This window comes from Paramormyrops kingsleyae, chromosome 10 (assembly GCF_048594095.1).
Source record: "Paramormyrops kingsleyae isolate MSU_618 chromosome 10, PKINGS_0.4, whole genome shotgun sequence".
NCBI classification, from domain to species: domain Eukaryota; kingdom Metazoa; phylum Chordata; class Actinopteri; order Osteoglossiformes; family Mormyridae; genus Paramormyrops; species Paramormyrops kingsleyae.
In genome coordinates this window covers 31071876-31216054 of record NC_132806.1, presented here as the reverse complement: position 1 = coordinate 31216054, position 144179 = coordinate 31071876, and the positions used below count along the sequence as shown (strand labels likewise).

The 144179-nt window shown below is 38.2% G+C and overlaps 6 protein-coding genes and 1 long non-coding RNA gene across 11 annotated transcripts; 4 read left to right on the top strand and 3 right to left on the bottom strand.

Moving 5' to 3' along the window:
- Positions 1 to 42715: 42715 nt before the first annotated feature.
- On the top strand, positions 42716 to 51368 carry LOC111855515 (pantothenate kinase 3). Of its 2 annotated transcripts, none has more exons than XM_023834609.2 (7): positions 42716 to 43227; positions 44808 to 45160; positions 45405 to 45658; positions 46097 to 46273; positions 47263 to 47386; positions 47966 to 48091; positions 48599 to 51368. In XM_023834609.2, exons 1-7 carry the CDS (start codon positions 43200 to 43202, stop codon positions 48647 to 48649), a joined length of 1113 nt encoding a protein of 370 aa, XP_023690377.1. In that variant the 5' UTR covers positions 42716 to 43199; the 3' UTR covers positions 48650 to 51368. The 2 variants fall into 2 exon arrangements, with proteins under 2 accessions (XP_023690377.1, XP_023690378.1); XM_023834610.2 differs by lacking the exon at positions 42716 to 43227 and adding an exon at positions 43356 to 43555.
- An 8468-nt stretch (positions 51369 to 59836) lies between these two features.
- Positions 59837 to 79562, top strand: sncb (synuclein, beta). 3 transcript variants are annotated; one of them, XM_023834587.2, is made up of 6 exons: positions 59837 to 60142; positions 61129 to 61262; positions 67894 to 67923; positions 68294 to 68412; positions 74281 to 74364; positions 78732 to 79562. In XM_023834587.2, exons 2-6 carry the CDS (start codon positions 61142 to 61144, stop codon positions 78762 to 78764), a joined length of 387 nt encoding a protein of 128 aa, XP_023690355.1. In that variant the 5' UTR covers positions 59837 to 60142; positions 61129 to 61141; the 3' UTR covers positions 78765 to 79562. The 3 variants fall into 3 exon arrangements, with proteins under 3 accessions (XP_023690355.1, XP_023690350.1, XP_023690353.1); XM_023834582.2 differs by having other exon boundaries at positions 59869 to 60142; positions 78729 to 79562; XM_023834585.2 differs by lacking the exon at positions 59837 to 60142 and adding an exon at positions 60828 to 61019 and having other exon boundaries at positions 78729 to 79562.
- A 287-nt stretch (positions 79563 to 79849) lies between these two features.
- adirf (adipogenesis regulatory factor) lies at positions 79850 to 81819 on the top strand. 2 transcript variants are annotated; one of them, XM_072717674.1, is made up of 3 exons: positions 79850 to 79973; positions 80416 to 80478; positions 81316 to 81819. In XM_072717674.1, exons 1-3 carry the CDS (start codon positions 79895 to 79897, stop codon positions 81417 to 81419), a joined length of 246 nt encoding a protein of 81 aa, XP_072573775.1. In that variant the 5' UTR covers positions 79850 to 79894; the 3' UTR covers positions 81420 to 81819. The 2 variants fall into 2 exon arrangements, with proteins under 2 accessions (XP_072573775.1, XP_072573774.1); XM_072717673.1 differs by having other exon boundaries at positions 79873 to 79973; positions 80421 to 80534.
- A 361-nt stretch (positions 81820 to 82180) lies between these two features.
- On the bottom strand, positions 82181 to 85593 carry LOC111855520 (uncharacterized). Its single transcript, XR_002840911.2, has 3 exons — positions 85475 to 85593; positions 82865 to 83630; positions 82181 to 82503 (listed from the first exon to the last, which is right to left on the bottom strand). It is a non-coding gene; the product is annotated as an uncharacterized lncRNA (long non-coding RNA).
- Positions 84724 to 89733, top strand: gprin1 (G protein regulated inducer of neurite outgrowth 1). Its single transcript, XM_023834614.2, has 2 exons — positions 84724 to 85604; positions 86377 to 89733. The coding sequence occupies exon 2, from the start codon at positions 86486 to 86488 to the stop codon at positions 88151 to 88153; it is 1668 nt and encodes a 555-aa protein (XP_023690382.2). The 5' UTR covers positions 84724 to 85604; positions 86377 to 86485; the 3' UTR covers positions 88154 to 89733.
- A 693-nt stretch (positions 89734 to 90426) lies between these two features.
- LOC140593127 (cadherin-related family member 2-like) lies at positions 90427 to 122866 on the bottom strand. The gene is made up of 32 exons (XM_072717050.1): positions 122708 to 122866; positions 122211 to 122333; positions 119407 to 119470; positions 115918 to 116093; positions 115473 to 115526; positions 115304 to 115393; positions 114957 to 115046; positions 114709 to 114831; positions 114214 to 114357; positions 114036 to 114111; positions 111206 to 111324; positions 110845 to 111072; positions 110327 to 110368; positions 109053 to 109208; positions 108238 to 108399; positions 107849 to 107910; positions 106622 to 106871; positions 106234 to 106473; positions 105879 to 105948; positions 104866 to 105456; positions 104574 to 104645; positions 104223 to 104272; positions 103754 to 103905; positions 103062 to 103158; positions 102816 to 102904; positions 102100 to 102168; positions 101354 to 101492; positions 99177 to 99298; positions 97384 to 97497; positions 97196 to 97279; positions 90918 to 90981; positions 90427 to 90729 (listed from the first exon to the last, which is right to left on the bottom strand). Exons 1-32 carry the CDS (start codon positions 122864 to 122866, stop codon positions 90571 to 90573), a joined length of 4230 nt encoding a protein of 1409 aa, XP_072573151.1. The 3' UTR covers positions 90427 to 90570.
- A 2883-nt stretch (positions 122867 to 125749) lies between these two features.
- On the bottom strand, positions 125750 to 141284 carry cdhr2 (cadherin related family member 2). Its single transcript, XM_023834613.2, has 31 exons — positions 141190 to 141284; positions 140332 to 140399; positions 140036 to 140098; positions 139472 to 139611; positions 139341 to 139391; positions 139167 to 139256; positions 138906 to 138992; positions 138701 to 138823; positions 138419 to 138562; positions 138232 to 138307; positions 137989 to 138107; positions 137601 to 137828; positions 137227 to 137382; positions 136778 to 136939; positions 136558 to 136619; positions 135706 to 135955; positions 134992 to 135231; positions 134322 to 134391; positions 133475 to 134065; positions 133104 to 133175; positions 132894 to 132943; positions 132141 to 132289; positions 131871 to 131967; positions 131396 to 131484; positions 130914 to 130982; positions 130491 to 130629; positions 129619 to 129740; positions 127869 to 127982; positions 127642 to 127725; positions 127209 to 127254; positions 125750 to 126659 (listed from the first exon to the last, which is right to left on the bottom strand). The coding sequence occupies exons 2-31, from the start codon at positions 140375 to 140377 to the stop codon at positions 126495 to 126497; spliced, it is 3894 nt and encodes a 1297-aa protein (XP_023690381.2). The 5' UTR covers positions 140378 to 140399; positions 141190 to 141284; the 3' UTR covers positions 125750 to 126494.
- Between the last annotated feature and the right edge of the window lie 2895 nt (positions 141285 to 144179).

The following is a 144179-nucleotide window of genomic DNA, read 5'->3' as shown; positions in this document are numbered from 1 at the left end:
TCCTGGCCTGGAGTATGATTTCCCCAACCGCAGTTACATATGAGCCTGTTAGCAGTTAGCTAGTGGAATCGCTACACAGGTTTGCCAACTCTCACGCATCTGGCGTGACACTCACGCTTTACGACTGTGACGCACAAAATCTAACGGCGAATGTCTAAATGGTTTAAGGCGATGCAAAGAGCTTTGTAAATGACTGCAGTGCTTCTAAGTGATAACTACTGTACCTCTGCAAGCTGCAGTCCCCTCTGACACACATGACGTTACCAGACCCCATTCACCTGTGTTAGGAGATTCATCATTTGTTCATAATTAACCAATATGTGTAGATACTATAGTCTGATATAGAGCAATTGACCACCCATAAAGCTTTCATCTATAATGCATTATAATGGTTGATATAAGAAATAAGGATGCTTTGTACTGCAATGCTTTATTAATTTTTATACTGAACATACATTAACAATAATACATTATGAAGGTATTTATAGTGCATTACAGATGACCGCTTCAAGTAAAGTGTTACCATAATTTGTTTATGATCATTTTCCCCTTTTAATCATTGATAAATGTTCAAGGTTTTGCAAATGATTAGATAGCCCTTAACTACTTGCTTATAAATGTCTTATTAAGAATTAGTAAATGGTTTGTTCATCATTAACTACTGGCTACTAAATGTATTATTGAGGTTTTGTTAATGATTAATGTTTAACCAAAGGCTTATATATGTGGTGTAACTGAACATTATTATAAAGTGTCACTGTAATTTTTTTTATTGTGTGCGTGATATTATACTGGTAGGTAATAATCTTTCCATTGTTCTAGTATTGCAGAATTTTAAAGCTTTGCACACTGATGGTGGTATTCATCATCAAGGGGCACAATGTCAATACAGAAACCTCAGAATACAATCGTTTAGTAGCTGGGTCCTGGCCATTTTGCTGTATGCATATTAATGAAGACATACACACTGTTTTAGAAACATAAAGCAAAATTAATATTTCATAAGTGTCTGATTTGTTTTTAGTAAAAAAATGAGGAGAAAATAACGTAGATTTTGGGTGAGTCCATGATTGCGGGGTCATTTGTGCCCTAATGACATTATATTTGCCAATAAACAATAAACAAAGTTTAGAAAACACCATTGTACCTTGATATTTAAGCATTAAAAAATTTTTTTAAATCATAATATTTTTAGACAAATGTGTAAATCCATTTAACTTCTTATACTTAAAACATATTGGGCCATGAGTAATTTATTGTAAGTTTTAATTGTGTCCCATACTATTGATTCATCCCGGTTATTTGAATATATTATTGTTATCTGAACCCCTATTAAATATTTGGAACATTCCACAGGACTGTTCAACAGGAAGTTACGTCTTTGAATCTCCCGAATGCCATGAGAAGAAGAAAAGTAAAGTTCTCTCATTAATTCTTTTTTGTTCTGTAGTTTCATATGCTAAGGAGGTACTGCTCAGATTCAAAACTGTTAACGAAATTATGAACTGAATTTATTAAGAAGACAAATAATTTTAGGTTATCGGGGTTGTGGTGAATATTTTACTTAACCGGCCTGGCCCTTTAAGGAGTCACAAAGATGTGGCATAATGCTGTGTGTCTAGCTGGGGTGGCAGGTTTATTGAAAAGCTGCTCGTGTGGTTGTTAATAAAGTTCTCATTTGGGATTTACTTTGTTATTGGCATTCCCGGCTCAGTTTGTCCCTGCACCCAAAGTCCGACAAGGGAAATCAACAGAATGTCCTCATTGTCCACAGGGGGCTCTATTGTGATGATCTAACGCAAAGTGCAACTAACATTTATTGGTGTGTCCAAATCCATTTTTCTATTTTGATGGTGGGAAAAAGACTTTGCGCCAGCGCAAGGCACAAAGAGGTTGTCGTAACTCTTAATTATTCAGAGGCATATGTTGGGCATAACATGCAGTGAACCAATCGGAACGGCGCGTAGTCTCGCCCTTAAAAGGCGGCGGCACATGATCTATGGCGGATTGCTATTACAATGTTATGTTTGCCGACAAGCCGGATGGCTTTTCGCCTGCGGAGACGGACCTGCTTGTGCCTGCGGTGAACATGCGTGAGCACATCATCTACCGGAGCACCACTGCTCCGCCGAAGCCTTTCGAGGTGAAGCAGGCGTGGGATGGAGTAGCAGCGAGCGTGTCCTCGTTTTCTGGCACCATTAGATCATCCGATCAGTGCCAAAGGTAGTAAAATTATGTCATAAGACGGGGAAAACAAAAGCTCGCTGCTGAAGGAGAGTAGGGGCTGGTAACCGGGACATCATTTTATGTTTGTGTGTTTTTTTATAATTATTTTAATTTTGGGTCTGCATTTCTCAAAATATACATAAAAACTGAAGTCTTTGATCTAACGAAACACAACCAAACAGTTTTAAGGCATTTTAAAATGTAGAAAAGACAATAGGACCGTTATTTTTCTACATCTCACAATTGAGATTCCTCACCAGGCTACAGACCATTCAGCTCTTCTGCCAGCTGATCCCTCCTTGCCCATGGTGCTGCTGTTGCCATACACTCCTTTGTTGGCATCGGCACAGGTAGTTCAGCATCACACCTTCTAAAGTCCTCTAATGTGTCCACATTTATGTCCAACAGTCATCCATCACGCATGGTAATATTATGCAACATACAACATGCCACAAAGACCGCCGCAACCTTCTGAGGGCTGTATTGTAATGTTACACCTGATTTATCTAAACATCTGAAATGCATTTTCAGCAATCTAAATATCCTTTTAATTGGAGTATGTGCTTAATTCTCATAATGAACTCAAGCAAATTTTTTTAATGGTACGGTTTGTTCTTTACTTAATATAATTTTTTTCTTTTGTTGTTTCATTAAACAGTATAATTACGTGAAAGGACTAGATGTAATCTGTAATAAAGTGTATATAACTAAAATAACAAAACCATTTGTGCCCCTCGTGGGCATACCTGTGTCATGCGCCCGCAAGTACCTGTGTCATGCGCCCGCAAGTACCTGTGTCATGCGCCCGCACGTATCTGTGTCATGCGCCCGCAAGTACCTGTGTCATGCGCCCGCAAGTACCTGTGTCATGCACCCGTACGTTTCTACAATGCGCCACTGACATTAGTTGTGGTTTTTGTTGGTCAAAAGCACAATGCCATTTTGCTGCCTTAAAATAGCATCAACAATGCAGCCGACCAGGCCTCATTTAAAAAATACCATTTCTGTGGGCGCAAAATTATTTGCTATTTTGACGGCATGCACACATGGTATGACAATGAGCAATGTTCTGGTACAAAACTAGCAAAACCATTTTACATTGTGCTTTGTGCCGGGGGACAATAGGGCCCATGGTGTTACCTGGAGGTTGGGTAGCCATGTTTAGTTTTTTTGCTAATTATATCCTGAAAACTCAACTCCTATTACTTTCAACATGGTAATAATTTAAGGGTAGAGTAAACATAGTAACATAGTTGCCCATTCTATCTTTTGCATATCATCATGGATTTGAGTGTATTGCTATAGAAAATACTATAATGAAATACTCTTAATCATGCATTATTTGAACCCCATTTCCGCTGTGGTTTCCACCATTTTGCATTTGTTTTCTCTTGGTTTATAAAGGTGCATGTGATGTACGTCTCAAATGTCACAGTTTAAATGCAATTACCAAACCAAAACCAACTAAGAGAAATATACAGGAAAGACATCTAATCTGCTTCAACACAAACAAAGATAAACTGCTAAGACAGTTTCCCCGACCAGACGACTGTTTTGTTTCATGAGACCCTAGTTGAGGATATGTAAAGCAAAAGATAAGGAAGCAAAGAATGAGAACGAAAGCAGACACTGCAAAGAATCACAGGAGAAATGTCAAGAAGTACAGAATTCTTCAGATTCAGAGAATCAAAGAAAACATGGAAGACAGAATTGAATAATTACACTGTTTAACAATGAAAAACACGCCACAGAGCTGCAGGTGGTCTCAAAAGCAGGGTAAGACCTTTCATCTCAGAGATGATGTTAGTCAAATGACAACTGGCAAGAAACAGACCCTTACGAGGAAGAAAAAAAGATGCAGAAGTGATTACTTTTGGAAACAGAGATTCACACTAAAAAAAGAAATCACAGAAGACACCTCCATCTGACCTGTTTCGCGCACTGCAACCTGCATCCCTTATGATCCGATACATTAAGGATGCATATAAAGCAACTGCTAATGTAATACTATATGATTCACCTCTATTGCAATGCAGTGCGATGCGACACGATACGGTGCATTACTGGACAGGTCTGCTTGTGTGGGACTGGGCCGAGAGGTTTGATGAAAATTGGCCCCAGATGAGAAACAGTTTAGAGAGGGGAAATCAACATAAATATTAAATCATTGGTCAAAAATCATTGGTCACATTTCAAAATTTCTAAATAATGAAGTCATACGGTCTCTACTATTAATTATATATTACTAAATCTAGTTTTTACAGATGCAAAGAGATGCATCCTAAGTTCATCCAAATTGAATCCAGTGCACATTTTTTTAATTGGGGAAATCGCATCGTGATCTTTTATGCCGGTGCTCTGATGCAGACAGATGAATCTTACCATCCCTAAGTCCAACCAATCATATGGTGGTTTTTTTAAAAATGGGCAACCTACGCACAGCATGATTGGTTGAGGGGAATGTATGCTACTGCTCTAATAATATCATGGAAGAAATAAGATCCCTCAGAGGAAGCTTCAGATGTCGGTGAAGAAGGCAACGGCTCAGCAACCACAACAGCTATTATTTCAGAGAAATGGTGGATAAACAAGGTAAATAGACACCAGTGTTTTTGCAGTTTAAAGTCTAACACACAGGCTGGTGCTTGTACTGTTAACTATGCAGAAAACTTGTGCAAACTAAAATTGGAAAGACTGCAAACTTACAGTATTTCACCACTTGAAGCACTGCCACCCAGCAGAACATATAGAATGTGAGTGATTACAGTCATGAATATTAGCAATTAAGGATTCCACTTTCAATCTGAAGGAACAAAGGATAAATTGTGTCCCATACTGGTTAAAAATTGGACACAGTATTTTATTCTTCACTACGCTATGGGTGATAACCCTACCAGTAATGTCAGTCCCTGTTACAAACAGCGAGGCTGTCAGAAAAACGCCCCAGCAGCAAACGCTGCTGTTGCCATTTTCAAATGTAATGCCGTATGACAAAAAAGTCTATTTTTGTATAACTTATTCATTAAAGCTATATTTCAGTTTGCAGTCCATTCAATTTGTCATCATTTTTAATGTTCTGAATCTGTTTAAGGGCAATTCTAAGGAAATATTAAGCAAAAATGGAGCCTCAATGTAAACAAATAATTATATTTATACAGTGATAACTATTGATATTGACTGATATGGTAGAAAGATTTTATATATTTTCTATATATAAATTTACTTACAATATTTATATATTGTATAATTCATCCTCTAGGTCAGCTAAATCTGACGAGGGGGATCATTCCCCTCCATCAATAATGAATAGGTGGGCTTTGCCTTTGGAAAGGTTGAGAAATCATGATCTAGAAGTCCTTAACATATGACACTGTAAATGCAAATTGCATGTATGGGGGATATTCTGGCTGCATTGACCTCTCCTGCCCAATCTGTAGCCAGTATAATGCAGTTTTGTTAACTGGGTTTTGTTCTATTGAGTATACTGTAGCTGGTTGTGTGGAACTTCACAGCAGGTCCCTTGCTGAAGTTGTGGAAAGTTTCAGAAAGTGTTGCCTGAACGTTGCTAGTGCTTTGTTTCATGCACAGTTATTGAAAGAATTAATTTTAAGATATCCATCCAGAAACTGCATCCATTATCTTGTTCAACATATACAACTGGTATTTAAAAGTTATTAAGTGATTAATGTCTCACTTTTGCTGTTGTGCACAGCCTTGTCACATATAATTAAACTGAATTCAATTTACATGTATAATTTTTCTGGTGTGACATGAAGATCCAAACAACTTGTAGGAAAAAAACAATTACTTTTGGATTTTATTCTAGCTGCTAGCAGAAGCTTTCATCTTGTGATTTTATGAGGTGATTCTGTCCAACATAATGCACAAATTAATGCCTAAATGGTAATCAACCTTGAATTAAAGTCTCTGCACAACTCCGTTCCTTGAAGATTATGCTTGTTAAGGCCAAACTGCTAGAGGGTACACCCAGTAATAAGGTCAGGTGTGGCAGGTCCAAACAACACAGTCTTCTATGTAATGTATGAGAGGAAATGGTCTTTTCAAAAATATTCCTGAATTATCATTCACCATCTACAAAAAAATGAATGTACTAATTCTGTAGGAAAATTCATTAATTAATGATGAGCTACCTGGGAGAATTTCCAGTTTGATTCATTTACTTTATGGTGCACTTAGTCATGTGACGACGACCCTATTGGAATTACACTCATGAAGCATATATGGCTGACACAAAATTGTTAGCCGAGTGTGTTACAAAAAGAACAATCAATGGCAAATCTTAAAAAGTACCTATGATCCATTTTTAATATGAATGTTAACACTCATTAGCTGATGCTGAGTGACTCAACTGGCAGTTGAAGTTTCCCCTTTCAATTGCACTTCTCTTCAACTTTAGCAAGGAATCAGTTCACATTATAATTTATTGACACATCCCAGGAGCCCATACTGAATAAGCAGTGGGAAGATGAATGGATTTAGTTACACAGAAATATTAGAGAATCTATGTGATATTAAGTGTCCCCGATGTTAACACAGTATCTTATGTCCTCAAAAATGGAGCAATTTAATCGATAACACTTTAAATTGACTGCACCTTCATAATGCATTCATTATGAATTCATAAAACAGTCATAAGCAGCATGTATGTAAACCTTAACACCGTAAGAGCTTTAATATACATTAATAACAAATATTATACAATTATACTTTTGCAATGTTTGTTATGTCATGTTATTAATGTATATTAAAGCTGTTAATGTATGTTAGGATGCAAGGGCGTAGATTTGCTCTGGACATTGGTGGGGACCTATGACTCCACCCCCCCCCCCCCCCCCCATCCCCTGCCCCACCCACCAACCCCACCACCCCAACTCCGTCCACGGAATGCATGTTTTTTTTATATGCTGCAAAATGCAAAATCACTTTACATTAATACTAGCGATGCTTCGACTGGTACCTGACAGGATTGCCACCTGATGAAATAGCGTGACAAAAAAGTGAGACATGTCAGTTCAAAACTTTTGCCAAAAACACTAATGAATCACTTACATCCTCAGCCTATCACTCCTCATAATGTTAAATATTAGTATAATCAACATGTATAACACACACACATATTATATGTTATATATAATCAACATTCAGATTCACCTCCTGTGACCTTGCCTCTTCACCTGAACTACAACATGGCTGATCTGCTTCTGTCCCCTAATAAAAAAACATTGAGGGATTCCTTATGAGCATTGACAGAGAATGCCTCAGCCTATTATTGGTAACAATGTTAAATCTCAGGACAACTAGGTATAATAATATCAAGTCATCGTTCAACATCACCTGTGACCCCTTCTCTCCATCACTGTCTGATACACAGCACAGTTGTTTAGGTTCTGTCACCTGACAAAACAGCATAAACACATGCCATTTAAACAGCAATCATTTTATTTCACTTTTTCTGAGTCTTAGTGTGCAAATCTCGAATCAAATCATTAATGTTTGCCAAGTCAGTGAATGCATTTTAAAAACTATTTGTGCGAAGTGGATTGTCTATTGGTGAACTGTCAATAAAATTCTAGCCATGGCAATATTAGTATGTAGCATATCAATTTCTTTCACAAGACTGATTTCTGACAAATAGTCGTCATTAGATTAGGAGAACTGACATGGATCATATTTATACTTTTACATTTAGCTGTTTAATCTGCTGTTAGTTTTAAGTCCGTATTCACAGACTATAGCCTGCCCTGCTACAGTATAATGAATGTGCGTCAAAGCGGTAAAAAAAAACCCACTAGCATTAGCGTTAACTGTTGTCGTTACTTTGATGGACTTTGATGGATTCACTAGCGAACTTGAAGTGACTTACACTTTTCTTTGAAAAAAAGCTCCTTATGTCCAGCTTCTTTTTTTTTGCTGCCGCCATCCTCACATGTGTCACCCAACACACCTTCTTGCACGAGGAAAAAAATCCACTGCATTTGGCGCTGCTTGTATCTGAACGCAGCCACAGCCTCTCACATGATAGCAGGGAAATGCACAGCCAATAAAAATGTTCATATGTGTTTTGGGGGCGGGAGGACTCAAGGAGAGAACGTGATTTATCCCTTTCTGCGTGTCTAGGTTAATGTTCACAGCACGATTGTTTTTTTTTTTTTGTTTTTTTTAAGTTGATTAAATTATTGGTGGGGACATTTCAATGGTCGGAGAATATTGGTGGGGACACATCCCCTCCGTCCACCCTAAATCTACGCCCCTGTTAGGATGTTATGGTATAGTTACATACTGCTTACTGTATGCATGTTCTCAGAATGCATTATGAAGGTGCACTGGATGTTCTGCAAAAGCATAATTAATGTATTATGAAGCTACAGTTAATGTAGAGTGTTACCATTTAATCATTTTTGAGGTTATTGCCAACCTGATTATTTACTAACTACTCAGAGAACTAAACCCTTATTATCCATTTATTCGGGATGAGTTGAATAATGTTACCTGAAGACTGCAAGTCTCTACCAAACAGCAGGGGTGCCAGTAGAGATTGTGGGCCACGTGAAAGCATATTGTATCGGGCCCTCAACCCAGATCAATACAATCATGTAACAAATTTATGGCCCCTGTCACTCAGGGGCCCTTGGAATTATCCTTACCCCCCCCCCCCCCCCCACACACACACACACACACACACACCACACGCCCACAGTACTGCTGCCAAACAAGGTGTTATGATATCTGTCTAATAATCCTACTACAGTGCACAGAAAAGTCTCTAGTATCTGTCATTGTGCCAAAAAGTCAAGTATATGTTCATACAACGTTGTTGTAATAACTGGGCAGGCAGAGGATTCACATATAGGAGCCACAAGTTTATTTCTAGAATCTTGGTCCACAAACAAGCAAAGGTCAAAATCTAGGTGGAAACAAGTAAATGAAATCCAAATCCTGATCCAAATCTGAGGTTCAAACGCAAGCAGAAAATCGTAACGCTAATACAGGCAGTAAAGGGGAAATTCAAATCCATATCTCAAGCTGGAGAGGTAATAAAGCAGGAAAGCACAGCACAAGACATTGTATAGGGCAGGATATTTCAGAGGAATTTACTGGAGACTTGGGAGCTGATTTTAAAAGGGTTCATATGAACAAAACATGTGACAAAGCTTCGTACGCACATTTATACGATTTGGGGATTTATATAAAAAAAACTTATCCTGAAAAAGTTCACATATTTACGAATGGTCCAGAGCAGAGGACATGGAATACAGTGACATTATTTCATTGTCATTTTATTATATCTGACATACAACTATCATTCAGTATCTGTGTTGAGTGACTCACCATATTGTTTTAAATGATATGCCAATATATTTACTGCGTATAAGATAGAGGCCCAAGTGTGTGTCACATGCACCATCATCATGGAAAATTCAGCTTTCTTAGAGGACATTACACACGGGCAAATACAAAGAGAGTATTTAGAGTTCACATTGAATATTTTTCCAGCGTTGATTTGTGGCTTATCGTCATTTAAGACTGACAAGAGCGATTCTGAAGGAATTGTGTGATGAATTGGCACAGGCCCTTGAATGACCTACATTGCAAAATCATGCTGTTCCTGTCCATCTCCATGTATTGACAACACTTGGATTTTTGGCAACACGAACACACCAATAGGAACTGCGAGAATGGGCTGACAGATCAGATGGTAGATGTGCCTTGTGGGACCAGAAGAGACTCTGCTGCAGGGGTGAATGTAGGCCTCTCGGTCACTGCATATGATAGTAAATGGACAGCATGATACATTTATAATAGAAATCTTTGTGGCACACATTTTTTCCATTTGTGTTTTTACCTGGGGGATTCCCCTGACTCGATTCTGTCTGTGTCACATGCTGCATTCTGTATCTCCGTGGGGGATAATTCCCGTCAAGGACATCTCTCCAATTATATCGCATAATCGATTGTTCAAATCAGAGAGAATCCCTGTCAATGATGCCCCACCAGGAGCCAACGCTCTGCATCGGTGTGTAGCGTTACATTGCCTGGCATCTGATTTTAAATCCCAACTTTTGCTGACTACAATAACAGCAGCAGTCACATGTTGGCACACAACAATTTTTCTTTTTTTGTCATACCAGCAGATGAACTACTAAAGAAAATGGTTTTCCGGTCCTCAATCTCAGACACTAAAGTCTGCACTTCACATTCTGAGAAATTCCTTCCCCCTTGTTTGTGGCTTTGTTGTCTCAGGTATGCACATGATGTCCCAGTACATGTCCGTCATGACTGGCTGTGGTCACATCCACTGAGTGGCAAAAACACTATGGATGCTGTGGAAAACATCTTAAATGGGAAAGACCTGCTGTGCGATTGATTGTACAAACAATTTAACAAGAAATCTGAGCTCTCTTTTTCCAAACTGCAGAAAACTAAAGAAAAGAGAAGCAAATTGAACACTGAAATCTATAGAAACAACTGGAATACTGGTTCCAGGAATCCAGGATTTGTGGTTGTCATTTTGTGTCAGTTATGCTGGATTTTTGGGTAAAATACATGAACTTATTTGAATACTTATGTCATTCTTTTGTAATAATGACAAGTTAACCTTGTTTATTTGGTTCTGCTGCAATCAAGGCAAAGTACACCTGAATTTTAATGAGGATCTTTCTGCTGCAGTTCTACGTTACTTTCTTTTCTATAACATCACCAAAGGCAAAGATTTTGAAAGATTTCTTTCATTAAGTGTCTGTCTTGACCTCTATGCTCTCCATTCAGAGTCTAATTTAAAATTCTCCAATTATGCATATAATGATCTACAATGGACCATTCTTCAAAGTGAATGACACATAAGTCTTGGATTTAGGACATTTTCTTTTTGGTGGGTGAAGGAGGGGCTTGGGGGGGGCGTTCTCTAAATTCTGTTTTGGTTTCTTCCCCTGGAGGTAAATATAGATCAATGATCACTGTCTTTGATTTTGGAATAAAGACTAAATATTTTGCAACTTGGTTCTAATACTATATTGAACAAAGGCATGAAGAAATATATTCAAGTTATATATTCAAGTTCTGAAGTCTGGAACTGTAAAATTTTCTTAATGATGTTGATAATGAAGTGATCCTCAAGTATATATAACTTAATGACATGTACATATGTTCATTGATGGTTTGGTAATTTATAATAACATCGTGACTTGATGGAACACATCATCATTAAGTAATTGATGAAGTACATACATAAAATATGGAGTGTGAGTTTGTAGCAAATCCAGATTGTGTGTGTACAAGAATCCAGGGATGCCCTTTTCAGTGTGCCAGTTGCAAACCACAGAGTGGACTGCAGTTTGATCGACTTAAAGCAGAAGGAAACTGCTCAAAATTGTCCAAGTTCCAAACTTCAGGGCCAACTGCTCTGCATGGTTCCATGTAGCTGACATGAGGATCTGCTCAGGGCTGAGTGGCATGTAGCCTGCTGTGCTAAACTGAGACTAGCGCGCTAGCATCTGAGCTGCTCTGTACCCTTACAGAAAGGAGGCTTGAAATTGTCAAAGTTCATGCAAAATAAACAAATAGAGCTCTTCACAATGACTTTAGGTAAAACACCAATTGTCTATTGCATGCCAATAGAAGGTGGTGTTTCCCACCACTCAAACCAGGCATTTGCTTGGGGCCCACATGGTTCAGACACTCCCTGTTGCCCACAAACTGTCACTACTCTAAATAGTCAACAAACATGTTCCTTATCTAGGAGATGCCGAGGCAGCATGTTCTGTTAACCAGCTATCTTCTGACTCCATTGCTTAGTTATTTATTTCATTTTTGAAACCTCTGACGGACCCCGAAGTGACTTTATGAGTGAGGCCCAAAAAAACAGAAACCTGCCCCTGTAGATATTAGGCTATCAATAAACACTTAATTAGTAAAGTGAATCATGAATGCTTTAGTAGTCAGCATTAGTTATATTAATATATTCTCATTTGTGTACCGGTATTATAAAGTGTTACCGTCATTTAGGCGTGTACTGACAGGAAGTTATATTCCTTGCATTCTTTATAAAAAAATTTAAAAAATGATTTTATGCCATTTTCTCCATTTCAAAATGTAGCCATTTTTTTCCGTCCATTCATCCATCCATATTCGAACCACGTATCTTTATCAAGGTTTTTGGGGATCTGGAACCTATCCCAGGCACCAAAGGGCACAAGGCTGTGGTTCACCCCGGACAGGATCCTAGTTCATTTTATTTATTTATTTTGTTTAATTAAGTGATCTGTTTCCAATTATTGATGGAATACCAGCTGCCAGAAAAAAATCTTTAGAACCTCTGCAATCACATGCCTTCAGCCTATTTGTTTCATACTGTCCTTTCCTATCTGTAAAGTTTGTTTGACTCATATTATTCTGACAAAAAATATATTATTATATATTATTATTAATGACTGCATTGGGCTGGCCCCCCATCCAGGGTTGTTCCCTGCCTCGTGCCCATTGCTTCCGGAATAGGCTCCGGACCCCCCGCGACCCAGTAGGATAAGTGGGTTGGAAAATGGATGGATGGATGGATTATTATTATTAATGATTTAAAAATTATACTTAAATTGCACATTGGTCTTGTATCGACATTTGTGTCATGAATGACTATGACAGAGAGGAATATAAATGGTGTAGAGAGACACAAGCAGCACCAGTAGCCAAGTCACCGTCCTGCTACCTGGTTGTATTCAAGCAGCTGAGACAATCAAGCTGTGGAGGGATAATATTTACCGTTTCGCACAGACACATTTGCCCTTGAAAACATGCTACTGTTCTGACCATTTGTTAAAAAAAAATCAATGTGAGGATTAACACAAAGATAATCATAAGGGTTTACCAAAAAGCAAGGTCATTTTCACACTGGTAACTTACCGAATTCTTTCCATAAAAAAAATTAAAATAAAAAAAAAAACTGTTGCACTATGAATTCATTACCATCAATCATCAATCTTTGATCATAATCCTTTATGTGTTGTTCTTATGTGCTTAATCTACCGCTTGGATGACAACAAAGACCCCAGCTGTCAGTTCACCATGCTGCCAGCTTTCATTTGCAATAATTGCCCTGGGAAATTCTACCATAATCCTACTTGTAACCTTACACTAGTCTCATAAGAGAGCAAGAGAAGGATAATCTTTACAAGGATTATGAAATGACCATTTAGTGCCAAAATTTTATCACCATATACTTTTTGTTAGTATGTAATATGTAATGTAAGATATATACATATAGCATGTTAATATATACGCAGTGTGTTTATACTCAGTTTTATGCTCATTTGAGAATCGCACATTAACACAGGACTGCCTGTGCAGTGTTGCAGTGAGGACGACATCCGCGACTTAAAATATTATGATAACATCAACTATGTAGTTCACGCCACATCTCAATACAGACGTGAGCAGTTTACAGCTTACAAAAGTTTAGATGCATACAAGTATTTTCTGGGTGGTCAAGCACACAGGACTGATGTGTGGGAAATTCCCAGAAAACATCACTTCCTAATCGTATTGCAGGTGAGAGTTCTATCCTAATCTTATCAATCCTGCAAAGACGAGCAGAGAGTGCATAAGACAATTGTGTGTAAATCAGTTTCGGTATCAGCCTAGTCCTGACAGATATGGTGACATTTTACCATAATTTTTTTTCATATCAAGCGATCATTATCATGATAAAATTCAATACTTTACTTCAATTCTCCATTTTTACTTAAAATTCTCTTAGAATTGATTGCCCTTAAACAGGTTTGGTAAATGAAAAAGGTCAATTTAATGGACTACAAACTGAAATCTAACTTTAATGAATAAATCATACATCTAAATAATTGGCTACACAAACGTGTATTCAGTGGGCTGCCGATTCTCCTGTCTGGCCGCCACAATCCACTTACTGCATCTTTCTGGGTCTGCTGGAAACCTATGAAATGTTAAACCAGGCTTATCACCTCTTCAACGTCTTAGGTCTTGGTTTTCTGTTAAATATACCTAACAATTTTTTTTGCAATTTAGAGAGAGAAAGTAAATTGTTTTTGACTACATCAATGAAAATTACGAAGATAAAAAAAGAAGCTTCTATGTGATTCATACATACTGAATTGAGTTTCCACAAACACACATTTTTGACAAAATATTCCAGCAGATTCCACCAGCGGATGGATGTAGTAAAATGATTGGAAATATATTTTTTCCTGGGTTTTTCTATGGTTTTCGTAATCTCCTGCTTTGATTGTTTTTTGACACACTGGTTGTCCCTGTATCCTCTTTGCACCCAGTCTGACAATGACTGGAACTGGACCCCACACCTGCCTTCTAACTGGCAAGTATTTTTTCTCTATGACATTTACATTACAACAAAAGTATTCCAATAATCATAAGTTGCATATAGGTTCCAGCTTTTAATAATAAAAAAACTAAGTAAAAGTAGAAAGCAAAAAACATTTAAAATAAAAATACACAGTTGTTTGTGAACTGTTATGAGAAAATTACATTTTGTGAGCAAAGCTCCTTTCCTTATAGAAATGAGTTAGAGAAAGAAGATTATGAGGCAGTCTTTGAAACAGAAAAAAGGGAAATCACTAATAAAAAATGCATATTTGTATTTTATTCTTACATGGGGGGGGGGGGGGGGGGCTCAGCAGGGATTCAAATAAGGCAAAACGTGTTTTGATTACTTTTAGGTTTTTAGTCCACTTGCCTGCCTGTTCGGGACAAACAGGCAAGCAAGCAATGGGAGCCGCAGATGCGCGCAAACAGGGTTTATTGACGGGACACAGGCAACGTTAATGACAGACCTCGGGGAGACAGGCTAGCACACGGACTAAATACACAGAACTAAGGGACGGAAACGCAGAACAGCTGAGAACAATCAGGAATTCACACGAGGTTGATGGGGGGGCGTGGCACACAGGAGGATCGTACAAGCAGGTCATGACAAAGGCTCCCTTTTGCCACTTGTAAATGGTAGTGACTCATTAATAACAAGGACACTGTGTTATAACGTGTCTATTAATTATTTACAAAGTGTTACAACCTAATTAATAACCAGATTACAAACCAATCATAAACGCTTTATATGAGTAGCCTTATTGTAAAGTGGCACCTATACCTGATTCATTTTTATAAAATTATACCATAATTTCTGAGATATGTTGCCAACTTTTATTCAACAGAATGTACACAATGAAACACATTTTTGTTCATTTGTAGAGCAGGTATGATTTAAAAGCAAGGTATAGTGAATGTTTTGGTTAGGTAGGATGTCGAATAACTAAGAATGTAGCATTCAATTTAAGTTACAAATTGACTGTATAAAAGAGCTTGCAATAATGTTCTTATTATTGTGCTTTTGGGAAAGCACACCTTTTTTGATTTGTTGTTAGCTAGATATATTAGATATAATTAGCTAGATAAATATAACGAGCAATTGCACTCTACAGCATAAAGCAATAATTCTGTCATGTTTTTGAATTATAACAACAGTGATGCATTAAATTTGTCTTTTTTTTTTCTTCCATATTTTAGTGCATGTTTTATTTTTTCATCTCACATTTATCCCAAAATATTTATTTGCGTGTTTGTTTGTTTGTTTCCATAGTATAGTAAGTAGCATAATATATTCTCAAAACAAGCCATTGTAATGGTAGGTGCATGCAGGATCAAACTTATTCAAAAAGACAAACACTGCATCATGTTACCTAGCAACTGTGGATGGATGGAATGAAAACGTGTTGCCTTCAGGTCTATAATGCACCTTTCCTGCACCAGCAAGGTTTACACTCGCCTTGCTTGCTTTAGATAAATAAAGCTATTCTTCTTGGAAAATGGTTGCATTGAGAACACCTCTTCCAGCCAAATGTAGACACCAATGACAAGTCTGATGCCTTCACTCATAGCCCGTAGCCTCAAGTAGGTGATTTCTGCTGAGTGATTCTCCTGGGATGAAGTCAGATAATTATATTGGATATTCTGAAAAAGAACACCAGATCAGAGCATGGTGATGCCAGTAGCCTGGCATGAATCATTGTGATTCCTCTTGTCATGATTAGAGCCCAAGCATCAAATTAATGACAATTAAAATCCCCCTTTGCCTAAATACAAATAAGCAAAGAATACAGCTGCATGTGTTTGGCCTCTGAATGAAGGTCCATGGATTTTACCTGATGTGAAAGGTGTCATCAATAAAATGACTGTCATCCAGTTGGAATCAATCAGTTTGATATGTTAATGAAATTTAAATTGCTATCAAAACATTGCTTCAAAAATATGTCACCAGTAGCCTTAGTTTATTTTGTCTTTGGCAAGGAGAAACACAAAGTGGTAATGACACATCTTCAAAAAGCAATGATTCCAGTCTCCAAAGGCACTCTTTAGTCAGTAAGCGTTGAGATTGATGTGGTGCAGCACCATGTCTCCCGGGTTTATCTGCCACAAAGGAAACAGGTACAAAACAAATGCTTTGCTGATTCCTCTTTTTAATCTGAGCTACTGGGATTCAAATCTGTCCCATAGCTTGACTCTTTCCTACAACCAATACGAAGGGCCTTGGCGTGATGATTAAATCAACTGGCTCTTCTCTATCTGATAACATTTCGCTCGATTACTCCATTCACCAATATATAGTAGACTTTTGTCTAGTTATTTCCTACTTTTAGTTTACCAAGTTGATATGCAATGTTACTACAGTGGCACAATTGTCATTGGTTACAATTTACAGGTAAGAGTGACCACTCTAATAAATTATATGTATATATGTATATGGATTCGATTTCTAGGTAAGCACAAGTGTAAAATGTAAATTTTTTTGCAAACTCCAACCTCGTCCTTCTCTGCTTCTCTAGGATTGAATCTGACTGTCTGCTGTGTGTGTGTATGTGTGTGTAGACAAGTATAAGTATACTAATCATTACTGTATCATGCTTATTATCACTTTGCTCTTATCTAACACAGTGCAGACCTTCTTTTCAATTTAAACAGAAAAATCTGGTGTGATGAAAGTGTCGCCGCTCTCAAGGACAGTCATTCTGAGGACCAAGTTATTAGTGTGTCGGGTATCAAAATAAATTGCAAAGAGCTTTTGCACACCCTACCTTAGCATGGCATGTTACCTAGCAACTATAGATCTGGTATTTAGGGAGAAAGAAATATGGCGTTGCAATCCACACACTCCCTTTCCAAAGCAAACTGGAGCTGAAAGAAAAATCTATTGAGAAAAGGATTACAGTTTTCATTGTTTTTTATTATAATTCATTGTTTCATTTTATTTGAAACAGTCTTTAGCTGGAATACTGCATACATATATTCAATGCTTCTTTCACTAGAACTGCCCCAAAAGAGGCAAGTCTTATTATGCCCAACTACTGTATATGGACACAAGTGCAGGGAAGATGTTCCTTGGAAAGAAGCTGAATTTAGTAGGAGAAGGACTCTGAGGATGTGGTGCGAGAATCCGGGGCTGACTGGAGACTCACTCAGTGCCATGTTTGTCTAGAGCATAGGAGACTGAAAAATGGGGGGGGGGGGGAGAGAAAAAATAACAGGATTTCATCCACAGCGACAAGAGGGCTAGTCAATAGCTGCATCCAGTGAATAGAACTCAGTTCAACGCATGGCACACTTGGTGAGGGAGCAGTGTTTAAAAGAAGCACGCATCCCAGGATGGCTGCTGCAGCTGGCCCCATTAGACATCCTCAGCTGTACAGGGGCGGGGTTTCCAGTGCCGTGCGCTGACCAGCTGACCATTACCCTCAGCCTTGCTGGGGCGGGGCTTCCAGTGCCGTGCACTGACCAGCTGACCATTACCCTCAGCCTTGCTGGGGCGGGGCTTCCAGTGCCGTGCGCTGACCAGCTGACCATTACCCTCAGCCTTGCTGGGGCGGGGCTTCCAGTGCCGTGCGCTGACCAGCTGGCCAAAACCCTCAGCCTCGCTGGGGCGGGGCTTCCAGTGCCGTGCGCTGACCAGCTGACCATTACCCTCAGCCTCGCTGGGGCGGGGCTTCCAGTGCCGTGCGCTGACCAGCTGACCATTACCCTCAGCCTCGCTGGGGCGGGGCTTCCAGTGCCGTGCGCTGACCAGCTGACCATTACCCTCAGCCTCGCTGGGGCGGGGCTTCCAGTGCCGTGCGCTGACCAGCTGACCATTACCCTCAGCCTCGCTGGGGCGGGGCTTCCAGTGCCGTGCGCTGACCAGCTGACCAAAACCCTCAGCCTCGCTGGGGCGGGGCTTCCAGTGCCGTGCGCTGACCAGCTGACCATTACCCTCAGCCTCGCTGGGGCGGGGCTTCCAGTGCCGTGCGCTGACCAGCTGACCATTACCCTCAGCCTCGCTGGGGCGGGGCTTCCAGTGCCGTGCGCTGACCAGCTGACCATTACCCTCAGCCTCGCTGGGGCGGGGCTTCCAGTGCCGTGCGCTGACCAGCTGACCAAAACCCTCAGTCTTGCCGGTTTAACAGGTGACCACTGTGTGGCACCTGAAACGTGTCCTCTTATGCAGCTCAGATGATGGTGAAACATATTTTTATTTTCACTGCTGCCTTGGATATATTTGTCATCTTTATATACAAAACCTTTTAAAATATAAAAAAAATACATTTTTCTTGTGTTGATTTTTAGCCTAAACTTGTATTATTCACTTGAATACAATGTAATCGATCAATTAAAATGTCTATATAAATCGAATAAGGGAATTCAGTTTTGCTTTTGTCAAAGTATTTTCCTTGTTGTAGTAATGAGGCATCTTTAAATTACATAGTCATCACAGAAAAAAAACAGACAATTAAAAAAAATACAAACCTGAAAGAAAGATAAAAAGCACAGTTTCTTCTGTTGTACATAAAGCCAAAGGAACTAAAAGATGAGCAAAACAGCTTTTAGTTAAATGTTACTCAGCTTGAACTGAAAAAAGACAAATCACAATGCCAGCTGTAATTGCAAGGCTGAAAGTATGTAGAGGAAATATTAAACTTTAGTTCATATCATTTGTTGTGCTTAAGCTTCCCCTGTTTTTCCATACACTGGAATTATTCTCCTATTTCAAGCTGGCTGCAGAAATCTGGCATTGTCACCCTTTAGCCATTTACTATACTAAAGCTGGTAAGCTGAGAAGTTGGTATACCCATATAATTATTACTCAGCGTGTCCATAAATGGAATAGTATCTGTCCACATTACAGACCCTTACCCTGGTCAGTGTTGCTTGGAGGCTGGAGTACACACTGGACAGGATGCAAGTCCATTGCAGGCTACACAATCAGACACTCAGTTTAAAGGTGCCAGTTAGCCGAAATGCATGTCATTGAGGTGTGGGACGAAACACCCGCAACACAGAGAGAACACATACAGCACACAAAGCATTCAAAGCAGAGGCGCCATTCAGACCACCAGTCATGGAGGTTAGTGGTAACAGTGTTACTCACTGAGCTAGTGTTACATGCATATTGAACGCTGTTATTCCTGTAAATGTATCGTAATTATTAGTATTTGCAAAGACGAATAAAGAACTTGCTCATTTACAAAATTACCTTTAAAGGGAACTTTTTGTTAGCACAAGTAATACAATGTTAGTTTTCCAAATAAATTCAAATATTTCAAACTTTTATGAATTCTTATTCTCCTGTAACAGTATAAGCTGACTTGTATAATAATTAGTTATTCTAAGTCAAATGTTTTGTTTACCACACTACATCACTATTAGTAAAAAAAAAAAATAGTTACTCGAAAAGCTACAGCGTTTTAAAAGTAGCTCGGCTACTGATAAGCTACTGAAAGAAGTAATTAAGTTGGTAGCGTTGCAAATTTAATTAGCTACTCCCCGACGCTGCTTACGACCCTGAATAGAATGTGCAGATACAGAAAATGGATGGATGGATGAAGAGGGCTGTGTGGCCAGTTGTGTGCCCCGTAATGGGTTGGTGCCCCTGTTATGGGTCATTCCCTGACTTGCATTCATTGTTTCTGGGATGGACTTTGGACCCCGGTATAGAAAATGATTCAATGAATCAATCAATCAATAAATCATTTAGTTAATTTAGCAAATTAATAAATGCAGAAGAATAATTAGTTATTCTAAGTCAAATGTTTTGTTTACCACACTACATCACTATTAGTAAAAAAAAAAAATAGTTACTCGAAAAGCTACAGCGTTTTAAAAGTAGCTCGGCTACTGATAAGCTACTGAAAGAAGTAATTAAGTTGGTAGCGTTGCAAATTTAATTAGCTACTCCCCGACGCTGCTTACGACCCTGAATAGAATGTGCAGATACAGAAAATGGATGGATGGATGAAGAGGGCTGTGTGGCCAGTTGTGTGCCCCGTAATGGGTTGGTGCCCCTGTTATGGGTCATTCCCTGACTTGCATTCATTGTTTCTGGGATGGACTTTGGACCCCGGTATAGAAAATGATTCAATGAATCAATCAATCAATAAATCATTTAGTTAATTTAGCAAATTAATAAATGCAGAAGAATAATTAGTTATTCTAAGTCAAATGTTTTGTTTACCACACTACATCACTATTAGTAAAAAAAAAAAATAGTTACTCGAAAAGCTACAGCGTTTTAAAAGTAGCTCGGCTACTGATAAGCTACTGAAAGAAGTAATTAAGTTGGTAGCGTTGCAAATTTAATTAGCTACTCCCCGACGCTGCTTACGACCCTGAATAGAATGTGCAGATACAGAAAATGGATGGATGGATGAAGAGGGCTGTGTGGCCAGTTGTGTGCCCCGTAATGGGTTGGTGCCCCTGTTATGGGTCATTCCCTGACTTGCATTCATTGTTTCTGGGATGGACTTTGGACCCCGGTATAGAAAATGATTCAATGAATCAATCAATCAATAAATCATTTAGTTAATTTAGCAAATTAATAAATGCAGAAGAGTAGTATTAAACTGTAGCATTAAACATGAAGGAATGAAAGAGATCAAAGCTTGATATTATCTGCATTTCTTTTAAATACTGCCCTAGATTTGGCATCACTGCCACGGCAGATAAAATACAAATAAGGCACTTGTTGATGTACAGCTGTATTGTGCAATGTCAATACTCAGGCATGCATTATTCAGAAGCCAGTTAACAGACAAAGCTACTTGTTTTGGCTTATTTCCAGCCCTCTAATTAGCTTTGTTGTGCTCTTGAAAAACAAAGCACTCAGTGGGCCCACTGAAGTAGGGCCAGGTTTCATCAACAGACCCATTGTTTTTAAAAGCAGACGGCTCTCAGAATACTGGGGAGAGAAGGGGTCGAGACCCTGGGCACAGATCATATCTCATCATTACATTACTGTCCGATTCTCCATGCTCTTTTGAAGTACCGGCAAGCACTAATATTTTGTACAAAATATACGTGTTTATGAAGTTTGCTCAGATCATTTTCTGTGGAATATATAAACATATCATAGCCACACTTTAACTTCAGCTGTCTACTCCTGTGCTAAATTGGAGGAAAATACTCATTCCAAAGAAACACCTTTCTTATGTCAAAAGGTATTAAATTTGGCACACGATGCAATGAGTGCTTGTGTAGATGTTTTTTTAACAAAAAATTTAATAATTAAACAGTCACCAGATTATGTACATCTGACTAAAATAATAACTCTCCTCTTTGCCCAACATTCCTCAAAACATTATTATTCCTAAATTTAATTACTGCGTCCAATTCATTCAAGTTTTTTTTTAATTTCCTACATATTTTTATTCTTTAGTCCATAGATTGTCACTTCTTCAAAATAAAATGAGAACAACAAAAATCATTAGGTGAGCCAAACAAAAAAAATTAATTTCTTTTTAGCACATTCAACTTGTGAAATGATTGTATCAAGGTGTTAATACCGACCAACTCATTGTATCAAAACAATGAAATTTGCACTTTGTTTCTCCATTTTGCCCTATGTCCTAGAATACAAAAACTAATTATAGGGTGACAATTAATAAGAGGCTCTTTGGAATGTGTTGAATTTGTTTCATTTTGTTTGAATTTGTGGCCTAAAAATATGTCTAAGTTGCATAAAACCTTTATGATACATTGGCTGACTTAATAAAGATAGCATATTGTACTGTATTATAAATAAATTCACAAAAAATACTGCAGGACTACTTTGGGAAGGCTTAGAAAATACATCCAAATTGTTTAAAGATTGATTTTTCAACTGCAGGTGCATTGTTCACAAACTATAATTATTTGGCTATGAACTGTGTTTTTTTTGCTGCATAATAAACATACAGACAACACCAAATAATTACAGGTGGATTGGAACATTTTCCATCATTCATTTAATCTATAGAGCATTTTAAAATGTTTTGTTTGGCAAAAAAAACTTTTCTGGTGACACTGTGATCTCCAGTATTGAATCTGACTGTCTGCTCTACAGTATGTGTATGTGTGGATTAGGTTTATGTTGCATTGTGGGGGCCAAATGTCCCCCACAATGTAATAAAACCTGATATTTTGACATTGTGGGTATCATTTTTCCGGTCCCCACAAAAATCTGTGAACGTACTCAAAAAAGTAAAAATTCCAAAAGTCTCATATTTTGTTTGGTTACTTGTGGTTAAGGTTAGGGTTGGGTAAGGGTTAAGGTCGTCATTGTTGGGATTACAGTATTGGCCATAGAAATGAGTGGACTGTCCCATCAAAGATATGAGTACAGATTGTTGTGTGTGTGTGTGTGCGTGTGTGTGCACGTGTGTGTGTGTGTGTGTGTGTGTGCGTGCGTGCGTGTGTGTGTGTGTGTGTGTGTGTGTGTGTGTGTGTGTGTGGGCTCAGAGATGGACTCTGATCTTGTTCAGGTTGTACCCTTCCTTCTTCCTCATGTTTCCTGGTATAGTTTGCTTACACAAGAGGCTGGAAAATGGACAGAAGGAAATACTTTTTTATTTTAGAATGCCTAATATGCATACTTATTTTGTGGAAAAAAAAGACTTGCAGTGGTTCTGGAATTTGCAGTTTATGTTTGTCTAATCATACTTATGAAAAGTTTTATTCAGCACATGATATTCTTATCAAAAGGTTATATATCCCAGCCAAGCAATATTTAAGCAATCCAGTCTGAATGTACATGCAGTAAGTATGTACATCTAGATTACTAGCAGATTTTCCTCAACATTATGCATTTATCTTTGGTTTATTGACCACTGAGCAGGGAATGTATAATGTATTTCACCCAAATTTTGTAGAGTGGCTCAGCCGCTGTATCGTTTTAGCCCTCTAACGCTGCAATGATTTTGATATATTGATTGTCTGTTTGGACCTGTTATCTCAGCATAACAGGGTGCGGAATCCCCCGACTACTCTTGTGGGACCTCCGTTAGCTGTATAGCATCCCACATGCCGACAGTCTTCTGCCAGTGATAATGGAAAACACAACAGTATCACAGATGTGATTAAGCAAGGGGCAAATTTAAACCATCAGTGATTTTCTTTTGAAGGCATCTTCATGCAACCCTGACTCTGGTCCCAAAGCACGCGGGGATAAGGATGTTCTTTTCTGAAATACATGCGCATGCCGTGCCACAAGAGGGCAGGATATAAAACCACAGCCCTTGGAGGTTAAAATACATCTGTTGAATAAATGCCTGCTTAAGCAGCAGCAGGGCTGGTGTGACATTTTGTCTACAGGCTTCTCCTAAGGGAATGCGGACGACTTTGAAAGGTCTCACCTGTGGAGTTCGGCCAAGACCCAGTGGCATCACGAATCAGCACCCTGGTTCTGAGCTGACCGGCGTAACACACGTTCTCTGAAAGGAAACAAAAAAAAGTAAGAAAGAAAAAAGAGAAATAATGTCACCTTGGCCTTGACAGCTAGTTGCAAATGTGATGGAGCATAAAATGAAAGGATGAAAGACCCATGGACATAAGTGCAGCCTTGTCTATTCTGAGAGAAGACAGGCAAAGTGATGAGCCTTCTCCAAGGCGTAACAGCTCAGGGTTATTCGCTAACACTGCTGTTGGTTTCCACCAATTTAGCCCTACATCCTGCCCCCTGCAGCGTTCTTCTCAGTGCCCTGATAGCCCTCACAATTTCCCTAGTTCTCCTTCTTCCATCTTCACTAATTTTAATTTGATTTTGATGGATTGTGCTATTTTACTATTGTTGTTATTGTTGTTCTTATACCTGAAAGTCAGTTTAGAGAAGCACTGGAAGGGATTTTTTTTCAGAGAAGCAACATTGCCATCTGTTGGAAATCCACGTGAATATACATCCCCATGCCAATCAAAGCTGCAAAGTTACCCACAATTCTTTTCCAAGCAAGGTCTTAACATGACGCTCAAACACTATAATATAATGTATCACATGTCCATGTTGCATAACATCCCAAGTTGCTTGCAAATAAATTGCAAATATGAATTTGCAATGAAGTATTTAACTGAATTGCAGCAATAAAATTGCCCTATGCTAAACATGCATAACCTTATAAAATAATGTGTATTTGGTGCCATGCAGAACACTGTCTGTCTTGTATGTATAACATTCAGTTTACAGGTTTATAATCTCTTCATGTTTTGCAATCTTTTGCATCAGTACTTCCTTACCCTTACGACGCAGATTTAAATTATTCAGTGTGGACACACTGCATTTGACATTTTCAGCGGTTGCCCATTTTCCAAGTCATGCTTATATGAGTTCATATACAAACATCCACACATTTAATTTAGAAGGACTCTTGAATTGAGGGGATAAAATGGTGCTTGTCTCATTGTGTTCAAAAGATGGAGTATTTCAGATGGAGTATTTCATTCTAAAATATTATAATTTAAAAATAAGGTTTCTATTAAGGTTACTCTCTTTTCCTTGCAATTTTGATAATGTGACCTAGACTTCACAGCATGGTTTTATTGTACTTATTGCATGTATTTATTCGCTGTAAGGCAAATAACCCGATGGATGGGACCTTAGTCAGACATTTTAACCCCAAAGGCTGAATTTAAATAAATCAACATTTGGAAAACAAATATGTAATCTTGACTGAAATAATTCAGAGAATTCCCAAGTTTGTGCTTCAGAACTGAATGCAAGCTGAAGGCAATAACTACTGGTTTTACATTTGTGTCCCTCCTGACACTACAAAGATGTAGCTGAATCATGTGAAAGACATTTCATGTTTTTCCTCTTTGCGTAACAGGTGTGGGAGATGATGCCATGTGATGCATATATTTTGCAATTTTCCAAGGTATGTTTTGCATTAAAATTGATTAAGCATTGTGTGTAGAATAGCAGAATATAATAATGATTGTGCAAATACAAATTGAGGCAGATGATTTTATCCATGCAACTTCAGTTTGTATATAGTACACTGTCAAATGCTATTATTAGCAGCCCATAACAAGCCCTCTTCTTTATAATTTGACAAGTATGAGCACTCAAGTGGAATACATCACTTGAACTCCTATAATTTTTTACTCAATTTAATATGACCCTTGAAAAGAGGTTATGAAGATGTTTGCCATTATCTTCTATCATTATTAAATGATTTATAGCTGAATATTCAGCATAGCTGTACCAGCACATATTCTGTTGTGGCATATTATGAAATAATTATGAAATAAACAAGATTATATGATTCAAATAAATGCAAAATATTGGTTTGTTTTGTGGTCCCTTCACTCCCCTGCACAAGGTTAAATTCGTAAAATATTAATGCGTTCCAATAAAAAAGAACCTTATTGTGGTTTTTTATGGTTATGTTGTATTTATAATACTTGGGTTAAATCGCACCTGCAAGACCAACAGTCTATTTGGATTTGCCAGGAAAGTCGATACTGGACATGTGTGTTATATGCAGTTTTGCAAAAATGTCACAGGTTCTGCTCGATTTATCCAAGGCAGTGTACAGAAGGATGTCTCTGTGCTGTAATCATAGTTATATCTTGCAGACTCATTCCACAGATGTTCAGTAGAACTCAGATCTGTTGCGTAGGATATTTATTGCATAACTGCCATTTTCCATAAAGACACTGCCATGAATGTGACATGAGGATATGCATTGCTGTGGGAATGTGACATGAGGATATGCATTGCTGTGGGAATGTGACATGAGGATATGCATTGCTGTGGGAAGGTGACATGAGGATATGCATTGCTGTGGGAATGTGACATGAGGATATGCATTGCTGTGGGAATGTGACATGAGGATATGCATTGCTGTGGGAATGTGACATGAGGATATGCATTGCTGTGGGAATGTGACATGAGGATATGCATTGCTGTGGGAATGTGACATGAGGATATGCATTGCTGTGGGAATGTGACATGAGGATATGCATTGCTGTGGGAATGTGACATGAGGATATGCATTGCTGTGGGAAGGTGACATGAGGATATGCATTGCTGTGGGAATGTGACATGAGGATATGCATTGCTGTGGGAATGTGACATGAGGATATGCATTGCTGTGGGAATGTGACATGAGGATATGCATTGCTGTGGGAATGTGACATGAGGATATGCATTGCTGTGGGAATGTGACATGAGGATATGCATTGCTGTGGGAATGTGACATGAGGATATGCATTGCTGTGGGAATGTGACATGAGGATATGCATTGCTGTGAGAATGTGACATGAGGATATGCATTGCTGTGGGAATGTGACATGAGGATATGCATTGCTGTGGGAATGTGACATGAGGATATGCATTGCTGTGGGAATGTGACATGAGGATATGCATTGCTGTGGGAATGTGACATGAGGATATGCATTGCTGTGGGAATGTGACATGAGGATATGCATTGCTGTGGGAATGTGACATGAGGATATGCATTGCTGTGGGAATGTGACATGAGGATATGCATTGCTGTGGGAATGTGACATGAGGATATGCATTGCTGTGGGAATGTGACATGAGGATATGCATTGCTGTGGGAATGTGACATGAGGATATGCATTGCTGTGGGAATGTGACATGAGGATATGCATTGCTGTGGGAATGTGACATGAGGATATGCATTGCTGTGGGAATGTGACATGAGGATATGCATTGCTGTGGGAATGTGACATGAGGATATGCATTGCTGTGGGAAGGTTAGCTGATGACATCCCTTGTTTTCATAAAAGCAAAACATTTTTGTTGCAGAACCATCAATTACTATAACCAAAGATCTAAAGATACTTAAAACATCTGCCAAGACTATGATATTCTGACCCAGGTGTTGTGTGAAATACTTAATTGGTAGAAGTGGATGGTTTCTACACAAAGCAACACTGGTGCATCACTGAAAGTAGATGAATGAAATGGCCACAAAGGTGATAATGGTTTAGATTTGTAAAGATCAAAATATATCAGTAATCATGCTTTTAAAATGTTTCAGGAATAACCGGACATAAACAATGTTGACAGGATGAGCCCCCGCTGTGCACTAGTTGTGCTGTTTGTATTGCACCCTGCAATCCTTTATTCTATCACTATTCCTTCACAGTGGGCAACAAAGCTCTTTGTTCCTCGTGGCTTCGCCAAACATCCATTAACTGGCCAGTCTGTTGGATTTGTTTATGACAATCGTTCTATAAACCATAGACCTAACATTATTAAATCAAGTCAAGTCAAGTTTATTTATAAAGCACTTTAAAAACAACAATAACAGCTGACCAAAGTGCTGGACAAGCATGGAAATACGACCTAGGAGACAAATGGAAAGGGCAACACAAAATAAAACATGAAACAAAATACAAAAATAAATAAATAAATAAATAAATGAAACTACTGGTAATTAAATAACACGTTCAAATAAAACACTTAGGGCAACTGGGAGGCACAGTGTGAATAGTGCTGTTGCTACACGCCTGCAAAAGGTCACCCTAACTTTGTGAGTGTGGAGTTTGCATGTTTCTTGCTTTGTTAGGTGAGTTTCTTCTTGCAGTCCAAAGACATGCAGGTAGGCTAATTAATGTCGGAAAATGTACGACTGCACTCAAAAAACTAAAAATGCCAAAAGTCTTGTATGCCATTATCTTTGGTTACCTATGGTTAAGGGTAGGGCTGGGTGGGGGTTAAGGTCGTCATTGTTGGGATTAGGGTTTTGCCCATAGAAATAAATAGAGAGTCCCATAAAGATACAAATACAAATATGTGTGTGTGTGTTTTATGTATATATTACATTGTGGGATCAAATGTACTTTCAAATGACCTGTTATTTTGATGTTGTGGGGACCACTTTTTCAGTCTCTGCATTTGTGACTGCAACTCAGTGTGTGTGCGTGTGTGTGTGTGCATGTGTGTGTGTGTGTGCGTGTGCGTGTACGATGTATGCAAATTCACAGAACTCAGTAACATACATGCACTCAGTATAGTACCAGATAACAATTCCTTTTGTTTCCAGATCTTTTTAAAAATCGCTGACTAAGATGCCTTTCTGCATGATTCTCTTGTACTGTGCACTTGTGGCCTTCATGTTAGCTTGTTAGCTTTAACAAATGTTTCTCTTAACTCTCTCATTAATAGGATGTTTTTGGCAAGAGAACTGTCATTGATGGAATGATTTTATTTGTGATGTTTATTTTTGTGTTTTTTTTGGTTTGTTTACCATTCTTTATATGCACTAGGCACTGCGGCGTACAAAAATCCCATGAGAGTCGCTGTTTTTGAGATGCTGAACTCCCATTTCAGACACCAGGAAACAAACCTCTTTTAAAATTGGGTAGATCATACACATTCTAATGCTTAGCCACACTGTAACTGAACCTCTTTCCTTGTCTGCAGACTATGTAAACAATACTTACTGTATGGATTTCTGTTAAATATGAAGTCTCGATCCCTTAAAGCAGGGGTGGGCAATCTTGCCTGCAAAAGGCTAGTGTGTATGCTGGTTTTTTGGGGTAACTTTTAGGTCAGCTGTTCAAACCTAGGTGTGAGGACTCTTCAGCCAAACAGTCCTCTAATTAGTAATCTAGTTAGGCAGTTGCAGCAAAAACCCACACTGGACACTGGCTCTTACTGAATAAGATTGCCAACCCCTGTCTTAAGGGCATTAATGTTGATGGGACTTTTAATATGATAATGTGGTATTCCCTTGATTGAATAAAATGGTAGTTTTCCTAACTGAGCATGTGCAAGAGTATGTAACATCATCAATGAAAGAGATGATATCTAATGGGAAATGCACACCTTTAGATTCTGGCTGATGGTGAACAAGTTCATATTGTATTTTATCAATCAATCAGCATTGAGTAACTATGATTTTGCTTTTATGGTGTGTTTATGATACACAAAGAAGACAAAGGTTTCATAAATCAGCAGACCTCACTGGTCATGTGTGTTGCATTATATATTAATTTGTCTCTCTGTTTGCTGGAAAAGGCCAATTAAATATGTTTCAGAACTTTGCATCCAGTTTCCCCAAAACCAAAAAATGAAATACTAAAAAAGTAGTTTCACAAGGAATTAAGTCATCATTCATCTGAGTACATTGTATATTTGTCAGAATCTCATAAAATTCAGTAACAAGTGATGACTGTTAACAGTGATTAACCACCCATGTTACGTGGCTAATAATAATAGCATATGAATAATGCCTCTCTTAACATCGAGTTAGTGTAAATTAATTAGTCTAAGGGAGGTACAAGGGATACGACTGAATAAAAGCCTTTGTGAACTATTATGTGTGCTCCTTGTTAAATTATATCTAGTGTTTGCATTTCTGATTGATGACTGCTGCTTTTCAATATCTTCCCTTTGGATAGCTTATGTTTGATTTTTGGTCTACATATTAGCCAGGATAGATTTTGCCATGTCCCTCTCCCTTGACCGTGAATCTTGTACCTGCTATTCTGCAACCAGATTCCTTTAAATTACAACCTTTCCTTAATGTCCAATCTTGCTCATTACCATCTTCTATGTTTCATAATTTTTTTTGGAAATATGAATTAATCTAATTTAAGATTACTTCATGCCTTTTGATTCATCCACTCATAACCATATGCAAGGATTATTCATGCAGTACCAGACCATAATATATTTGTCATCATTATCTGAAACATGTTTATTGGGGGGAAAAATTACTTCTGCAAAAATCTACCATAACTCAAAATTGATTTCTTTAATTAAATGTAGTACTTCACAGTATGTAGTGCTCACAGACAGTCTTGAGATGCTTGCTTAACTCTGTAATGACGTAGGAAATTTATTGGTTTCATAACTCATTACAAAAGTCCATTGACAAGCAATGTTTAAAATATCTGCATATATCTTTTCACACATTTTCATAATTTTTGACTGACAATTTAGTATGACAATTGTAGTCATTGGCTCCTAAAGGGATACAAAACAAAACAAATGTTAGGCGTTTCATATTATTGCAAAGGTGTTACTAATTAAAAAAACACCCAATGAGACCACTTGTCAATGAATGTAAGTCAAAACAGCTCTTTCAAAACTATAACTTGGGTTTCAATGTATTAATACTTGAAATGAAAGTTTTAACTACCGATTGTATTCAATTATTCTATATATATAATTATTCTATAACATTTGTAATATTTTCACTGGATTAAGCAAGTAACTCACGACCTTCTGTGAGCACTGCATTTTTCAAAATGAAGCATTATATGTGTTACATTATGTATTATAAGGACATTACCTGCAGGCCTCCCAAACAGCTGCAGCCTGACAGGTGACCCTGCAGCATCTGCTGCTGAGCAGTCAGCTCCAGGCACTGCCCCTAATCAACCATGGCTCCGAGCCACTGATTTGGAAGGATGCTCCAGGACAGAAAAAAGGCCAGCGTCCTCGGAAGGGGGGGGGAGAGCTGCTTGGCTGAGAAATACCTCCAGACAGGACAAAAATGCCAGACACCAAATGCTGGGCACAAGAAAGCTGTCACACCCACTACTCTCAATCGCCATCCTAACCACTGTTTTGTTTGTCCATCTCCCCTGGAGTTGGGTTCTGTATCACAAAACAGGATTTCTTGCATAGCTGGATAACTTGTCCATATATATAATATAAGTCCAGTCATTCTCAAAAGTCAGTTATTTAATTTAGGCCAGTCTGACTGTGAGCAATCAGGCCCTGCCCACACACTGGAATGAACTCACTAACTCACCTTAAGAGAATAGCTTTAGTAGGAGGACGCTGGAGTAGCCAGTAAAACCCGGCTAACCACAAGAGTAGGGGCATGTACACTACACACATCCACAATCTATATATGGGATATTATTCTCAAATCTCACCCCCCAAGTATTGCACACTTCATTACTTTTTCTAGAGTATTCAAAAAAAGAGTCAAATTGCAGTCAAATTGATTTCTTACAATAATATGCAATGGTTTGTCTTCAATATCTGAATGCAAAAAGAAACACTGTGAAGGTAGACAAGGTTTCATTTTAGTCACTGGGTCTTTGGTACTGACAGGGGTCAAAACTCACACGTGCAAATATGCCACTCGCGAAAAAGTGAAACATGCAAAAAAGCGCAAAAGTGAAACTCGCGAGCGCAAAACTGAAACTTGTGACCATTTTTCTCCTCCCAACGTCATGGTTGCGCTCATGCGCAAAGCGCATTTCCTTCGGCCGCTCTCTGCGCTTGAGGGAAATTTCTGCACGCATTCTGCAGAAAGGTTTTCACAGTCATGCCGTTTCTGACAGCAAATGCTATTGGCAGATGAAGTATGGTTTATCTATGTTATAAGTATAATTTCACCGATTCCCATTGCCCCCTTGCTTGTTTCCCCATCAATATAAAACAGATACAGTTACAGAATGCAGCAACACACGTTATTGGGCTGTTGAGGCAGGCATTAGGTTCGGCATCTCCATACGGTAAAGTAACGTTATCATGTGTTACGAGTTTCCATAGACCATTCATAATTTCTACACCTTGTCATGACAAGCAACCATAACGTTGGGAGGAGAAAAATACATTAGAGAAGGTGATATTATGATGAATGCAAACGCAGCTCTTCATCCCGTGCTCGCAAGTTTCACTTTTGCGCCCGCGAGTGGCATATTTACGCGTGTGAGTTTTGACTTCAATGTGGCGCCATAGTAAACAATCAATCAGAATGGTGAACTAAAAGCCAATTGAAATATGTAAATATCCCAGTCCTGAGTAGAGTACCTCTTAAAGGCTTATTGCTACAGCTCCTACTGGTTTTCAGATTCACAGCACGGATCTGGCCACTTTAAAAGTAATAGTCGCAATAGCAACACAGTAGACTTATTCATGATGAAGTGATGGTTACAAGATCACCTATATCAAGTCTGATTCTAGACCTTGAATGGTAGAATCCAAGTCAAGACCAAGACTTTAAGGTGGTTGAGGCCAAGACTTTGGGGAAGTCGAGACCAAGTCAAGACCAAAACACTGGGGCAGTTGAGACTGAGTCAGGATCGCAATAGCCAGAGTGATGGATTTCACCCCCATCATCTCACCATTAACTACCAACTGGAGAGAGTTAGTAAAACAGGAAAGCTGTTTTCCTGTTGACCGAGGAGTTCAGTGTTCTGTGCCTGTGAAGTCAAGTCCCCCCACAAGTGATTGTCACTTTCAATGTCACCTGCTTGCTGTTGAGGTATTTGAGCCTTGAAGCATTGTCTATTACAATATAGATTATCTTTTGATCGATGCCGTACTCTTCAATGATTTCTTTGAAAGCAGCAGCAATTCTTACACTACTGTGTCTGCCTATACATGGTTTGCAGTCTAGGAGGTGTGAATTCAGAGCAAGGGAGCCATGCAGTCACTCCAAGCCCAAGGAAAGAGCACAGCCTACAGTGACGCCGAATGCCAGTTATTGCCAAGACAAATGATTGGCAATCCAACCTCCTAACAATTGTTTGAGTATCACTTTAATTGAGGGGACACAAGTATCTTAGTTACTATTCAAGTATAAAATATTTTCCCCATATAAATGAATGGAGAGTCCCCAAAAGATAAAATTACAAACCCGTGGGTGTGTATGTGAAATTTCTGTGCATTTTATTGCTTAAATACTTGACTTAAATTGCCTCTCTGAGGGACGAAAAGGTATTTTGAATCGAAATTGAATTGTATTGCTGTCCATTACATTAATACATTTCTTAAGATGTTCATTGTCCACTACTGATAAGGGCAGAGAGCAGCCAATGATCAGATCTTTGATGATGCTTGATTTATTGCTTGTTGCCAGGGTGATTGAACATTGTAGAGTGACACCTTGATAAAGCATGATGAGACACTTGGTTTGATGGTATTTGCTTTTTGTTGTTCAAAAACTTGAAATATAAAGGGAGAAATTTGGAAAATGTTAATTACAAATACCAATCCTATTAAGAACCATGCAATTAATCAGAAGCTCTAAGTTGTATAGAACTGACTATTCCCTCCACTACACTGTAATTAAGACATTCAGAACAATTTAAATTAAAGGCAAACACAATTATAATCACTGAATTAACTGCAGTGCCCTTACAGAAGAAAATGTCAGCACATACTTAAAGTTTTACTAGTGGTTAACTGATATGGCAATTTTGACTGATTCAGATAGCCAAAATGTTAAATGATATATTGTGCATCTCTAGAAACCTAGTCAGACGAAGAAGAATGCTGGTTCAACAGATTTCAAATTCGTCCAAAAAATAAAAATAAAACATTTGTCATTGATGTGCCTTACACATATTACCATTTCACATTGTTTTTGTCACACCGGCAGATGAACTATATAAAGTCATTCTTTTAAAACAATATGTTGATTCAATCAACAAAAATTCTGTGTTAGTTATACATCAGAAATAATAAAAGTGTTTCTGTGTTTATTAACATGCATTTCACCAAGAACTAAAACTATAAATGCAACTTAGAAGCACATTTCTGTCTAAACTCCAGATGTTGCATGATTTTTTTTTTTGTATTTCCTCCAAAATGTTTATACAACTATTCTGTACCATTCGTAAATGCGCAGTATTTTTCAGGATGCTTTTCTTTATGAATCTCAAAATCTTTATATAAATGTGCGTATGAATGTTTCTTGTCCTTTTCAATCCTACATAACCTTTATAAATGAGCTCCCAAGACCAGACTCAAGTACCACAACACTAGTATGAGGTATGTTTACCAAATAGCTATTTGTTTTCTAATTCTCTAATAGCGCAGTAATTTCAATTTTAAAGCCATCAGTAGATATGTATTTATTAAATTGTCTAACCTTGAACCACCATTGTGTCTACATCTGGTGTGCTTGCACAATGCGTGTTGTTCCAATATGTCCTCTAATGCAATCCTCTGTCTGAATGTCACAGTGTATTGCATGCTTGTCCTGTGCTTCCTGTGCTTCCTCCAGGCTCACTACAATAAGCAGTTATTGACAATGAATGGGTGGATTGTAATATTGTTAGTATTATTAGTAGAAGTAATAACCTTCATTCTCTCTTTACGTATTCCAGCATAGAAGCATTTCACACAGCAACATATGTGCACATGCTATTGCACACATCACACATTAGTTGGTCAACTTCAGTATCTTCATACCTCTTTTCGTTTTAGATTATATATGTTGTGAGATAATTGTTGTCTTTGGGCAGAAAAAAAAAACAGAACTGACTAAAAGTTGGGGCTAGGAGACACCACTCCCACCAAAAAGCCATTCTGATGTTTATTCTACCTCTACATGTCCTGTTTGAGAGTGTTAATGGTTAAATAGATAGGATTGGACAAGGCTGGGCTCTTCACCAGCCTCCGGGGATACTTGGGGCAAATAGCTGCCACGGTGTTTTCTATCTGTGCATCACTGCACACACTGCCTAATCACAGCTTATTCTGCTTGTGGTCTTTGGACTTCACATGTGACTTAGTGAAAGGATGCCCATTCCACACACGACGGAGGTGGGATTTAAACCGACAGCCTACAAGTGTGCAGGCCCTGCTCTTATCCTATAGGATTTTTAAAGGATGTGCCTGAAATATAATTTGTTATTATAAGGATAGTGAGTTGTTGTTCTAGCTTCCATCAGAAACCCAATTACATTTTTCCAAGCTCAATAATTGGCCGTCTTGGCATAGACAAGAAGGTACATTGTACTTCTTTGTGAAAGCAGGACATTGATCCATGGCTAATGTGTAAAGGTTAATGCACTATTACAAACCATAAGCTTGACTCAAAAAATCTTTTCATAAAAAGTAAACTAATTAACACTGTCAGTGGCTCTCAAATTCAGTTACATAGTTTGCAATAGCAGCTAATACACTGTACAGTTGTAAATATACAGTTGCTGATTAGTCACTTTATTGGAATGGAGACCTTTAATTTATGTTTTATTGTATATTATTTTACCAGTCTACACAGAAGCTGTTGAAAGCTACAATACCAGCTTGCCACACCAACAATAACAAACCCAATTTCTGAAATGTGTCATATTTCCATCAGAAAAGCCGAAGCCAAGCAGTTTGCTCTTGTAGCAACCGAAGTGTTGGTCATGTTTTTAAGACTAACCTGGGTGTCATTACACTTTGCTACTCCATCATTGCTTCCCCTGTGTACACTTCAGGCTAAAGTTCTTTGTCATATTAATTTTATTTCTAGCAATCCATCCATCCATTTTTAATTGCTTATCTGGGGAGAGGGTGGTCTGGGCAGCCCGGTTCTGCGACACCCATTTCCAGCAATGTCACAACACATTCACATTAATTCCCTTTCACATGTAAAAGTTACACGTGTAGCTGATATCATAGGAAGAATACTTATGTAATAAAATGCTTGAGATGTTAAGAAAAATAAGGATACTGTTTAATTAAATTTCCAGCTATTGATGGCAAAACATTGAAACACACTGACTTGTATATTGAGCCATTTGTTCTTTCTAGTCTACATCAACAATGGCAATTTCTTGGCTTCCTAAAATTGTATGGAGCGCCATGATATGAGGATGCAGAAAATACAGACAAGGATATAGGAAAACAATCACGGAACAATGGAAAGTGAGTATACTAATGCAAATTCACTGGGTACAAGAAAGTATGCTGTGCTCATTATCGTGAGCACAATGTTCTAAATCGTCCATAAAGTTAACATTTCCATGAAGTCAAGCTCACAAAATCACTAAAATGTGCACACAATTTATTTTTTCATATTTTGAACATATTCTGAAATTTTTAATTTTAATTTAATTTAATTTAATTTAATTTAATTTAATTTAATTTAATGTTTCGGTTATTTGTGTTCTTACCTAAAGAAGATGCATCTGCAAAGCCAGAAGCTGGTGTGTGAATACTATGGGTTTTACTGCAGTAAATGTGTTCACTCAAGTCTTTGCAAAAATGTATGTCTCCCAATCCAGCTTCTTGTTCTGCTAGACCTGGCACTTGTCCAAACAAAGTTTCAACCTAAAGGATTATTAGGAACACCATACTAATACGGTGTTTGACCCCCTTTCGCCTTCAGAACTGCCTTAATTCTACGTGGCATTGATTCAACAAGGTGCTGAAAGCATTCTTTAGAAATTTTGGCCCATATTGATAGGATAGCATCTTGCAGTTGATGGAGATTTGTGGGATGCACATCCAGGGCACGAAGCTCCCATTCCACCACATCCCAAAGATGCTCTATTGGGTTGAGATCTGGTGACTGTGGGGGGCATTTTAATACAGTGAACTCATTGTCATGTTCAAGAAACCAATTTGAAATGATTCGAGCTTTGTGACATGGTGCATTATCCTGCTGGAAGTAGCCATCAGAGGATGGGTACATGGTGGTCATAAAGGTATGGACATGGTCAGAAACAATGCTCAGGTAGGCCGTGGCATTTAAACGATGCCCAATTGGCAGTAAGTGGCCTAAAGTGTGCCAAGAAAACATCCCCCACACCATTACACCACCACCACCAGCCTGCACAGTGGTAACAAGGCATTTCTTACTTCCTCCCTGACAAAGAACTTCTTACAAGGCATTTCTTACTTCCTCCCTCACCCCTTCTGGGGTGTGCTCCATGGAGCACAATGTCGTTGAAGAGTTTATGCTTCTGCGGCCTGCAAGACAACTACCTCCACCTCCGGCAACTACCCTCCAACCTGCCTGCCCTTGGCTCAACACGATGCCTCGCCATCCATCCTGCGGCTGTGTGTCTATTAATCCTGCCATCGTGCATCAAGCACCACGTGCCTGCACCAGTCGGCCGCTGCTTTGAGACATATATTTCAACTCCTGTATTAGCTTAGTCATTTCATCTTGTCTGTATTAGCTTAGTAATTTCATCTTGTTTGTTTGACTCATCTGCCAGCCCCTGGAGGATGGGCTCCCCCTTTGGGTCTGGTTCCTCCCAAGGTTTCTTCCTCTTAGGGAGTTTTTCCTTGCCACCGTTGCCTTTGGCTTACTCAATGGGGGGTCCTTACGAGGCAGAAATGTAAAGCGCATTGAGACAATGTAATGTTGTGATAATGCGCTATATAAATAAAATTGAATTGAATTGAATGATGGATCCATGTTCTCATTCTGTTTACACCAAATTCTGACTCTACCATTTGAATATCTCAACAGAAATCGAGACTCATCAGACCAGGCAACATTTTTCCAGTCTTCAACTCTCCAATTTTGGTGAGCTCGTGCAAATTGTAGCCTCTTTTTCCTATTTGTAGAGGAGATGAGTGGTACCCGGTGGGGTCTTCTGCTGTTGTAGCCCATCCGCCTCAAGGTTGTGCGTATTGTGGCTTCACAAATGCTTTGCTGCATACCTCGGTTGTAAAGAGTGGTTATTTCAGTCAAAGTTGCTCTTCTGTCAGCTTGAATCAGTCGGCCCATTCTCCTCTGACCTCTAGCATCAACAAGGCATTTTCGCCCACAGGACTGCCGCATACTGGATGTTTTTCCCTTTGCACACCATTCTTTGTAAACCCTAGAAATGGTTGTGCGTGAAAATCCCAGTAACTGAGCAGATTGTGAAATACTCAGACCGGCCCGTCTGGCACCAACAACCATGCCACGCTCAAAATTGCTTAAATCACCTTTCTTTCCCATTCTGACATTCAGTTTGGAGTTCAGGAGATTGTCTTGACCAGGACCACACCCCTAAATGCATTGAAGCAACTGCCATGTGATTGGTTGATTAGATAATTGCATTAATGAGAAATTCAACAGGTGTTCCTAATAATCCTTTAGGTGAGTGTATATGGTCATCTCATTCTAAATACTGAGGATGGTAATAACCAATATACTGCACTGGAAAAATTTAAGAGACCACGGCAAAATTTTCAGTTTCAGTGATTTCTCAATTTCTGAGTCTGCAGCTGGCTCATCTCTGTTTGTCACTGATGAAGGGGTTCTTACTTCCTTTATAGGTCTTCTGTCCTGCTTCTAGGAGCTTGATATGAACTATCCAAGCAGTGCACTTCACACCACTTAATATTTCCCATTCTTTTTGAAGGTCACTTGATATCATCCTCCGATTAATGAGGCACTGCTGGATAAGTTGACGGTCATCTCTGGCATTAGAAAGTTGCTCCTGCCCTCTACCTGCCTGATTTTTGGTTATTCCCAGTGTCTTCTGCTTTACCTTATTCTTGAGTACTGCTGTCTTTTGAACCTGGAAGCAGCCTGCTGTTCATGTAGCATTGTGCCAGCAGAACCAGGATCAAACCAGGATTTAGCAAAGCAGATTCTTAAAAAAATATGGAGCGGTCTCTTAATTTTTTCCAGAGCTGTATGCATACATCTCTGAACCCTTTATAAAAATGCATAATATATCTCCCATTCCAAATTTATTCTCTTGTTCTTTTAGTAGCCATTTACATATTTACATATAGTTTTTTTCCAAGAATTTGCCACTTGTTTTAATGAATTTTCCTGCTTTTCAATAAGTATTTTTTTATTTATCCTGACATCTTCTGCGACTCCCTGTAGGCCTTTGCCATTCCATTCTCAACAAACGTCTTGGGAGAAATTACAGTGATAAATGTCTTCTTTTGGAAGATATATCCAACTGGCTTGTGCCACAAGAAGATAAAGCACCATTGGAACTGATACTTCTGCTGGCAGATTGCAAGCACATTATTTACATAATTCAGCAACGTATTGGTGGTTACAAATATCTGTGTGCCTTGTGGTAGTTTCATTTTACAGTCACCTGAGGATCTCATTAACCAGTCATAAATATTGTGCTGGCTATAAATGTTGTGCTATGTTCATAGGTTTGTCATAATGAAGGAATCAGGCCAACAGATTTATTGGTGTAACATCTCTAATATTGCAACTGATTTTCCACTGAATATGAATGTAAAACGGCGCGGCTCAAATATTTATGTTACAGGACATACACGGTGTCCTTTTGCATAGCATTGTTTTTTATTAACTTCCCAGGGCTCCTCTGGCCGCTTGTAGAGTAAGCTGTATGCTGTACACTGTATGCTGTACACTGTACCCTATATGCTGTACACTGTATGCTGTACACTGTACCCTATATGCTGTACACTGTACCCTACAGTATATGCTGTACGCTATACACTGTATGCTGTACACTGTATGCTGTACCCTGTACCCTGTATGCTGTGCACTGTATGCTGTACCCTGTATGCTGTACACTGTATGCTGTGCACTGTATGCTGTACCCTGTATGCTGTACCCTGTATGCTGTACCCTGTATGCTGTACGTTGTATGCTGTACCCTGTATGCTGTACGCTGTATGCTGTACCCTGTATGCTGTACGCTGTACCCTGTATGCTGTATGCTGTACCCTGTACACTGTATGCTGTGCACTGTATGCTGTACCCTGTATGCTGTACACTGTATGCTGTGCACTGTATGCTGTACCCTGTATGCTGTACGTTGTATGCTGTACCCTGTATGCTGTACCCTGTATGCTGTATGCTGTACGCTGTATGCTGTACGCTGTATGCTGTACCCTGTATGCTGTATGCTGTACACTGTATGCTGTACCCTGTACGCTGTACCCTGTACACTGTATGCTGTGCACTGTATGCTGTACCCTGTATGCTGTACACTGTATGCTGTGCACTGTATGCTGTACCCTGTATGCTGTACGTTGTATGCTGTACCCTGTATGCTGTACCCTGTATGCTGTATGCTGTACCCTGTATGCTGTATGCTGTACACTGTATGCTGTTCTGTTCTTTTAATTCTCCACTGGCACATTTCTATTGACAGGCGCTTTTTGCTTTAATGTTCTCAGTAATTAGCTGAAACATTTCCATGTCTACTTCTTTTTACAACCTTAAATGAAGAGAAGCCTTCACAGCATGTGGTTAGTTAAAATAAACCATATTTAAATATATAAGTAATTTCACGTTTTGTCTATAAAAATGACATTGTTATCATGGAATAATCAACAGATGATAGGTCTTGCGAGTTTTGGTCTGCATGACCTCTGGATCAACGTTATTGTAAGCAAACACTGAAAATGAATGAAGAGGAAGATACAGAATTCAATTTCTTAAATAAATGAATGAATGAAGCGGTATTAATTTGAGCCTCCGTAGTTTGGGGTTCGAATCCCACCTATTCTGTATTTGTGGGGCAAGCCTGTTCTCACTGTGTCATGTGTGTTACCTCTCAGTACTCTGGGTTCTTTGCGCAATCCAAAGAAATACTGTTTCGTCATAGTGCATGTATTCCCTGCATTGGACAGTTATTAAATACCTAATCAGTCAATCTTTATTTTTATAGCACTGTTTTAACTGCAGGGTTTACAGTAATTGTAATTGCAAGTAATTACAGACATTTTAAAAGAAGGCACAAGAAATTAAAAATAAGCACAAAAGCAATTATAAAATGTGCATAAAATAAATGAATAAAATTAATGATTATCATGGATTATTATACACAGTGGTGAAAAGATGTGTTTTCAGCCTGGTTTTGAAAGTACTAAGACATTCAGCAGCTCTGAGGTTTTCTGGTAGATAGGCTTAAGAGGAGGTTTGCCTACCTTGTGCCCGATGCAGTCTGGGATCCTTTCCAGGACACCCCCTAGCCATGATTCCGCATTAGATAAGCAGGAGACAGAAGGATTCACATCATTTATTGAAATTCCATAAGGACTTAGGAAGTAAACAAGTACAGTACACTATGAATGTGTTTAAGATAAAATTCGAATTTCATCTAGATTCATATGTATAAATAGATATTGCTTGTAGTGACAAACACACAAATTGTATACTCCTCAAACTGCATTGTTATATTATTCAAAAATGTTTCTTTGTGTAAATATTTTATGGTGATAAATGAATAGTCATGGGCTTAAATATATAACTCTAAAGTGGGTAACTCTAAAGAAGTTATGCAGCTGTTTGCTGAGAGACCACAGAATCTGATTAACCTTCAGATTATAAAACCCCAGTCAACCCCAGCCCCTTGTAAATCTCTCTTCTCGATATAGCAGATTTTTATTTTTTTTTGTTTTTTACCCGAAAGTTTTAAAAATGGTTCTCTTGCAGCAATTGGATTTGGAATAGTTTGTAGTTTTTCCATATTTGCTGCTAAGGTTGAGTCTCATTTTGGCATAATAATTGCTCATTGAATTACACAAATTTCATATCTTTTCTCTATATTGATTGTATTTGAGGCAGACTGTGAAGAGCGTATGAGCAAGGAGGAAAACATCTGCCTGCAGTCCTTGCTAATTTTAGAATTTAGCAAAGCAGTGTAACTCATCTTGTGTATTAGCAGCCCAATGCCAACACAGACAGCAGCCCCCTCGGAATCGCTCCATTGTGAGGCAAACATTAGAAGGAAAACATTAGTGTCTCAGGGAGCAACCAGAAGCAGGACAAGGAGCTGCAGGACTAGAGGATTTTGTTGGGAAAAAACAGTCCCTGTCTCCATCTGGTGGATAAGTAACGCTACAGATACAGTATGAATGGCTTTTTTATATATTATATTATCCATCCATGCATTTTCTGAACCTGCTTATAATATAATATAATATAATATAATATAATATAATATAATATAATATAATATGAGATATTGCACATTAGACTACACATTAGGCTGTACAGTAGTGCAAAGCAACCGAAATATCTCCTGTTTCCAATATAAATCAAAAATCCAGGCATTGCCGCTGGTCTCTTTACTTCAGTATATCCATTAATTTGGTTTTCTTACCCATCTATCTACAAAGTAATACAAAAAATGCATGAAAGTAATATACCGATGCATGAAATTAGAGGTCAATGCTCTCCACAGCACATTTTTTAAAGAGTTTTTAATGTGTGTGCGTGTGTGCGCGTGCGTGCGTGCGCGCGCCCGCGCTATTCAACGCTAATGTAACTTTTTAAGGCGTTTTTAAGGCCGAAAGTGGCAAGGAAATGATGCGCAGTTCAGGCTAAATTATGTCCAGCCATACCTACCTAGTGTGATTTTGATTCTACAACGGAAATCATACTGCGACAGTAGGGTTAGATTACAAATATATGACGAGAGACTGATATCTTTCTATAATGTCATTCTATAGTTTTATATGAACTGCTTCTCGCAAATCATGCGGCCAACTCCCAAAAACGCCTTCACTGCGTGCGTTTCACTCTTTCTCGTTTCCATGAATGCGCAGCTCGTGACGTAATGCGCTGACAGCCGCCCGCATCCAGACAGCTCGCGCACCGTCAGCTAGTGCGGATCTGTTTTGCATTTGTTTTTTTTGTTTGTTTGTTTTATTTTGGTTTCTTTTTGTTGTTGTTGTTAACAGTTTTGTTAGCGTTGTCGTTCATTATCCGATAGTATCTAGACTGACATGAAATGAATTCGGACATTTTGTGCTAAATCAGCTACCTGCCTGTGGTGTTCCGGCTAGCGAGGTGCCGCAAATGTCAATGACGCTGAAGTCAAAGGACACCAGCGGCTTGCCGGTCAGACACGGAAATTGCCGTTAAAAGAAATAGGCACTAAATAATTAATTCATATTTTCGACCATTTTGATTTGTTTACTGCCGGAATTTGACCAAACTAAGTGTTTTTCGGCTTTGACGCATAGAGAGTGTCTATCAGCGAATCAGCTACCAGCAGGAAGCAAAGTGTCACTAATAAAAGGGTCCAATATGAAACTGAAGGATGCCAAAAAGACCTGTAAGTCCCTTTTCTGCAAATCCGATTAATATTTGGTATGCACTTTGACGGTACGACCCGGGATTTGCACGTCTTGTTATATCCCACCACCTCCCCCCCCCCGCCAGTGTCTAACGTGAGCTTAGCTTCGAACGGACATTTTGGTGGCTCATCCATTGTTTTCAGCAGCAGTGAGTGATGATGGCGGAAGGGCTGTAAGGGAGCGCTGCCGTAGCTGCGGGGTGCTGATCGCACTGCAATGCTTACTTCTGCCTTTCAAGTATCAATTCTGCGAATTTTGTAGGTCATGTGTAGATATATTTCTTTCTTCACGTGTCAAGAAAATCGGGTACGTGTCTAATATTGCACCAGTGTGAATGTCGCAAGCTTGATAGTACAAGGTGAAGTTAACTGCTGCAGAGCGAATTGGAATGTCTGCTTCCATAGCGATTTAGGCAATTATGTTTCTTTTCTTTTATTTGACATAACTGCTTTTATAGGGTGTCATTGTGTTTTATGCTGTCATTAAAAATATTTTCCGTACATTTCGTATATATGTTTTATTCATGTCTTGGAATGAGGCTACAGTATATATACGACTTATTTCAGTTTTTTAAAGCATTAGGCGTCATCAACAACATTTTACATTCAGTTTGTTACGCGAACACATCAAAATGTTTTAGTGCGAGGTGTGGGCTTATAAAATGTAGAAAAAATGTTTTTCTCTTTTGCATACAATAATTGGAAATGCAATTCCATAATTTTATGTGTATGTATAGAATGCCTTTGTGTGTCTGAATACAAGCTTGTGTTGATTTTCTGTTGCTTACCTGATTTTTCTGATCCATTGATTCTCTTCGTCTTTCACACTGGAAAGAAGATGATACTGTTTGTGGATGTTCATGGATTATTGCTGAACATATACGTCACACTCAGTTGTGTAATTTACAATAAAATGAGACCTAATGCTTGGTGCACTCTGTAGTACAATTTCTGAATGGATAAATCCAGCTCATTCAGTTCCTCAGTCAGAATATCACCAGGAACATCATTGTGTGGTTTTGTATTTTCTTTCTTAGTTCTTCCATTGCTGTCTGTGTGGTCCACCGCCAGATTCACTTGTTTCTAGATAAGGTCATCTTCTGAATAAATGTGAATGCTGTCTAAACCCTATTGTCCTCCCTCAAAATATACTTGCATCCAGTAAAATTTGTGTTCCGGAAGATGCCGTTTACATGACAGCGAAAATAGGCAGTAAAAACTTCATTCTTATTTGCTTGAAATTTTTTTTGCACTGGTTCCATGAGGGTCATGTGTATTATAAGCATCTTCTCTATATGGTGTCATTTAAGTTTAGTTGTCATATGTCTTTACAGTTGGGAAATAAGTGCTTAAATAAATTGAAATTGATTTGCCGTTTTAGAGACAGTGTACTGATTTATTTTAGGTGAAGCCACTATGGATTGCGGTGGTACAGAGCTGGATTTCAGTATTGGCTGTCCCAGAGAAGTTTCATAGATTATAGAATTGTGATGCTGCTAAGATTGAAATTTCATTTTCTATGTATTTTCTTGGAACTGAACTTCCTGTTCCGCCTGTAGCTTTCCCATGGTTCGGAATGGACATTGGGGGTACCTTGGTGAAGCTGGTCTACTTTGAGCCAGTGGATGTGACAGCAGAAGAGGAGCAAGAGGAAGTGGAGTGTCTGAAGAGCATCCGCAAATACTTAACATCCAACGTCGCTTACGGCTCGACGGGCATTCGTGACACCCACCTGGAGCTGAAAGGGCTGACAGTACATGGCCGCCGTGGGAACTTGCACTTCATCCGTTTCCCTACTCATGACTTGCCAACCTTCATTCAGATGGGCCGAGACAAGAACTTCTCCACCCTGCATACCGTGCTCTGTGCCACTGGTGGGGGTGCCTACAAGTTTGAGGAGGAATTCCGCACGGTGAGGTCTGCCTGTTTGGTGGCACAGTCATTTATCGTTTGTATCTTTTGTGGTCTGGGAGGATGGAATTGTCTATCAAAGAAATGACGTGTGCATTTTTTTATATCACTGAAATTTGGTTTTATATATTTTGTGCAAAGTGGTGTATTTCAATATTACATCAACTATGAACTGTACATACAGATTTACCATTAGATCCTTTGTTTGGGGTTAGCTAACTAAATGCCATTTCTTTCCTGTACAGATTGGAAACTTGCAGCTGCACAAGCTAGATGAGCTCGACTGTTTGGTAAAAGGGTTGCTGTATATCGACTCCCCAAGCTTCAATGGTCAAGCAGAGTGCTATTATTTTGAGAATGCCCTGGACCCAGAGAGATGCCGAAAGATGCCTTACAACCTGCAAGACCCCTACCCATTGCTAGTGGTCAACATTGGTTCAGGGGTCAGCATACTGGCTGTCTACTCGAAAGACAACTATAAGCGTGTGGCTGGCACTAGGTATTCATTAAGGCATTTATTAGTTTATGCAATAATAATCTGATCAGCAGATGCTACACGGCAAGTTTAATTTTGATTACAAAATAGCCATTTATTATATATTTGTGTGATGTACTGGAGCAAATTCATGTTACATGCATTTTCACGTGTAGAATATGCACTATGCTTCAAGCCTCTGCAAAGCTTTATTCAGTTTGGGCTAGTGATTTTGATAATAAAGTTGTTTTTTTATTACAGGTGACAGTTGAAAATTAAGTTGGTTGGGAATTCTTCTTAAGCCGAGCATTCATTCCAGAATTAAATTGTGCAGTTTGTAAAACATGAAATTTTAAGCATATAGTAATTGCATAACTAAACTTTGAAAGGAGTAAGTGGTTTGAGTTATGGGCAGTGGTACTGCAGATGGTGATTACTAAGATACATTTTGCCTTGTTTCAGCCTTGGGGGTGGGACCTTCCTGGGCTTGTGTGGCCTTCTGACAGGCTGTGAAAGTTTTGACGAAGCCCTAGAGCTGGCATCCAAGGGAGACAGCACACATGCAGACAAACTAGTGCGTGACATCTATGGTGGGGATTATGAGCGCTTTGACTTACCAGGATGGGCAGTTGCTTCTAGGTGAGAGAAACATTATTTTCATTTCCATATATTACTTTAGTTTAATTCACCTTTCAACAGTATATTCTTAATTAATTTTTTTTTTAAATATAACTATTTAAATAACCTAGCTTTGCAACATTAAAAAATTTGAAACATGAAAGTCAAGTTTAATATTGAATCTTTTTTTTGTGCAGAATGGCCAGAAAAGCAACTCTTATAATAAGTTGTTAACATCCATTTTCCAGCTTTCTTTCAGTGAAATAGGAGGGAGAGAATATACATTTTGTTCATTTTTTTCCTGTAGTATTCCTATATTATCAGTTTGACAGCATTTTATAAATTTATTAGAGAGAAAACAAGCGGCATTTTAAAGATCTATACCTTTATCCAGAACTTTCATAGGGTGTCTATGGCTTTGTATAGGTATCCCTAAACCAACAGACTGTCTTTATGCAGGCAACTAACGTAAGAAATCTGTTCATAAAACTCAATTTATGTGAGTCAGATTTGCCTTCCTATACTATTCAAGCCACCTTTTAGCAAAAAACATATAAGCCAAATATGTATTAGTAATATGTAATAAAGAACAGATGTTAAATAGATGAAAAGATAAAGTGTAAATTACCGTACTGGCAAATGTCACCTTCTGTAAACATGTGGGTATGGGTCCAAATTTATTTAAGTCAGTTTTACATAAGTTGAGAACTGCCGTTAATTAATTTTATAATTAATCTGAAATCAAACTCTGATTCTTGTCAACATTTAGCATGTCTGGTGCTATTTTGTCAGAACTACTGGTACTGAGGTAAACTGATGTTTTTATATTATGTTATTATACTGTAAAGAATATAAAGGTATTAATCACTGGTGTCTTCGGCTGTTTAGTGCTGTTGTTAATTACATTTTCAAGGTTGAAGAGTGAAGGAAATAGTGGAAATAGTCTTAAGGTTAAAGTCATCAGTCTGGTGCTGTGGAGTAAAACGTTTTCTACTGTTTGTGCCTCGCAGTTTTGGCAACATGATTTACAAAGAGAAACGAGAAGCTGTCACAAAGGAGGACTTAGCCAGAGCCACCTTAGTTACCATCACCAATAACATCGGCTGGATTGCGAAGATGAGTGCGGTAAATGAGGTGAGAATTCCAGATGAATCCCGTACATGTTTTCGTGTATGTGATGTATGTTCCATAAGAGCTTAACGGGTTAACATCATAGGTTCTTCAGTTGCTTCAGGTGTTAATGAAACTACAGGGTCAGTCCAATCTGGTCGTCTAATAAACGTATTGGTTTGTCTTAGCACAACACATTACGTACTATTGTTATTGACTGTACTTCTTTACCTGTACATAACATTGTATTATATCTGAAGATCGAAAGGGTAATGACATTTCCTTATTTTGCCATGGCGTGCTGTGAATGGTCAGTCTCCATGAGGGTTTGCACCTCCTTCAAGTTTGCGGTTGATGATTTCTTTGCTGTCGGCCTCTTTACAGTGCTGCCTTGTGGCTTGTGAATCAAGCAGCATTGTACAGGGCTATGACAGCGGTGAGATATGGCATCATCACTAGCTTCAGTAGAATTGCCTCCTCACACATGCCTAAAGTTTCTCCTGACATACAATATCAATACCTTCCTCATCCTGTTGACTAATGTGTTGCGATTTGCATTTTATTTATCACTATGTAACGGCATCTTGATATTATGTTGCCTAGAAAATCAATCGGGTGGTGTTTGTGGGCAATTTTCTACGTGTCAACACATTATCCATGAAGCTTTTGGCTTATGCACTGGATTACTGGTCACAAAGCCAAACAAAGGCACTTTTCCTTGAGCATGAGGTAAGTCATTTTATTTAGTTTTTGTTAGCTTGTTACTTTAGACAAATGTTTCAGTTAGTCTAAGTAAACCTGTATTAACTATACCATTTTTGTTGTAATGTTTAAGGAACAAGTTAATATTAAAGCAACACATTTTCGATAATCTTAAGGGCTTGAAAAGGAGGCAACTGGACTTCATTATTTCCAATTTCTTGAAAACATTTCACCTCCCATGCGAAAGGTTTCTTCAGTTCTTCTCCAGAAGCCTTTTGGATAGAGGGGAAACGTTTTCAGGATATTGGAGAAAATGAAGTCCAGTTGCCTTCGATTCAGGCCTTTAAGATTATCCTGTGCCGGACAACTCAGAACCTACACAGACAGAACCTTTTATTTGGTTTTATTACCTTTAAAAATGATTGACTTAGCCAAAATTAATGGAGAGTATAGAAAGTATGGATATGAAGGGAGCCCTTGTGTTAGTTATTTCTGGGGAAAATACAAATCAATTTTATCTTCTTGCTACTGCAGGGCTATTTTGGGGCAGTCGGTGCCCTTCTCGGGTTACTGAATTTTACCTAGAGCCGCTACTTCGATCCCACATGCTGATGATGCCAGTCTTCGTCGTCAGTTTCGTTTAGCTACCAATCCTGTACCTCAGAGGCTTTAAACTAAATCAAGGTGAAGAAACGAAGGTGGTCCAAGTGGAAAAGGGTGTAATTACGTAATATATAAAGTCACATTTGAAGACCATTCCTGCTATCACTCACTGTCTGAACACAACCTCTTCTTGGATTGTTATTCTGACCATTTTTTCCACATAATTGCATTAAAACAAGTGGATTTTGCTTGTAATTGGTAAGCTGCAAACATAAAATTATATTTTATTTTTTAAATTCAAAAATTGTATAAAATGATCAATATTTCATGGACTTGAGTACATATTATCTCTTTATTTTTTGCCTTATTCTTTGGGAAGGGTGCACTTGACGGGGGAATTGAACAGTATAATTTATTTTCCCTCAGAGAAAACAAAGAATGTTGTGTTCTACACTTGAATGATGACAAATGTGCATTTTGTAGCAATTTTTTTGCATTACCTATTCGAAATTTTCTATTGTACCTGTAATTGTCAGTTTGTGGGGAATTAAACCAAGCCTAAGACTCTTTTTTTTAAGGATTAAAAAGTTTGGCTTTAACCAAAACTACCAGAATTTTACCAGTTTTTAAAAAATACTTCTGAATGTGAGTACACTGATTACATAAATAAAAAGTAACTATATTAAAGTGTACTATATGCTACTATTGAGCTTAACATATAGGACATGCAAGACTGTAGTAAAACCAATGAGAACGATTTTTTTTTTTTTTTTTGCACTTAATATAAAGTTTTGATTGGCAGTGTCCACTAACAAACTGTATAGGTGTACTTACCTCTTTCTCATAAATATAAACATACGGTATCATGGCAGGCTGAAAAAGGTTGGGTAAATTGAAACAGCTTTTAAATTATAATGTCTGTGCTTTTTTGAGAAGCGGTTGTATCTTTCTTAATCGCATAGCTGCTGTTGTATAATTTGAAATAAGAGCTGAAATTGTACAAATGTGAATGGTGGTGTTTCTGTTCAGCGGTGCCTTAATTTCACCTGCTTTACACACATCACACATTGCCAATCCAACCTTTGCCGAACATACATAATGCCTACCTCATGTAAACTCATACTAATCCAGTTTCAGTATTCCTGTAGGATAAGGATGAGTGCACTACTGTATTTCCATGAACATGTGCAATTCAGTTTGTGGAATCACTGTACTGTGAGCAGATGAGAAACCATACTGTGGCATTTGTTATTTAAATGTATTAATATTTAAAGCTGGCGCTCGTTTTGGTTGTCAGTATCAGATTTTTGCTGTTTGCATCATCGTGTTTGTCAGATGTGTGGACAGAACTGGTACATTCTGTGTTTAACAATGGTCCATTGGTTTCCTTATGCTCTTTGTTAACAGTACTGTACCTTACCTCATTCCTCTGTCAGCTGTGATGTAGTGACTCTATAAATTGTAATTTCTCCATCTCATCTCACACGTCTTAATGGGGCACAAAACCTACCAAAAAGAAGCATAACAGATATGTTTTAAATGTCTTGAATGAGAACTTCAGTTAAAATTAATCTGGTAATGTATCTTTTTTTGTTTTTCAGTTTTCATTTAAATAACTGCCTTGTTTCAGCCTATTTGCATTCTGCTTCCTCTGTTTAATCTGCTTGATTGTGGGAGGGTTTAAATTATAATAAGGCTAGGGAAAAAAACATAGCTTACAAAAGTAAAAGTACAAAGTAACATCATGTAATATCCACTTTTCCTCTCCTATCCTGTGTAGCTTTGATTAAGTTTTGTATTACTTTATATGGGTGATATTTTGAACTTTTTTTTTTTTTAACTTGGGTGATATTCAAAATACCATGAGGGGAAAAAGAATACTGAGAATAATCAGTGTAGGCCTAATGGATTATATATTGGTTACTTACAATATATACATCTTAAAGCCATAATGACTGTGTAAACTTGATTGGATGCCTTTAGTACCTAGAGATCCTCCAATAGATTCAGTCTCAGCAGTTAAAATGATGTTAATGCAAGTGATCCTTAATTTTAACTATTATGTAGATAAAGCTAAATTATTCATATCTTTTAGATTGTGTACCCAAATTCTGTTTTTAGGCTCAGAAGTCTTTGCATATCTTTGTTTTGTCAAGGTGAACAAAGTTTCCAAAATGACTAAAGGGATTTAGGAGTCTTAGTTAATTAAATTACTTGTAATCAGGATTCTTATAAGTTTAAGTTTTAATCCATACCTTAAGCCTAAGTCTTATTAAATTGCTCTTAGGTTCACTTGTGTATTTCATTAACACTAAGTGGCCTATGTTAATGCAAAGATATTCACACTAATGTTTATTTTTTTACATAATAGACTTCAGTAAAATTAACCATGTTTGTGTATTTTTTGCAGAATTAAAAATTTCTGAACATATTGTATAATTTTCCCAGTACCCTATCTTGTTTGTCTGTCTTTTTTTATAATGAATAACAATACTGATTACCAGTGATGCCTTTCATTAATGTCGCATTGTCATTGCCAACTGTACTGTTTGAAATTCTGTGGCATTTTCATCTCCATGTTGGTTTGCTGTAAAGCCTGTATGCACTGTATTTTCGGTACTTTGGAAATATAAATTGTACTAAATTTGTGTTAACTACTTATTTTTCTTGAAAAAAATAAATCAATTCATATTCTTCCTGACTTGTGTGAACATAAGGAAATCCTATTTTTTTTATCAAAGACTAACATTTGATTGAAGAGATTTTTGAAGAACAATGTGTGAGAATTTAATTGGAGACAATGGGAAAAATCTAACAACATTCCTGTTAACAGTTCAGACAATTATGGACTGGCAGTATGCTTCACTTGCAGGTGAATTGTTTTCCCTCCTTATACATGATGTTTCTGTAATTACTCCTTGCTAAATCATTCTATGTCACACATATAGTATAAATATTTTTCCCACATTTTGAAACCAATTGAAACAAAATGTATTGTTCAAAGTGAGACGCAGCAATGAGTCATATTTATAAATGGATCAATATTTTAGGCAGGAAACGTAATACAAAAAACAACAGAAAAAAACTTGGCTGGAGCCAATCTACTGGGCTCTTGGGGAGCTGGTATTGTCCCTCACACAAATAAAACAGTGTCCTGGCATGAGAACTGGCAGTGTCCAAATATATGTATAGCACATTCAACAGACATGTTTCAAAATGTTAGATGGGAAAAGATGGAATCGTTCAGTACGTACATGGGAAAGAAAGCAGCATATGCCAGGTGGACTGAACATGTGAAAATGCTTAGAGGACAGGTGGCAAGACAGCTGAAGCCACGGTGATCAGCGATGAACTGGCCGTAGGCCGGAGAGACTCAGGACACCGCTGAGTTCCGCCACAATGAAAATGCTTCAGTTAGGATGGGGTTTATACTGAGAATTGCTTGAATGATACAAGGAAAGACATGGAGAGAATCATTGACCTGGAAATTTGTCTTTTTCTGACCTGACAACATTAGAAAGCAATAGATAGAAATGATCAATTTCGTTGGCTGTGGCTTCTGTTTGGGAAGAGGTGCCTGTCATTCACTGAGATGGCAAAAAGGGCTTAGGAATGACATGTCAAATTGGATCAGGGGAGGGAAAAGGAATCCTCAGTGTTGCTTGTGAAAAGGTCAGAGAAACATTAGCCAAATTTAAGCCTGCCCATTTCAGTAGCTTAATATGTGGTACCATTTGCATACAATATAGCAGCCAATTCCCCCAAAGTGACTTATACTTTTCTGAGAAATTAGGGTCAGACAGTAGGTCGATAGGGACCTTGCTCAGGTGCCAACAGTGACATCACTCTGCTGACCATAGGATTTGAATCGGCAACCTTCTGATCACAGACATAGGTTCCTAACCCACTGAGCCACACCCTACCCTCATACACGCCAGCTCACAAAAATTGCAGGTAATGAAGAGGAAGTATTTGAAATTTAATTTGAATTTTAAGTTGATATTTATAAGGAAAGGTTGCAGGTTCGATGCAGATTTGGTATATCTTTCAGAAAGATTATTGACAATGATTCAGGAGCATAAATGGTATAAATTTGGATGAAGAATATACAGGTTTACAGCAGGTGTAGACAAACCCTGATCCCAGTGTGCCGGTATCCAACAGATTTTTTATCGTACCTGGTCTCTGATGAACCACTCCTGATCTCAGACAGATATTAGCTAAACAGGTAGGATAGAAAACCTGCTGGATAGTGGCACTTTTGGATCAGGGTGTCCTGCCCCAGGTTTACAGCATGAAGTCCCATTGAAGGTGGGATGAGATCCTGGTTTTTGGCTTCATCTGTCTGTGCACCTAAAACAAAAAAAGGACTTGTGTACCTAAACCCAGAAAAATTCTCTTTGACAACCTTTTTCTTGCTTCCTGTTTTCCACATAGACTTTACTACTGTTAACCTGTTGGAGATATTTGAACAGCAGAGGGCATCCGTGAGGCAAATCTGAGTAGCTAAAATAGTCACATATTCTTTCCAGATTACACAAGCGATGACTTTGTCACTGAATAAATTAACCCGGGGGGATTTTTTTAGTCACAGACATAGAGGTTCATAATAAATTAATGTCTGATGAAGCTGATGAGAAAACATAATAAAAATTTAATTGATAAGTCAAGTCGTGTTAAATGAGATTCAAGTATATAAATAAATTGTGTTGATGGCACATAGAAGATTTTTTTTTACTTTCTTTTTTTTTTTTCCATGAATAGTTTGGCTTATTTGATGCTTTTAACAGCTTTTAGAAAGTCGTATCGTTTTATATGGTGCCTCAGCATGCTGCCATAGCTCATCTGAGTTGCTTGCCTTGCAGATTCTTATGGGTGTGGCCCCATACACAGCGAGGATATCTGTAGGGACAGTGTTGAATTATAACCCTGCACACCCCTCTAGACAGACAAGTACATATATATAGGGTTATTTTCAGGATAATTTGGATTTTCTCTTAGACAATGTGCTGTATTTTAACTGCTTTCCTGCCTTAAAAAATAATAATGTGTAGAAATCAAAATGGTATATACTGATTTCAGCTGGGTTATACCCCAGCCAGACCCTCACTGGTTTAGCTGAATCCTGTACAGGTAGTACTGAGTCCATTGTATTGTACAGTATATTAGCTTTTTAAAATATAATCCCCGGGTTGTTATTTTTTACCATTCCAATAAAGCAAAAAGAACATGCATAAGGAATAAACAGAAACTAGGTGAAGTGTAATATGGGCCTTTTCATTGAAATGAATAGGCCCATAATTATCTGATACTGGGGCATCTAGTTATTTTATTCAGCTCTAATTTCTCACTACAACTGAAAAAAAATTAATAATAATAATAATAATAATTGAAGTGTCTTTTAAATGGATTTAAACACTGGAACTTTAGAATGTTATTTTTTTACCCATTACATTAAAGAACTAGTCAAATGTAACATAGAAAATTATAATATAGGAATGCTTAAAATTCAGCAATAAGCAAGCTAGCATTAATCTAATTTATGGCCACAGATTTGAACCCTGATGTGCCGACACAGAAGGTTGCCATTTGAAATCCTGTGGTCACTGCTGAAGTCACATTCCCACTGGGCCTTTATGAAGGCCTTTGCCCCTAACGTCTCCCACTGGGCCTTTATGAAGGCCTTTGCCCCAAACGTCTCCCAGTGTGCCAGTTAAAATGCTGACCCTGCTCTCTATCCTCTAGTTTTTTCTCACCTGTATTGCGATGGCAATAAAGGCAGTATATTCTATTTTGTCTTCTCGTGTCGTGGGATTTTCCTCTGTGTTCTGTATTCCTACCTGATCCAAAGACATCCAGTTAGGCAAATTAGCTTCTCTTATTCATAGTGTGCGTGTGCATGTCCTTCAATAGACTGGCATGTTCTCTTGTTGATTGCCCTATACTGCCTGAAATAGGTTCTGGACTAGAAAAGCATTTGGATATGTGTTGGAAATCCAAAGTGCACCAGTGGGGGATAATCAGGCTGATGGGAACCATCGCTTCAAGAAAGGCCAGTGGAGCATGGCTGCTAACCAATGACTGCCCCAACTGGGGGGGGTGGGACAAGTGTTTTGTGACAGGACTTAAAGCCAAAGGTGGAAAGAAGCCAAGAGAGAACGAGAAGGAACTGGTGTGCGGCAGACCGAGCTGGTTGTGTCACCACCATCTGAATGGTGGAAATGCACTGAGATACCGGTGTTCTGTGTCGATTATCTGAAGGGAAAAAAGGGCATATTCTATATGTTACGCATTATTTGTAGCATTGCACAGTGCGATTTATCGATGCATTCCTAATATCTTGGACATTGTGTGCTTCTGCTGGTGGATACTGGAGGATGACCATCCTGAACAGACCGTTGCTTTAAAACAGACCCCTTTTTTTATGATTTTACATTGATCCCTCAATAAACCTCACAAGAGCCAATTATCTGCACCTTTGTCTCCTGAATCTCCTTGTCTGCCACACACACACCGCAGCTGATCTGCGGGACTTCACCTGTGAAATGGAAACCGCTGCCATAACAGCAGGTCAGTGCCATTCCGGGTGTGACCTCCCAGGTCCTCCTGTCCATCTCTGCCCAAGCCTTGAACGCTGAGACCTTGGTCCTTGCGAGCCCCACCTCTTCATACCTGGAGCTCCCCTGCTCAGTCAGCCCCATAGCCGTACGTTTACATTTATTTGCATTTATTTATCTGACGTTTTTATTCACAACTTCCTATAAGGCAGAAATGTAAAGAGAACCAAAACAGCGCATATCCATGGGATAAGCCTGGGCCTACAAACCCCAGTTCAGTTTCAGTTCAGTTTATTTTATTTGAAATTCCGCACGTGATGATTCCCTACAGTATGTCCTCTTTGCAGTCCGTGAAATTCCTCAAGCTCACACGGGATTCACCCTATTTGAACCTCTCTTCCTGCAGTGATCCCAGAACCTGCTGTAAGTGGCAAAGGAAGCCTGGGAGAAACAGCCCTCACTGGTGATAGTGAAGCACATCTTAAAGCCCATTCTGGGAAGAAGCCAATGGAAAAGGAAAAGTGGAACCAGTCATGCATGTGCGTTTCTGTGGGTGGATGTGGGAGGACAGCTGCCCTCAAGGGACCAGCGCCCCCTACCTGCAAGGGAAGGTAGGCTGAGAAGGAGAAGGAATGGCGGAGGAAAAGGAATGGTGGAGGAAAAGGAGTGGTGGAGGAAAAGGAATGGCGGAGGAAAAGGAATAGCGGAGGAAAAGGAATGGCGGAGGAAAAGGAGTGGCGGAGGAAAAGGAGTGGCGGAGGAAAAGGAATGGCGGAGGAAAAGAAATAGCGGAGGAAAAGGAATGGCGGAGGAAAAGGAGTGGCGGAGGAAAAGGAGTGGCGGAGGAAAAGGAATGGCGGAGGAAAAGGAATGGCGGAGGAAAAGGAGTGGCGGAGGAAAAGGAGTGGCAGAGGATAACCTCCTGAGCAGCCCATCATCTCGTAACAGAACCGTGTTGGTATGGTGTTTTTTCCCCCTATACAATTACTCCACAGTAAAATAAATAAATAAATTCCATAGTTTCTCATATATTATGCAAAAAACTAACTTTAGCAAAGACATTTACTTTTTAATAGAGATGCTATAAAAACGAGGTCTTCATTTGACACATACAAACTTGCTGCTGCAGATGTTTTTTACAGACACTGGATCTCAGCATAGTGCCTTTGGCAATCGTAGACAAAACATTGTTTGCAGAATTTATATAGCACTGTCTCTTGAGACTTGCATTAGTATATTATGAGAGCACAATCAACATACTTCAGGATTAAACACGTGCAGTGCACCGATCAGCCATAACATTAACACCACCTGCCTAATATAAGGACGCTTCATGCTGCCAAAACAGCTCTAACCCATTGAGAAATGGACTGGATATGACCTCTGGTGTCTTGTGGTATCTGGCTCCATGATGTTAACAGCACCTTAAGGTCCTATATGTTGTGTGGTGGGACCCCTATGGATCGGACTTATTTGTTCTGCAAATCCCACAGATGCTCAGTCTGATCAGGGGAAGTTGGAGGCCAAGTCAGCACCTTGAACTCTTAGTCATGTTCCTCAAACCATTTCTGAACCATGGCTTGCGGTGTGGCTGGGTGCTTTATCCTGCTGAATGAGGTCACTGCGATCGGGGAATACTGTTGACATGAAGGGAGTACGTGGCCTGCAACAATGTTTAGGTAGGTGGAATGTGTCAGAGTAACATCCACATGAATGGCAGGACCCAAGGTTTCCCAGCAGAACATTCCCCAGACCATCTGCCTCTGCCGGCTTGCCTTCTTCCCCAGGTAAACGATGCACACGCACCCAGCCGTCCATATGATGTAACGGAAAATATGACTCATCAGACCAGGCCACCTTCTTCCATTGTTCCATGGTCCAGTTCTGACACTCATATGCCCATTGTAGGTACTTTTGGTGGTGGACAGTGGTCGGCAAGAGCATTCTGACCAGTATGCAGCTACACAGCCCCATAGGTAGCAAGCTGCAATGCACTTTCTGTTCTCACACATCTCTATCATTGTCAGCATTTACTCTCCCTGCAATTTGTAGTACAGTAGCTCTCCTGTAGGACTGGACCAGACGAGCTAACCTTTGTCCCCGATGCACATCAGGGAACCCGCGACGCTATTGCAGGTTCACCGTTTGGCCTTCCTTGGACCACTTTTGGTAGGTACTGCTTACTGGGAAACGCATTATAAAACTTGCCGTTTTGGAGATGCTCTGACCCAGTCATCTATCCGTCACAATGTGGCCCCTGTCAAAGTCACTCAGATCCTCACACTTGCCCCATTTTTCCGGCTTCCAACACATCACCTGAGAAATTAATGTCTTCTTGCTTAATTCAGTGTATGATGGCACTTTTGACAGATGCCATTTTAATGACGTAATACTGTAAATGTTATTCACTTCACCTGTCAGTGGTTTTAACGTTATGGCTGATCGGTATATACTCTGACAGTAAGGCTGGTTGTTCTATGGGCACCACCACCGAGCCCTGAGCAGTACCCGAGCCATACGGCGAACTGACGGTGTTTCACTGTAAATAGTGGGAGCCATACCCGAACCGTACCCGAGCCGTACCCGAGCCGTACCCGAACCGTACCCGAGCCGTACCCACGCTGACATGGCTTACTAGCAGGACTGAAAGCTTAAACAAATTCAGCTGATTGCATCACCACCACCTGACTGGTTGAAATGCACTAATGTACTCAGTTTCTGTGTCGATAGGCATAGATTATCTGAAGGAAAAAAGAGCATATTCGGTTTATTATTTATTCATTGTTATGATGCAATGAATTCAAGTGTATAAATAAATCAAGTTCTGAAAATTTCCAGCCACCAATTATATGTACTATAGTACTATATAGAACAAAGAAGTACTATAGAACAGTTGAATGGAATGGATTCACAATGCAAGTGACTGCTAATTGTGCTAGCATTTGATGCTAACATAAGACAGGGATTCTCACAGAGTATGCTCACTAGCATACAGTATATTAGCACACAGTAAATCGTGATGCAAATTGCGTGAACAATATATATACTGTAGCGCTTTGGTTCTACATTACTGTCGCTCTCCAAACCCAGCGACTCATTTACTGAGCTGACTCTTCTGCAGTGGAAAACCGAAGCAGTTGGAGCCGCACTGTGACTGGTCTCTCTTTGCGGTATGGCTCATGTACGGCTCAGTTCTTGTATGCCAGTGGAAAAGTGCCAAAAGTCAGTTCTTTGGCCCAGTTAATAAATAAAATTCTCTCTTGAGAAATTTGCCTAGTAGTAATTTCTGTGCTGCTTAATATAATTAGTGAGAATTGTTTGATTGAAAAGGTTTGAACTTCATTACATGAGGCATATTTTGTCAAAAATGTCTTTGCATTGAACATTACATTTCTGCCTTATAGGAAGTACATGACTTAAGTATTGACCAAAAGGTAATGCAGAAAAAGCCAGTACAGTTTAAACTGTGAAGTAGTAAAGGATGTGTGGGAGGTGTTTCATCATCTTGCTAGGAACCTTGGAATATCCAGTTGAAAGACACAGGGAGCTGTCTTTCAGAACCAAAACCTTCTGGTGAGCTTCCTGGGCTGCGGGAGCTGTTCAGTGAAACTGAAAACCTCACAAGAGAAGATGAGTGTGCAAAAAGGTGACTGCAACCCCTGTTTGTTCCTGTAACATTACAAAAGGCAGCAGTACAGACAACAACAACCTTCATTGTTTCAGGTATAGGTGAACTTGGCAATGGCAACCACAATTTAGCTATTCTGATGTTTTTGTTATTCCCAAGGTTATGCATTGTGCCCTAGTAGCCTCTGTTGTTAATTTCGCCATCACTGGACCAACAGCAACGGCAATTTAGTTAGAAACATGTTCATAGAAAGGAAACATGATGATGGAGTTTAAATGCTGATCTCCATTATATTATCCATAGTTCTGTTTTCATATGTTCATATGTTTCTAATATGAATCATGCCTGACATTTGTGTATTAGTAACACGGGGGATGTGTGCAGTACATACAGAATATGAGTATAATAAGATCATTCTGAAAGGGTCCCATTGTTACAATGGAGTATATGTATCATTCCATTAGGCTAGTTCTTGCACTGAAATGCTGGTGCATTGAGTATTGTCGTGGGTAAGTTCATTCATTCAAAAGTTGAAGGTCAGTGGCAACATTTTTTTCTCAGGCAAGGTGTTCCCTCCTTCCGTTCTGTAAAATCCCTGCTTAAAAACTCAGCTTACAGCGGGATTTCCCAGTTGTGGAATGCTGTGAATGTACATGTGTACATTTTACAGGACCTTACCCCCTTCAGTAAATATTGGCTTTTTATAGTATGAATTGTATAGTCCAACAACAACAATAATCATGATAACAGCCATCATTACCTTACACCTGCGATGGCCTCCCAAATATCATCAAGTGTACAGAGGAAAACAGAATATTGGAGAATATTACTGCAGATATATAAACAATCATACTATGGTTCAGGGGGTCGTTTTCCCATATCTGACACTGCCGTTTTTGATTTTTTTTTTAATTTTTTTTCCTATACCATGTCATAAATATATCAAGAAGAGGCATACTGGAATATCCTACACAGCTTCCCTACATGACGTCGGTGTCCCCGATGCGATACTCGTTGCGTAAAGGGCGTTACTTTATAGGAGACGCGTTGCAATAAAAACCGGTTACGAGCACATAGGGTCGTATATGAGCTGACATCTTTGGTGGATCAATGGCAGGAGCGGCGTGATACTCTCAGCTGTTCCACAGGACGGTCTGTCGCTATTGGTTGAGAACAGAAAGAGTAAGACCCACCTAGTGATCGTATTCTGATTTTACATCCTAAAACGATATTTGAATCTACGGGAGTCTAGTTAAACAAGAAGAAAGCAAGGTCGTGCGATTTTTAAACGTAAGTCTCATTTGTGAAAATCTTGCTAGAGATTAAAGACAAATTTTATTTCGAATATAAACAAATCATTGCTTACTGACTAAAATTTCACAAGCTGGTAATTTTGTATGCATGTTAGTATACTGACATTGGAGATTTTCTTGGTGGTATGTTGACCACTTCCAAGATACGTGTTGCTTATTTATAGATTGATGTTTCTATATAAATAAGCGCTCGATAAAGAAAATTGTTGGTGTCTTTCGATCGACAATTACATTTTATTATTTATTTATTTATTTTTATTTTAGGAGGGGGTTGGGAAATTGTCTTACGTGGTGTCCTCCACAGGATAATGGCGCATTTAAGTGACTTAATAGAATATGGCACGAATGTACAAGTGGAATATAATGTTATGTTGCGGGAGTGTTACAGGAAAAAAAGACTGATGTGCAATGGTGTTTTGTACGTGGATGAGTGATTTACGTGGCGAGTGATTTAATTTCTTGGATTAATTCACCTGTTTAAGGGCGTTTTCAGGGGAAACACTGACATTTCTTTAAAAAAAAGACAACAGGTACGTGGTAAAGAAGCATCTGTCACATGCATTCGTTTCGAAATCGTAATGTGTCGATTAAAAGAAATATTACTGAATTATGGCTCCGCCTTAATTCGTGACTATGGCGTTAGTAGTAATAATTAATGAGCGCGTGCAATGTTAACCCATTTAAGGACGTTCGCTTGTGACAAATATGTAATAGATTCTACTCCAGCCTTTGTTAGTTTATTCTGCTTTGAAATTATTTGTGATTATCCGTTTATGAAATAACGCTCAGCTAACGAAGCGCGGAGCCTCCTCGTATAGGCAGCTGTAGCAGTTATAACGCTGGGGATTACCTGCGTATGTCAGCCGACGCCGTTTTATACACACGTACCTTAATGTGCCTGGAGATTTTGGCATTTGATGCAATTTCAGTGCTTTGCGGTAATTCTTATTGCTCTCTTGGCAGCACGAGAGTCAAGATGGATGTTTTAATGAAGGGGTTTTCCAAGGCTAAAGAGGGGATGGCGGCCGCCGCGGAGAAGACGAAGGAGGGGGTGGCGGTGGCGGCAGAGAAGACTAAGGAGGGGGTCATGTTTGTAGGTAAGAGGCGTACGTCGCTGCTGGCCGACATGTTAATTTGTAACAATAATAACTGGGTTACCTAGAAAACTGTTACATACGAGTTATACTTATGTAAATCAAAACACTCATTATCTTTGATACATGCATATCATTTTCAATTGTACAGACTTTGGGCAACAATTGTGTCTGTATACCGATTATTTTTAGGTAATGTATTCAGAGTGGTGCATTTTTCATGTTATTTCAAAAACATTATTTTGTTTGTTGAGTAGACGTTACAGGTGTGTTCATTAAACAGAGCTCATGCACTTTAATATATGACCAATAAAATATAAAGGTATGCATGCATTGATAAATTATCATGCTCCAAATCCACAAACATTTCACAAATATGTGTCTGCTCGCTGAAGTTTTTTCAAAGCTTAAACTCAACTCATTCGCAAGTCGTAGTATTATACACTGCCATCTGGTTTCGGCTATGCAAAGGATTGTCATTCCAGGACATTATATTGAATATATATATATACAGTATACTTAATGCAGTATTTCTGGCTTTTTTATTGGGAATACCTTTAGTGCTGTCAGGCTTTCGTTACAGTATTTATATTATGAAATTTGCTTATAAAAAGTATTACTTGAAAATAAGTAGATAGAAATGCATTTGTTTTAAAAAAAAAAAAAATATATATATATATATATATATATGTGTGTGTGTGTGTGTGTATGTATGTATGTATGTGTGTGTATATGTATGTATGTATGTATATATATATATATATATATATATATATATATATATATATATATATATATATATATATATATATAATAGTTGTTAATCACTTTACTGAGGAATGAATATATGCAAAATAATGCTTATTCAGTTTACTTAAGTAGTATAATGATTGGTTTATGTTTCATTTCCTGGTGTTTCAGTCATTTGGCATCATCACTTGCCTTTTCATATTACATGTATTCAAAGCACTATGGATAACTCATTAGCAGCAGGAAATGCCCAGAGACCCTCTGATCCTCTGTTTTGAAATAAGTACTTCAGTAAGGTTATGTGTTTTTGTCAAGTAGAACATGCCTCAGTTGGCAGAAGACAACTCAAAAACCAGGCAGAGGACATGGAAACAGATGAGGAGAATCTTTTGCAGGGAACCTCGACCAGGGAAAAAAAAAATCTTCTTATAACAGATGTTTGGTTTTCAGAAAATGCATAGTTCTATGTTTGTGATGCATGTAACATTTTTTATTGCATAAGTGTAGGATATACCCCTCCCCCCAATACAGAATTACATTTTATTTGGTTAGGGGACAGTTTTATCCAAAGTGGTGTACAGTTCAGAAGGTAGGGTCAGGCAATCTCTAGAGCATTTGAGGGTTAAGGGCCTTGCTCAGGGCCTCAGTGGTGAAATCTGCTGACCCCTGGATTCAAACCAGTGACTTTCCAGTCACAAGCATAGCCTCCTAACCTGCCGACCCACATATCACCCCTTCCCCCCCCGCGTATGCAGATAGCTATGGGTTTAGTTACCTAAGTATAGCTAATTTGCTTGGTCTGTATCATATCCATATAAGCATAGTGTGACATGTGATTGTATTGCATATTTTTCATTTATCCTCAGTATAGCGGCTATAAACATCTTCTGTACTATAAGCTTGATTTTTTGGAGCATGACAACACATGAGACATTAATAATGTCACTGAGAAGCAACCAGGTTTTTTTTTTGTTTCATTTTTCCCCTACAGTATTTCGTGAAACACAATTGTTTCCTGAAGCCTAAAAAAATGATGTCATACTATAGCACCTCCACGCTTTCACATATCAGGCATGGTGCTGAAAAAGCTGTAACTGACGTGCTTAATGTGGAGGATGAGAGTGTGTGCATGCATTTCCCGTCCCCCACCCAGCAGGGGGTGATGTGGGGTCTGAGGACCACCGATGGCCTAATCAAAGCAAGTCAGCCATGTCTGCATGGTATGAGTCATGCCCTCATCTCTGCCATTGCTCTGCATGCAGTGATCTGTGGTTTTAGTGCGAGAATCATTGGTAATTCACAACGTTATTATCAACATTTCATTAATGCAGAAGGATGCTTCAGACATTTTGTCATTTAGGTAACATTGTTCATAATTATAATTATTAGATATATTTTCAAGGATTAGGAATGATTTCAAGTGGATATTTAAAAGTAATCTTAAAACTCAGAAGAAGCTGGCTGTTAATTAGGTTTATAAAGTCACAGAAAAGTAATTTAAATATTTTAAGCTGTCACATTACATTTTAAAAACAACAAATGTAGGACTTTTTGGAGTTTTTGAAACTCTAATAAGGGATAAGTATTGCAGCTTATGGCAACTAGTTTGTTTTAGATGAAAGTGTCTTTCAGTTGAACGATTGTCTTCAGTATCAGTGTAATCTATTCTAAACTCCTGGAGGAGTAAAAGAAAACTGACATTTTTAATAGTTACAGTACAGTGTCATCCTATAGTGTTACAGAATCAATACATATTAATGGAATAATTAATGTAACACTTTTTGGGAGGTATTTCTGCTGCACCTGTTACCAAGCAACACTGACAATAGTCACAAAATATTGACCGTTTGCGGCTGACTTCACCTTATGTCGATGGACAATGGACCAAGGCGTGCAGAATGCACATGTGGAAAGGCATTTGCAGGAGGAGTCAATGACTACGGCTATTTCTTTTTTTCTTCTTTTTTTTCAACAATGCTTAAATATATTATATAATGCTGTAATTCTGGTAGAAATGTAAGTCTTCAGTTTTGCATTAAATTAAAATAATTGAAAGTGATGTAGGTTATTGATATTTGTTATTGGCATGTAAAAATAATGTCATGGTGCCTGACATTTTTCTTTGACTTTGACTTACCTTTTACTGTTATCTTGCTTTTTTAAAACGTTTTATATATTTTGTTTCACAATTAATGAAATATAGAGCAGATGGCCAGTGACACAATTTGCCAAGAGACCTGGGGAGACAAGTCATTGCAGACAGAAGTTCATTTCAATGGCCTTAGTGAGAGAATACAAATTTTGATGTAACTTGCCAGTTTTGCATATGGATTATTAGAACAGGTACAGATTGCAATAGGTTAATCGAAAGGTTGCTTTGCTTAATGTGGAGAGAAAATTATGTTTAAATGATGTTCATGTTGGTGAAAAACTATGTTGGTTTGAAACGAATACTTGGAATTGCAGGCCCTGAGGAGAGGTTTGGGAGCCGAACTGGTGTTCTAGTCATCTAGGAGGATGTCAGTGACTGGAGAATAGATGATATACTTGTTTTTATGATTTTTATTGTGTTATGTATGATCTAATGTTATATTGCGTTTCACATAAGCAAACACACACTTGCTACCAGATAAATAGCTTTAAAATTTTTCTTTGACTGCCTTTTGCATTTCCTGAAAGTTTTCCTGGCCTAGGAGGTACAAAATCCTCTTCCAGTTGGTAGCAGAAAGGCAGTTTCATAACGTCTTGGTTTGTGCTACTGAATCCGAGTTACTGTTGAGGGACAGAAGGCGTGGTAAAGTAAAGGAACACGGTAAAGGAGTAATGTTAGCTATGAACAGTCACTATGGTGCGGAGTTTTGGCAGGAGTCCTGTCACGGGTGAAGTACGTGGAGGAAGGTTTAAAGATTTATATAATTCTGTTTAGCTCTGTGTGTGGCTGTGGTTTGTTCTCCAAATACAATATTCATTGCCTTTTAGTGTTATGTTTCTCTCTTGTTTAAGCAGCAATGAAATGCAGTTTGGTCCTGGTGTTTCATTTATGGTGCAAAATATACATCAGTATAGATGTTTTGGCAGCTTGTCAAAATAATGACAGACGAAATTCCTTGATTTTAGTTTTCCATTTTTTTTCTAGAATCCAGTACCTGGTTGTTTTTATATCTTGCAGTTTGTAGCCTGAATATTGTGTGACTGAACAAAATAGAGTTGTGATACGTATTTGTTAGTTTCAGGTGCAGAAGTAAAATTAGAGAATTTGCTGCTAGAGATTTAAGTCAAAGGAAGTAATGTTTTTGCTTTTCTGGAGAGGGAAGCTGAATATGAGTAGTTAAGCTATTCCACTGCTCTTTGTCCCTCTTTTTTCTGGATCTGATGTCCTCTTGATTGTATGAGCATAAGTGGGTGTGTGTGTGTGTGTGTGTGTGTGTGAGAGAGAGAGAGAGAGAGAGAGAGAGAGCACATGTGCAGTGATTTATTTTTTTAGATTCACCCCAGTTTTTTCTTGTTCCTACGCAAAGGCTGTGACACATTTACCTCAGTCATACATTGGACTGTGATACTCTCTTCAAATCCACTAAAACTGCAGTTCATCGATTTTCTCTATTCACTATTATTACCATGTCAGGTTTTAAAGCATCGTCTGGCAAGTGGAGTTCCATGTAAATCTCATCTCAGCCTCCAGAACTACATAATATTATTCATTGCTGAGAGCTTGTTAGCGCCTCCATTGGCTATCAACACTTTGTGTACTTGTTGAATTTAAAGGAATTAGTAAGTGACGATTCACATCTTTATCTTATTAACATTATGACCTATTTACCATCCTTGGGATCGCGCCAAGTAATTGAAACATATCTGTTCTTGTTTTACTGATATCACTGTCTGTCTTAATACATCAGTGTATTTGCAGGGATCTAAAAAAGTCTAAGTGTGTAGCAAATGAATGTTCTAGAAAAATAATGTCATAAAAATGTGTGTGTGTGTGTGGGTTATGTATATACTTGTATTTTGTTTGGTTACTTATGGTTAAGATTAGGGCTGGGTATGGGTTACGGTCGTGATGTTGGGATTAGAGTTTTCCCCATAGATATGAATGGAGAGTCCTCACAATGATATAACCTGTGTGTGTGTGTTATGATGGAGAAATTCAGCTGAATAACACTGCGGTCATTGAAAATTTCATTTGTTATTACTGTGAAAATATGGCGCCCTGGCTGTTTTGGATCCCAGTAGCATGACATAAAGTCACTGGAGAGCTGTTGGTAAAGGTGGGTTGGTGGGTCTTGGTCTGTTCATGTGGCTGTCATGCTTTACTTTTGTAATAAAGTAATGTTGTGTTCATACTCAAGATTTTTCTCTCAGGAGGAGAGAAAGCTGATTTCCCTGTTACCATGATTGAATGAACAGGGACCGTTTCAATGCATTACTGTTTTGATACAATGCTGTTTTATTATTTTGTTTTTTGTATCCAATTATCCATTTCAATTTTCCTTATCCATTTGAGGGTTGTGGGTATATTTTATTATAGTTTTTAGCTTATGATAATTTGAACAAATGGCCAAGTGGCTGAGGGATCAACCCTTGTAGATTCTGTACTACCTTTAATTTAAATCACACATTTGAAGATTCAGAATTTCCATAATGTAATGATCCGTGATGTAATGATCAGCGTAGCATTACACATGCAGCTAAACTGCATCGATGTTATAATCACATCTTAGAAAATACAAGTTCCATGAAAGTACAACAATGGGCGTGATTAGAATCAGGGTTCTGAGAAATATGCCTACTACCCTGCCGCATCAGAATATGCCATGTAGCTTGGACCTCCTTCATTTTTCAGAGCACAGAGATACTGGGTATAGAGAGACTCTCCCGACCATCAGGTCAGACACAGTGGAAGGAACCTGTCTGGCCTGATAACTAGCCAAAGAAAAAGGGAACCTTTCCAGAACCATAGCATATAAATCAATTCTCTGAAGCTTTCAGATTGTGGGCACAGTCTTGTATGCAGGCAAAAGTCTGCTTAACCCCAAAGTAATTAACTTGGTTGTTAAATCTTAAAAGGCTCTTAAGGTGGTACGTTTAGCACAGTGAAACACGGTGTATGTAGGTCATTTTGTGAATTTGATCAAGACATTTTCTTCATTATTTTACCATATAACATTTACCTTCTTGTGACTTTGACCTGGAAAAGCAGTTAGAATGTGGATGTATAGCATTACTCTGACTGTAATTTCTCAGTGTGCTGGACGTAAAATAAAACAATGAGAGCATGTATGGATTGTAAAAGTAGCAGGAGGCCCAGTTACTGAAGCACTATAATTAAATGTTTTATGTTTAAGGTGATGGAAAATGTATAGGAAATTATTGTTCTGTGTATGGAATATAATTATGGATGTACAAGATGTCTGAATATACTGAACTCTTTCAAAAGCTATTCATATACATTTTATCTGTTTATTATATTATACTATATCTAAAAAATTTCACCTTGGTTATTTATGAAGTGCTGTATGCATGTACAATTGTGTTTTAGGTTACCTTTTAATGTGGAGTTAAATTATGTATTGCCTGCGTGGTTTCCATTACAACCTAGCAATCATCAGTTTGTGTCAAATGTGTCACAACCATCAGTTAATAATTCATTTTTAAATTTTGATTATAGTGAAAATGGTGTGTGTTGTGAAAAGATGGCTAAAATGTTTCTTACAGAGAACATATTATTTTTGTTTGCAACTGCAAAACTGGAATCTGTCGTCACGTTACCACATAAATCAGCATTTGTCTCAGTATTTATCTATTTTTTTTTTTTTGCTATCGTTTTCTATAAGTTTTTTCTGCTTTGTGATTATTTTTTTTGTTTGTTTTGTTTTCTCTCTAGGTAGCATGACCAAGGACGGTGTTGCGACTGGTAAGTTAACAGTCAAGCTAATGAAAACCCATGTGCACAATCCGTTTGCCAATAGAAACATTAGAAACTCATATTACATGGCATGTGACATGTTCTGGCCCACATTCATGGAGCTATTTCGGATGCCATCTCTTTACACTAAGTAAAGTGACTCTGTGACATCTAATGATGATACACTCAGATATTTGGTAAAAGTCATCGGAAAAGAAATAGCTTTTTCATATATTTAGTATATACTGTATTATTAATGCCATTGTTGAATAATTAGCTTTTTGTACGCATGTGTGTGTGGGTGGTCATTCATGCATGATTCAGTAAGTGCATTTAAATATACTTTACTTACTTATACTGTATTTTGTTTGCCATGCAGTGGCTGAAAAGACAAAAGAACAGGCCTCACAGTTAGGTGGCGCTGTCATCTCCGGGGCCGGAAACATAGCGGCAGCCACTGGCCTGGTGAAGAAAGAGGATTTCCCAGCTGACATGAAGGTAATGCATCTTATAATTAAAGCACTGCTTTGTAACATCTGGCATTGCGTTCAGGCTGTGCCCTAGCCTTGTGCCCTGTGCTGCCTGGGATAGGTTCCAGACCAACCCCCTGCTTGGAGCCCAATTAGGATAGTTGGATGAATGCAGACAAGCAAACTACTAGGAAATATATGAAACGTTTTTTTTTTTTTTTTTGTAAGGCTTGGTTTTTAAAAGAAGAGATATAAAATGACAGGTTTTAACTTCTATGCTCTCTTTGAGGCATAGGTTTCTATCTGCTAAATAAAAAGTACCTTTGTAGTTTTTACTACATGTTAAGTCGGTTTGAAAAAAGCTGCATTTACAGTAAGTACAGTTTTCGGGTTAAAATAGTCATGAAGTGTAAAAACAAATTAGTTCCAGAAGTCTTCTTAGATTAACTCATCATCTGTGCATTTCATTTCCTTTTCTCTACATTATTGTTAAGTTTGAAGTATTTTTATATTGGATATTAAGCAAATTGTATTATGAGAAGTACAAACCATGCATTTTACTACCCAAGAAGATTGCACTAATACTAAAAGGTGCCCTTTACCAACAATGAATTATTTACAGACAAGAATGCTTTGTTTGTGGTTATTAAACGGATCTGCCCAGACTGTGAGGCTCTGCGAAGGTGTTTGTTTCACACTGAGGATTACCAACCATTACAAGGTGACCTAATTGACTTGATTAGATAGTTAAAAATAGATCTGCAGTGTCCCTGCACATGTCTTTACTCCCAAAGCTGAGAATAGCAGGTAATGAGATGCGGGCTGATCATTATCTCCTTCTGAATGGAATTAAACCTGCTGTGGTTTATTATATGTGGTTTATTGTTTGGTTGTGCCTCCCATTTATACTTGTGCTGCACTGTCTATGCAGCAGAAGAATCCACAGCGACACTGTCAGATGTACAATTAGGAGTCCAAACTCAACAGCCAACAGTCCCAGGGACGTCCAAGTAGCCGTGTAGATCCTCTTCTAACTGTCATAGAGGCATCTAGGAAACCAACTGCTTATGAAACATTTGATAAACATTCTAATGTAAAGATGGTATAGTGAATGCAGCGAGCATTGTTTGCTTTTTGTGTTGTTGTTTACATCCTGATCCGTCTTCTTAAGCATAGCATTTAAAATTTAGATACATTCTATAAACATTGATACTTTATACATCCTTCTGGGGAAATTGGTCGTAAAATTTCTCTCCATGGTTCAAGATATTCAAGAGTTTCAAGATAATAATATTAGATAATAAATAGAAAATAGATGTTCAATAGTACCATGAAAGCAAGTAACATTTAACATTACAGCATTAACACCGCATGCAGATCTGAGAACATTCTAACTGAATCCAGTAGTCAGTGTTCTGATATTGCAAAACCACCTACTACACTACAGGGTGGTTTGGGTCCCATGATATTTGTGCTTTGTTGTGGCAGTGGTCTGTATGTATCCAGCTGATGGATGTAAGACTTTCCAGACCAACCCCACTATATTATTTCAGTAAAATAACACCATAACCTTTTAGGTCAATATGACACCTTACAAATAGGGAGTCTCTGTCGGGTGGAAAATTCTGCAAGGACAGTGATAAAGTCTATGGTATTATATCCAGGTGTGAGAGTATAGCAGTATTTTTCCATTTGCCAAGGACATTTAATGTTAAACCACCATATAATAATAATAATAATAATAATAATAATAATAAAAACAAAACAAAATCTCAAAGTGCTAACATATACCTTAAAATAATAAAATTAACAATAAACAACAAGATGGAAAATCCACAGACTGACATGTGGACGTACATGTTGATTAATTTATTTTTCTTGTGTAAGCGCACACACACTGCTGTATAATTGTTTGAAAGATAAAATCAGTGTACCACAGTTACACATTAGAGAAAGTATATCCATTCTTACTAGTGCTGGGCATTATGACCAAAAATTTGTAACATGCTATTTTTTAAGATTCAGGCGGTTTCACGTTTTTTTATTTTTCCAAGTTCACCCATACCACAGCAGCAAGCATTTACATTAATAAAATAATTTTGCATTTTTAAAAAAAAAAAAAAAGGTTAGCTCGATAAGATTTGTTTCACTGACATGATTTGTTAGATTAATAATGTGTATTTAGCTTACTTGTGAAATGTTTTATTGATTATAGCTGTATATTTAGCTCCATAAAGACATATTTTATTGATTATTACTGTATATTTAGCTTGATAACAAGATATTTGCTTAACCAGCATCATTTTAATAATTATTACCATGATTGATAATGTTAGGGATTTTGCTTTAAATGCATTTAATTGCAGACCAAATTATATTACACATAATCAAAATTTTCAGGCACAGACTGAAACAGTAGCTACTGTATAAACCCTACAGTATAATGCTGAACAGTTATATGTGGAGAGTTGTTGTATTATAAAGTTATAAGAAGGGTCCGCACAGTTAACAGCGGCCCTCTCCCAATCGACTGCACGGCGACCCATGGCACTTCTAGCTGCCATCAATATTATATTATTTGCTGCCCATTGGAGCATTACAGCTGTTGTTTAAGCTATGCGATGGTATGGCGGTATTTAAAAATTCATACCGTATGGGAAATTAAAACCAGTATAGCAAATGAACCGATATACTTCCCGGCACTAATTCTTATGGCGTCCTCTCAAAGAGCCCAAAAAGCCCAAATGTTTTCCTCTGGACAATAGGTGTGCATTTTAAACTGGACCATGACAGCTTTTTATATAGTAAGCAGTGTTTATATATCTAGCCTTCCATGGTTATCTGTGCTCTCATCGGTAATATACTAACGTTAGATATATATTTGTGTGTTGTTTGTCATTTGGCTAGCCTACTTTTCGTTAGTTAGGCAAAGGGATAAGAATGAACTGGCGTATAGGGTAAATATGACTTTAAACAGACACACTAAATGTAATAACTGCTAAATTACAACTCTGTGTGTCTTATATCGGGGTGCACTGATCCGATACTGATATCAGATATCGTTCGATATTCACTGAAATATCTGGATTGGGTATCAATGGCCAATCTATGGGACAGATCTATTCAGTTTAATTCTATGTTTTTGTATGTTTACATCCATGTGTGAATACTACCTCATGTGTCAGCAGTGCTCTGGTAGACCTGTACATTTGCTAGAAGGAGGGATAACATAGCAGTTTGGTGGTTTTTCACACTTAGCCAGTTGGTATGCCAACAAGTTCCACGGCTACTTGCAATATTTGCAAAACCAGTGTTTCGAGGGGTGGTGGTACCACTGCAACTTGTAACACAGTTAACTTAATCAACCACCCCCAGAAGGACCAAGCCAAAGAACACGATAGCTTCGACCAAATACAAAAATGTGACAAGAGAAATTTCCCAGTAATAGTGTGAAAGTGACGAAAATAACAGAAAAGGTTCTCAAATTCATTATTCCGGATGAGAAACCCCTGACGGTTTTTCAAAACGAGAGCTTCCGCCACCTGATTGGAACCATGGTACAGTTTACCATAACGGAAATATAGAGAGACCCCATGACGATCACGGAAATTTGGAGAGACCCCAAGGCCATCATGGAAATATTTTTCTGAGACCACTCTACCTGAACTCTGCAAGGAAGTGTGCAAACATGTATCAGAAAAGTTAAAAGATGTGCCAATGGTGAGCTTCACCCCCGATATCTGCAGCTCTAACATGTGCCCATTGTCAAGTTTAACAGAGCACTGCTTACCAAGATTCATGCTTATACTGCTTGTGTAACTTGTGATTTAATTTGTCTGTTGCATGCAATAGTTTGTGCCTCAGTTGTGATTTAATGTTTACATTTTGTTCTCATCCATCACAGTTGTATTGTTTTATACATGAACTTTAGTTTATGACCAGTTTGTTGCTGAATTAGACGATTTACACAATTTATTTTTGAAGATTTTTTATTTATTTTTTTTACAAAGTTTTTGGTGCATGATTATTTATTTTAATAATAAATCACAATTGTTACATTTTGTTTTACAAAGTTAGAAAAGCAGTGTTTAAGTCAAGGTTGGTTTTGCCTAACAGAGCAACATGTGGCCTAGTGGTCTAAGCCTCTGTGCCTGATCAGAAGGTCACTGGTTTGAGCCCCAGCGGGAGAACATTTTAAAACAAATTTGACGAAGCACTTCTTTACACAGCGTGTAGTTAAAGTATGGAATAGTCTTCCTGCTAGTGTAGCAGAAGCTAAAACCATGGGTTCCTTTAAATCAGAGCTAGATAAGATTTTAACAACTGAGCTATTAGTTAAGTTCTCCCCAAACGAGCTTGATGGGCCGAATGGCCTCCTCTCATTTGTAAATTTCTTATGTTCTTATGTAAGACAATTTCCCCACAGGCTTCAATAAAGTGTTATTATTAATATCAAATATTCTATTCCACAGAGTCAGCCATACAGCTTATTAAACACTCCATGTTGTTATTAGTTTCGGGACTGAAGAAGTCAGATTGGTGCATACCTAGTCGTATATCTGTTGTCATGCACACGTGACAAACTCTTTTAATGATATTTTGCACTATAGAAATCAGAGTAAGTGAGAGACAAATGCTTCACGAGGTTATGTATGTTTTGCACTTGTAACACAGTTTACATACTGGGGCAGTCCGGTATACGGGTTCACCATTTGGTTTAAAACCAAAATAACGCCATATTTCACTTCTGCCACCCTGCTTAACTAGAGGCAGGCGATTGTTTCCCTTATGCATCTATGTATCTGAAATTAGTATGACTGTGTCTTTCCCCAAAACGCAGACTCCGCGCTTCCACTTTCACGACTTGAAAGTGTTTTTTTTTTTTTTGATGTGTGCAATAGAAATATACAGCGCATTATAATCAAATATAAAAAATTGCAAAATTATATAATAATGTCATTTAAAATGTTTGGTTTTTAGATGCGATATCGATGCCAGTATAGTGAGCATCTATACTATGAAGTAATAAGGGGAAGAGGGCAGCAAGCATGGTATAGCATTTAGTTGGAATTTACTCTATTTTGGTTTAAAAGTACGTGGATTTTTTTTCATTTTACATGGTTTACTGCTGCTGTGACATTTTCCACTTAATAATACTGAAAAATATGCCATGTAAAACTCCTTCCAATCATGAGATTCTTAAGAACTCGGCACCTACTGTTAAAAAGGTAGGCCTATTTGTCATTGGCTCGCTGGCTTGGAATTCTGCACAACTGGCTCCTGACTATAATTTGTTTCAGAGGAATAACCGCAACACTGCCTCGTAACCCTCGTTTTGTGCGTAACCTCTGCTCTGCTTTGTGAGGTCACCCTGTCCAGTTAATATTTTCTACTTGAAGGTCATATTCATTTTACAGAGCAAATCCCACAAACAATATAAAATTGTTTCTCTTGTTCCAGTGTTTTCATCTTTATTCCCACTTACACTGGTCTCAAGCAGCCCCATCCCACTCAGGGTAACTGCTCTGTCGCTCTGATAATCTAACATGTCAGGACATGTTAAATGGTGGTGTCTGAACAGTGCAGTTCCATTAAAATCTGCGCAAATTAATTCTCATTTCAGTTTGAAGGTTCAGTCACGTCTTTATGGAATCTAATATGTTATCATTTCCCATTATATTCATTATATTATCTGTCTAAAACAGGTCAACTTTTCAAATTAAATTCAGAGCTTGCGGTCATACTGAACCTTAAGGTAATCATGCAGACCTTTATGTCGCTGATGCATAATGATGTTGTATTAGTATCTTGAGAGAATGCAAGTTTAAGGGACTTTTACGAGAGTCAGAAGTATTCTTACCAAGGCTTAATGCTTTAAACTGTGTTTGTCCCACAGCCGGAGGAGCTGGGTCAGGAGGCCATGGAGGAGAGCATGGGAGATCCCATGATGGAGGGGGAGTCATATGCTGAAACTCCACAGGTAGCCTTCCTTATGTGTCACACTGCAACAGCCTCACTCTTACTCAATATCAAGTGTCAGTGTTGTAACCTTGAAAATGGCTAGATACCCCATTTATCCCAATAAGCGCAACAAGTAAAAAACACATCTGCAGCTTTATTGGAGAACAAAATATGAAACATACTTTAGTAGTGCCTGACCTTTTTGCCATTTTTTTTCCTTTTTGAAGTTAATCTCTGATTAAAGAAATGTGAGTAATGTCACCTTATATATTTCTTCTGAATAGAGGTGCCGCTCTTTCCTTATATTATGGTGTAGGCAGGGCTTGCTTCATCCCACCCTTTCGGATCCCCCTACTCCATGCTCGCTAAATTACAATAGGCTTAAATTTTGTGTAGCATTTTATGTCATTAAGCAAGGCATGCGAAAAACATATAAGAACAGTGTGTGTGTGTGTGTGTGTGTGTGTGTGTGTGTGTGCTGCTCTGTCGCAGCGAAGTGTAAGTGACGCTGTTGCCAGTGGGAGAAACATTGTGGGGCATTTTAAGGATTCGCAACTTGCGTATCCTTGCTGAGAAGATATGCAAATTGAACTGAAAATGCCTCAAAAACGATTAAAACATGATGTACAAGCAACGTGGAACAGTACATTATGTATGTTACCAGTAGCCTACCAGTAGGTTGGCGCCCTGTGATGGGTTGGGTTGGCGCCCTGTGATGGGTTTAGTTGGTGCCCAATCCTAGGTTGTTCCCTGCCTTGTGGCCCATAGGCTCCAGAGTCCCCTCAAACCTAAATCGGACAAGACAATGGATGCTTACAGAAGATGGATGGATGAAAGCTATAGATAAGAAAAATTGTATTTTTAACACTTGGCTCTTTCACTTGGAACACATATGTCAAACTCAAGGCCTGAGGGCCACATCCAGCCTGCAGTGCAATTTTTTCTGTAGCCGTAGGTATTTTTTAGCCCTGTGGGAGTTTCCTGACAAATAAACAAAAACAGGAGCTTGCTGACCAGTGTGTTGCATCACCTCTTCTTCTCCATAAATGTTTGGGAACTGAGGAGAACAGTTGCTGGAGTTTTGAAAGTGAAATGTTGTCTCATTCTTGCCTGATGTAGGATTTCAACTACTCAACAATTTGGGTCTTTGTCATATTTTTCATTTCATGATGCACCTGTCTTCAGTTGGTGACTGGTCTAGACTGCAGGCCAGTCTTGCAACCAGAGTCTTTTACTACGGGGCCATGCTGTTGTAATATGAGCAGAATGCTGTTTGGCATTGTCTTGCTGAAATATACAAGGCCTTCTCTGAAAAAGATGTTATCTGGATGGCAGCATATGTTGCTCCAAAACCTGTATATATTATTCAGAATTAATGGTATCTTCCCAGATGTGCAAGGTACCCAAGCCATGGGCACTAATGCAGCCCCATACCATCACGGGTGCTGGCTTTTGACCTGTCTGCTGATAACGGGTTGGATGGTCCCTCTCTCATGATTTCTAAAAAGAATTTGAAAGTTTGATTCATCAGACCACAGGAGAGTTTTCCATTTTGCTTCAGTCCATCTTAAATGAGCCTGGGCCCAGAGAAGTTGGCAGTGTTTCTGGATCATGTTTAGATATGGTTTCCTCTGCATGGTACAGATTCATCCTGCATCTGTGGATGCAGCGACGAGCTGTGTTCACAGAGGATGGTTTTCGGAAGTGTCTGAGCCGATGCACTGATTTCCACTGTAGAATCATGTCTGTTTAATGCAGTGCCACCTGAGGACACAAAGATCACAGCTATCCAATGTTTGTGTTTGGCCTTTTCCCTTTTGTACAGAGATTTCTATGGATTCTCTGAATCTTTTAATGATATTTTGCACTGTAGATGATGAAATTCCCAAATTCTATGTAATAGTATGTTAAGGAACATCATTCTTAAGTTGTTGTTGTTTGTCCACGCAGTCTTTCACAGAGTGGTGAACCTCTCCCCATCTTCACTGCACAGAGACTTTTTATACCCAGTGACCTTACTGACCACTTTTCCAGTCTTTCGTTGCCCTTCTCCCAGCTTTTCTGAAATGTGCTGCTGGCATCAAATTCAAATTGAGCATATATTTGTCATAAAACAAAAACATGATAGTGGACCAGCATACGTTTTTATTGTGATTATGCCTAATGATAAATGAGATACGATTAAAATGATGTGCAATTTTTTTTGTTTATTTGTTTGGTGTAGCTGTGTTTCACCTGTTTCATAAACAAAATGCTATTGGTCCATTATTGTGTTACATAAACAATACTCATTATGTATATGTAATATACATTATGTATATGTAATTGATCTTTGGATACGTGTTTATGTTCAGAACAATACAGAGAACAAACATGCAGAATTCTGGAATACATGTAAATGCACAGTCACATACATTTAGACAGACAGTGCTTTTAATAGTTTGGGAAACTTCTAATATACAATTGGAATTGTCATTTTTTTTAGAGTCTTAATGTCTTGATCCCAACCATTTCTTTCTTTCTTTTACAAAGAGGCTGAAAAATAGATAAATATGAATCAGTACATGTGCAATAAGATGTTAAAAAAAAGTTTTTTTTGCTTTGTAACAGGTAAGTATCAGTTGTGTAAATAATAGGTTACCAATTTAAAGTAATGTTTGTCATTTTAAAGAGCACTATAACCATAAAACTGTTTTGAGATTCAAATACTCTCACTGCAAGAACATGAGGTAATACTTTATTTGGATAATCCACCTACAGCGGGTGTACAGAGTACTGTCTATATACTGTGTATTCTGGTAAATATCTACAGACCCAGCAGAACAGCTGAATTGTTGAATCTCAGCTAAGTTTTTCAGATGTTACAAATACTCCGTTGACCTTCTGCTATTTTTGTTAGTTAATTTGGTTAGTTTTGTTAGTTTGCTGGCTGGAGTTATTGTCCAGAGTTATTTCCTGAGAAGCTTATATATCATGAGTTAATTATGTTGTTAGCTGCACTTTACTATCATGAATAAATATCCCAGAGAATAAATTGAAGTTTTAAATTTAAATTTTGTCAAAGATGGATACTGTAACATGACTTTCCAGAAAATCTACCAAATAACAGAATCAGGAACACTAAATCAATATTAGCTGGAGTAGGTGAATTAGTTCAACAAGCAAGAATAACTAAGAAAATCGTTAGTAATTTTAATTAATGCCTGGTTATAGCAAAGGCTATGAAAGGCTATGCATCCTGGAATATATTGTTCACTGATGATAATAATGGCATTTTTCTTATGTGGAAACTCCTTTGGGAAGTAATGAAAGACAATAGTATTTGTGCCTGTTGTTCAGGTGAGCCACAGACAGATTTCACATATTCTAAGTTAATGTAAGACATACTGATGTATAATTTATACACTACATATAAAGAAGTGCATTTCAATAAGATCTTTATTTGATTTACTGTTCTCTCTGTCAAGGGCATTAAATGTCAGAAGCTATATTCTGTGCTTTTTTTGTGGCTAGCTAATAAATTTTCTGTTTTTTGTCATCTTTTTAAAACCTGTGTGAGAATGAATAGATTTATTGCATGAGCTGACCCATGGTAATGAGAAAAAACAGCAACACAAAGATTGAGCTGCTGTCGAATGACCCCTGGCCTCCATCGTAAACCAGTCTGAGTGTACTGGGATACTTAACCTGAAAATGAGAAGCAGAGATTGTCTTCCCTCCCCCTGTGTCTCTCCTCTATCCTTCACCCTGACTCCATCTCTCTCCCTCCCCCAATTCTCTTTCACACGCATGAACATTTTACTGACTGCGTGGGTGTGGTGGTGATGCGATGAGTTGTGGTGCATTGTGGGTAGCAGCAGAGACCGCCTCGTGTTTCTATAAATAGGGACTCCCACTGCATCTCGTGCTCACAGGCTTACGGTTATTTGTCACTGTCACATGACTCCCTTCTGCACGTTGAAGGGCTGTATCTGCCTGTCCTTTCTATTCCCATTGTTGTAACCTGAATGCATGAATGAAATATAAAGGAAAAGGATTTAAAGGAAAATCATGACAGGATTTAGAGTGATCCTGACTATTCAGGGTCATTGCTCAGCAGGTACTTATTTTCTTGTAGTAAGTGGTGCCCTCTTCTGCCAAATTATAGGTATTGCACTTATGTAGTCGCTACCTAATTTCATAATTTATCTCTTAACTATTACATATATTGACCTGATGAAAATAATATCAATAGTGGGACAAAACACAGAAAGACATGAATGAAAAATGTTGGCTAATTGATTGATTGAAATAATTGTTTGGTTGTGTTATGAGAAATGTCCAAAGTAATCAGAAAGCCAGCGCAGATTGATTTTGACTAAGTTGTTTTGTCTATTCATTCAGCAGGAGCAGTACCAGGACTACGAACCAGAAGCATAAACTGCACCCTCCAGCTTTTGGTTGACCAGCAGCACAGTAAAGATTATAATAATAAAAGGACAAATAACAAAACCGTCACCGTAACCCCTGTTGCAAAAAAATGTTCCCCAAGGATATGTTCTTCCTGAAAGAAAAAAGATCTTTTAAATGATAATATATTGTAATGATATATTGTAAATGTCACGTTTTTTCTGTGATGTGTTTGGTCCTAGTTCTTCACTGAAGACGTATTCAGTCAGGTCTCATTTCCTTGCTTCCCTCCCAATGAAATGAGACCTGAGGTTGGCTTGTGCTCCTTTGTGTACTTGTGTTTATATCTGTGATATAGATGTTTCTTATCTTCCAATAAAAACCCCAGTGGACAGCAAAACTGCATTTATAAGTATATGAGAACAGTGATCCTCTATAGCTGTGTAAAATGCCTGTAAGTGGGTTCATTTTCATTTAATAATTATACAAGTTGTTCATTTGATGTTGCACATGCTAGAATTTTATACATTGTATCTTTACAGTTTCTTGTGAAATCATTCCATTGAAGCATCTGTTACACATGGATGAAAAACTATATATGTATATAAATGTATGTGTGTGTGTGTGTGTGTGTGCGTGTGTGTGTGTGTGTGTGTGTGTGTGTACATGTGTGATTTTAATACAGGTTAAAGTTGATGTAGCTAAATGTGTTTTAAAGTAATACTGAGTGTTAGTAAAATGTGATTTACAATGCAAGAATTGTCAGCATTATGGTCTATATGTCAGGCAAGACAGGTATCAAATGTAAATAATAAAGATTGAAAACAATTTGTGTTTTACGTTTGTTCTGTGTGTTTTGATTTTCTCAACCCATAGATTTCCAAAGTAGTTTCACAAGAAACTCATTGGACAATGTGGCTTTTATTGTTTACAGGATGCTTGGCCATGTCTAAAATGCTGACATATGGCACAACTTCGACAGAGGGGCTAAATTTTAGAATGCCACTTTAATCCGCGGCCGTGAAAAGTTTCACATGCATAATCAGTTTGACGTGTGTAAGCCTGGCACAGCAGGTCAGTGGCTGGGGGTATTAAATCGGCATTTCCACCTCAAACATTCCTGCTGCCCAGTCAGAAGAGCTGCTATACAGCTGAGCAGGATGGCCTCTGGCAGGACGTCTTTGGAAGGGCTCAAAAACATCACCCAGACATCCAGCAAAGCTGGAACAGACTCTGCTGGTAGGTTCTTTGCCATTCTGGAAATATGTTTTTGTCAAACTCAAAAAATCATCCTAAAATAGAGGAATCAGGAGCACTGAGTTTTTTTTCTGCATAACAGAACAAGCACATATCTTATAATTAATTAAAACACAGAACTTGGTGGCAGCCTACTAGCATAACATAACAGTGCTTTGTAAGTATTTTCATTTTTGTGTAAACTTGAAGGACAATAGCTAGCGTCATTGTTTATTGAATTTTTGCTTTTCCTTTTAATCAAAATAGGTTAATATGATTAATGAGAAAAATTGCAGATTTTGAACATCAAGGTTTAAAATCAAATGAAATACATTTAAGGTGATAATACTAATATGTAAAATAATGATTCAGGTATTCTTTATATATTTGTATCACCCCTGTAGCTGAAACGGAAGTAAAAGGTCCTCTCTCCTTCTCTTTTAAGTTCAGGTGGTGCAGGACACTGTGCAGAAGGTGGCAGAATCTGCCAAGGAAACAGCCAGCGCTGGTATTCACCACGTCACTCGCTGAACAGTCATACACTTCCAGGACGTACCAGCGCTGGTATTCACCACGTCACTCGCTGAACAGTCATACACTTCCAGGACGTACCAGCGTTGGTATTCGCCACGTCACTCGCTGAACAGTCATACACTTCCAGGACGTACCAGCGTTGGTATTCGCCACGTCACCCGCTGAACAGTCATACACTTCTAGGGCATCACTGGCTGAATATCCATGTCAATAGAACATTAATTGCTCTAGTTAGTTATCTAAAATCAGTACCACTTTACAATAAGGCTCCCTATTGCCACTAATAAATGGTAGTAACTGATTAACTGCTATACCTTCTTTATAATCGTCTATTAATGATTTACAAAGTGTTACAACCAAAATAATAAGCTAATTATAAACCATTCATAACCCCTTTATAAGAGTATTTTTATTGCAAAGTGGTATTCTATCTTGTATATTTCTCTTCTAATCCTTGTATTGGGGCAGAGGTGGGGGGAAGTGTTTGCTGGTAGATCCAGGTTGGAAGGACGTCCCATAATACCTCTACTCTCCTCAGCAATGAGTATTATACACATGCTTTATTTCTGTTACACCTCATCATAGTTACATGTTGTTCAGAAATCTTAATTTAACTTATGGTCTCTGACTACATCATTCAAACCACGTAACCATACTCCATATGAACTGCCTGTTCAGAAAATCAGCAGAAATGCTCCCAAAAGCTTTTGGTGGTACTTTTACGCTCATGTGAAAGTTATAAATGTGAAGGTTTACTGTGGTGTTTGATATGTCATAATCAGTTCCTCCCCTGTTGTGTCACCTCCTACAGTTGCAGATGAGGCCTCCAGACAGATGCAGACTGCCATAGACACAGCAGCAGGAACAGCAAGTGATGCTATCGAGGATTTTAAACAAAAACTGGATCCAAAGTGAGCCCAGTTTCTGAAGCATTCTCAATCAGAGAATTCCACGTGACCTTTAGTCTATTCAAGAAGGAATTCAAGCTGAATATTTTCCTGTTCAATAGTATGATTCTTTCTTCTTTCTCCCTCATGAAGGTTGGTAGTTTAAGGTCACGAATAATATGGATTCTTCTTCATTTCAGTTAAAAGAAAATGCTACTGTTTTTAATAAACGTTTGAATTCAGAAATAAATAGTTTGACAACAAAATTTGATAGTTAATGCATCAAATTATCAAACAACTTGCTAAGGATATTCAAGCTCTTTTATAAAAGAATGACCACTTGTTGTCAAGTTACAGTAATATCCATAGAAAATTTTGTGTTTTCTATTTGCATAGTTGGATAATAAACTTCACTATCTTATTGTTGACTGTAACTGTTACTTTCTTCAGTGAGTATTCCAAAGCAGGTTCCAATTTAGGAAAGAAAAAGATCAGGATGTAATCAAAAGTTTCCATCTATCTCCCTTTCCCTTATGAATTATTTGGTTGATAACCGAAGATCTTCAGAGAGCAAAGACCACATAAAACTGAAAAACCCACAATCACCTCTAAACATTAAAGTTAGGGCTGGCTAGGGGTTAAGGTTGTCATTGTTAGGATTAGGGTATTTGACATAGAAATAAATGGATGGTCCCCACATAGATATGAATACAAATGTGTGTGCATGTACATATGTGGTCATGATAATAATCCACAAATAATAATCACAAATAATAATCCAGCTAGATGTTAATGGTTTCAGTTATTTTTTTTTATGTCATCACAGTTTTTTCAAATGTTCTTGCAGAACATTTCTGCTTAGGGAATTAGTTTGCAAAATCAAATTCAGGGAAAAAAGCCAAAGTCTAATGAGGTTTAAAAAAAGATTCATTTTTTTCTGCCCCAACTGACTGGATAACAGGACTTGTTGTCCTTATCTGGAAAGGGAAGGGTGTTCGTCTGGACTGCAGTAACTGCAGTAACTCGACCCAGTTGATCAAGTTGCCCCGTGGGACATCGTCAGTCTTCACAGGATCCCCCGAAGTTACTGGACATCATGGCCGGCCTGTACACTGGAGACAGAACCTTTGCGTTCATCTGATTTGATTTTGAGGTTTATCAGGGGGTATGTTCTTGCTTCTACTCTGTTCAGTGCTTGCATGGGTTGGGTGTTGGGCAGAGTCATGGGGTCCAGCAGTTATGGGGCATTTGTTGGTGAAGAAAGATTCACTGATCTTAACTATTTTGTTGTATCGCTGCGAGACATAGATGCTATCCAGTGACCTGAGATGAAGGCTAGACTCTTTTGGTACTGTGTCTCTTTGGAGAACCCTTGGGTACCACTGTTACTGTATAACTTTGTACTGAAAGAGCAGTTGCACAAGGAGTCTCGATTGAGGTATATTATCTACATTGAGAGGGAGCATGACTTACGGAACCACTTCGCGTGATTCCCTGAGGGGGATCCGGCTTGCAAGATCTTCACTGCTGAGTGGCTGGACCAGGCCAAGGGGACGCCCATGTAACACCTGGCTGTGGCAGATACATCCATTTCCGGAGGGTGGTCGCCAGCTGGGATCCCCAGTTTCATCGTGTGGTGGGTGCGGTGATGCGCGGTACCCGTGCATGCTCCCCAGCCTGACCTTGGTCTGTACCTATTCTTGTAAAAACCTCACACTACAGTTATTTATATTTATAAGTATTTCATATAAAAATCACATTATAAAAACAAATTGCTTCATAATTTGCATTTCTCTCATCTTGTATATTGTTAATGGCTGGAAGGGAGACATTTCAGCTACTTACACAAAGGTACTTCTTACAATATGATTAAAATGTGTGTGATTCTATGACAAAGACCTTACAAAATGCCTGAATTATAAGTAAATGAAATGGATGAGCACTTGGATATTGACTACTATTCATGATCTATCAGTCATGCAATAACATTTTAACTGTGCCAGTGTGGTGGTACAAGCTGTCATGCTGTTAGATTACAAATATTTAAAATATTGATTTATAGATTAATAGTTACCAAGAAGCAACGGACTGAGAAATAATCACAAGCGTAATCACAATCGAAACAAGCTTGATCCTTGGTAGGTGCTTTTTTCTCAGCTGTTTACCCACTAGACTCTCACATGATGACGTCCACTCATCCACACTGCTGGTTGCTAGGAAACAGGATTCTCTGTGAGAACTGGGATTGGAGGAGATCGAGGAGTTGATGGTGAGACCACGACTGACAGAAACAGCACATTTAGGTCAGACTATGGCTCACGAAAACTGTTATAGAAAAACAAGACTTACTCAACTTCTTTATGATCAAAAATAAACTTAACCCGGCATCTATCTGATTTAAATGACATATAATCTAAAGCAAATTATAGCTACACACTCAATCCCTTTATATAGCCAAATGTTGTTTTCACTTCAACAATTTAAAATAAGAACTTTACTCAATGGTCATATTTTTTAATTGCCATTTTAGCTATTTTATTAAATGCAGCATGTAATTACCCATTTTGGTTATGCATTCTTTGCTTCAATGAGTAAAGCAGAACAATTAGCTTTCTTATTCAAATAGACTGAGTCTAAATGTGTCCCTTAGGTACAAAATGTGAAAATGCTTGGATGAGTCCTGCTGGGTGTGTTCACATTTTAAATGTGTGTTTCTTACCTTTCCAATCACAATGACAGAGACAGTACACATGTATGGACATGGTGCATAATTAGTCTGACTCGGCACAGCTGTGAGGTGGATTTGATTCTTCGTGACATAATAATTTGCAGCTTGCTCTTTATGGATTTTAGATCTCAGCCATCAGAATTCCTTTTCCTGCTATTGATTCCCTGACTGTTATTTACATTCAAATGCCCAGATCCTAACAATGAGTGTAATTGTAGGTGCCTTTGGAAGTGTAAGCTGAGCCACAAAACAATAACCATGTGGTAGATTAATGTACTGGTTAAACTCATATCCAAATGAGGTTATATCCAAATGGTGACTAGAATTCCCTTCCATAAGCCCAATAAAGGTGCCCTTTCCCTGCTCACTAAATATCAGTATGTGCTTCATCATCCCATTGTATAACAAGATTCATTAAAGCAATTCTTCTGCTCAAAGAATTTGCATTTGTTTTCTTAAATAATTTTCATAAATGGACAGGAATCGACAAATTTGATTCACAAACATACTGTACTAATATGAAAACAAATAACAGCATTTTGTGTAACCAAATCACTTCTGTATCATCTGTATGTGAGAGTTACCAGATGCTCATAGAAACACAGGGGAAGCGTATAAACCTCACACACAGGGAGCTGTGGACAAATCCAGCAACTCTAGAGGAGTCTGGCAACTAAAATACACTGAGGCACATGCCCAGGATACGAGTTTATTTCTATTTCTAGAAATATACCCCTTTGCTTTTGTTACCTTCAATAGCTGGAATCAAGACAGGAATGGCAAAGTGCTGAGTTTAATATTTTTTAACAAGTTACGTAGAATTTGAATGCTGTCAGTTTAAATAAACACAAAGCGTACTTCCAAAAAATCTTTCACTGTTACAGTAACTTATTTAATTTTCAAATCTGTATGTTTTTTTAGAATTCTTGCAAATGCAAACTTACTAACAGTGGTTTTGTAGGGTAATTTTACGCATTAAAGGGAATGATGCATTAAAAATCTAAAACTAGGGAAGTTTAGAATAAAAAACATTTTGGTTATGTGCTGTATGGTACCAGTTAAAATAATATATATTCTGTTATTTAAGCCAATCAAATCCTTTTTAAAATAAACACCATTCTAAATGATTTTGTGGTCAAATCTTGTATATGACAAACTATTGATCGATATAAATAAGAATAAAAAAATCATGCATGCAAATGAACTGGCAGCTTAAAGAGACCATTCTTCGATTACCATTCACTGCCAGGTTGAAGCTGGTTTCCAGGGAGACAGCAACCAGAAGCTTTAAATTCTCTCTTCCACAGCAACATCTAAGGATTTTCCGAAAGATCTTTCTAGCACACCGATCTTACCTTGGCAAACTGCTGCTGTTTATTCGGAAACAACAAAAGGCAACATCATAAGCCGCCGGCGAAATAGGAAGAATAAGAGGAGTTCTGCAAAAATGGAGGCTCATTTCTCTCAGCTCATCTATTTGCTGAGGTATGTACTGTATCAGTTATGCATATAGTACCTCAAATGCTGGCAAGTCAAATTAAAATGCTAATTATATTTAACCAAATATTTTCTGTGTACTTATTGGAAAATCCTGATGTATAATCATATATACAATTAATCTGTATATATTAATTTCATCGATAACGGAACATTTCTTTGGATGGAAGGCATATTACCTTTGGTTTCCATGGTATTTTTAAAATAGAAAGTACAACACTTCTGTGGAGGACAGACATACAAGACATATTTCCTAGTTATTTTTTTCAGTCTTGTTAATCAACTTATTTGAACTAACTGGTTATGTACTCATTATTTTCTTCAGAAAATTTGATGTGTTTCATGCCATTGTAGAGGTATTTCTTAGATTGACAGGTTATTTTGATAAATAACCTGATGCCCTTTTCCGTTGCTTTATCCAAGGATGAAAAGCTATAAGTATAATTAAATATTTTAAATAAATATTAAATTTATTAGAATTAAAAAACATAATGTCATATTTATGATATGGTATAAATACAAATTTATTCTATTGCCTAATAATTAATAAATTAGCCTTAATATATATATTATAGTGGCAGCTGTGAATTGCAATGGATTTTTTTTTCACTTAGCTATGGTTTCAAGTAAACATATTTTCACAGTTATATGTTGGGGATTGGTTTAAAGGTACATTTGTCAGTTTAAACATAATGTAATCCTTCAATTAAGCTGCACAGAGAGTATCAGTTTCTCCATATGAATGTTTTTTTTTTTCCAGGAAAAATGGTTTTCCCATGTAGAAACCATATCAGAGTTGCTGATGGTATACAAATAGGAAACTACCAAGGCTTGATTGGCAGTTTAAAAGAAGTCCATTCCAGGTTCTGATGGAGGGTCCTCTTGTAGCAGAAACGACATCAGACATCAGTCCCCTCATATGCGAAGGAATCGTGAGCTGTAATATGAACCCAGTCTCGAAATTACCCAACTTTGATGAGACTGAAGACAAATGCAGCACTGGGAAGCCCCAGTGTACAGTTAACGAGATGGACAGGTCTTCAAAAGATGCTGAAATAACCTCTTCATCGGTAATGGCTCAACTGGAACAAACAGAAGCGTCAGACTCCCAGGATCACACAAATATTAATCGAAGAGCAAAGGAGGTTAATTTTAATTTACCATCAATAGAAATCAATGAATACACCGAAGAGAACGCCATGACTATATGTGAAATGGATAACGTAAAGGGCAGCGAAATAATAGATTGTGATCGGCAGGTTAGTCAGTGTGCTGATTTAATCAGTCAAGGTTCTAACCATGACTCCTCATTCAATGGGAAAGATGTCAGCGATAATTCTTTGCCATCGGGCTCCAATGGATGTGAGACTAATACTTCAAATCATTATGGTATACACGATGTTGATGTAGGACTGCCATTTAATGATTCATCTTTTAGTGAAAACATGGAAATCACAAGCCTTCAAAAAGGCAAAGGCAACAACATAGGGTTCAGTGACTTAGTCACCTCCAAACATTATGAGTCTGAGACAAAAAGCAAAATGGAAATGGCTGAAAAGGAGAATACCTTCAGTCAGTGTGATGGAATCAAGCAGCCAAATATAAACTTGAAGGAACTTTCTCCCAAGAAAACCGGCAATGAAGGTATTCTACTTGAAACTGAAAGCATGCATTCTAAGGTCATTCAGGGAGACACTGGACAACAAGTCTCAAAGCATTTGTGTCTTGTTGGGCAAAAACTGCCAGAAGAATCCAAAGGAAAGGAAACAAAGACCACCTCCATTTGTGAGTTTAATGGACAGTCTCAAGTATCCAAAGAGACAAAAGTTTTTCCATCATACTCAATTCCACCCAATCTCTCATTAAGTCAGAAGCAACACATGGAGACTCAAGTGAGTCTGGAGGTCATGTGCCGATCAGCTGCAACAAGCCCCATGACTCCACCAGAAGGTTTTGCTGCTGCCTTCTTTCCATACCTGTCTGGGAAATTTGAAAATAGCTGTAAAGAGTTGTCCCTAGTGTCGAAGAAGGATGCAGAGCTCCAAGTGGGAGAAATGGTGAACTATCGATCTGTCGCCACAGCACCTATGAGCCCAATTGTTCTCAGTGCTCCAGAGGACTGTCCAGCGACACAAGTGAAGGAGGTTACACAAGAAGAACAACCAGAACCTGTCCAGGAGGTACGCTGGGATGAGAAGGGCATGACGTGGGAGGTGTATGGAGCAGCTGTGGAGGTGGAAGTCCTGGGCATAGCCATCCAGAAGCACCTTGAGAAGCAGATCAAGGATCATGGAAAGCTTCCTCCACTCTTAGTGTCCACAGCTAATTCCACAACACCAGCTGATAACGATCCTTCACCTCCTCTGTCACCTCCTCCTGTCACAGTGCCATGCAGCAATGTCTCAGTAAAAGAGCCAAGCAAAGCTGAAGAGAAACAGGAGGGAAAGAAAAAAAGGCGCCAACGTAATCCACTTCGCGTTGGATTCCGAAATATGCGACGACCACGTTGTTGCTTCCGCACTAACACAATCGAGTGAAACTGAAAACACCCTCTCCTGTCATATCACAGTTCTTCAGTCTTAAGGAATGCCAATTTGTGTGACAGAAGATTGTGTGAACACATATGAATTATTTTAAACAGAATTTTTGGATTTAGTTTATGTAATCCAAAAATTGCAACATTGTGTTGTCATGACAATGATTTAATGACAGCTGTATTTGCCTTCGTAGTATTGTTTAATTCTGTTTTTTTTAATTTTGATTGGAGGGGGATGATGTTGTATTGCTTAATCAACACCACTATAGAATATTATGAGATGTTATTTTAACTACAAAAATAACATATAACAATCATAAAGTGTGCCTTATTTAGTGCACATTATTTTCTTTTCATATTGGTATGTTTGTGAATTAAATGTGTTGATTCCTGTCCATTTATGAAAATTTTATTTACACATTTTGCAGAATTAAGATTTTGTACATACAGTATTACATGTGTTAGTATATAATATGTGGAATGCTTATGTCAACTATGTTGGGAATATATACAAATCTTATACTATTTCTATCATAGTTGTGCATATATTATTGATTCATTTTGTTTGTTGTTGTTTAAAATTAGCCATTACTTTCTACATAATATACAGTCCAAAGAGTATGTCTTTACAATGTGAAATATAGAAATACAGAAATTGATGGTTAGTGGTTATACCACAAAATTCTAATCTGTAATCTCACACGTGTCGAGAAAAAAATTCTAGAATTCCTATTGGAAATAATAAAACTAAACAAAATCATGGGGCATTTGCTTTGTTTCTGCTTTGCTTTATATATTTATTTATATACTGTGTTTTGACTGTGGACTGTTTTGGCCTTTCTTTTGCTGTTTAAAATGCATCTTTTTAGATATGCTTGTGAAGTCAGAATGTCTGATGCACTTTGAAAGAAGGGAATAACTTGTTTTGTAAAATGCCATAGGTCTTATCAGTTGCATATAACAGTGTAATGTTCTTCTGTTTTAAATTACAGACGTGCTGTGTTTACCTCTCTTTAATTTACAGGTGTGTTGTGTTTATTTCTCAATCAAGGTCTTTACATGATGAGAGTATTGCTCACAGTTGTTACATGTGTGTTAAGTCTTTACAAACAAAAGCATTCATAAGTGGAATGTAATAAAGTTTTACTTGATTTATTGTTCCTCTTATATACAAAAATCATCTACTATGACAGTCATAAAGATTGAACATGTTTTTTTTGTTGTTGTTGTAAACAAGCACACAAGTTGGCCACAGAACATCGAAACTTCAATTGTATTTGCAGCAATTGTGTTAAGACAGATAAAATATGGACTTTTTTGTTCTTGATATTCAAACATGCTTTTCTGTGATGTAAATTTTACATGGTTTACATTTCCTAGTTAAATATGTATATATATATATATTTTCCTTTGCTGTAAGGGTAATTACATTTTCTTACCAGATTTACCTAGTACTGCTATTGTTGTGTACTTAAATTCTGAATAATGTATTGTATGTTTTAAAGTGAAATGAAGTGCTGAACACTGTTTGTATAAATTCTAAAATACTCTTAAATAAAGAAAATGACTTTTAAATGGGAATGTTGAATTTAGTGTGTTCCTGTGTCCCAGCATTCTTTACAATATTAAAACTAGACCATTGCAACTAAATTATAATTATGTTTCCCAAGAATGATTGAATAGCTCTAAACTCAAGTCAGGCTGGTAAAAAATATTCAAACACATTTCAGAAATTTAAGCAAATAATTAATACACTACATTTTGCAAGTTCTGCTAAATGATAATTCAAATTCAAACTACTCACAAAATGTTACACACTGTTTTTGTAATGTGTAATATATGAATAAAATATAATCTAAATCAAATATAGTCTAATCAACGTCTAAGCACCAGATCTATTGAATGGATTTTTTTTAACATAAAGGGAACCTAATTCCACATTACTGTCTTGTTTCAGAAGACACACATCTATCTATCTCCGGTAACTTTGTTCTACTCAGGGTTACAAGGGGTCCAGAGCCTATCACCACAAGACAGGGAACGACCCAGAACGGGGTGCCCACCCATCAGAGGGCACACACACCATTCACATCTATGGGAAATTTAGCAAGACTCGAACCCTGGTCCCAGAGGTGTGGGTCACCCACTTCAGAAAACCATACAATCTAATTTAGAAAATGAGGCATTTGGGTTGTGTCTATATAAAAAAACATGTAGCTTTTTCATCTTCTGCAGTCTCCCCTGCCTTACCCCCCCCCCCCCCCCCCAGCCCAAATATATACTTAGATGAAGAGGTTGGAAGACGGATGGATGGAATTTCTTTTTTTTAAAAGTATGTACATAAACAATAACAGTTTCTTCTCATCTTAGTGGGTTTTTCAGAACTGGACAAACATTCCTGTGTTCCCGAGACAACGCTTAAAGGTCAGTTGTGCAAAAGGCAGGATTGTCGTAGCTTTCACCAATATTTGAGGCTTTATTTTTGTCCTGCTGTGCCAAAGTAGCTTCAAGTGGCTCAGTGTTCTTGTTGTCTGGCAGAATGTCACTACCATTCTCCTCATCCTCTTCCTCGATTACCTAACAAGATGCAAAGACATATACATCAATGTCCTTTGTAGTGGTCAGACGTGGCAAAAAAATCTGAATTGAAGTGACTTTTGACCATTGCTGTGCTTCTTTTTGATAGACTTGTTTAATACTAACTAAATTTTGGGGTATGTAAAAGCGGTTTAGGGAGAGAAGATTTCTTTAAGTATTATTTTTACCATCATTGGCATGATGTCTTTTTCAGTCAGGTTCAGGTCAGCGTTGTAGCCCAAGGAATCAAGGCTAAAGAATAACACACAAAACTAAGGCATAAATCAAACAAACATCAGAGAATTACAGGTTAGTACTAAAACTAGAATCATTTTACTTGATCTCTTTGTGGAATTAAATAGAGCAGATCAATATTTTTTGATTATGCTGACCATTCAAATTATGGAATGTTCTTAGGAAAACAGGTATACCTCAACATTATGAAGAATCTCAGCACTAGGCAGGAAGCCACAATCAGGAGAAAATATGAAGACCCTGGTTTCAGACTGGGGGAGGTGTGAATACTATCACTATGACTATGTAACGTGTAAATACAATGTGTAATGAGAAATGTAGGACTGAAAGAAATCAAAGTCAAGGTAGGCAAAAGAGGCATTAGTAACTTTTGCTATGCTGATGACTATGGATAAATGTAAAGTCCAGTCACACCATCTGTCTATCTACCACAGCCAAGTGTTACGTGGGCATCCCCTTAGCCTGGTCCAGCCGCTTGGGTCCTCAGCAATGAGGATCCTGCGAGCTGGATCTCCCTCAGAGAAACGCATCACCTGACCGTAGTGCCGTAATTGACATTCCCTCACACTGCAGGTAATGTGCCTCATTTGGAAACTCCCTGAGCAACCACTCGCTCGACACAGAGTCAAACCAGCGGTACCTAAGGATTCTCCTAAGAGACACAGGAGTCCAGTCTTCGTCTCAGGTCGCTGGATAGCATCCATATCTTGCAGCCATACATCAAAACAAGGAGCACCAGGACTCTAACATCATCTTGCAAAGATATCTGGAGCACCATTCACCCCTTTGCAACAACCTCATGACTCCTCATGCTCTTCCAATCCGTCTATTGACTTCATAGTGAGAGTCACCAGAGAGTCACTGTCAAGGTAAGCGAACCTTTTGATGTGGTTGACATTCTCTCCTCAGACAGGCACACTGCTGTGCCCAAGAGGTAATTAAAGGCCTGAATTTTATCCAGGACATTTGCAAGCCCAGACACTCAGACTCCTCGCCCAGCCTTTCAAGAGCCCTGATAAGAGTCTCCATTGACTCCGCGAAAATCACAGCATTCATTAGACTCCATGACTCTGCCAAACACCCAGTCCATGCAAGCATTGAACAGCGTAGAAGCAAGAACATACCCCGGACGAACCCTAGAATCAACTGGGAAGTATACATTACTCGCAATGCCAGGAGGACAACCACCAGCTTGGAGAAGTTTACCCCAGATACCACAGATCTGTGCAGCCATCCCTACCCTCAGCTGGTTCACTACCTGTGTAACTTCAGTGTGATTGGGTGGTCCACAGCTAATCGGAAGATCAGCTTGAAGAACTGTGGACCCAGAGATGTCCAATGTCCTAGTTGGAGGGTCAACTTTAAACAGCTGTTCAAAGCAGTTGACTCAGTAGGTAACACTTGCAGTGTCATCAGTAAGGACGTTCCATCACCCGTCCTGAGGAAGACATTCAGATGTGCGTAATGCTTCAGTTCCCCTATAAGCAGGATGTGGGTCGCTAGACCATATATGGTGTGTCACTCGCTCACAGATCCATCTAACAAACGCCTCCTTATCTGCCCTCAGAGCCCTTACAGCCGTCTATCTCAGTTCCCAGTATAGACTGGAGTTGCCATCAAGCCGTGCGCTGCAACTCTTCTCAATAATATCCAGGGTGCCCTGCAAGATGAAACACCTCCTTCTGGGAACACTGGCAACACCAACACAACACTCAGCAACCTTCAGGGTCTTATCATGGAAGGTCTCCCACATCACGTTAGAATAGACAATCGCACCCACTACAAAAGGCTGTTAAGGCTCCTATTTGTTAGTCCTGCTGCATTTTGAGCAGGCACTATTTTGGCCTTTGGAACCATCACACACGTCCCCATGTTAGTTTTTCTTTCCTTTTTCGGCTGTAGCAGAACCTTAAGTTAAAAGGCCGTTGTTCTCCCGAAAGTATTATTGGGTTTATGGTGTACTTGTGCATACACGCAGATAAAGCACAATTACATAATCACCCAACATGCATCTGGACTGCTTTCGTGGAGTGGTACGCTGATGCGCTGTTAACTAGCTATAAAATAACCCCATCAGAGATGTGCTATAATCCAAGTGTTCTGGTCAGACACCTGCACAGGTTGCCAGCGGATGAGAATTAGCTTCCCTATATAAATTAGCACTTCTTTACATCCACGTCTACAAACTGCCTGCAAACACATTAGAAGCAGCTTGACCTTTGAGTCTGACCAGGTCCAGCCTCATTCTCTTCATATGCAGTGTCCTACTGGACCTAAGCTGAATCTTCAGAGTAACAACAATAAGTGGACAGAATTCACAAACTGGGCACTCATGTAGACCCTGCATATCCACCACAGCAACAGCTACTCCTTGAGTATGGAAGCCATCAGGGTGACCAGACTAATAATAGGTACACCCACCTCCAGAGATCTGGCCACTCCACAGTTTGCATTCCTCAGAGAGTGCCGCCACTGAAATTTGGAGTTTGCAACAGCGACAGCAGAGGAAGATGGTCATCATGCCAGAGTGACAAGACGTTCCACATGCCTACCTTGACAGGCCACCCGAGATTAGTTCCTGAGTGCTGTGCAGGAGGTGACTCCTCAGCACCACACCAGTCCCGATCCCCAACACACCAGTCCCAATTGGCTCTCTGGCAGTTTCGACTTTTCATCCGAGGGCTTCCTCCCATCCCCTTCATCACGCATGCAGCCTTCCTGTGGGTGGCTGCTGCAGAGCTACACTCCCGCAGAAGAGCAGAAACGAGTCCTGTCTGCTTTGCCAGAGCTGTGTGAAGATTTTACTGTGGCTGGAGTACCAATCCCGCCACCAACTCCCACATTTTCCCTGCAAGTTGCAGGACCGCATGCAGGGCTGGATGCAGTTTAACGTCATTCCTTATTTTTAAAAATGTTTGAGTGGTTTGGCCCGTCTATAGTCCCAGTCATTAATCATTCCCTTTTATCAGGTCACTTTCCTTCCTTTTGTAAGCATTCTATTGTTTTCCTTTGCTTTGAAAAGCTTATCTTGCTCCTACCCTACCTGCAAATTACAGGCCTATATCTAGGTTGCGTTTTTTCCTAAAACCTTAGAAAAGGTTGCAGCTGTACCCGTATTAGGTTTATGATAAGTTTCCATCTGGCTTCAGTCAGCTGCACTCTGCTGACGCCTGCGGATGTACAGTAGGAGAATGCTTTGGTTTGATGTTACTAGATCTCAGTGCAGCACTAGATACTGTTTATCATCACATTTTGATAAATAGGCTAAACCAGTTAGGTGTTTTGAGCACCGATCTAGTGTGTTTTTCTGCATATTTAATCGAAAGTTAAAAGACAAGTTTTCCAGTCTCTGTTAGTCAGTGTATCTCTGGTTCAGCTGCTCTGTCTTATGGAGTTCCTCAGGGCTCTCTGCTGGGACCGATGCTATGTTTTCATATATGCCCCAAGACAGATAATCAGTAGTCTTAACAGTCCTGTCACTTCTTTGCTGATGATCTTCAGTTGTATCTATCTTTTAAACCTGAAAAATTATCAGTGTTACCAAATTAGTTGATTAATTGTTTGAAAGACATTAAGGATTAGTTGGCAGTTTTTTGTTTTTAATTTAATGGCGATAAAGCACATATTTTGAGTGTTGCTCCTGAAAAAAGTGTCTCTAAAATCAGGCAATTCAGCCCATTTTAAGCAATTTAGGAGAAATCTTTGATCACTCACTGAGTTTTGATTCTCACGTCAGGCTGTTGACCAACTCATGTTGCTTCCACCTTAAAAGTATTGCAAAACTAAGTTTTTGTTGAGTCTACGGCTGAGATGTTTATTTGTGCATTTATTTCATCTCAACAGGATATTGGTAATGTACTTTTCACCTGCGCTAGTAAATCATCTATGGTTACAGTCTGCTCAAAATGCTGCTGCTAGATTTTTAACAAGGTCTAATAAATGGTCAAATATCAGTCCCAATTTAAATCCACTGCACTGGCTTCAGATTATATACAGAGTTCAGTTTAAAATTTTAGTTTGTATATACAAGGCCTTGCACAGCCAGGCCCCTGATTATATTGTGGAGCTTCTTCTCCATTATGTAGCCAGTTGTTCTCTTCATTTCGGGAGTCAGAGCCTGCTTACGGTTCCCTGCATAATCTAACACTAAATACTCATGGCAATTGTACTTTTGAATCCTTGGCACTAAGATTCTGGAATGCTATTCTCCTGACCTTGCAATCATCTGATCTAAAAACTAATTTATCCAGATAAGCATTTGGTTAGATCGTGTATTACTATAATTTTGTTATGATTACTTGACAAAAAGTGCATAATTTTTATTGTATTGTTTTATCATATTGTTTTGTCACATTGCTGTGTTTTTTTATATAAAAAATACTATAAATTTAATTTTAAAATTGTAAAGCGTTTTGTGACTATGTCCCAGAAAGGTGCTATATAAACTAGCTGCATGCCTGTACGCGCTATGCGTACCCTTAACATTTAGAAAATATTACATGTTTTTTATTCTTGCCTTGTTATGTCTGAAACAAAAATTTAAAAAGAGGAATAGTGCTGAACGATTATGAGTAAAATATGAATCAAGTTTTTTTTCCCCCTCAGAATCAATATCACGATATTCTCAATATTCAAATTAAGTTTCTCAATATTCAGTCAGCAGTACCAGAGCTAAAGACACATCTACATCTGTTTTTGCTCCTTCTCTCTTGCTTGTAGTCCTGTTCTGTACCCATGTTTCTAGTTTTTCCTAGTGTTTGTGTCTGTAGTGGTTCTTGATTATGCTCACCTTTTTCTTGTTAGTAGAAGTCCTTAGTGTTCTGTAATAGCCCACACCTGTCCCTTGCTGAAGCCCTCGTTATGTGTATATATGTATCTACCCCTGCCCTGTTCCCTTAGTTGGACATTGTGTGTTTGTGGTTGCTGTTGTACTGTGTTTACTGCTGTGTTGCTCCCTGACTTAGTTTTTGTTATTGATGGACCAATGAAGCTTCATGGAGCTTTCAAGGTGTTCCCCATATTGTCCCAGAACATGTTTTGGGTCTTTGAACCTTTTTTTCCAAACATAAGGAGACACCTAGTGGATTTTGACAGTGCTCTGAACAATCTGAAGATGAAGTACGTGCATTTGCATCAGATGAATAATGTTGCTGGTATGACAGCAGGGTATGATTGTGCTATGCTAAAATAATCTTATATATAATAAAAGTGAAATGGGCCTGTGGTTTCATCCCGTTTGTCCCACAAAGTACATACTTATGCAATACCATACTTGGCGGGTAACATTCACACGCTTAGCGCAAGTGTCCCTCAAATAAACCAAATGCAGCACGCTTAATGTGCATTTTATCCACACTTTGGAAAATACAGCACGGAAGCTAAGAATATAAACCACAAAGCACTGCATCAGTGATAGCTAATGTTTACGTCAAATGTGAGGAAGTTGGTCAGCAAATTAGGGCGCAGTGTGCCTCCTGAGAAGTTTCAGTTACACAAAGGTGTATAACAAATGCTTATGTAGTCCAAGCTACAGTGGAGAACAACCCCCAAACACAACTAACACAAATGATGATATAGCTGTAGCATCTTTCTTGTTCGCCTCTTCAGATATCAGGTGTATCCCATTGTTTTCAAGAAATGCCTGGGCATTTGAGCTCTTTGCATACAGTACATTTGCACTCAAGTGCGATATATGGGAGAAAGCCTTTATGTTTATGTTCTCTTATCCAGCCGTTTTCTATGCCTGCTTGTCTTATTCAAGGACACAGGGGTCTGGAGCCTATCAAAGCTACAGCCGCAAGGCAGGAGACACTTCAGCATGTCTTTGGACTGTGGGGGGAAGCCAGGCGACCAGCAGGAAACCCCACAACAACACAGGGAGAACATGCAAAGTCCACACACATGGCACTGGGCCAGAGACTTAAATCCCAGCCCCAGGGATCTGAGGCACCACTGCACCACTGCACTAACCACAGCACCACTGCACCATCTGGGTCTCTCATTTAATGTAGCTAACTGGACAATTATTTGGCCATTGGTTTGATATTGTTACTGCCATACCAAGTAAAAGTCCACAGACACTGATATTAGGACTGAATGTAATCTTTGCAAGAAAATATGTATATATATATAAATATATTATAACATATAAACAGTATATAAGAGAGAGCCAGTGTCGATGGAGAAAATGGTGGGGTTGCTACCATCTTACCCAAGTCTGTCAGCACAGCAACCTTCTTCATCAAAGCTCAGGTCTGTGGCTTCATCAATTTTCAGATTCAGCACAGGGTTGGCCCTGAAATAAAACACACAGGCCTTTGAATCTGAGATACTGTTACTTCTCCATTCTAATTTGTCCCATCAAATATGTTCAACAAGGATGCATGATTTTGGACTCACCCCTCCATTGTGTACTTATTGGTACCAGGCAGTACTGCACGGCTCTTGTGACTCTCTGTTTTCATCATTGCTGCTGTGTTCATGGCCTTGGCTGCTTTCAGCTTCCTTCTGTAGCTAAAACAACAGATGCTGTATATAAGCTAATAGCCTTTGTGGAAGTACATTACAATTTTACATGGCATGCAAAATTCACATATCCGCCTAGAAACATTATCTATCGTTTCATTTTCTGTAAGGCAGGCCACACACTGACAAACTATGAGCTACTGTCAACACGAATTCATCTAAACTACGTGTTGTTGGACCGTGGGAGGAAATGGGAGACGCATGCATGTAGAACGTGCAAACTCCACACGCACAAGGCTGTAAGTGTGAATCCCTGGTGTGACTCAAGCCGCCAATGCCCCACCCAAACAGGTGCCTTTATAAATATACTCTAAAAAAAGATATTAGTGTAATTTAAACTACTAAAAACCGACATGTTTTGTTAAATAGCTGATAGTGTCTAAAACTGTGGCAAGACATCTTTTCTACTCCATGAAACAGCCATCCAAACTTATTATTTGCAAAGGATGACAGTAAATTCAAGAATAAACAGTAGTGAAAAACTAACCCTTTTTCCATTCAACATCTTAACATAATAATTTATAATATTTCTGATTAAGTTGTCTGTGATACTTGGTATTTATTGGGTATTTATTAGGAAATGTATTCAGAGGCTAAATACTGTTTGTAAGCTATAATACAGGAAACACTTATAACAGCCATTATTTTATGCAAATATCCACTACCGGAAAAAAAAATAGATGTAACTCTCTCCATTTACCCTCAATGGAATGCCCTTTTATATTCCATTTGATATTTCAATACATTTTTAAATAGTTATTATAACATTATATGCAATACCCCATCTGTATGCTTGGCAACATTGTTCTACTGATATATTTTGCAATTATCTGGTATTTTACTGTATTACTATATTAATTTAATTAAGCACTTTTTGTAACACTACTGATATCAATCTAATAATGGATTAAGAGGAAACTAAAATACAGGGCAATCAATAACTACAAACATTGACAAAATCTTTTATGTTTTTTTTTGCATTTCTAAAGAGTTATTTTTAATTTTCCATTTTAAATACTTTGTAAATCTTTTGACTTCAGCTTTTATCTTTTCGTTTTTCAAGCAGGAAAATTGACAATATACATTTATCAGTCATGCTCATCCCCATGCGTAACCAACGCCAGCAAAGCTTCCTTTCAAAAGAAAAAAAAAGCCACATAGTTTATAGAGCTGCTGTTACCATAGTGATGAAAAAGGCTTAGTGCTACGGACATAAAACAACATTATGCCGTTTATCACACATCAGCATTGAATATAAGATTGTACATTTAGTGTATGCAGTACAGTGAATATTTGCCTTCACACATATAATTTATCTCATTTCCTATTTCCATATAGCCTATTTTTATTTAACACCCTCCCCAACATATTCATAGTAATAATTAATAGGTAAAAGTATCATTACAAATATAGAAGTGCAACAATCTAAATCAGTATCATTGTATCATATTTCCACCCCCGGGTGTTTTTTGCATTGTGCTGCATTAGGTAACAGGTCCTTTGTCAATAATGTCACTAGACCATCATGCTCCATCATTTGTGTGAGAATAGCTCCACCACCTTTCAACATGTGAGTGTTATGACTATTCAACAATCACAGTGGAGTCCTGCCGTTCTACAAGAGGTGCCCTGACAAAATGCAGGCTGCAGATATGTCATCTACTCACGTTTTCTGTGTACAGACAAGCGATGTGATCATAATAGCCAAAATTATCCCAAGGCCTGCTACCAAGCCAATCAGGACAAGAAACACAGGATCAATCTCCTTCACCTCTATTCCACCCGACACCTGAAGCAGAGAAAGACATTGGGAAGATTTAATTTCCTAATAGTTAAAAAAAAAAAAAAAAAACATGTGAACATGTATCCAGATAAATATTCCAAAAACATGAATGAAGTTAGAATTTAAATATCTGCAAGACAGAAGAAGGTTCAGTGATATAAGAGGACTGACTTGGATATTTGGATTTCAATAGTCAGAGGTGGATAGTTGAGGTCCTGAAAGTAAAAATCCAGACTAAGATTTTGTTTAACCAACCCATTGAGAAAAAAAGAGCCACAGTCACAGAGGACAAACAAAATCTTGGTCCGGAGTTTTACTTTCTGGACCTAAACTATCCACCTCTAGTGGAAAGTCTTTTTCTCTGATAAAACTAAAATGGACCTGTGAAAACTACGCTGTATAGTATACCATAAACCCACAGAAACTTCGGTTAGTTGATTAATGAAACTCATTTGGTGCTGAATGGTCTAACTCTATAAGGTTCTAATTAAAGTGAGTTATACTGATGTGAAGGGCTTTCCACCTTTAGAGAAGACTGGCATCTTTTGTGTCTCAATGCTGTCCAGTACCTTTGTTCCAAAATGAGGCACAGGGTCTGTCCCACAACCTGCCACACAATCTCATTTATTTTTATCCTTTTAAATCTAAAAAAAAAATCTGTAAGATCTTGTCAGGTTCATATCTGCTGAGGGCTGGACTGACCACCTGGCATAGCAGGCAGGTTCCATTTGGGCCAATGGGAATGTGGTTCAGCAGTATTTACTGTGATGACCACCCAAGTCCAAGGCTGGATTTTAATCCCAGTCCAGCGCTGCGTGAGTTTTAATTTCTTTGACCTGTTTCTGTCTCCTGACTTTCTGACTGATTACGCTTTTTACCTTAGCTATCCTGGATTTGACACCACTGCCTGATTTTTCGACTGCATCCAGATACAAGGAACATATCATTCAGTTTTGCCCATTATTGGTAAAGGTGGGCATGATTGGTTAAGTGCAAAGACATAATTGATTTTTCCACACAAAGGAATAAAAGTATCAAAACAGTTTTTTTTTCTCATTCCCTCTCTAATGTTGAAGATGTGAAAATCTGAATCACATTATTCTTATCTAGATGAAGTTTTCATGAAAAACATTTAAATTATTATTTTTTTCTTTTTTAGAAATTTGTCTAATGCCGGGCGGAGAGGTGGCTCTGAGGTTAGGGATCTCTGCTGGCATTCAGAAGGTTGCTGGTTCAATTCCTATGAAGGCCAGGAGTGATGCTACTCTGTTGGGCCCTTAACCACAATTGCTTTGTCCTGGGTATGATGTTAACCTGTAAGCAGGTCCTCCAACTTACAGGGAAATTTGGGGGATGGTGACAGGATTGGCACTCTAGCCACTGGAAAAAACTTCACGCTGTTTCAGTCCATCCAAAGTAGTGTGATGCTGAGACATTTCCTGCCACACGGCTAGATTCAGGTTCTCATCCCTGACGTGGTTTGGTGGGTGAGGCAATGACCTATATTAGTGCATGCTCCTTACCTATCTTACTATTTAATAGTGATGTAGTCAAGACCACCAAAACTGAGACCAAGTCATTACCACGACCAGAGCGTACTGAGACCGAGACAAGACCAAGGCAGCCCAAGACCAAGTCAAGATCAGAAACAGACTAATGTTTGAGTTTACGTAACACAACACACTATAAAATGTGGCGCACAGGCAGCATCTTGGGCCTGGGCAGTATGGCCTAAAAGTTGGGTCACCGTATATTTTGAACCATGGACTTTTTTTCTTAAATTTCAGTATAAATGCTTCTGTCTAAATGTAATGTTTTTTTTTTCCAAATAAGACTCCTTATCAGTTGCATTTGAACTTTGAGGCAAGACATTTTACACCCAGTCATAGTACTGTGTTATCAAACAGATGAATATTAAGCCTTTGTGATAAATCTTTTGAGGCATTTTGATGAGTGTATATATACTCATATACCTGTATATAATACACATAGCCCTTTAAACCTGTTTACAAGCTGGTGAAACTGAACGTGACAGATTTAAGCAGGTTATAATATACTTACTATGTATGCGAGGCCATATTTCCGCAAAATGTTTGCATGATATAGGTCTTCTTGCAGTATTCCTTCAACTGTGTCAGAACTGATGGCGCTTCCATTGGGGTATATGAAATATACTCCCAAAACAGTCATCTCTGAGGTTCTGAAAATTGATCCATTTAATAAATTAATATAGTCTCTGAATTTAGTACATGAATATGCAAATTTTTACATCCACGCTGTGCTTTTTATCACCTTTTCTGAATTAAAAATGCTAGCTTTAGTTTTTAGGGAAAGACCCCTGTAATTAGAAGGCAAATGAGAATTATTAGTACTGTATCGAAGAATTTACAGTTCTACAGTTCAAACTTCTGCATTTCATGTCAGGATAGAGAACATATTAATCTGTGAATTTTCTTGTTATTAATCACTGCTACTTCTATGACAATGAATCACTGCTACTTCTATGACAATATGAATTAATTGCACTGCAGCTATTCCAGTGTCAACATCTTCACTTTGGTTTTAATATAACATGCTTTTTGTTTGACTGTCCAGAGGAATTATACATTCAGAGTATATGTACATGGCAGTACTTGTAACAAATTTAATAACAATTTTTATTTTCTGCTCTTAACCAATAAGTCATTATAGAAAGTATGTATGCAATATTTTACTTCTAGATGAAGGTTTTTTGTTAAATTCATGATAATTTAAGAATGAGTTAGAAGATATGACTTAGTTAAAAAAAAATATATTTAAATTTGTACCTTTGATCTGTACTTTCAGCTGCAACTTCCAAGATCTGAACAAATGATTTAGTTGTCGCTGAAAGAGCCCTGTAGTCAGATATTTGCATTTCTCACTGTTATATTAATGTATATGTTATATACAAATGTCTACTTAAACGATATCTGCAGACAGTCAAAGACTAGACACATTATTTGTTCAGTCAAACACCTCATGGTCAGTTTATGTATATATTTTACATTTAATTGAAACATGTAGATTTGTTAAGGCAACAGGATCTATTTTGTTTGTTCTAGTAGATTTCTCCGCCTTGCTAAATATGTAAACATTTCAAGGTTTGTTGGCCAGTTCCTCCTTCTTGTTCCCACATTCATAATTCCCACATTCTCCTTCTTGTTCCACATTTTTGTTCCCATATCTTGCAGTATGACAATCACCATACATTCTCTATGTTTCCTCCAAGGAGTAAGTAGCAAATAAGTTTGACCATCTAAATTAAGTATTCAAATATAATTTAACATCTCTGGATTTATGTCTATTGTCAATATGCAATTAAAGGAAGCGACAGTAACAGTTATTAGGCATCATTCCCAACTCTTCGGCTGAAAATAACAGACCCTGTGAAGCATTCAGTCATCCTGTGAAGCATTCAGTCATCCTGTGAAGCATTTAGTCTGTTTCTTCATACAATATATGAGTACATATTTATGCTATGCAACTAAAAAAACAGCGATACCCTTTAATGTGGTTCAGATTTGTGTTGATTTCTGCCACTGATGATTCAAAACGAAGGCCGACACGATAGGATCTGTCAATAGTATAAATCTGCATGCAGAAAGAATATTACACGGTACATTTACATCTTATTCCAAATGCATGATGCCATAAGATTTAATTGTTTAAGAAATTACTATTACCATAAATGCTGTTGATGTAATTTAAAATAAAATACAAAATAATAGAACAAATCTTAAAACTTTACCTCAATTTGAGTTGTCGCTCCTAGGTTTCCAGTGTCTTTTGCTTCAATAGTAATCAAATATTTTCCTTTTAAGTTACTGTCAAGACTGCCAAGGCACCTAAAAAATATTTCTTTATAACTGAAATTATATTGTATAAAGTTGTCTTAGCCTTACACTTAACACAATCAATGCAAAATAACAAACACAGACACACAAACCTAATCCACACACACACACAAACTGGAGACAGGGTCATGGGCACCAGGGCTCATGGATGTGTGTGGGAACCAAAAGCCTCTTTCAGGTCACAATGTCAGACAGGTGGTTTTAATGTTATGACTGATCGCTGTGTGTGTTTGTGTGTGTGTGTGTGTGGATTATGCTTATATCACATTGTGGGGACCAAATTTTCCCCAAATTATAATAATAACCTGTTATTTTGTTGTTGTGGGGGCCATTTCTTATGTCCCCACAAGAATGCAATCAAAATACTAAAATTTCCAAAAGCAGCTTATTTTGATTGGTTACTTATGGTTAAGGTTTGGGCTGGGTTAAGATCGTCATGTTGGGATTAGAGTTTTCCCCATAGAAATGAGTGGAGAGTCCCCACAAAGATTACAAACCTCTGTGTGTGTGTGTGTGTGTGTGTGTGTGTGTGTGTATATATATATATATATATATAAAAAAAATATATAAACTTTTGAAAATTGACCTGATATTCCCTTTGTAGTGATTTTGTTCTGCCGTGGTCTCAGCACTGAAGATTTTATCCATTGGCCTTTGCACATTATTAGTGTCAATAAATTCTACTGATAATACACTGAACTGGATCACCTTGTTTTTTCCAGAATCCTGATCAAAAGCCTTTGGAATATTAAACATAAAATATAGAAGAAGAAATTACACATTAAAATGGCAGCCAAGCTACAATTTAAGACCAAGAGATGGTAACTATATTTTTAACAAAAATTTTAACAAAAACATCATATACTTACATTTAACATGGAAATTTGGGGTTAAATTTCTAAATATTTGATTGAATCCTCTAGTGTAACTCCTAATATTACTTGTGTTGAGAAACAAGCAGCAATGAACAAGTTTTAAAAAAAGGCAAAGGAAAGCATTTATACACTGAAAACTTTGAATGTACAAAAAAGAGCACACACACAAAATCCACTTACAGAGACAGAAGCAGCGATCATCCCCTGTTCAGTACTTTCAGTAAGAACAACTTCAAAGAAAAGTTATTTACTTATTTAGAACTTATACATCAAACTGAAAACTAAAATCATTTTTACATACTTAAAACTTGAAAATAAAAGAGATGGTTTTCAATTTAATAAAAAAAGGCAATAACATGAAACGATGTTACATTTATCCTTGTTTTTTTCTAGTTTATTATTTCACGATAATGATACAATGAATGTATTTCTTACCATTGATTTCCTAAGCAAATTAATAAGCCAATTCTAGTATATAACCCAACAAATTTCCGCAAGGTTATGTAAATTCCCAGAAGTAAAAAATCTTACCAAACAGTCCATCAGGAATCATGAAGATGGGAATATTGTCATTCAGGTCATCAATACTAATTGCCAGTTTACCTAAAAAATAAATAAAAATAAATAAACTGTACATTATGGGCAGTTGTCAAAAAATTCAGAATATTAATACCATTATACATGTATGTAGGAATGTAGGTTAAATTTTCATTCAGCTACTCAGCATGTGAGACATTCTTGACTTTAAAAAGCATTGATAACCTTTTTTCACTTATTTATCTAAAATGATTGATTAACCTTTCCCCTGAAGAGCATCGCTAACCTGGAAGACTGGTATTCTCCCCTTTCTCTGTGAAAATGTCCACCACCTGGACTTCCAGCAGAACTTGAGTACACTTCTCATAGTCAACCTGGAATTCCTCGTTGACCATGACAGCACCTGTGGGCTCCACTACGAACCATTCCTCATCACATGGACCCATGGTTGCATTGCAGTAACAGCGCGTGGAGATGAGCTCATAGACCAGGGAGTGGTTACTGTCCAGATCCCCCCCCGCGATTTTACCCACCACACCCAGACCAGTGGTATTCTCAGCTACATGCCACGTCAAATCTTTTGGCAACGTCGGCCGCTCGTCATTTACATCCAGCACATTCACCTTCACTTTTACTGTATCCTTTCTCTGCCCCAGATCTGTGGCCTCAATTGTTAGAGTGTATAACCTTTGCCCCCGCTCATAATCCAGCTCAACATCTGGGTCCACAGACATGTTACCAATAAAACCCCCAGTGTCTTCTGCGGAGGAGATGATAATGAAGTTGCCAAAGCTGCCATCATTGATACGGAAAGAGATGCGATTGTTAATCTCTGTTTGGTCGGCATCGTCAGCAAACACTGAGCCCACAAATGACCCTGGAAAGGGAAATCCGGAATATAGATGACTTCCGGAATATAGATACGTGCTGCATTCTGCTTCATTATGTGTTAATATATCCTGTATATATTGAGTATAACTTCATATCTGGCAGAACACTAAAATATTTCAAAACAAATGTAATTTATTCATATATTGTTAAATGAATATGTATATATATATATATATATATATATATATATATATATATATATATATATATATATTATAATGTACATGACGTAATACGCAGTACAAGACAACTGATGACCAAGAGGAAAACCAAAACTTCAAAACTGAGCAAGGAAATATTTACCCGATTGGGCTTAAATAATCGCTTTGCCATATGGGTAATTATATATTGGAATAATCTGGATACGGGTGTGACCTCAATTCTGGACCAGACGTGACAATGAATTACCTTTTTCCCGTTCCTTGACAAAAAATTCATTTTTCCTTTCTTTTATAAGTGGTGTGCTGTCATTAATATCCTGGAAAATATACAGGTAATTTTTTCATTATTATTGTTGCTGTTGTTTACTGTTAATCATAAATTTCCATCACCATTTCTCATATATTCGTACTTAAAAATTGTGTTTCTAGTGAATCCTTTTCTCGCAACAATTTTGTTCAGCAGCTGAATGTTATTTTTTCATATAATGTATTATTGAATGCATTTAGTTTTCAGGATTTGAATGCAAAACATTATAATGAAAATCAATACAAGATTTTGCATGAATCAAGTTATCTGTCTTATCTGTCAGTTAAAGCCTCACCTCCACATTGACTGTGACTTTGACCGATGTGCCTCTAGGCTGCTCTCCCATGTCAGTAGCTGTTACGTTTAACACAATTGCCCCATTAAGTAAGGGATTAATTGCTTCTCGATCTAACTGATCTTTATTTTGTAACACTCCAGTGTCTATGTCGATGGTGAAGTTATCGCTGAACTCACTACTCTCAATTCTGTATTGGATCTTGCTGTTGTTTGTTGCCGTTTGGTCGGCATCAGTGGCCTGCAGGAAACACCAAATACAGCATAAATTCATTGGCTAGTCGTGACATCTTTTAATGTGGAATTAGTAGCGCAGCCAGAATGTTACTTTACATTTTTGTAATTATAAAAGGTTTCATTGTCCAAGGCAAAGTATGTTAAGGACTCACATGGATTTGTAGCGATAATGACTGACCAGGTCCTTCCTTCACAAACTCGACATATGACTCTCTGGGTATGTTCGGAGTCATGTCATTTATGTCTAGGAGGCTGATCTCCAAGTTAGTTCTCCCTACATGTTTGTTGCTGTCTGTTGCTTGTAAAGTAGCATAAAAAGATGAACTGACCTCACGGTCAATCAGTTGGCCATCAACCACTTTAATGGTACCAGTCCTTGGACTGACATTAAAGTACTTCAATCTGAAAAATAAACATTATGCAGTTCATACGATATTAAACAGTCATAAGGGATATGTCAGTCACTGCCTGGTATTCTCGAAGATTTAACCACCTCATGGTTGGCAATATAATAAGTCTATCATTACATCCATCCATCTATTTTCTATACCCACGTGTCCTATGCAGGGTTGTGGGGGTCCAGACCAGGGGAGTTTCTAGCTATTGAAAAGATCCGGGGCTAAGTCAAGTTTATCTGGGGCATGACTTTTCTTTTGAAGGGAGATTGGCATCAGGGTAAAATACTCAGGGCTAGACTTAAAATATTCAGGGCTATGGCCCCAAGTGATCGGACCTAACGGCATCCATGGTCCAGAGCTTATCCCGGAAGCTATGGGAGCAAGGTAAGGAATCACATGGGATTCGTGGGTGTCTGTGTGTATGAAATCTACCTGGAGGTGGATCATTTAGGTCCAGAAAGCAAAAACCAGTTGAGTACCACCTAACCATATTGTAATACCTAATAATATAAATCCTTACACTTGCTTTCACTTGTGGATGTAAAATGGATGTGGTTTTGCTACCATATTACAATATTTTTTATTAATCTATTTTTTCTACTTGTCCATTGCATGACTTCCATTGCTGATCACAGACTCACACACAACCACACAATGTGGTCAATTTAGAGATACCAGTTTACCTAAGCATGTGTTTTTAAATACTTAATGTAAACCAGAGTACCTGCGAAAACAAAGAACCTGGGTAAAAATATATGTCACCGGTATAACATATGCATAACTCCCACATGTGAAATATGCACAAGTATGAAACAAACTCATGATGCCTTAATAACCTTCTTTGCTAACATGTAAGTTCAAGGACCAGCATAAGAGATTGAAAGATTCAAACCACTGATTCCCACATGTACATGTGACTTTTAGTGTCTATATATTTATATAGCTTAAGAGAAGTTAGTGCTGCTTGAATGGAAAACTTACATGCTGTCTGGTAAAAGTCTGTAGGTGATATAGTTTATATCTGCTGTGTCTGGATCTGCTGCCTGCAAAATCAAATGTAAAAGGTGACACTAAATGGCAAACAAAACAGTATCTTTTGAAACAGTCCAATAATCTATAAATCCTGCAAGAGCGGCTTATTTCTCTCCTTTTGTTGTTTTATTTAGATGGGCCTCTTGCTTTATATCTTTGCAACTTTAAGAACAACTTTTAATCTTCTGACCATATTGCCTGTCATTTGACTGGCAATCTCACTATTGATCTTGAACTTGCAATACTGCTTTTTTGACTATTTACAGATTAAACTGGGTTAATAGAACTTATTATAAATCCATTCATGCATCAAAAAATCTGAATAAAGATAGTCATACTGTAATGGTGGCTATAACTGTGCCCTTTGGAATGTGTTCCTTGACTTCTATATCATAGGTTTCATGCTGGAAAGTTGGCGTGTTGTCATTAATGTCATTGATCTGAATGGTGACAGTGGCTGTGGAACAGCAGTCCATGCAGGAGATGTCAGTGGCTACAACCTGCAGGGACAAGAAATGTATTTTCCTCCTCCGTCATCTCAGAAAGTGCTTATTTAAATAAAAACCTACCAACTACCTGGCTATGTTTAACAAATTTCTAAAAGCTACACAGAAAACACTTCCATAAAAGAATTATAATGAATTAAACCCTGATATATGCTTCCATGTGATGCTGTCAAGATCCCAGCCTTCTTCAGCTGGACCTGCCTTATTCATACATAGCATTTTGTCAACTAAGTTGATAGCTCTAGTGAGCAAATCCCAAACCTTGACAGCTTAAAATATAATCCAAACTTACCTCCATCCATCCATTTTCCAACCTGCTTATCCTACTGGGTCGTGGGGGGTCCGGAGCCTATCCCGGAAGCAATGGGCACAAGGCAGGGAAAAACCCTGGACAGGGGACCAGCCCATCGCAGGGCACACGCACACACCATTCACTCACACATGCACAATTTAGTAATGCCAATTAGCCTCAGCATGTCTTTGGACTGTGGGGGGAAACCAGAATACCCGTAGGAAACCCCACGACGACACTGGAAGAGCATGCAAACTCCACACACATGTAACCCAGGCAGAGACTTGAACCCAGACCCCAGAGGTGTGAGGCAACAGTGCTAAACACTGCACCACCATGTCGCCCCCAAACTTACCTCAACTATCATAATTTTCTTTTCTTCATAGTCAACATCTTGTGGATTATTAACATGAATTTGAACTTGAGCTTCTGAAGTGGCAGAGGAAGGTGACACATAAAAGGCATCTTTGTCTTGTCCTTCCAAGTGTAAGCTGAATGTAGCATTTGGTCCCTGAGTTAATGAACAAAAGAGTGAAACATCAAAATACTATAAGAGGTTGTTGTCCCTTTCACAAGATCTACAAAGAACGCATGATTGGTGCTTCTTGCTGCTCAACAATATCCCTTTAATAGATGGCAAGCCGTCATTGGTGCTCAAGATGTTCCAGTGGAAGATTCTCATCGAATCCCGAGTGGCCTCTTCCTGATTGGAGGAGCCTAATCTTCAAAAGATGGAGCTGTCTGTTTTGTTTGGTTAGTTTTGTTGCATGTTTGCTCATTGTTGACTGGTTTTTATGACATGCCCTCCTCCCATAACCCACTCAAGAGCCTGCAGGCCTTAACATTTTTTTAGATAATGATGGTGATAAAATCCTAACTTTTAACGATATTAAAATAGTGGTCATTTTATTAGGTACACCCATAGGTGGTGCTAGAGATACTGGGTCCCCAATCCAGCCCCATCCAAATATTTTTTAGAGCCCCTGATACCTTGGATTACTTGGAATCATCCTCACGTTCCCCACCTTCATGATCCTGCTGAGTTCACCTAGCTAATTATAGGCAGAATTACTTCAAGGGTAGATGTGTTTAATCCAGTGACTCTCACAGTGTGGGACGCGCCCCCCCACTGTGGCACTGCAGGGGGGGTGCAAAGCACAACAAATCCCAAGTTGAGAGTGCGTTAAAATGTGTAGTGGAACCAGAGCATGCGAGTGGAGCGAAGCAACGAGAATTTCTGCTCATCGCGCACGGAGCGGTAGCCCCCGCCCCCCCCCCCCCTTCACAGCCACTGCAGACTGCTCCGCTCATTATCGCTCCCCGCTCACTCCAAAAAAGAAAACAATCACCATTGTGTTTTAATTTTAGCTTATAATGTAGCCTGGCATCAAATAACTGAGCAGCCAAATCCACATTAAACAGAAACGATTTGTTTCAAGATGTGAACAGGTTGCCAACAGTCAGTTGGCTGGTGTGTGATTTTCAATTGGAGACACGTCTGCACACACGTTTACATGTATGTAAGAGTTTTATTACCTTTTTAATAGACTGTAGGGTTTGCAAACTACCCCAGTGCTTTTGACGTAGCTAATTTGAGGTTTATTATGGAATAATATAGATTTACCGTACGATTTCTTGCGTGTCATGCCAGATGCGTGACAGTTGGGGACCCTGTGAAAGTGGAGCGAGACGGAGTAAGAGATAAGGGGATGCCACTCCGCACTCACTCACGCTCCGGCCAAAATCCTTCCGCACTCACTCACGCTCCGGCCAGAATCCTTCCGCGCTCGCTATGCTATGGTGTGTCGGCGATGATGACTAATCACTTTCCCCACTTTATTAATGTATTTTTATTGGTAAATGTCTGCTATGCCCCCAGCAGGCCAATCAGCTGCCCTGGAAGTTCTTCAAGCCATCAATATTCTATGTTTAATTGTAATAAATATACATCTACTATCTATATACTCTACTAAATATACTCTACTATACTACTATACTATACTCTACTAAATATACATGTACTATCTAGAAAACCTGCTTTAAACATTCTCTTTAAACATAAATCCCTAAGGCTTGCACAATTTTTATACATACAACTATTGCAAATTATCTAGAATCTACATTAAAAAAGAAAAGATAAGTCTGACCTGGTCCAGATCGCGTGCAAAAATGTTCAAGCCTGTTACAGAAACACCTACAGAAGAATGTTCATTGATATCACCGCTGAAGCTGGTTGCTTCTGTGTTTAAGAGGCATAGCTTAACAGTGCAGTAATAAAACTTAGGTTTGTTGTCATTGATATCACCAATGGTGATCTTCATATTTGTCACAGTGCTGGAAAAAGTTCCATGAACATTTTCTGTGGTTTCACTGGCCTGGAATGCAAGAGGGAGAAGACACCTGAAAATTTGATCAAAAATATCTAGAATTGCATAAATCTGATTAGAAAACATTTAAATATCCATACTATAGTCCCTGCTTCTGTCTAATCTGATGACTGGCACTTACCATAAGGGTGAGCATAACAGTGGCGTCAATGTCCAACAATTCTTCTCTGTCAAAAAGCTTTTTGACAGATATGTCACCAGTACTTTCATTGATCTCAAATAAACCAGGTCTATTGCTACCTATGAAGACAAAGATTATGAGTAAATTATGACATTTCAAAGTGCAACATCTCTTACAGCAATGCGTATCTTCCGTGAGTAAGCAATTTCTCTTGTTGTTGTAAGATTTTCTCCACATTAACTAGGCTACTCCTTGATTTTGAATTTTTTTTTTTAATATGATCGTTTTTCCAAAAAGATCTGATTTACCATTTTAGTTTTCTAATTTTTATTTGTGAGACTGGAGAGTAACATTATGTTCCTTGAATGTTCTTATGTTGCACTTCTGGTCCTTGAATAGTCTTATTATGTTATTGCTTAGTTTGAAGTTGTTGAGTGACTCCTCCTCCGAAACTGTTCACACTTGTACCTAGGCATTCATTAATCAACCTAGCTACCCCCATGCCTAGTTGACTCCTTGGCAACATGTATGTTTGCAATGTTCTATTTACCTTACTTGTACACCGCTTTGGTCAAAACTGTCTGCGAAATATGTAAAATGTAAAGGCAAAATGGCCATATTTGTCCGTGTTAAGTAAACTAGCCTTTTTCATTACCATTTTATGTCTTGCTTTGCTTTGTCTTCTGGAGATTATATCATCACCAACTGTCCCGCCTACCATCAGTAGCAATGAATTTAAGCACAATATATTTAAACATAATGTGAAATTATTGTGCCATGAATAAGTATTCAGGCCCCAACACTATTTTCATATTATATTGTCTCAAATTCTAAAATTACAATCACCAACAGACGTACTCTGACTAAGTTGCAGAAGTAAGTGACTACATCTGGACAATCTCCAAGGCATTACACAAAAATAGCCTTTATGGAAACATAGAAAGGAAGTCCTGGCCTGTCCTTATCTTTAAAGCAAAAAATATGGTGGAAGGCAAAGGTAGATAGTTCTGGTCCGTAAAGCAAAAATTCAGACCAAGATTTTTACTTTCTGAACCTGAACTATCTACCTCTGGTGGAAAGTCTTTTGGTCTGATGACTCTAAAGTGGAACTTTGAACACTCTGTGGCATCTGGTGGCAGCATCATGTCGTCGGGATGCTTTATAGCCGCAGAGCCTAACAATCCGTGGGGTTGATGGGAAGATGAATGTTGAACAATACGGACAGATGATAGACGACATCTTGCTTCCTCTGCCAAAAGTCTGGGGAGGAAGTTTGTCTTTAAATAGCACAATGAACCAAAGCACACTACTAGAGCAACAATTCTGTGGCTTAAAACCAACTCCAACTAACAATACTGCTGTAACATAACTCCCAGTTTCTCCTGCCTCAGACACTCGGACGGTATCTTCCCCAGCTGACCGTCAGCACCCCGCAAGCCTTGCCATTACGCTGGTGCTCTGACCCAGACATCTGGCCGCAACAATTTGACCATTTTTACGATATAGTCGAAATTACTGGCACGTGCGGGTGGTCATAATGTGTTGGCTCATTGATGTATACATAGGGGTTGGACCATGAAACTGAAGCACCTGGTTTTAGACCACAATAATTTGTTAGTATGGTGTAGGGCCTCCTTTTTCTGCCAATACAGCATCGGCTCATCTTGGGAATACAAGGACAATGCACTGGTCCTGCACAGTGGCCAGATGGATTTTGAGCCATTTCTCTTGCAGAACAGTGGCCAAGTAACTATGTGATGATGGTAGAGGAGAACATTTCCTGACTTTCGCCTCCAAAATGCCCAAAAATGGTGACTGTGCTGGCCATGGGAGATGTTCACTTTCATCAAACCACTCTGTCACCAGTCTTGTTGTGTGTAATGGTGCATTATCATCCTGATACATGGCACCACATTTATGGTATAATGTTTGAACCATTGGGTGAACATGGTCCTCCAGAATGGTTCAGTAGTCCATCTAGAACAGGTAGTTATGCTCACCCTTATGGTGTGCCCATCTAGAACAGGTAGTGGGCCTAGAGACTGCCATGATATTGCAGCCCGAACCATCACTGTACCACACCAATGCTGCACTCTGGGTACACAACAGTCCTGGTAATAAAGCCTCTTTGGCTTCTCTACATTAACTCTCCTGGATGAGAACAATACATGTTTCACATTGTCCACAGACCAAGATCTCCACTGCTGGCACCAGTTAAACAGACATCTGACATTGGCACAAGTGAGCAAAGGTTTGGCTGTGGTCCGTCCTTCGTGGAGGTATGCCGACGTTACCCTGGGTACTGTGGCTTTCGAAACATCACAAAGACTTACTGTCCTGGTCACAGATGCACCAGCAAGATGCACACCAACAATTTGTCCTCTTCTGCACTCTGATCTGTCTCCCATTATGTTTTGTGGATTGCAATATTTTATGTACAGCTGTGCTATTGCTCTGCTAATTCAACCATCACACTCTGCTCTTACTGATGGAAAGTGCAATCAATAAAGATTGGCCACCAGCCCACGCACATATAGACTTGAAACCTCAAACACTGTATTAGCCTATATTTCAGTTTCATTGTTCAACTCCTGTAGATCAGCAGCACAGAGCAGGGTAGACTTCACAACAATCCATTTTACTACTGAAAATAATGCTCTAAAAAGGGATTTAATTTCGGTATCAGAATTCAAGAAAATATTTTGACATTCAGCAAATGTTCTACATTTATTTATGAAAGATCGCAAATGTTGAGAAACATCCCTGAAAAGCATATATAACATAACTGTGTAATATACTGTAGTTAAATGAAAAACAAAATGACTCTTACTTTGAATGCTGTAAAGCATCGAGGCATTGACTCCCTTGTCCGGATCTATAGCTCTCACTTTAAAGACAGAGTGACCCTACAATTGAAAGAAATATTGTACAGTGATATTATGACTGGTTACATTTTAACATATATTGCCATGTATGTTATGAAACAGTATTATGCGATGAGTACTTACTATAGGTGTGTTCTCAGTGACAGTAACTGCATATGGAACATTAATAAACTGTGGATCAAGGTCAGGAACATCAGTTACAGTGATGGATGCAAATGCTGTACTGGACTGAATGATATTCTTTCCATGATAAAGTCCGCCACAGTCCTATTAAAGGCAGAATTTTCATCAAAATAAAAGAAACTGATAGTTTAAACAAAATTTGAAAGCAAGAAGAACATATAAGCATAGCACTGTAGGGGGTGGTCAGTTCCAAGGGCTCCTGAATGGTCTATATGTGCGGCCACATATGTTATGCTTTCATAGGGCCCAAAATCTCTAGTGGCGCCCCATTAGAGTAAGTACAGAGTAAGTATAGAGCAAGCATTGAGTGATGTATAGAGTAAGTAGAGTGAGTATTCACCAATATAGAAAATGGCCAGTTCTTTAATGTAAAACCATAAAAAGAAAGCATATCTGTCATGATTTATATGTTACCTTATTACCTTGTACACTTACCGATGCATTGATTTTTAACTGATAAAAAGAGCTTTTACTTGTATAATTTAAACTTCCTGCAAGCTTCACTTCACCATTTCGATTAGAGATTGAAAACAGGTCAATGCCATCACTTGGTACAACCTAAACAACATAACAGAAAACAATCAAAATAAATATATTTTCATGACTTTGCTAAAGCTATGGATTGATTTTAAAGATGCTACTTTAAAGATGCTATTTTAAAGTGCTACTGAAAGTCTTCTTACATTATCAATTTTGTAAATTACGATTTTTGCTAAACCGTCATCAGGATCATTGGCTGTGACCTGACACAGAACTGTATCTTCAGTAGTATTCTGGGGGAAGACAAAAATATGACTGTAATTTCAACTATTAGTGCAACTTAAACACAATTCAGAATATCAGTATAATATGAGGAATACAGTAAAAACATATTTGCAGTTTGTTTAAAATGATGTTGGTATGAAATGAGAATTTACCGTTATTGAGAAAACAACAGAGTAACACAGGCTCACATGTGAACCAAGACCACAAGTTTAGAAGAAACATAAAAAGCAGGAACATTTTCAACAAGTACATCGGTATCACTTACTTCTGGGATATGTATATCATATGAAGGAGGATCAAACATGGGTCTATTGTCATTTGCATCATCCAAAATTATGCGAACTTCTTTTGAGACCTATAACAATGCAATTAATTATATTCCTGTGTGTGATATGTACAGATACACACATTTAAAAAAGAGAAAGAGAACTTACCTCATGGTACACACCATCCGAAACACCAACTGTTACAAAAAAGGTGTCTGTTTGCTAGGCAAAAATATGAAAGGCTTAATCAAACTGTCCTTGCAAAGTTATGCTGTGATAATACATAGTAGGAATAGCTGTAGTAATAATAGTAGTAGTAGTAGTAGTAGTAGTAATAATAATAATAATAGTTGTCTTTAAAAGTTTTCCAAATAGTATTTTTTGAATGGTATATTTGAATGTTTTCACACAAGAAATGCTGCTTAGTTGCACTTAACAATTATGATTACTTTGTTATACATGTTATTTAAGAATCATTAAGTAACAAGTACAGGTATGAATAAAAAAATCAGGAAGATAAAATGAATACAGTGCTATTGAGGGGCTGCAAACAGATAATCATGCATTTTACATAATTAAGTTCTTACTCTCATAGTCATCAGAAGGAACGTACCTCTCTGTCCATAAGAGAACGTATTGTTACATTTCCTGTGGTTCGGTTTACAGTAAAGTAAAAGGAATTTTCTCCTGTGAGTGAGTAACTTAATGGGTCATCATCTGCATCAGTTGCTATAATATTAAAAGCAAATTCACCTAATGGAGAACAACAGTTAAAAGCAGGTGGATAATCTTAAACTCTTAAATATGGTGCCAGTTTTGTTTTAATTTAAATGTATTGAGTAACATTTCATGAAGATTTCTACAAAAAAGCATAATAACATGCTAATATTTATTATTTATTATAATTATGATTTAAATTATGCCTTCATACACACTATGGGACATAAACATTTCTGAGTGGCTATTTGGACCAAGATGAAATTAGTCACACAGCATTTACTGTTCTTATAACACCCAGCCTCCTCAGTCCCTCCCCTTCGGCTCCACCAAAAGCGTAAGCACTGTGTTGCATGCATGGATGCATTGTCATTTCAATGTAAAAGTCGAATACAAATATAAAACTTTAAACACAAAAATACCCTTGTTGTAGCAATAGTTAGCTAGCTGAAGGCACACAGTAATCTTGCTAACTAGCATTAGCACTAGCTACAGGGCATGAAATGCATTTCTCACAAGGAGGGTAAATTCCCCTCATGAGAAGGAATTTTAGATTTTTTTGGGGGAGGGGTGCAATAAAAATACTGCACTTCAATAGTCGTGGAATTTTTAGTGCATTGTTTGGTGCAAATAGCATCTGCCTAAACATTTTCACAGTAACTTAAGACACATACCAACCCGGAGATCTTCACGTAATCTAACGAGATTCATTGAAATTTCCGGAATTGTTTCACTGCAAGCTTAAAAAAAAAAAAAAAAACGAGCAATCAGCAGTAAGGCAAAAAAATATTACATTATATTGTTTTTTGTGATATTGTCATTTCAAATTGGGCTGGGAGCGATATGCCCCAAAAATATATCTTCCATGAAATCTGCTAAATGTGAGATATCACAAATAATTTTATTAAAACTATGTGCAATCAAAATGAAATGCAAATACAGGGCTTCCTTCCCTTGTGAAATGTGACATGAAAGCTGCTTCCCTCCTTGACTATGGCCAACAAGAGCCCGTGAGGCATGTAAGAGCATATAAATAACTGGAAACTAAACCTGGGACTGAACATATAAACAGCAAACAAGTACCATGAACGAGAGACACCCTCTGTCGATGACTTGAGTGAATGAGTGAGTGAGTGGATGAAAGAAAGACTCTGATAGGCTAATTCTTGGTCATGACTGAACAAGAAACCTGAAGGAGTGAGTTGGTGAGTGAGTGGGTGAATAAGAGAGTCTCTCAGTTGCACCTTTGGGTCACCTGGTCATGTACTGAATGAGAGACCTGAAGATGTGTTCAAGTTGGTGAGTGAGGGAGTGAGTGAGTCCCTTGGTCACTCCTTCAGGTCTCTTGTTCTCGTACAGAATGACAGACCCAAAGGACTGAACGATTTGGTGAGTGAGTGGGTGAACGAGAGAGTCTCTTGGCCCCTCAGTCATGGCTATTGTTCTTGTTCTGAAGGAGTGAATGAGTTAGTTACACCATCTACTGGTGCAGTATATAGCCTGCAGGTCCAGTGACTTCCCGTATGCTGCAACTGGATTTTAGAGATGCAATATTTTCATGATTTAAAACAATTTTAACCAAGGTTCATTAGAAGAAAGAGTACTAAACATTCTTTATCCTTGTTAGCTCATTAGCTGACTATCTGATGAGCTGTTACGTTTGCATTTTTAACAAACATAAGTAGCTGAGGCACAATGTTGCCAAGATTTGTACTTTAATTCAATAACAAATATTGTGTTTCTCACATGATTATTGGTGGTATTTAATTTACTCCCTAGCACTTTTTATCCTAAGTAATAGGCTATTTTTGACATATCGAAACACAGTTGCTTCAGACCTATTTTATGCAAAAAGGAAGCGTCACTGAACGAGTTGCTGAATGAACAGAATATTTGTTTTTCGGTGGACTGAATCAAATGAAAAAGAGTCATCTTGCCTACCCTAACAGTGTAGACATTTTCTTTATTCCATACAGAAATCTCAAAATAAAGACAAAATTGAATTATATGTTGCATGAATCTAATAAACCAGCGACAACACAGAAGTGTTTCTCTCCACTCTGTCCACCATTAGACTTCTTTTTCCCTACATTTGTGTCATTGCTCTCCAAACACAATGCGAGTCCTTTTTTCTGTTCATTACAAGACACATACCCAGCATGTAGAGATCCAACCCCTACGGTTTTTTTAAATATATATATATATATTGATTGTAATTGCATCGCATCTGTCAGTTCACAGCATTTGGAAAATGTAGCATGGTTATCCTCATTGTGACTAACGTTTTCTGAATTTGCACTGCTTCTATTATTTTGTGGGAAGTTTGTAAATGTTGATCAAACATCATAATTCGATTAAAGTGTTTTAGAATTTGTAGCTTTTTGACACTAATCGGCCACCGTATAGAAAACTTTAAAACGTGGCATCATTATTTTGATCTGTTTTCCTCAAAACAGTTTAATCCTAAAAATTCAACATTTTCATACATCATCAGTATCCTAATGGATAATAAATGAATAACTAAATCCAGTATTGTGGGATGTATTGCTACTTACCAGTTATGAACAAGGATGCCCAGAGAAGCACAAGAATGTCCGACATCTTGAAAGCTTCTTACACATGAAGAGGTTTTGTGAGCTTTATTTTATGACACCTATATGACAGTACAGATTAGCAAGACAGAAAATGTGCATGTTTGCTTACAGGAAGAGCACAAAGATTAATCCTGCTTCCTATATATTACAATCGTAATTAAATCTTGCTTTCACAAAAAGTGCAGCTACAATAATTGATTATGTTAAAATACTGCAATCCTTAAAACTATTTATAAACACTTCAATGAAATTTATTTGAAATGTATAAACAGTTAATTTCTCTATATTTTAAAAGGTTTTATATATAAAAAAAAAATACATTTTATATGTCAGTGTGCTCATAATTGAATCTAAACAAAGTGAACTTGCTGAGATTATAATGTATTCAGTGTATATTTTCAAGAGACAAATTTTGTAATGACAAATACTGGTAATAGAAAAGTACATAATCATAATCTTCAGTTTTGCTTGTTTTCAACAAAAAAAATCATATTCACATTTCAATTCAGTTGACACATACAACGGTACAGTTATCAAAAATACTAGATCTCAGGCAGTTGTTAAATAGTTGTAGCATGTCTAGTTATTTAGATCACAGCACATGATTATAAATACAAAAAATAGCTATATTGACAGAAAATGTTTTGGACTCATTTATAAAGGAATTTTCTGTCAAAACCCTCCTGTCAACAATAACTATATTCTTTTTTTACAGATTTTTTTAACCAATACTTTTCTTTAATTGTAAAGGCTAGTGTGTTCCTAGAATTCGAATATGCTAAAATGCTTACCTGCATCAGCAAATTCCGCCTCGTTCTGATGTAGTAGTTCAGTTTGCGAAGTAGGACAGCTGAGCTGAACGACAACATCGCAACAGTAATTATCTTCTTTCTTTGTCAGTCAACATTTTTTCAAAATTATGTCATGGATGACTGACTGGGCAACTTCATGGGTGTCCCATTCTAATGGAATGTTTCTCATTGTTCTTAAACTAATAGCATTTTTTAAAACTACACAGTGAGAAACATAGTATTTCATAATTACTGTTGCATATCCTCAGGGAGTCCCTATTTTATTTTTCTCAGTTGAAGTTCACGTAGTACAAACTGATACACAGACAGTGTTCATCATTTGACCTCAGGCATCACTCAATGCCATTCATTGTCTGTTGGCACTGATGTAAATAATTCTAGTCACAACCCAGTTATCTGTCCTATTAATTAGGGTTTTTTTCTGTGCACTGGATTTAACACTATTTTGTCTCTCCAATAATTATTAATTGTTTATTTTTAAATCGGTTCCTTCTCATCAAGATGAACCTTTGCCGTGCATATACCCAAAGCACTTCTTAACAGATTGCTAATGTAAGTGTAATGACAGGACAGAGAGAGAATCCAAGTGCAGGAGCTGAAAGTTTAATTCCATACTTGCAGTCAAAACAGGGAATGAGGGCAAATAATCAATTCCAAAACACTAGACAGTGTGTCTGGTATCCAGGGGAGGCTGAGTGGTTATGTGTTTCTGTGTTCCAATAGCTTTTCAGAGTTGCATGTGGACCGATTCCCAAACTTGGCCACTGTGGTTAAACCATTCATCAACAATTGGAACATCACCAACAATTCTCATGAGAATAGAAGGGCCTGGCGGTTCAAAACACAAAGGAATTAGACATTCACACATGCGAACCAGTGATTTCTGAGGATATTCTGCCCATTACAAATACCAGCTCGTATCTGTAGTTTGAGGAGCAAAACTTGGGAAACTACGTCTTAATCCAGTGTGGCTATTAAAATGAAAATGATACATCTAAAACTGATTCACGCTGGGCACCAAATGGTCTCCACAATGGCCTAAAATTTGTGTCACATGAAAGTCATTCCATGAAATCCTTTTTGTAGCATTGCAAGTTCAATGAGATGGCATGTTATGGATGGAAAATTTACAAAACCAAGAAAACATTGCAGGTCTTTCACAGTTTTGGGTTCAGGCTGCACTGCCATCACTGGAGACTCTGGACCCTATTTTGCACCATCAGAAAGCACGACGCAAAGTGGCTTTACTAGTTTCCTACTAGTGCATTGCTCAGTTTCATGCCATGTGCGCACCTCATCAAAATAGCAAATGATTTTGTGCGCGCTTTCCACTTACAGTATATGAGTAGTGTTTTTTAAATAAGGCATGGCTGGGTGCATTGTCAACACCTTGCTATTTTAAAGTGCATTTAACCAACAAAACCACATCAAAAGTCAGTGGAGCATTGTTAAACGGTATGTAAGCAGCACATTTTAGAAACATGCAGGTTTATTATGCCTGTTTCGGACACAGGTATGTGCTCAAAGTGCACTAATGGGTTTTTGTTATTTAATTTTATTAAATTTATACATATTTTATTATAGAGCATATCTGGCCCTTTCACGTAATTATACTGTTTAATGAAACAACAAAAGAAAAAATTTATATTAAGTAAAGAACAAACCGTACCATTAAAAAAATTTGCTTGAGTTCATTATGAGAATTAAGCACATACTCCAATTAAAAGGATATTTAGATTGCTGAAGATGCATTTCAGATGTTTAGATAAATCAGGTGTAACATTACAATACAGCCCTCAGAAGGTTGCGGCGGTCTTTGTGGCATGTTGTATGTTGCATAACATTACCATGCGTGATGGATGACTGTTGGACATAAATGTGGACACATTAGAGGACTTTAGAAGGTGTGATGCTGAGCTACCTGTGCCGATGCCAACAAAGGAGTGTATGGCAACAGCAGCACCATGGGCAAGGAGGGATCAGCTGGCAGAAGAGCTGAATCGTCTGTAGCCTGGTGAGGAATCTCAATTGTGAGATGTAGAAAAATAACGGCCCTATTGCCTTTTATTCAAACATTTTAAAACACGTTAAAAACTGTAGGTTGTGTTTAGTTTGAACAAAGATCGCACTTTTATTTATGTTTTACGAACTGCGAACTCAAAATTAAAATAAAAAACCATAATTAAGTCCCTGTTCCCCGCCGCTGTGCTCGTTAAGCAGTGAGATTCTATCTTCCCCGTCTTCTGGCATCATTATCCCGCTTTCGGGACGGTGCGGATGAGCTAATGGTGCCAGGAAACAAGGACACACTGGCTACTACCTCATCCCATGCCTGCTTCACCGGGAAAGGCTTTGGTGGAACAGTGGTGCTCCCGTCGGACGTCCAGTCAACTCCACCTGTCTGATCCCCGTGTTTCCCGTTGGGTGTGGCTTCACATCGGCCACACCTATGACCTGTCAGTCTTACCTCTTGTTCTTGCCGTCCTGTAGACCATTCACAGCTGCCTTGTGTTTTCTCCTCAATAGTCCTGTTTATAAGTGCCTTTCAGTCCAGTATCCCTTGTCCATTCACTGTTGCCTGTTCGCTGTCATCTGCTGTCTGCCATATAATGCAAATAAAACATCCCTGTGTGAGATTATCCCTGCACAGCCTGCATTCTGGGTTGTTCCTTACATTAGTGGACATGACAGAATCTGCTTTTGGATCCCTTCCTGCAGGAATTTCCTGAGATCATGACCTTGCTCGACTAGATAGGTGAGGTACTGTTAACCATCTTACCTACCTGGGATGCTCTGGTGATGAGACCTGATGCAAGCCCATTAGGACTGCTTGCCATTACCGGAGAACCTGCCTCCGCCTCCTGCCTTCCAAATGCCTCGTTCTGATGTCCGCCGACTCCCCAAAACTAAGAAAGCAAAAGAGAAGAAATGGGGGGAATGGGGCCCACAGCGATCACACCACCGGGCCCAGGTAAGGATGCCACTATACCAGAGTCTGGGCCAAGAGGAGGGGTTGTTGCCTGTCCTGACTTTGTGTGTCCCACTCCTGCCACGCAGTTGGTAGCGATGATGCCTGTTCCTTCCACACAGTCGCCAACCTTTACGCAAATGGCCCCTGCGCTTGAAAGAGAGGACACCGCAGTTCCTAACCAAGAACAGGCCATTACCTTGCTGACGTTCTGCCCAGAAGAGGTCCATGCCACCGCTGCACCTAATTTAAGAAAAGTTGCCACTGCTCCGCTGGCACCCAGCACAGAGAAGGCCGCTGCTCTGCACTTGCCAACTGCTCGCCTGCGGCCGTCAGCCAGATGGCTCCTGCCAACTCGCCCACCTGCTTGCCCATGGCTATCTCCACGATGGGTACTGCCAGCCCACCCGCCTGCTCACCCACAGCCATCTCCTCGTTAGCTCCAGCCTGATTGCCCGCAACCGTCTCCATGTCGACTCCTACCGGCTTGCCTGCCTGCTGCCGTCGCTTCGTCACCTCACCAGCCTCCGTTGGCTCATCTGAGACCAGCAGCCGCCGTCACGGCCCTTTGGGAGGGGGTCGGCAAGGTAGGGTTGTAGAAGGGCCCCAGGAGAAGAGAGCTGCTGCAGCTCAAGAACTCACATCCAAGCAACCCTCACCACTATGGGATTTGTCTCATGTGGTCCCCGCGACAAGGCTGGGGTTTGTCTTGACACCCAGAGCATCGTCACAAACTGGTGGCTGTTAATAACCTGCCACCAGACGGCCCAATAATCACCCGCTTTGCATCGGGCTCCTCAGTCGGGCTCCTCAGCTGAGACCTGCCTAGAGGAGGACGTTCGCCCTGAGGACCTGGAATGGGACTGTTTGGGCATGGCCCTGAGCCCCACTCCATGGCCTCCAGGCCAAGGGTCCTGTCACACCACTCCCAAGTCCTGTAGGGGACATCAACCCCAGAGACTGGTTGGGTCCCTGTCTCCCAAAGAGGGAGACGGGAGCACACCATCCAGGGCCACCATGCCAAGTCCGGCACCTACCTGACAGGGTGTCCCTGTTTGGCTAACCCTTCAGGGCTCCCTGGTTCCTGCCCATGTCTTTTGACTCTGCAGGTGCTCCAGGTCCCAGTCCTACCAGTTCCTTTACATCGTCCTCCGGGCCTAGCCCAGCTGTTCCCACAACACCGCCTGACCCACAAAGCTATGGGACCAGCATCCCGGGGTTCTCCACAGGACCCTCTTTGACCTCAGTCCCCTTTGTGCCTTTGTTTTTGTCTTTGTGCCCTATCTTGTCTGTGTTTCACCCCAGTCTTCAGCTTACCCTGTCTCTGTTACTGTGGCCCCTTTACCTGTCTACCCTGTTATGGTCTTTGTCTTGGTCATTTCCCCTGCTGACTTTAATCCTGTGGCCTTAGGTCTGTCTTGTGCCCCAATCTGGTCCCATCTTGTTCCCCAAGGTGTCCTGTCTTGGTCTCTCACATCCCAGTTTCCATCCTTATTAGGCCTTTCTGCCTTTTTGAATGTGTCAATTTGCGTTTCACCTGGTCTTGATCCAGTTCCAAGCTCTACTTTGTCTCCGCAGGTCCTCCGTTCCAAAAGTCCGTTTGTTAGTGTTACACCCTGTCCTGTTTATCGAGTCCAGCCCTGCGTTCTGGCCCTCATGTTCCAGTCCTCTTGTCCCCTCCCTGGCCAGACCCTCACGTCCAGAGGATGCGTCTTTTAGTCCAGTATCCCTTGTCTGTTCATTGTTGTCTGTTCACATCTGTTGTCTGACCTTTTCAGCAAATAAAACGTCCCCGCGTGGAATTATCCCTGCACAGCCTGCAATTTGGGACATTCCTTATATAGTGGACGTCACAATGTGCTCCCACTTTTTCACCTTGCCCATGTGCACGTCCGTTTCCTCATGCAAAAAGCGATCTGGCTTGCCAGGCAATTGCGCCATTGTAATAGCAATCCACCATAGCTCATGCGCCGTTGCTTTTTAAAGGTGAGGTAACACACCATTCTTATTAGTTCATTGCATGTTACGCCCCAAAACTGAGGAAAACTTTTTGGTGCCTTCCACTGGCACAAAGTCTGCTGTCAATATGGATTTGGCCACACCCTTTGCATTTTGCATCAAAACAGAGCCTTCTCAGCAGTCCTAAAATATAAGCCAAGAAGAAAATGTGGTTGTGTAAGACATATCCCTAACCTACATGTTATGTTCTCAGGTCTTATAAACAACTTAGCTTACAAGGTCCTGGTGGCTAAACTTAACCGTTACTTCATCGAGTGCCTGATTGTCAGGATCAGCCCCTACCCCTGCCCCCTTTTCGTTTTGCCTGTCAATTCCCTTTTTTGCCAGCTGGTATTGCTGTTCATCCCGTTCTGTGTTTCCTGCAGTTAGCACTCTAACGTATTTCCCAGCTCCCTGGGCCACCACATAGCTTAATGGGCTGGGTTCCCTTTTGCTGTGGATTCACGTCTGGCCAGCCTCAACTATGTTTGTAATTTTGATTGTATGTATCTCTGTTTTCCTTGAACAATGTATTTATGTTATGGTTCCTTGATCCCTGTTTTTAATGTTCAATTACCTTTGTATTCTTGTCTTCCTTGCTGTTTTGATCCTTTATCTGTTAATTACCCTCACCTGTGCCTGTGTTCCTAGTATTCGTTCCTGTTCACACATGTTTCTTGTTGAAGCCCTTGCTAAGTGTATTTAAGTGCCTGTCCTTACACTGTTCCCCATTTGGTTTGTGTGTGTGTGTAGCTGTTGCTCTTTGTTTGCTGTTGTACTGCTATAGTTTGTGATGGGAAAATGAAGCTTTAAATTCAAATGTGATTATTTGAAGCTTTGCAGAACACAAAAGGCTAGTGACCCCTGTTGGTGAAAAAACATATATAGTAAAATAGGAATAGCAGAGTAAAATAGTTGTGAAATCAAAGACAAAATGGTGACAGCTATGGATAAGGTTGAGGGAGAAGATGATGCACCAAAACATGTGAAACTGAACATCTCTACAGCTCAATTGAAGAGCAAATCTGTTGTAGACTTTGTAACACTTTTTTGCACTTTTTATTGGGTCAGGTAGAAGTTAAACTACTATGTAAAGTAATTCTCATACAGCCAGATGTTCAAAACTAAATGGGTTGACTACATTTGATTGTGGTGCCCAAAGTATGTCTGAATATTCTCTCAAATTGGGGCTTGTCAGGATGCATAAATTCCACTGCCATCTTGTGACGATGTTCTGGCCAGTACTTATATACCCCATAAAAAGTTGTGCTGCTTATGGGTCTTCTAATGAAAGAAATAATGAAACAAAACAGGGATTAACAATTCAGTTTATTTTTACTACATAGTACACTGTATACACTGAAGATGAATTAACATTTATTTAAAAAATCATAAAATTTCACCATGGTAGCCATTTTACACGCAGTATGTAAATAGAATATCCTTAGAAAAAAAATAGTAAGTTCATTTGGAAAAGAAGCACTACTTAAAATCTACATTAGATTTTAAATATGAAAACCTTCATTTTTAATTTGACCAAGTGTTTTGTATCATGAATACATGTCTGACATTCGTAACAAACTAAATTGGTTGAAAATTTGGTGAGTTTTGGTTATTTGAATTGTGGATAAACCTTTGCTTTATAGACAGACACGCATTAAGGACGAGCCCCCACCCTCACAGACCATTTTTTGGATCCAACCCCATGAGTTCTGGCTGTGCACCTTATCACACACGTCAACATATATCAACATTCATACCCCAACAATTTGTCAACAACTGTATTTTTTCTAAATTTAAAATAATAATAATAAGAAGAATGGACTATGGTGCATTTTTAAGAGGCTTGTAGAATCTAATAGTATAACAATTGACACAACCTTAACGAATGTGTAAGCAGCAAATGATTTATTGATACTGATTCACTGCTATAGAAGAGGGGAACATTTAACTTTTGTTTCTAGTTCTTAAAACTGCTACATTCTGGCATTTGACAATGACATTTGTATTCTTATACAACAGTTTCATTTGCTTTCTTGAATTTTCATATTAAAAAGTAACTTTGTAGCATTTAAGTAGCATTGTATTCCTTATGCAATACTCATAAGTCTGTGGTGCTCAGCGATGGGTTGTCGTAGCCCCACTGCATTCCTGAATCCTTTTTTTTGTCCCGTTGTGCCAGTGCAGCCCCAAGTGGCTCAATGGACGTGTGATACACTTGTTCGCCAATTGAAGTCTCATCTTCCTCCTCCTCTTCCTGGATTATCTAACAAAATACAAAAGCAGATAAAAGTCTGAAATTCCTCTGTGATCTACAGTAGCTTAAATTTTACAGCTGTGAATTAGTTGAAAACCCGTAGTTACTTTTCAAATTCTTTTCAAATTTTAAAAGCTCAGGAAAAGACTAAATATCGGCCTGGAATTCATAAATCAAATTAGAAATGTTATGTAAACGAGCTCAAAGTTACATATCAGCTGAACAATTGCAAGGGCATGGTAATTAAGTTCTATTATAAAGACATTTGCACTTATGAGCACTTAACTTGGCTTGCTAAAAAATGCTAAATAAAAATACAATGCATCATAGTCTTTGGGATCAATGCAAGACATTCTCAGGGTCTTAACTAAAAAGCAAAGCATATCTAAAACCTACATATTTGAAAGGACATCCACAGACATTATTCTTCATACCTTATTGTTTTATATTATCGTAACTGCTTGCAGAAAGCAATTAAATATTATCATCCTTATATATTAAACAAGAGTGCAGGAGAAAAGAATGAATTTATCAGAACTCGTTTCAAGAAATATTTACCGTCATCGGCCCATTATCTGACTGGTTATAGTCCAAGGAATTCATGCTAAAACAGAAATACAACATCATGTTTAAATTTCATATAGACATAGTCACAACAAACAGCAGAATATTGCTGAAAAATTTCTGTAAACCAACAAATTAATGATTCACCTACTGTAAACCGAACAACCTGTCACCCATAGAGAAATCGAAAAAATAAAGCACACAGCACAAATCTGTACAATGTCTTCAACAGGCTGACAAATTCCTGTTTTATATTAGGCATTTAAAAATCTAAAGAATAAAATAATATAATATTATTGAACAGAATATATAGAACTACATTGAACAAGCAAGAAACATCTCTTCAGAAGGGGAATACAATTTCAATCATTTCATGATAGACTGGTGACAGTAATGGGGTAAATAGCACTGTCTTGTACTGTCTTACCTAACTATGTCATCACTGGAACTGTCTTCGTCAAAGCCCAAGTCTGTGGCTGTGTCAATATTCAGATTCAGCACAGGGTTGGCCCTGAAATTGAATCAGTAAGAACACAAGCCTGTGAGTCTAAGCTCCGGGTACTATATGAATCTTCATTCTAAATGAATCACATCAGGTGTATTCAACTGAACACGCCCGAGTGAAGGTTGGAAACGGAACGTTTTGGGACTCACCCCTCCATTGTGTATTTGTTTGTACCCGGGACCACTGCGCCAGTTTTGCGATTCTCTGTTGTCAGCATTGTTGCAGTGTTCATGGCCTTGGCTGCCTTTAGCTTCCGCTGGAAGCTACAATAACACAGTATCGTGCTCAATTAAATATTGCTGCTACATTCCACAGTATTTAACAACCTATAAAAATTCATTCTAAAGCAAACTGATCTGAACATACTGTAAACAGAATCAATGTATTTTTTATATTATAACTTTTATACTGTTAACTGGCTTTCATTAAGCTGATAAACAATGAACTCCAGAAACAGTGTCGTCACTTTCCCACGTTTTCTTGTGACTTCTTGTGTTCTGACTTGTTTTCCTTACATTAGTACAAGCTTGCTTTCAGTGCAAACTCATTAAATACTTTTGCTACTTGGTCACTAATTTGTCTTCCATGTTTTCATTGTGCCATTTTTGTAGAGGAGAGGTAAGGAGCATGCACTGATTACAGTGCGTAAGGAGCATGCACTGATTACAGTGCGTAAGGAGCATGCACTGATTACAGTGCGTAAGGAGCATGCCCTGATTACAGTGCGTAAGGAGCATGCACTGATTACAGTGCGCAAGGAGCATGCACTGATTACAGTGCGTAAGGACCATGCACTGATTACAGTGCGTAAGGAGCATGCACCACATGACAAACCACCTCAGGGATGCGAACCTCAAGCTCTGGAACCAAACTCCTGGATGGGGGCTAGACTGTATTCCACTGTGGAGCTGCCGGGCAGGAGTGGGTCTACTTATACCCCTGGCACAGTACCAGCATGTTGTAGAGTCCACCCCGGTGAATGAGAGGGTTGCGTCCCTTCGACTTCGAGTCAGGGGACGGGCTGTGACTCCTGTCTGCACATATGTGCTGAACACCTCTTCAGAGTGTCCAGCCTTCTTGAATAACTTGGATGGTGCTGGAAGGTGCCACATCTAGGGATTCCATTGTTCTGCTAGGGGACTTTACTGCTCACATGGGTAATGACAGTGAATCCTAGAAGGGTGTTACTGGGAGCACGGCCTGCCCGATCAGAATCTGAGCGGTGATCAGTTATCGGACTTCTGTGCTAACCACAGTTTGCCCATAACGAACACCATGTTTGAAATTAAGGGTGTTCATTAGTGCCTGAAGGCAAGGCTTTCCATTTCCTGGTCAATCTACGTTCCTGTCCTCACCTATGGTCACGAGCTTTAGGTTCTGAGTGAAAGAATGCCTTAGAGCGAGGACATTCGGGATGGACTCAAAGTAGACCAGCTGCTCCTCTGCATCAAAAGGAACCAGTTAGGCTGGTTCGGGGGGGGGGGGGTTCAGACAGGTCCAACCGGTAGGAGACCCCAGGGCAGACCCAGGACATACTGGAGAGATTATATCTCTGGGCTGGCCTGGGAACGCCTTGGGATCCCCCGGAGGAGCTGGAGGAGGTGACTGGGGAGAGGGAGGTCAGGGCATCCCTGCTTAGACTGCTGCCCTCGCAACCCGAACCTGGAATGAGGCCGGATAATGGATGGATGGATGGAATATTGCATCAGATTGGAATCCCATTATTCATGGATATTACCAATCAATAAAAAAATTACACAATGCCACTATATTCTGACATTACTGTCATCAAAACCTTTTGAACCAGCAATTCTTCAACAATATTTCAGCTTCCACAGGAGTCCCAGGAAGTCTTTATCAAAGCTAGGTTCCAAACAGGAGGATCTGTAAACCACTAACCTCTTCCGGGTGCAGACAAGTGATGTTATCATGATAGCCAGACTTATTACAAGAGCCGCCACTAAACCCAGAAGTATAACAAACACAGGATCAATTTCTTTCTCTTGGGTTAGTCCTGATACCTGGAACAGAGGATAAGAAGGATGATGATGGTAATGATGATGATGATGATGATGATGATGATTATCGTTGTTTGTTGTTGTTGTTGCTGCTACTGCTGCTGTGTTTATGTAAAATTTAACTACAGTAAAAGATAAGATTTATTCCAATTTTATTATACTTCATGAATTTGTTTTTGAAAATTAGGATTAAATTTACGTACAGTATTCTTTTACCATGATTGAATAATAAAATCTTTGGATAATGAAAATATTTTTGTTTTCAGTCATATTGTATCTTATGCATCATAATATTGTATCTATTATGCATCATATTATCTGATGATATTAAGTTTTTAAATGGTTTAATTGGAGTGTCAAAACAGAAAATTAAAATGTTATTTATTTGATTTGGTTATTAACCTTTTTAATATCTTTTTAAAGAACACAACTATGGCTGCATGACTGCAGACTGGTTCTTCACTTCTCCAGGGTTGGATTTCCTCTAGACACTCATGTCTTCCCAAAGTTCAAAGACAGTTAAATGAATTGGTGTCTAAATTGCCCGTACAGTGTGAATGTGTGTGTGTGTCTGTCCAGCTCATGCAGGGGGCTACCTGCCTGGTACTACAAGTTGCCCCCTAGTCCCAGATGGGGATGATTGGATGACTGCATTTCCCTCCATGAGTACATGTACTGTTTAGTCTATAATGTAAAAGCCAATAAACAAGGCAGATTGAAATTTTGAATTTTGAATTATTGGAATGTACTTACAATGTATGTGAGGCCGTATTTCCGCAGTATGTTAGCATGATATAGGTCTTCTTGCAATCTCCTTTCAACGCTGTTTGAATCCATGGCGCTTCCGTTGGTATATATAAAATATGTTCCCAAAATAGTCACTTCTGAGGCTCTGAAAAATAATCCATTCTAATTAACTGGGCATTGCAATAATTCATATTGTCTTTCTAAATCCATCTAGACAATTATCCAGATACCTTCCTCCTGTGTTTTTTTGGCAACTCTTATTGTGCAGTTACTTCAGTTGTTTTTGGAAATAATGGAATTTCAGAGGGCAGAAATGTTAAAGAAATCAAATCAATGTTATATTTATTACATTTATTGTATTTAGAATGTACTGCAATATAGTAAAATGACATGTATTATACATATCAATGTATATATGACATATTTTACCTTTGCTCTGTGTTTTCTGCCACAACCTCCAATATACGAACCGTTGCTTCAGTTGCTGCTGCAAGAGCTCTGAAGCATGACATGAAATCAATGTTGTTAGTCTTGTATCATGACATATAAAATCACAATAAAAATCACTAAGAGTTACTGCTCAGCAAATTAATACAATGTTCAGTCTAATGGGGGGGGGGGGGCTTCATACATCCCCAATTTAATAGACCTTTGTATTTAAATTAAGTTCTGTTCCCCCCAAAACCTCTCTTACGCCATTAACTGTAGGCACCCTGCTTTCAACAGCACTGGTTCAATACGTGCCACTGCTGTTTCCTTTCTCCAGCAGAGGGCACTACATGATTACGTTTTCTACAGCATCCCTTTCACGTTGAAACCTTCTTTGAGAGGACGGTTTTAATTTCTCTGAAGCACATAGTTTAATGTAAACCCTTTCTATGACACACATTCAAGCATCGTATAAATCGTACCCTTTAATTTGGTCCAAGTTTGATTCGACCTCTGCAACTGAAGTTTCAAAACGGAGGCCGACGCGATAAGATTTGTCAATTGTGTAAATCTGCCAAATGGAGGCATACATTGAACATGTTAAAAAATCATTAAGGTATTCCTGCTTTATTGTACTTGTATTTCAATACAAAAAAACAATACTGCATTTTGACAATGTTAGTGTAGAAATTGAGAAATCTATATTTATAGAAAACATAAAATAGCTATGGGATTTTGTAGGAAGACTTTGTATTTGTGTTCATGTGTGTATTGTCATTTTATATGGGAAAATCCAAATATGGATAATGTATTTAGTAAGAAATGTACAACCATGGCTAATATAAATAGTATTTAGTACTTCATATACAGTACATATATTGTTATTCTTTGGTAAGTGTATGAAAACCAAGGTAAGTGTTGATTAACATCAGGGGTTTGTGAAATTAAAATATATACCGCTATCTGAATTGTTGCTGATGCATCCCCTTTGTTTCTTGCTATTACTGTTATTGAGTATTTTCCTTTCAAGTTACCGTCAAGACTGCCAAGGCACCTGAAAATTAATTGTATACATTTTAATAGGAATTCTGTTAAACATAAATTTCTGATCATATAATTGAAGCACATAAACTAATTTAGTAATATAAGACTACAAAGCCAAAGAAATACTGCAACATCTCATTATTCAAAAAACATAAATTCAAGTGAATTATCGTTCATTTTTACCTGATGGTTCCTTCATAGTAGTCTAGCTTTGCAGTGGTTTCAGCATAAAATACATCCATAGGTACCTCATTATTATTAGTATCAACAAACTTCACTGATAATATGTCAAATGTGATGACCTTATTGTCTCCAGAATCCAGGTCAAAAGCCTTTGTTAAGTGGGGAGACAAATTGAGTAGATTCTCAGTATTGATGTTAGTTATTAAACTCATTATACATAGTAGCAAATGCGTTCTCACCACTTTATACAAAGGAAACAATGTTAGCAGTCAATAGGTGTGTGAAAAAACACAGAAATGTATCACTTTAATTCAAGAATAAGCAGCCTAGTCAACAATTTCTCTCAGCAACAGATACTGGAACATTTATGAAATAGTTAGTAGGGACACCATTATAACTACATAGGCTAAGGTCTACTTGGAAATCTATTCAGAACAAATGGAGCTTTTGACTATTTAATTAACTGAATACCGTTCACTGATTCAAAAGAATGGTTTTCACTTTGTGTCCATATTAGAACACAATTATTTTTTTTTATCTTTTATGGAATACCTGATTTGCCTATCAGTAAGAGAAAGTTACTCATATATGGAAATATATGGAAATTGTCAACAATTATATATGTAATTGTGTTTGAAAACGATTTTCCTAATTAAACAAGAATTATTGCATTTGGTTGCATTTGCAGCAGTCTCTGGTGTGATCAGAGTTTAAATGTGCACCTTCTAAATAATAAAAAAGCTAATTACTTACAGAGACAAAAGCAACACTCTTATCCTTCTCGGTATCTTCAGAAACAACAACTTAAATGGAGAAAATGATGTATAAGTAGTATATAAAATTTACTGAAAAATAATTACTACCTTCAAATGAATATGATCAGGATACAGCTAGCATGAAAATATTTACTAATCTAGAAAAAATATATATTTCAAAATAACAGTATAAAATAAATGAGTTTACCAAATACTCCATCGGGGGTTATGAAGATGGGAATGTTGTCATTGATGTCATCAATATTGATTGTCACAATTGCTTAAAAAAAGTTAGCGATAAAAAATGTTAGCAATAAGTCAATAATAAGATTACATATAATAAATACTTGTAACAGTAGTTTCCCATTTAATCAATAAAGAAGTTTAAATTATAGCATCTGTAAATTAATGTCCCCATTTTCTAATAATATAATACAATTATTTTACTTATTTGTCAATGTGAGGGTGAGCCTCTTTTTAATGATATTGCAGAAGATTTAACTAATTATCATTCATTCATTCATTCATTCATCCATTTAAAATGAGTGATTAACCTTTCCCCTGAAGAGCATCGCTAACCTGGAAGACTGGTATTCTCCCCTTTCTCTGTGAAAATGTCCTCCACCTGGACTTCCAGCAGAACTTGAGTACACTTCTCATAGTCAACCTGGAATTCCTCGTTGACCATGACAGCACCTGTGGGCTCCACTACGAACCATTCCTCATCACATGGACCCATGGTTGCATTGCAGTAACAGCGCGTGGAGATGAGCTCATAGACCAGGGAGTGGTTACTGTCCAGATCCCCCCCTGCGATTTTACCCACCACCCCCAGACCAGTGGTATTCTCAGCTACATGCCACGTCAAATCTTTTGGCAACGTCGGCCGCTCGTCATTTACATCCAGCACATTCACCTTCACTTTTACTGTATCCTTTCTCTGCCCCAGATCTGTGGCCTCAATTGTTAGAGTGTATAACCTTTGCCCCTGCTCATAATCCAGCTCAACATCTGGGTCCACAGACATGTTACCAATAAAACCCCCAGTGTCTTCTGCGGAGGAGATGATAATGAAGTTGCCAAAGCTGCCATCAATGATACGGAAAGAGATGCGATTGTTAATCTCTGTTTGGTCGGCATCGTCAGCAAACACTGAGCCCACAAATGACCCTGGAGACAAATAATAAAAAAACATAATGACAATTTTGCTCATTTGTGTCACCCCTCACTATGTGATAAAGCACACTATGTTGAAAATCCTTGTTACCACCTTTATAATAGGCCCACAGTGATACTTCTCTGTCTAATTATTCTGGAAAGCTTCAATACTAATAATACTATATACTAATACTAATATAGCTAAAACACCATTTAGACTGTATGTAGTATTTCCATTATTTAGTTCAAATAGAAAATGATTACTTACCCTTATTACTTTCTTTGACAAAGAATTCATAAGAAGGATCCCTAAAATGAGGTGTATTGTCATTGATGTCCTGTAAGTAGAAAACAGAAGTAAGAAACTGTATATCAAGTATTTACATATTTATAAAGAATATTCTTCTGCTATTACTTTGCTATTCTTTCATTATTTCATTGATATCATTATATGATCTGGACACACACACATGACACGGTCTTGATCCTTAAATCTTGGGATGGACTGGTTAGTGAGACTGGCTAATATAATTCCTGGGGCCCCACCCTACCCGTGGGGGGAGAGAAAAAAGATATTCCTCCCTAGAGAAAATATCATTCAAGTGGGACATAATTTCCCTGGTTAATTTATATTTAAAAATATTAAGTACGGTGGACATATGAGAATGTTGTACACTAATGGTATACATTGTGGTAGTCAACCAATAAATTGCTCAGTTTTTGGCCATTTTGAGCCAAAATTGTAAAAGTTTTCTGCGATGTTATTTTAACCCTCTCAAGGCAGGCGTTGCTGATTTGCAACAGTTAAAAACTAACTACCTTATTACCCCAGATACATAATTTATGAGTTTTTTTTACTCAAAAGTACCACTGCAGGTCTTGGTTGTCCTTTAGCAACAAAAACTCAATTTGAGCCTGAAAGGGTTAAAAAGCCTCACCTGCACATTGACTGTGACTTTGACCCATGTGCCTCTAGGTGGCTCCCCCATGTCAGTAGCTGTTACGTTTAACACAATATCCCCATTGAGTGACGCGTTTATTGCTTCTCTGTCTAACTGGTCTTTCTTTTCTAACTCTCCTGTGTCTATGTTTATGGTAAAATTGTCGCTGAACATGCTTTCTTCAATTCTGTATTGGATCCTGCTGTTCTTTGTTTCTGGTTCGTCTTGATCAATGGCCTGCAAAGCAAGAGATACGGTACAAATTCATTGGATGGAATTCTGAATTAATAGATTACATCTTTATGTATATTTATATCTTTCAATAGTATAGCAATGTAGTACTGGGACATAAAGGTTTGTTAAAAGTATTCTGTTGGTAGCATTTACATTTTTGCCGGTCTCATCTTCCTCTCCTTGAGACACATGACGCATGTACAATCTTTTGTTGACAGGCAGTTTTGGGGGTCAAAAATGGGGTTGGTCAGCATTTGGCAGCCCTGAAGCCCATTGACGTTATGGGCGCTGTTCATGAAACCCATTGGTACCATTCTGCCAGTTATGAGATTTTGAACCGATGACTTTCCTACTACAGGTGCAGAGTTCTAACCCCCTGGATGACACACTGCCCCCCATAAACAGGTTACACTGAAGCACCAGCCACGTAGACACTGGACCAAAGCAGGACTCTAACCTCTTCCAACATGAACTCACCTGGACTTTGAATCTCAGTTGCTGATTTGGTCCTTCCTTCACAAACTCGTAATATGACTCCCTGGTAATATTTGGTACTTTGTCATTTATGTCTAAGAGTGTTATCTCTAGGGTTGTCGTTCCAACCTTTTCTTTGGTGTCCGTCGCTTTTAGAGTGGCATAAAAAAAGGAAGTGATCTCACGGTCAATTTTTTCATCATCAACCACTTTAATGCTCCCATTACTTGGGTAAACATCAAAATAATTCAATCTGAAAAATAGAAAAACAGTATAATTATATAAATTCTGTTGTCCCACAATAATTTTTTAAATGATAAATTAATATACAAAAACATTTAATAATTCATATTAAATACAATTTTATATTAGTTAGTATATTGCATTATCTATATTCAAGTATTTATTTGTCCTTTGAAATGAATTCATATTATCAAATCAACATTTTAAATTTTATTAATTGAGTAAAGGGAAATGTTTCTTCACGTAGTTCAGTCATTATTTATGTAGCATAATATCTTGACTGTATTTTCCTTTTATGTTGTTTGTTTTCATTTTTTGTGTCTGTATATATTCCTCAATGGTGTTTGCAAACAAATTTCCCCCTGGAATCAGTGAAACATACCTTACATGGTTTATGTCTGTGCAATTAAATTGATTCAGGGAAGAAAATAACATGCATAACGTTTTATCTTAAACAGTGTTTTAAAACTGGACCACATCATCCAAAAATACTGAAATATATGAAAATTGTGCACATCAGAATGGCTACTGAAGATATGTTTTTCAGTCCTACAATATCATATCATAGCACCTTCATGTTCCATTTACAGTGATCCCTGAGTGCGGACTTACATGTTAGCAGGTAGAAGAGTATAAGTGATGTTGTCCTTATCTTCTGTGTCTGGATCTGTAGCCTGAAATTAGAATTTAAATGTCTTTGTTGATGTCAGTGTCTGGTTGATGAACTACACTCTTTTTTTGAACTTCAACATTAATTGCTACTGCCAAACTAGTTTCCAAATGAGCTAGTCTTAAACAAAAAAGAAAACACATTTAAATGAAAAAGCCATACTGTAATGGTGGCTATGATTGTGCCTATTGGACTGTGTTCCTTCACTGCTATTTCATAGGTGTCCTGCTTGAAAGTTGGAAAGTTGTCATTAATGTCATTGATCTGGATGGTGACAGTGGCTGTGGAAAAGCTGTCACTTGTGGAATCTTCAGTGGCAACAACCTGTAGAGGCAACAAATATATTTCCCCGTCTATTTTCGTAGCAAAACTCATGTGCTTATTTAAGCAAAAACCTGCTAACAACAAGTATTTCGTGAAAAATTTGCTGAAAAAATATTTCCATACATATGATTAGGAATTAAGTTCCATTCATGTCCCTGATCCAAACAGAACAGGTGCTATGTTGCTTGCAATGCATTTATACTTAACGTTTTAACACCTGAACTTTTAGGTCAAGTAAATCAGTCAGATTGCTTTATAAAACACCCCATGCAACTATGCATCTTTACCTCCACTATCATAAATTTCTTTTCTTCGTAGTCGACATCTTGTTGGTTTTTGACCTGAATTTGTACTTCAGCTTTTGAGATGCCGGCGGAAGGCGACACCTGAAAGGCGTCTTTGTCTGGACCTTCTAAGTGCAACGTGAACTTGGCATTTTGTCCCTGAATAAAAAAACACACTGGATTCGAAAGTCTTCCTTATGTTACTTGAGCACTTATTTGCATTTCATGTCATTACTGTAAGTTTTAACATTGCTACATGGTAATGTGCACGAAAAAAAGACAGCAAGACTACAGCTGTTTTTGTGCATCTATGCATTAAATATGTTTAACAAGAATACAACTTTTTTACAATAAGAGAAAAATAATCAAAGCCTTACCTGGTCCAGATCCATTGCTAAAATATTTAAACCGTTTACAGAGGCGCCCACAAATGAGTGTTCATCGATGTCGCCACTGAAATCACTTGCTTGTGTATTTAAATCACATTGTGTGGCATCACAATAATAAAACTTAGGCTTGTTGTCATTAACATCACCAATAGTGATCTTCACATCTGTCGTGGTGCTGGGAAAATTTCCATGAACATTTTCTTCAGTTTCCATAGCCTAGAAAAAAGCAGAAAGCTCACAATTAGCATAAGAAAACAATCTTTCCTTATCACATAAGTAGTATACCTAATATGATGCTTTTATATACCTTTTTTTGTCCTTGAACATGTACATGTACCTATTCCAGTAGACCAAAAGTATGTAACTTGCCACTTACCATAACTTTCAGTGTAACAATGTCATCAATGTCCAATAGTTCCTCTCTATCAAAAACCATTTTGACTGATATTAATCCAGTAATTTCATTAATCTCAAATAAATCGGGCACATTGGTACCTATAATAGAATAACAGGTTGGGTGTTTTAAATTATTGTATTGTTTCAGTCACAAAATGAGTAATACAAAAGTAACATGCAAGTTTTTGTTTTTTTAAATAAAAGAATAGAGAGTAACTCTTACTTTGAATTGTATAGACAATGTTGGCATTGACTCCCATGTCAGGATCTATAGCCAAGACTTCGATTACAGAGATTCCCTAAAAGTTCAAGAGAAACTGCACAGCTGTAATAACATGACTACAAATGTACACATATAGAAAACATTTTTCCATATATAATGAGCCAAATAATTCATCATTAACACTTACCACAGGTGTGTTTTCATCAACAGTGGCTACATATGGAAGGTTTATAAATTGTGGATCAAGATCAGGAACATCAATGACATTAATGGAGGCAAAAACTGTACTGGACTGGATAACGAATTCTCCGTTAAGTGGGCCACCTTTGTCCTTCAAGTAGTAAAAATAACGTTCATAGTATTTCACTTTTTTAATTTTGTGTATTTATTACATAGTGTACAAAGTTTGAAGATCAATCACACAATAAACAGAAAACAATGAGGAAAAAACCACAAATGTTACACTTACCGATGCGTTGATTTTTAACTGGTAAAAAGTGCTTTTGCTTGTGTAATTTAAAGATCCCATAAGACTGACATTACCAGTGATTTCATTAATTGAAAAGAGGTCGTTGCCCGTACTTGGTATAACCTACACAAAATAATATAATCAATCAGCCACCTTAATGCACTTCAATGAAATAATTGCTAATGATTAAATTAAAGCAATTTACATTGTCAATTCTGTACACAATCGTTTTTGCATCCCCTTCATCACGATCAGTGGCTGTCACTTGAAACAGTACTCCTGGTAGAGTATTCTGGGGAAAAAAATGTTTAACAAAAGAAGAATGTAATCTTAGAGTGCATTAGCTATGTTGTTGAGTCCTGTAGTTATACATAATGTATATTTTCACAGATGTTTGTGAATAATTTGTTTCATGTGATGTATATAAATAAATAAAAATATATATATATAAATATATTTCACTTACTTCTGGCACATTTATGTCATACAATGGGGGATCAAATATCGGCGGATTATCATTTGCATCGCGTACAATTATAGAAAGTTGTCTCCTCGCCTAATCCAAAAAAAATATATATATATCAGTTACATAAACATGATTCTACACACACACAAATAGGGAGACATATATTGTACGTACCTCGTTTTGACCATCAGAAACCACAACCAATAACAGAAGTGTTCTCTTCGCCTGAAAATAATAAGTACATCTGTCTGTTAGCGGCATTTACTGAAACGCATAGGTTGTTAAACAAGCCATAAAGAACTTACCTCTCTGTCCAAGTAAGACCTTATGGATACGCTTCCTGTGTCTCGTGCAACACTGAAGTAAAATGCATCATCTCCTCCAAGTGCATAAGTTAATGGCTGACCTGGTGGGCCCGTCGCATTAATTGTAAAAGCATATGCACCTAAATGGGAAGAAATGTATAATATATCTTTATTTATGCCTAATTGTGCTTCTATGGATTTACATGTGCAATGTGAATTAAGTCATTTGAATCAGCTGTGTAACGAAAAATTTGCTGTAATATATGTTGTCAGAGCTGAAAATATTTTTCTTCCAGGATTCAAAGAAAAGTGATTATTATTATTTAATGGTTATGGCGACTACTGAGTTCTGCTGTAATAATTTTTAATGGCATGCACCAATGACTTCGCTGTTTAGTTAAGAAGTATTTAGTTAAACTGTGGTCAATAAAAAGCACAATTAATTCACCAAAATAGGAACAAAGATGATTGGATATTAAATTATTGTTTCATTTATAATATCATGAAAATAATTAATATGCATAAACATATAATCAAAGAAGTGTGGAAAAAATTAAAACATACCAAGCGGGAGGTCTTCCATTAAAAAAATTGGTTTTACATCAATGTCAATTCCATAACTGTAAACTTAAATGGTTAAAAACAGAAAAAACATTATTGGAAAAATTCATTTATAGAGCACTTTTTTTCTCATGCATAATGAATTTTAAAAAGGCATGGCAAAAGTCTGGAAATATTTTTTTTTTATGGAATGGTGTAAAATGTATCTACTTAAACATATTACATTGTATAAATTGTGGCCATTCTACGAGCTTGTCAAATTGTGAAGTGTAGAATGAGGTGTAGGGCGTGATACTCACCAGCCAGATACACAGAGGCCAACAGGAGCAAAAATGGTTTTGGCATCTTAAAGGTCCTTATTCACAGGCTAAAAAACAACTTGTGAGCTCAGTTGTTTTGCACTTAATTTGAGATTGTTCTGTATCAGCAGGTCATCTATTGCTATTTACAGACAGCAAACTTCATATAAACGTCATTTAAGTAATATAAGAGTCCTGCACTTCATTAAAAGTACCAACATCTGAACCAAATGTTTTAACTTAATGTTGTTTAATAAATTCTTTAATTAGACTTACTAAAGGATGAGCTTCATAGCATCAATCTTATTAAAGTATTTATTAACTGATAATGTTTATTAACATAATTTTATTTAGCCCTGAATTTTACAATAATTCATTTCAAAGTATTCAACATTTATTAATTTTAATTTTCATTAATATTTCATCTATTAAATAACATTTGATTTTCAGTATTGTATGCGAAATATTGCAAAGAAATCACTTAAAGTTTAACAGATTAAAATAAGTTACACTGGAATATTTAGATGACCATAAAGCTGCTATATTGTTTCATTATTAACATGATCAGACACTGACCAGCCTGTAGTATCTAATGTCAAGAAATTGTTTTCTAATTCTTTGTCTATGTAAACTGTATTTTTCTAAAATCAAAATCTATAATTGAGCATAATAAGAACAAAAAAATATTTTATTTTTACTTGCTGTACTTCAATGAAACCACAAAACTTTTCACTGTTATAGCTATATAATTATTGATGTGTGCGAAATATAGCATCCAATGAGTTTAGAATATTATTGTAGTATTTAATGAATCAAATGTCTTGTTAACATGATAATATCTGAAATATGCATCCTTACCTTAACAAGCTGCGTTCCCTGCGTGTTCGTAGTAAGTAGACATTCCTAGTTATGAGGAAACAAGCAGGACAAGAACTTTGTCTCTGCTTACAGCAATTATCAGCTCTGGTGATGAGAATATCCAGGCTATAAAAATAAATGATTAACACTCAGTGAGGAACACAGAGAAGAAAAGCAAGCTATAATTACAAAACTTACAGTATAGATATACAGCAGTGCAATTAAAATGAGATTGGACACTGGGTAAAGTTCACCCACGATCATGTTATGCAGTGAATCTCATTCAATGAAGTGTTCAGAACAACCCTGACGAAGTATGAAATGTATGTGAGACTTTTTGTCAATATTCTACCTTTGGAATCAGACTGTAGCAATTGTATCCATTTTCCAAAATATGGGATCATAGAGGTGACACATAGAGGAGATGTAGGCAGGATTTAAGCTAAATCCAACAATACTCCTACTCTGGAAGTGTGAAGGCAATGATGGCGTGAAATCCATTGCTTCAGTTCCATCCATCCATCCATCTTCCAAGCATTTAACCTGCTCAGGATTATGCCCGGGTCTGAAGCCCATTCCAGGCAACAGCCATTTCTTAATATACTGATTACCTTAAAACTGCATTGAAAACCTTCACGTTTTCAAAGTTCATTAAATCATGAGCCATCAAACATTTAATATCATTATAAAATTGTCATATTCATTTTTTCATCCAACATGAGTTGTTTTATTTATCATGAGCACAAGGGTCCAAAAAGATATGGAACATAACAATGTAAATTTTTGTTTTACTCAAATAAATGAGGAAACACTTCAAGCGAGATGGTGAAATAGACATCAGCTTGCAAGTACTGGTTTTACTTGACTTACTGCATTGAAAATAGAACTGTCATATGAATGCAGTATTCAAGCTTATTGGCTGTTGCTGTAGCTGTTTCCAGCCGTGGCCACGCCCACATTTCCTCCACCTTTTCGCAGATAAGGGAACCTTTAGACCATCACTAGGAAACGAAACTATATGGAAAAAATTTCCACGTAAAATGGGGCAAATGGTTCTGAGTATGTAAAGAATGTAACAGGTTCAAGTTCCAATTAACATTTTATTTCACATTTTATCCATGTGGATAACACTTAACAAAATATACATGACGTATACATAGGTACGAAGTACAAATTCTCCTAAGCAGATATGTGAAATCGTTAAACTGTAAATCAAATGATTTATCCACTTGAGTATCTGAGTATCTTTCTCTGTGCTTCCTGCAATAGATTCCAGGATAACTGTGACTATGAATCAGATAAAATTAATCAATAAACAGTTAAAAACTTGTAAAAACAATAATGGATAAAAGTGCAATTCATATAACTGAACTGAACTGAAACTCTGAAGCTTTATACCGCTGAATTAATTTGCCACTATGTCCTATGCATAGCAATAAAAACACTCCAATCCTGTCAGTCTTAATTAGTCAGGAAGTTTGATTACTTTTCAATAGTACCCCAGTTGTTCTTCAGAGTAAAAAACATGAATAAACAAAATGATTGTTTTGATTAATGCTATTAATGGAATGCTAACGTAGAATAATTTTTAATGATGCTTTTATTTGGAGCAGGTAATACAGACAATTAGTGTAAATTTAACAGCTCAGAAACACAAGAGAAGTTGTCAATAAAAGAATGCAGTTTCATGTGTGACGTTTGTTTTTTTTATATAAACATCCTTAATAACCTAGAAATCTTTCTGCCTTTCCAACTGAGAAGGAATGACAGATTCTGTACTTTCAATTAAGATTCATTAGCGTCAGATGACAATACGTGAGTTGTACAGCTCAGACTGCAGTGTGATTTCCAGTTATGTTGTCTGCTGATCAGAACTGGTAGATTTGCCACAAGAGGACATAACTGCTGTTGTTCTTAGAGAAATGATTCCAATTAGCTGAAGAGTTCAGGATGTCACACGCTTTTACTATAAACACATCAAGGCAATGGAGCACACTGCCTGAACACTGTGACAGTTATACTGGTCATACAACAGGTACTTGCTCTCCATGACAGCAACAAAACCCATACATAGTGGGGAAAACAGATAACAGCATAGCGTGCGGCATTTTGGAAAACCACACACCCGACCCTTACTGGCTCCGGGGAGATGAATATAAAAAATGATGTATTCATAGGTACAAAGTACAAATTGTCATAAGCGGATATGTCAACATTTAATGTTTATGCCATTTTCTATTGCTACTTTATCAACAGCTGTTTTGTAATACCTATAACTCTTTGCTTTTATCCATAGGAGCATAGCTCATGGTTTGGACCTTAACCCTATTGTCTATTCAAGGGAACACAACCAACAGGGCTAGTCAACCAATCAGGTGCCGCCCAGGGTGCCATATTCTGATTGGGTGCCACATCTCTATCCCACCCCCAGGATGGGAAACTGTCCAAGACAAAGAGAAATTGTGCTAGCATGGGCTACCGAACGGGTTTTGGCTGGCACTGACAACCAGGAACTGCAAATGTGACCAAAATATATATTTACTTTAAAAAATAAAGCAAATAATTAATATAATAACAAAACAGTAATAAGGGGAATATCTCATGATGGATACACTTTTAGTGCCCAAGACTACAGTTCTTAAATTGAATAGGAGTCCTGTGAAAGATAGCCAGCAGAGGGCGCTCCTCCATTGACACGTGGAACCAGATAACAGTCAGATAAACGCTAAAGCATAACACTTTAAATTCTGTGGCACAAACTCAGTGTGTCTGTGTCCTATCATAAGGCTGTGGTGTGTGGCACAGTGGGATAGGCCTCTAGCCCCCCCCCCCGAAATACTCCTGAGGTGCTGGATGAATAACCTCATGCTGCAGGTTGCACTCAGACTCCTTCTCATCTGTGTCTGTGTCTGTGTGTGTGTGTGTGTGTGTGTGTGTGTCATTGTATGTTTCAAAGGCAAGATGAGATATGTCAAAAGAATTCCAATATA

Coding starts and splice junctions, on each gene's coding strand:
- gprin1 (XM_023834614.2), top strand. CDS start 86,486: ATGGAGGGTCCTCTTGTAGCAGAAACGACATCAGACATCAGTCCCCTC.
- LOC140593127 (XM_072717050.1), bottom strand. CDS start 122,866: ATGGAGACGGTTGCGGGCAATCAGGCTGGAGCTAACGAGGAGATGGCT. Junction 111,073..111,205: donor CTGTTATGCTCACCCTTATG/GTAAGTGCCAGT, acceptor CTTGCATTCCAG/GCCAGTGAAACCACAGAAAA. Junction 102,169..102,815: donor AATCTGAACCACATTAAAGG/GTATCGCTGTTT, acceptor ATCTGACTACAG/GGCTCTTTCAGCGACAACTA.
- sncb (XM_023834582.2), top strand. CDS start 61,142: ATGGATGTTTTAATGAAGGGGTTTTCCAAGGCTAAAGAGGGGATGGCG. Junction 68,413..74,280: donor ATTTCCCAGCTGACATGAAG/GTAATGCATCTT, acceptor TTTGTCCCACAG/CCGGAGGAGCTGGGTCAGGA. Junction 74,365..78,728: donor CATATGCTGAAACTCCACAG/GTAGCCTTCCTT, acceptor CTATTCATTCAG/CAGGAGCAGTACCAGGACTA.
- adirf (XM_072717673.1), top strand. CDS start 79,895: ATGGCCTCTGGCAGGACGTCTTTGGAAGGGCTCAAAAACATCACCCAG. Junction 79,974..80,420: donor AGCTGGAACAGACTCTGCTG/GTAGGTTCTTTG, acceptor TTTTAAGTTCAG/GTGGTGCAGGACACTGTGCA. Junction 80,535..81,315: donor TCCAGGACGTACCAGCGCTG/GTATTCACCACG, acceptor CACCTCCTACAG/TTGCAGATGAGGCCTCCAGA.
- LOC111855515 (XM_023834609.2), top strand. CDS start 43,200: ATGAAACTGAAGGATGCCAAAAAGACCT. Junction 43,228..44,807: donor GAAGGATGCCAAAAAGACCT/GTAAGTCCCTTT, acceptor TTCCGCCTGTAG/CTTTCCCATGGTTCGGAATG. Junction 45,659..46,096: donor AAGCGTGTGGCTGGCACTAG/GTATTCATTAAG, acceptor GCCTTGTTTCAG/CCTTGGGGGTGGGACCTTCC.
- cdhr2 (XM_023834613.2), bottom strand. CDS start 140,377: ATGCCAAAACCATTTTTGCTCCTGTTGGCCTCTGTGTATCTGGCTG. Junction 134,392..134,991: donor AAGTCACAGTCAATGTGCAG/GTGAGGCTTTTT, acceptor TTCTACTTACAG/GACATCAATGACAATACACC. Junction 131,485..131,870: donor CAGCAACAATTCAGATAGCG/GTATATATTTTA, acceptor TCCATTTGGCAG/ATTTACACAATTGACAAATC.